This window comes from Thermobia domestica, chromosome 1 (genome assembly GCF_964235325.1).
Source record: "Thermobia domestica chromosome 1, izTheDome1.hap1.1, whole genome shotgun sequence".
Classification (NCBI taxonomy): Eukaryota; Metazoa; Arthropoda; class Insecta; order Zygentoma; family Lepismatidae; genus Thermobia; species Thermobia domestica.
In genome coordinates, this window is record NC_137454.1 from 252944718 (window position 1) to 253060851 (window position 116134).

Sequence of the window (116134 nt, forward strand, 5' to 3'; positions counted from 1 at the left end):
TTTATATAACATAAATAATACATACATATATACGTATATTAGGTGTTTGTAAACACAAGCACGTGGTACGTTACAATATATACACAGGGTGAGCTTTAAAGATGTGCACATACTTCTGAGGTGATTAATATCAAAAGAAGACAAAAAGTTCTCTTGTAGTTTGTCGAATTCCGTGTCGTGTACGAGTGACAGGGGTGCCAACTTGGAATCGAAAATCGAATCCTGACAATTGGAACGGAACAGATAGATGTGCACATACTTTGGAAGGTGATTTGTGACATGAAAAGAAGACAAAAAGTCCTCTTGAATGTCACGAATCATCTCCCAAAGTGTGTGCACAATTTTATGTCTCGCTCCAATTGTCAGGGTTCGATTTTCGATTCCAAGTTGGCCCCCCTGTCACTCGTATACGACGCGAAATTCCACAACATGCAAGAGGACTTTTTGTATTCTTTTGATGCCACGAATCACCTCCCGAAGTATGTGCACATCTTCCAGGTTCACCCAGTATATATGGAATGCATAACAAGCTTCGTTTTTATATATACAATAAAAGAAGATATTGACAAAGAAGTATGTTTCTATATTCTTTGAGCATTATTTATGACTTGAATCTATGTTTTAATGGTACTGAGTATTTATCTTCATTATTTCGAGCTACATTTTAGTGCCTATTTTACTGCCTATTTTTAAAATTTTTAGTGCCTATTTGCCTGCCTATTTTCTAGGTTTTTAGTGCTGAACAAGACCCAAATTTAGTATTCATAAAGGCAGAAAAGGTTATAAGCAAAATAGTTACTTGGTTGAATGCAAATAACGTTTTCCTAAATACAGATAAAACAGTCGCAATAAACTTTCGTTTTCCAGGAAATAATCCATCCTTCCCTTCGCTAAACATTAATGAAAAACAAATTAAGTATTCTAATGCAACAAACTTACTTGGTGTTTACATCGATGATGATATGTCTTGGCAAACCCATGTTAAAACATTAAGTAAAAAATTGGCTACTCTATGTTTTGCGTTCTTTACGTTATGTGATACAGTTTCACTAAATAGTTTATTATCGATATACTATGCAAAAGTTCAATCATTCCTCAGTTTTGGAATGATTTTGGGGGGATCAGCGCATGCAGTCAGGAAACATTTCGGATACAAAAGAAAATACTACGAATAATATTCACACTAAATAAAAGAACATCCTGTAAACAAATATTTAGATCACAAATTTTTTTAACCCTTCCAAGCCTATACATATATAAATCTATTCACTTCGTGAGACAAAACAAATAGATGTTTATACAAACTAGCGGCAATTATGTTTATGCATACAACACGCGGCAATTAAACGACATTTTCATAGTACAACAAAACTACTCCAAATACCGAAAAAATGTATATTTAAATTGTACGAGACTTTACAATATGTTACCATCACATTATAAAGAGATAAATTTTAATACCCAAAACAAAATCCATACTCTGTTACTTTCTAAAGCATATTATTCAGTTCAGAAATTTGCAAATGATAACGATGTATGAATATGATGTAATGATGTAATAAATTTAACATGTGATGTTTGTTTATAACTTTGTACTACAAATGGTGCAATAAGTTGTAATTACAATTTGCATTTATATACATATGACAACTGTAGAACTTATAGCAGATGCTCTCCATATTGTAAGTCAAAACAGGCAAAATAAGTAAATAAAGAAATAAAAGCTGTAATGTATGCTACATGTACAAACACATGAAGGAAGTTGTCATAGTAATTTTAGTTTGTACGTTTTTGTAGCACACTTAGTTAATACACTAATCGGTCTCCTCATGTTGGGTCACCAAACGACCATACAAAGCTTATCTTATTCATATTTTTTTTAAAAAAAATCCACAATAGAAAAGCACAGTATTTTGATAGTAGAGTACTAATTTCTGATATGCATGTTCATCGTAGATTCGATAGGTAATGCGTTCAGGGGGAGCCCGAGGAAGTTTACGCAGGAGAGGATATTTTTCCAAGTAAAAATAATATAAAGTCGCTACTGATTTAAATACTAGGAAGCACAAACTTAAGATGACAATCATGTTCATAAGCTTTCTAGGAATTCTCCAGTACTATTATCTAACTACTACACATGTCAACAATATTTCACCATCGTTTTCTTTAGCCAATGAAATATACTCGTAAATTATTTATATTAATCAGTAAATTGTATATAATTAGGAGAATTTGGTCCATGTAAAAATTTACAGATTGCCTAAAGTGTTTTGAACGCATCAGTTAACATTTAAATCAACAAATAAACAGATGTAATAGTACAGTAACGATAACAAACTAGTTCCAATTGGCTGATTACTGAATGAAATGAAATGAAATTTCTAGTTTCACGTCTTACGTTTTAGCCCTGTAGGCTTAGAAAGACTAATGAAAGTGAATGATTTATATAAGAATTAGTGAAATGGTAATGTGTAAGGAAACTCTAGAACCGCTAGAAAATCCCGAACACAATGTCATCCTCCACAAATTCACATATCCTGAGAAAGAACCAGGGACCACAATCACCAGAAGTGAGCACTCCACCTCTTATTCAAGGTGTCCCCTGATTACAGAATTAGTACGAACGTGTGTGATATTTTATGAACAATATACACAATATATTGTTGAAGTGAGAAAAGCAGTTTAAGGGAAGGCAATCTACATTAACGAAACAAGGTGCTAAAGTCTTCAAACATTTGCTTTTAGGATTTTTTCCCCTTGTGGTCTTCAGGAAACGTAAAAATCAATACTTTCATGATCTAATATTTTGCAGGCGACCACTATATACCAAACACTCAGAGTGTTGAAAAAAGGTTGAAGTATAAAATAATAACATAAGTAATATATAATGCATTTCTGCTAATATTTCTCTTCTTCAGACTCGAAAAATCCCGTGCGCCAGGTAGGCATGGCGACTGAAAATATGAATCTGGCGCCTAGATATTTAAATCCTTAATATGCAGCGGCGGCTGGTACTATATGTTGCATGGTTGTGCAACCGGATATATTTTTTTTAAATACTAAAGATATTTTTAGGTATTAAAGTAGTGTATCAGTAAAAAATAAACATTTTCTCTTGAGCTCAAAACAGTATTGATGCATTTCTTTAAAAAATCAGTAAAAAAACTGAAAGAAAGAAAGTGATTTACATTTCCAGTTGCAGTGAGCGTTGCCACTGGAAGCAGTAACATTGAGCATAGCGAGCTCTTATCTCTTAACATGAGGAAGTGGATTTATTCCTGCGTCGCTGCTATCCCCCCGTATTGCTCCCTTCCAGTTGCACCTTTTTGTTCCACTGGTATATAGTCAGCTTCTGTAATAGTTACGAATTCCTCCACTTAACAGCGCTTGACTCAATTGATAAAGTGAGTGAGATATGGATGCTCGGAAGAAAGAAGTTATTCACAAAATAGAAACTTGCAAAGAACAAATACACGTCTGGTGGTAGCAGGGGCGGATCCAGGCTGAATGTTTGGGGGAGGGGGTCGTTTGAAGTCAATAGGTTTTATTTTACATTTATAATACAAAGGTGAAAATTCTTGTAAAAGGTTCTATTTTTAAAATAAAAAAATATCCTATTCTGGGGGGGGGGTGACGATCGAACCTTGAAGCAGAAAATGTCTTACCACTGCTCTAATTCCTAGCTCTGTGTCTTTCGTGCACATGATCCCGTGTTTGATTTTCGGCGGAGAGCATAAAAAATTAATCTCAAATCATTCACTTTCAATACTCATCTGTCTTCTTTAGCCTAAATTGCTGGAATGTTAAACTAATATTATTATTTTTTTCATTTTCGAAGGAAAAAATCTTAGATTTCATGCTTCTTTATAGTAGAACAGCAGATAAAAATACGTGGTTACTGAAAATGGACTCTGTCCCTTATATTCATAAAATAAATGCTAACAAAATGCATATTGTCGGAGGAGAGAGGGGTTTCTGTACCCTAAAGAAAATAAGCAGAAAATATTTGTGGTAGCGATGCTTTCTATTCAGAAAAACTTGGCGAGCAACATTTCAGATTTCAATAAAGTCATAGAAAAATTTGAAGCTCGAAAAGAACGAAGAAAGATCTTTCATTTTAAAATAATGCATAGTTTACTTAATTAAATAATTTTGTTTAACTTCGTGCATGAATATATGCTATTTTCTTGCTTTTTTCTTCTTTTCGGGTTAACGATATCATTCATGGCTTACAGCACATGCTGTATATTCGATTTATCTCTTGCTCAATGATATGAGTGAAGAAGTTTTGTATATAAATAGTGTATAAACGTACATTGATAGTGGTTGTTTGAAAAAAAAGAAAGTAGCTTATATTAAACCAATATTAGAGAATACACTTCAATCAATAAATATACAAATGGAGCTTAAAAGGACTTTCCTCTTCATATTTCCTGAATATTTTCTGGGTAAGACTCAAGAATGCTGGGGGAAGGGAACACTTGCGCGTACCTACATACCTTTGATATTGCAACCGGTGCTTCTACAGACCACGAACCGCTACTGTTAATATGTAGGCCCGTGTATCAATTGTATTTGTATTATTATGATGCATTGCTTTAAGAATTGACACCTAGGTCAGAAAGGTTGAGCACTGCTCTTGTTCATGATGCTCTATCGTCAACCTAACCATCTGTACTACTAGCCTGCCTCTGTTCGCTATAGCTTTCTTCAGCTTCAAATCACCCCGCTGATCACGAAAGCATGTTCCTTGTTGAAATATAGTAATACAATAAAGATGCTATATATAATACAAGTTCTTATAACAATAAGATATATCTATATCTATATCTATCTATCTATCTATCTATCTATCTATCTATCTATCTATCTATCTATCTATCTATCTATCTATCTATCTATCTATCTATCTATCTATCTATCTATCTATCTATAGTTGTAGCAATGGTATGGTGACTAATTGCTAATATGCACAGTAACTGGTAGAAAAAATATAAAGGTTGCAGTAGGATACGATTTTTTAAAGGAATCAAGAGCTTTTGGTGTATAAAATGCTATATTTATATATGTAGTGTAATTGCACGGAGATTCCCTACATTTATAATATAAACGAAAAAGAAATTCCAGAGTGTGCAATTAAGAGTGGGAGAAATGTATGGCAGCCAACAGAACATGAACTTTCAAAGTACTGAGAACTAAGCTTTGAAAATAAAGAAAAGGTATAGACTATTTGTAGCTATAATATGGTGCTCTGCATATTCTGAATCTGCGCGTGATTATTTTTAATTTGAATTATTGTACTAGTTAGACTCTAGGACCTTATGCAGAGTAGTTCTAACGCGTGATTAGTGTCATACTAAAGAGTTCGACTAACATACGTTTCCTGAAGTAGTCAGGTCTTTAGTATGACGCTAATCATACGTCAAAACGACTCTGCATAAGGTCCCTAATGTTTTTTGTCTAGTACAATAATAAAATAATCTTACTGATATATATCTAAAATATATGTAATGATAGTATATTACAGATGTCTTCTAGTGTGCTTTAAACTTGGAGGATAGGTCTTATTAACACGTTATTTTTATATACAGTAAGCATTTTACTTATTTTTGTCACTTTCCCTCCACTATTCCACTAAACTGATTTATAGTTTGCAATAAAAAACTGCAATGTAACATTCCCTGAGATTTTCAATAGAGCTGAGACGGGACCCGATATGTGGTGTCAGGCCAAAAATCTTGTTTCTGTTGTCTTGAAATAGGCAGCTCATTTTTGCATCGTTTGAAGCTTTGTATCTCCGGTAAGGAATAATTTTCTGAGATTTATGGTATTTGTTATATTGAAGACTAGCTTTACATGATACAATCATTAAATAAAAAAATTGAAGAAAGGAAATGCCCATTTTAAAATACATTCATCCCTGGGTAATTCCTAAACTGTGTAGAAAAATATTATGGAGAAATTGAATTCTTATGGGTTTGCTTAACAAAATGACGTTTCGGAATATATTCACACATGCGCTTTTAAAAATTAAAATAACTTGAAAATATGAGAATATGAACTCAAAATTGTGTGTTGTTTAAAATATCTTTGATATGCCACGTGATCAGAGGTGACTTTTGCCCCTCTTTCTCCTGTGCACACGTCCATGAATATGGCTACACATATGAAATTGTTCCATCGTCTTATATGTAACGTAACTGTGCAGGAATTTTGAGTAAAGATAATTTCAGCACTTTTTTTTTTTTTTTAGAATATTCGAGAAAAGACGATTCTTTCGAGGCTAAGGTTAGTCTAATCTCGAATTACAAGTGTATGTCTCTGTCTCATCTCGAGCAAGTCTCGGTATTTGAGTCTATCTCGTCTCTATTTACAAACGTCTAACTCGATCTCGGTCTTGTCTCGAAATTTCAAGACTAGACGAGACTGTCTTGGTGTCGGTACCATTCTTAGTGTTCCCCACAAGACTCGAGAAATTTCTCCTCTCGCCTCGAAAACAAGACGAGAATTGTCATTATGATCTTGAAACTTTGCTGGCGTCTACTATTAATCCAATGTTCTCGGGATTGCTGCCAGAGTGAGTGTTACTGTGCTGAGCTTTCGTTAACATACAGCGGCAACATCTTCAGAGCTATGTGTTGGAGTGTGCTTGTCGTACAATTTATATTGTAGTCTTTAGGAATTGCTGTATTTCTAATGGTTGTTTTTGTTGGCCAATGGCGTGTTCTGATTTTGCTGGTGGAAACTGTTCTCTGATTGGCTGATTGTTCTTTTCGTACTGAGAAGCTGGATCCAGATGTCAGGTAGATGAAAACCTTCGTCTCTGTTGATGGATGGCTTGTATGTACGGATGAATAAAGATTCATGTATTTTCCTGTCCCAGAACTGTTTGCTTTTCTTTAGTACTTCAATTTGGTCCCATATGGGCGTATGATTGTATTGTATGCAGTGTTCGGCTATTGCAGATTTTTCAGGTTGTTTCAGTCTGGTGTGTCGCTGGTGTTCTTTCATTCTGTCTTCAATGTTCCTTCCCGTTTCACCTATGCAAGTGGCATTACATTCACAGGTGATCCTATAGATGCCCGGTGTCTTTAATCCCAATGAGTCTTTTGCAGTTGGTAGTAAACTCCTGATCTTCGGTGGAGAGCAGTGTACAGTCTTGATGTTGAATTTCTTCAATAGTCTTGCTAGTTGGTTGGAGGTTTTTCCCATATATGGAATAACTGCAATATTTTCCTTGTGTGGGGGACCAAATTGAAGTACTAAAGAAAAGCAAACAGTTCTGGGACAGGAAAATACATGAATTTCTATTCATCCGTACATACAAGCCATCCATCAACAGAGACGAAGGTTTTCATCTACCTGACACCTGGATCCAGCTTCTCAGTACGAAAAGAACAATCAGCCAATCAGAGAACAGTTTCCACCAGCAAAATCAGAGCACGCCATTGGCCAACAAAAACAACCATTAGAAATACAGCAATTCCTAAAGACTACAATATAAATTGTACGACAAGCACACTCCAACACATAGCTCTGAAGATGTTGCCGCTGTATGGTAACGAAAGCTCAGCACAGCAACACTCACTCTGGCAGCAATCCCGAGAACATTGGATTAATGAGAATTGTCATGTATCTCGTCTCGTCTCGAATTTAAAATAGGTACTTTTCGTCTAGTTTTGGGAGGCGATAAGGGAAATTTCTCGTCTCATGGAGAACACTAATTAAAACAAGAAAACTTTTCCCCCTCGATGATACATTGAACCTGGACCGCCCATTTGACAGGTGAACGCCTTATCGACTATACTACTGAGTAGAGACCGGATGTTAGGCAAAATGCCTATTCTTTAATATTAAAGATATGATCAAAAATAACGTTTTAAAGTTTATATAGGGGGTTATAGTTTCGATTTAAGCCAATTTTATTTTGCCTATTTTGCCTATTTCGACCTTTACTGCCTAAATAATTGCTTTAGTGCCTAATGTTGCCTATTCTATGCATTTTCTTCAAAATAAGCCTTCATTGGGAAAATATATAATTTATATAACATAAATAATACATACATACATACATACATATATACGTATATTAGGTGTTTGTAAACACAAGCACGTGGTACGTTACAATATATGAATATAGTACACATGAAGCTGCATCAGTTCCCGAAGGAGCAGGACGCTCATACTTTTAGGGATTATTCATTGAGTATGTACGAACTTACACAGGGGGTACAAAGTGACTTTTATTTACTTATCGACTGATACGAAAATAAAAAAGAACGTACCTGTACTTTATATCTGCATGTGTAGTGCCCTTGTACTTTATCTATGACATGTGTGTGTGGGGGGGGGGATTCAACGCATATCGCATGTCTTGTGCACATAAATACTTCTTACTATTGCACTACGTAGAAAATTTATGGTATTTCATGTAGAAGTGGTAATAGAACACAGAAGAAACGCAGATCAGGGGGTTCTCATGTATACTATTACCCAATATATACACAGGGTGAACTTCAAAGATGTGCACATACTTCCGAGGTGATTAATGATATCAAAAGTTCTCTTGTAGTTTGTCGAATTCAGTGTCGGGTGCGAGTGATAGTAATGCCAATTGGGGATTGAAAATCGAATCTTGACAATTGGAATGGAACAGATAGATGTGCACATACATTGGGAGGTGATTCGTGACATGAAAAAAGACAAAAAGTCCTGTTGCATGTGGAATTCCGCGTCATGTACGAGTGACAGGGGTGCCAACTTGGAATCGAAAATCGAATCCTGACAATTGGAACGGAACAGATAGATGTGCACATACATTGGGAGGTGATTCGTGACATGAAAAGAAGATAAAAAGTCCTCTTGAATGTCACTAATCGCCTCCCAAAGTATGTGCATACTTTTATGTCTCGCTCCAATTTTTAGAATTCGATTTTCGATTCCAAGTTGGCCCCCCTGTCACTCGTATACGACGCGGAATTCCACAACATGCAAGAGGACTTTTTGTATTCTTTTGATGTCACGAATCACCTCCCGAAGTATGTGCACATCTTTCAGGTTCACCCAGTATATAAGGAAGCATAACAAGCTTCGTTTTTATATATACAATAAAAGAAGATATTGGCAAAGAAGCATGTTTCTATATTCTTTGAGCATTATTTATAACTTGAATCTATTTTTTAATGGTATCGAGTATTTATCTTCATTATTTCGAGCTACATTTTAGTGCCTATTTTTAAAATTGTTAGTGCCTATTTGCCTGCCTATTTTCTAGGTTTTTCGTGCCTAAACATCCGGTCTCTACTACTGAGGCTTTTCTTATTACATAACAATTGTTAAAAATTGACATAAATTACTAACTTATATGTACTTCTAAACACTCTATTTACATCATTCTTAGATTTATGTACAATATTTATTTACATACGTATGTACAATATGACACATTATTAACTGAATTTAATATTTTTGTAATTATGTACAATATATACATTACCCATTACCCATAGGATATTGTGTATCCTATTTATGATACATTATTTATATTATATACATTTTTACAATTCATTATGTATGATACATTATTTACATTTTTACAATTATTTACAAAGCAAGAAAAATTATTAGATTTGTACTTACAATAATTACAATGGATATTTACATATAATACAGTGTTTTTACTTTTCTATATTTATCTTTCTTTTAATAATGTTCCATTTTTATTTTTGCTAAAGTTATTATACAGCTACGCGCAATGCAGCTGCGGTGTCTTGCATCTAAACGTCGAAATCATGAGATTAATTTTCTCATGGATTTCCAAATAACTATCAAGGTCTGCAGAGAAAACTGTCAGTTGGTGAGCAGCTTTTATTTTCATGGTTTCTTGTAATATCTCGAACATAAGATGTTCTGCACTATGGGTTGATGGAGGGTTTGGAATTCTAGTTCTTTTCTTGTTCTGATGTCTTCCAGGCACAATCTCTAACTATTTTCCACAAAATTTATAACATAGTATCCTCGTTGGAGATGCAAACCAAGATAAGTTTCTGTTGAAGAGGAGGATCAGCTGGAGAATGTTGGCAAAAGTACGGTAATTATTCAAGCAGGCAGTTTCCCAACTAATACTAGCAGTTCTATCTTTAAGTTTATCTTAAGATTGGCTAAGTTAACATTTAGCTTAGTAGAGTGGCTTTCCGAAACATAACATTTACACGTGAGCTAGTGTGGAAGTATGAATCGACGAAACACGATTGTGAAGAAATGACAAATGCCCATTTGTAGTTGACCCCGTTTTCAAGTACTGTATTCTTTTCGAAGAAGATGGTTTACCCTAAAGACTGAATTAATCAAATCATTATTTTATGTCTTTTCATGCTCCACGTTATTTTACAATTCTTCTCATGTCAGATCTTAAGAAATTGAACGAAATAAGCCTTTCTTTGGTTGTTTACTAGGAAGAAATGCTAAAAAATGTCTTGTTATAGAAGTAGACGATTACTTTGTCTTCTTAGCTGCTGCAATTAAAGCGAATAGATTAAACAAAATTAATTAGATGATTGCTAACCATCTTCACTTGGTGTTTCATAAGTAGGTGCTAGATTTAGTAGATAACGCACAAAATGATGTTGAGATTCTATATTTGACTTTTTCAGTTGTCATAAATTTTCCTTACTAGGATAATTGTGATTCGCAGACTTTGTGTTTTCTGGATCTGGTGAAGGCGCTGAAGTTAGGTCAAGAGATGATTCAGTGATGTCTCCAACTGTCGCTACACGTTCCGATTTGTATAAATGACGTCATACAAAGTCTCATCTTCTGATTCAGTTTCAGAGAAACGTTACATGACGTATTTGGTCTTTAGGTCTTTAATGCTCTTAAAGTATTTTCGGGACATCCGAGAGACGATAATGATTACGGTAACGATCTGTTTCCTTTATTCCGTGACGTTTTGAAGCTCATACTTGACTATGACTATCTCTTCAGCTGTATTGCGTCAGGTATCATTGGTGTCAGCTAGAATAATAAACTGGAGTACGGCTGCGCAATTAGACTTCAATGTTGTTCAACTCTTGGTAAGTGTGCAGTTGTAGAATCCATATCGTTGCATGGGGTGGATTATAGAAGTTTAACGGATCCTTTTTTAGATGACAGGGAGTTAAATTCAGTGATAGAATACATTGCTGTAGATATCGTTCGGACAGTTGGCATGCGCTATTTAGCTGCAGTACCTCGAGTCCAAATGTCGGTATCACGAGCGTTGTTTTCTTACAGATCCGTATTTATTATTCATATTGACCTATTACGAAGAAAATAACTTGAGGAGAAAATTGTCAGTGGCTTGCTTTTGTCTTCTTGGATCGGGGTACATGTACATAAAGGACTTGAAGTTTAAGTTCTTTTCTTGTTATGACGTCTTCCAGATACCATCTCTGACCATTTTCTACCGAATTTGTATTATGCTGTATCCTCGTTGGAAATGGAAGTTGAGAAGTGATTTCTTTAGAGTGATAATGAAAAAGAGTAACAGTGGTGCCAATGTGTTAAAGTTTATCTCAGAATTATCAAAAATAAACCTTTTATATGACACCAGTGAGTCATTGTTGACGCTGAAGTACTTGTAAAACAAACAGTTATCCATTCAATTTAGATAGTTGAAAGGAGTTAAAGTAATTTACGTCAAGATTGGCTACCTCAGGTGTTTACCTCAAGTTAGAATTTAGCCTAATGCGATAGCTTTTCGAGACAGAACATCTATAATTGTAGTGTGGAAATGGAAATCCACGAAAAATGATTGGGAAGAGATGACATAGACTCCCATTTGCGATTAGCATCGTCCTTTGACAGTAGAAACAGTCAGGTCTTAACGTTCAACGTAATGAACTCTTCTTTTGTTGTTTAATTGGTCGTAAAGGTGCTAAAGAACACTATTTGGCAGTAGAAGTTGACAGGTTTTAAACTTGAACGAAATGAACTCTAATTTCTTAGGTGGAAGAAGAACTGCTAAAGAATAATCCCTGACAGTAGGAACAGAGAGATCTTAAAATTCAACGAAGTGACCTCTTCTCTAACTGTTTGCTTGGAAGAAGACCTACTAAATTTAAAGAACAATCTTTGACTGTAGAAGCAGATCCATCGTCTTTGCTGCTACAATCGTAAAGAATAGTCTTAACAACAATGTATCAGAAGATATTTTCCCGCATTCACGTATTTTAAAAATCGGTTCTCGAACTGTATCAGTCTTTGATTTCTGCAGAAAGAATAATTTCTTTGGCACCAGGATAAAGCATGTCTCAAGATATAATGACTCTTTGGCCATGTTCCCTTCTACAGGAAGATGTAACATTTAAATTCCTTCTGGGTCTGCTGAAGGCGCTGAAGTGTACGTACATTGATTGAATCAATAGAAGTAAAAAGGGATATCTCCAACTCTCACTAATTCCTTATTTCCTCTGTATCTGCTACAAGTACTGAGGTGGGTAAAAAGAGTAGATAGTGTGTCTCCAACTCTCGCTATTTCCATCATACTTTTACAAATGACGTGTCTCCAACAGTCTCGTCCTCTGGTTCAATTTCACGAGAATCGTTACTTGATGCAGACTCTTCAGATGAGTGTTCTTGAAATGTTCCTGGTTTGTAACATAGTTATTTGTCGTGTTTTCTTGGCCATATTGTGATGAGATTTGTTGGTGGTATTGATAGGACGTCACATCCTCCCCATATTCATTGTTTAAAATGTTTTTAATTAAAAAAAAACGAAACATAAACAAATAAGTTACTTCCACTCTATACAATATCTCTACAAGATATTATATTAGCTTTCATGGAAATACTTCATTGTTAAAAAGTAGTTGCTTATTTTCAAAAATGTAAATTGTCTTAAGTTATTTTTGATAATTATAACAATACTTTTTTTTCTTAAACAACATTTCGTTTACATATGTTCAGATTTCTTACAGAATACCGAAATGGTATATAATAGTGGACAAGGGTCTAACCATGGTGGGGGCCCGGTCCCCCAAAATGAGTTCGTCTATTACGTATACATTTAAATATATATTTACCACATCAAATAAATGATTGTTTATAATATAAGTAGAAATGCCCGTTCTTCGCACAGGAAGAATAATGGTTTAATGAATATCAAACTGGAAACTTGATTATTGTAAAATAAAAATTGCCCTCTTTTTTCGTTTAGGAACGAAATTTACTATAAAGCGCTACAACACGTGTTCATTCATTTTTGATTATGATTTATACACCGTGTATACTGAATTTTCCAACTTAAACGAATTTTCACATTAGATATTTTCAGAATATACAATTGAAAACTTTAATGCTATAAATTACCCCTTCTGTTTTACATTAAAAATAATAGGGTATCTAATCCTAGTTTAACAAATAATTTCATAGCCTCAAACATAGAACTCATTATTTTAAGTAATAATTTCACCTAAAAATAAAAAGACAAAGTCCTTTAATTTAAATTTATAACTACACCTTAACCATCTCCACTCTTCCCTCCAACCCCCTCGTCTCACCGCGGCAGCTGGCACGAATTTCGCCGGGTCTCCTTAAACCTTAACTGCTTCAAACACTAATTAATAAACAAAAACAAGTACTGCGACTAATTATACCTCATTACTTACCCTCAAGATCAACAACAATTTTATTCCTTGCCCGAAAGGTTACATGTACAACTAGATGAATAAGGGAAGAAAAACCAGGATAATACTTTAATATTAATTTATAATGTTAAAATAAATAACCATTAATTACATCTTTAACTTCAATTGATAAAAATTAGTATTAAATAAAACCTTATTCCCCCTTGTCTAGGATACAATTTTTTTCCCCTCTTAAACAAAATTGTATCCTATACAAGTATATTTATTTTCTCCTTACACATATGCTGTAAAAACTAGCATATAATGGATATATTAAGCTTATTAATATACCTTTAGCCGGGATTCCAGGTTAATTAAGAGGATTTAATAGATTTTCAAGTTTTAATTATTATTAACATATAATATTTCTAAATTTAATTACTATAACACAATATTGATCTATTTAAGTTCTCATATACCACTATAAATAATTATTAAATAATAAGATGCCTGATTAAAGGATTATCGTGATAGGATAAATCAAGTATTTTAATATACTCTTATTACACCCAAAAGAATTAAACTTTCACCTTTGATATCAAAAATCAACGTGCACCGTACACTAAGGTGTAGAAACATAAGCTAAGATAAGCTAGTGGGCTCATACCCCGCATATGAAGATTACTCTATTCTCTACAACACTTGTGTTAGGAACCCTTATTTCCCTAACTTCCTCATCATGATTTGGTACTTGAATTGGTCTTGAAATTAACCTCCTATCGTTCATCCCCCTGATTTCAAAGACCAATAATCAACGTCACACCGAATCTGCTTTAAAATACTTTTTAGTACAAGCCATTGCAAGATCCTTGCTTCTAATAGCAATTATTTTACTCTATATAGGACTGCAAACTACATATTATTTAATCACCATCTCCTTACTTTTTAAAATAGGAGCAGCTCCCATTCACTTCTGAATGCCCGAAGTAATAGAAGCCATACTCTGAATAGACTGCATTGTTTTAATAACATGACAAAAATTAGCACCCCTTGGCCTACTATCTTACAGTTTAAAACCTACAAATCTAATCTACCTAACCTTAATTTTATCTTTAATCGTAGATTTAATTGGAGGTTTAAATCAAACGTCACTACGTAAAATCATAGCATTCTCATCTATTAATCATACTGGCTGAATACTTATGGCCTTACTGTTAAGTGATATGGCATGATCCCTCTATTTCTTATTTTATGCCTTACTTTCAACAATAGCAGTTACTCTCTTCGCAATAAACAAAATATTTCATATTAATCAAACTTTTTCTAATAAAATCATCATAACAACAAAATTAGCTATTTTTACCAGTCTTTTATCTTTGGGGGGCCTGCCACCATTCTTAGGATTTTTACCTAAATGAATCATCATCATAAAAACTGCTGAACAAATATCATTTATCATTCTCACCTTAATAGTAATAACAGCACTAATTACCCTTTTCTACTATATGCGAATTGCCTATGCTGCCTTCATTATTAACCCCCATAACCAAACATGAACATCCTTAAGGAAGAAACCAAGAAATATCAATTAGATCAATATTTATTATTATTTCATTAAGAGGCATAATCATTTTACCTTTAATTGTCAACATCCTTTAAATAAAGACTTTAAGTTAAAAAAAACTAATGGCCTTTAAAGCTATAAATAAAAGGCAATCTTTTAGGTCTTAGTATATTAACTACTACTCCGGAATTGCAGTCCGATATCATAAATATTGACTATAAAACCTAATAGGAGGTTTACTACACCATAAATAGATTTACAATCTATCACCTAGTACTTCGGTCACCCTATTTATCTTACTTGCAACGATGATTATTTTCTACAAACCATAAAGGCATTGGTACAATATATTTGATCTTTGGGGCTTGGGCAGGGATAGTAGGAACATCACTAAGTCTCCTTATTCGAGCAGAACTCGGTCGACCAGGTAGCTTAATTGGTGATGACCAAATTTATAACGTAATTGTTACTGCCCATGCTTTCATTATAATTTTCTGCATAGTTATGCCAATCATAATCGGAGGCTTTGGTAATTGATTAGTGCCTTTAATACTAGGAGCACCTGATATAGCATTTTCTCGTCTAAATAATATAAGATTCTGGTTGCTACCACCCTCATTAACTCTACTATTAACGGGAAGAATTGTAGAGAGTGGTGCAGGAACCGGATGAACTGTATATCCTCCCCTCTCTAGAGCCATCGCTCACACCGGAGCCTCTGTTGACCTTTCTATTTTCTCTCTCCACTTAGCTGGTGTATCTTCAATTCTTGGAGCAGTAAATTTTATTACAACTGTAATTAACATACGAACTCCCGGAATAACCTCAGAACGAATACCATTATTTGTTTGATCAGTAGTAATCACTGCTGTATTACTTCTTCTATCTCTTCCTGTATTAGCAGGAGCTATTACAATACTTTTAACTGACTGAAATCTTAATACCTCCTTCTTTGACCCCTCAGGTGGAGGAGATCCAATCTTATATCAACATCTATTCTGATTCTTTGGTCATCCCGAAGTTTACATTTTAATTCTTCCAGTATTTGGTATAATTTCACATATTGTAACCCAAGAAAGTGGTAAAAAGGAAACTTTTGGTGTTTTAGGAATAATTTATGCAATACTAGCAATTGGATTCCTAGGATTTATTGTCTGAGCTCATCATATATTCACTGTTGGCATGGACGTTGATACTCGTGCTTACTTTACTGCAGCCACAATAATCATCGCCGTTCCAACAGGAATTAAAGTATTCAGATGAATTGCTACACTTCGTGGAGCATAAATAACTTACTCGCCCTCAATCTTATGAACTTTAGGCTTCATTTTCTTATTTACTGTAGGAGGTCTCACAGGAGTTGTACTAGCAAATTCATCTTTAGATATCGTTCTACATGACACTTATTATGTCGTAGCACATTTTCATTACGTATTATCTATAGGTACTGTATTTGCTATCATAGCAGGACTTATCCATTGATTCCCTCTATTTAGAGGAACAACGATAAATCCCACATGACTAAAAATTCAATTCTTAGTAATATTTATAGGAGTAAATATTACATTCTTCCCTCAACATTTCTTAGGTCTAAGAGGGATACCTCGTCGGTATTCAGATTACCCAGACGCCTATACTACAGGAAATATAGTATCAAGTATCGGTTTATTCCCTTCCTTCGTTGCCGTCCTAGTACTTGTAATCATTATATGAGAAGCCTTTGCAAGAGCTCGACCAGTATTTTCAGATCAACAAATAACATCCTTAGAATGATTTCAGAATCTACCACCAGCAGAATATAGTTATGCAGAACTCCCTTTATTAACAAATTTCTAAGGTGGCAGATAAGTGCATTGGGCCTAAGCCCCAAACATAAGAATAATCATCTTCCTTAGAAATGGCCATTTGAAATCAGCTAGGTCTTCAAGATGCAGCATCTCCTGTAATAGAACAAATAGTATTTTTTCATGATCATACAATACTCATTGTAACTACAATTACAGTCCTCGTAGGCTATCTACTAGCCTCCCTCTTACCAAACACATATATTAACCGTAATTTATTAGAGGGACAAACCTTAGAAACCATTTGAACAATTCTGCCTGCTATTACACTAATCTTTATCGCCATCCTTACGACTCCTATACTTACTAGACGAAATTCATCAACCAGCAATCACCCTTAAAACAATTGGACACCAATGATACTGAAGTTATGAATATTCTGACTTCTCCCTAACAGAATTTGATTCTTATATAATTCCTATCAATGAAATAAATCCTAATTCATTTCGTCTACTAGATGTAGATAATCGTATTGTATTACCTATTAACATTGATATTCGTATCTTAATTACCGCTGCCGATGTTCTTCACTCATGGGCTATACCCGCCTTTGGAATTAAAGCAGATGCTACTCCAGGACGTTTAAATCAAGTAGCAGCTAATATTACACGTACAGGCTTATTCTTTGGTCAGTGCTCGGAAATCTGTGGTGCAAATCACAGTTTTATGCCAATTGTCGTTGAAACCTGTCCTCATTCAGTATTTATTAACTGAATAACAAAAATAATACAAGAACTTTCATTGGGTGGCTGAAAGTAAGCAATGGTCTCTTAAACCAAAAGATAGTAAAATAACAATTACTTCCAATGGGAAAAATTAGTTAAATTATAACGTAAGCATGTCAAGCTTAAATTACTACTCAATAGTGTTTTTCTATTCCACAAATATCCCCCCTAAAATGACTCATACTATTTATTATATTCTCTTTATGCTACCTTCTATTTGCATCTATTATATACTTTAATTCAAATACACCTCATCCTACTTTAGACAGTACTAATATTAAAACAACAACTATAAATTGAAAGTGATAACAAACCTTTTTTCAACCTTTGATCCCTCTACTTCAATTATAAACATATCATTTAACTGACTTAGAACAGTAATTGAACTTCTAATTATTCCAATTCCATTCTGATTTTTACCAGGACGATCAAACATTTTATGAAATAAAATTACCCTAACTCTTCATAAGGAATTCAAAACTATTCTCGACCCTACTAGTCATCAAGGAAGAACCTTCCTATTTATTTCCTTATTCTCCTTCATCTTGTTCAATAATTTTATAGGTCTATTCCCCTATGTATTTACCAGCTCTAGTCACTTAACCTTTACATTGACCCTGGCTCTTCCCCTTTGAATAAGTTTCATAATCTGCGGCTGAATTAACCACACTCAACATATATTTGCGCACCTCGTTCCTTCTGGGACTCCAGCCCCTCTTATAACATTCATGGTGTTGATTGAAATAATTAGTAACATTATTCGGCCTGGAAACCTAGCTGTTCGACTAATAGCAAACATAATTGCAGGTCATCTGCTTTTAACCTTATTAGGTAATACGGGCCCTTCCTTATCCCTCTCTATACTTTCATTACTAATAATTGGACAAATTACCCTGCTAATATTGGAATCTGCCGTCGCAGTAATTCAATCCTATGTATTTGCAGTCCTAGTCACACTATATTCAAGAGAAGTTACTTATGTCAGCACCACAAAATCATCCCTATCACCTTGTTGATCAAAGCCCTTGACCACTTACTGGAGCTTTAGGAGCCTTAATTACAACCACAGGCCTCAATAAGTGATTCTTCCAATATGACCCCTCCCTATTCTTCCTCGGCATACTAATTACATTACTAACTATAATTCAATGATGACGAGATGTAACTCGAGAAGGAACATATCAAGGACTACACACTATACAAGTTACATTAGGTCTTCGATGAGGCATAATTTTATTCATTATTTCTGAAGTATTCTTTTTTCTTTCATTTTTTTGGGCCTTCTTCCATAGTAGACTAGCACCAACAGTAGAAATTGGATCCTTCTGGCCTCCGGCAGGAATTGTACCATTCAATCCAATACACATCCCTCTTCTCAATACTACAATTTTACTAACCTAAGGGGTCACTGTAACATGGGCCCATCACAGATTAATACAAGGTAATCATACTCAAGCCACACAAGGCCTACTACTCACAATCCTCCTAGGTCTATATTTCACTGCCCTACAGGCATACGAATATTATGAAGCCCCATTCACCATCGCAGATGCCGTTTATGGTTCAACATTCTTTATAGCAACAGGCTTCCATGGCCTTCACGTTATTATTGGTTCCATATTTCTAGCCACCTGTTTACTACGTCACCTTCTATCACATTTTCCCCATACCCACCACTTTGGATTTGAAGCCGCCGCCTGATATTGACACTTTGTAGATGTGGTATGATTATTCCTTTATATTTCTATTTATTGATGAGGAGGCTAGCCTATTTAATATATATAGTATATTTGACTTCCAATCAAAAAGATCACTTAAATGAAATAGGCAATTAACAGTTTTAACAACTGGTCTATTAACTATTGTTATTTGTTTAATCGTTATAGCTATTTCAACTCTTCTTTCCAAGAAAATTATTAATGACCGAGAATTTGAATGCGGATTTGACCGTAAATCCTCAGCCCGAATTCCCTTTTCTCTACGATTCTTCCTCATTGCAGTAATTTTCCTCATCTTTGATGTAGAAATTGCCCTTCTACTCCCAATAACAATCACCATTAACAATACTAATACACTATCCTGATCTCTCGTCAGACTAACATTCTTAGTGATCCTCCTAATGGGTCTTTATCATGAATGAAATCAAGGATCCTTAATATGGGCTGACTAAATAATGAAATGGGATAATAGTTAAATATAATATTTGGGTTGCATCCAAAAGGTGTTGTTGTCAACTTATCTCATAAGTAGGAAGCAAACAATTGCACTCAGTTTCGACCTGAACTTCTGGTCCTCTCGACCCCTACTTGCTTAGTTGAAGCCAAAAAGAGGCATTTCACTGTTAATGATACTATTGGGATTCTTACCCCAACTAAGGAGATGTGAATAATCAAGAAGAAGCTGCTAACTTTTATATTTAGCGGATTAGACCGTTAACATCTCTTAATATAAAAAATGACTATAACCCCCTTAGTATAAATATTACATTACTTTTTCAGGGTAAAAAAGAGAGTGCTCTTCTCAGGGAGTACTATTTAGGGAGTATAACCTCTTCTTAGTATCTTCAATACTATGCTTTCAATATAAGCTACCTAAATACACAAATATAAAGAAACAAAGGAAAATTGTAAAAATAAAAAAAATAAGTACATTTTAAATAAATTGTCCTGTGATTGCTGGATTAATATTGAACCATCCTTAAAACTATTATACATGCCCTGAGCACCAATACATTCTCTTCACCCTTGATCAATATTATTATAATATAGTGCCCCTACATATAAAGGTAATTTAATAATATAATTTGTTGATAAATAAGGTAAAAATCATATACTTCCTATTATTGTAGAATTAAAGTAAAACTTTACACACATTAAAGACTGCCCAATAGAGAAACTTGATAATAAAATACCAACTCACAAACCTACCGCACTTACAAGCAGAGCACCTATTTTTAGGTGTAAAGGCAAAACAACACAATTAACAGTAGGAAAAATTAATCAACTTAATATTGCACCTCCTAAAATTGCCACCACTACTAGTCCTAATATTTCCTTACATATAACCCAACCTTCATTATCACTAATAGAATGAATATTAGTACCCCCAAAGTCCTTGCCTGTTAAATAAAATCTTAAACGTACTGAATAACACACAGTTAAGCCTGTAGAAAAAAAGAAAAAGCTAACTACATTAATTAAAGACAAGGAAGAAATTTCCAAAATTAAGTCCTTAGAATAAAACCCAGCTAAAAATGGTATTCCACATAACGCCAAGTTAGCTACATTTAGACAAGACAAAGTAAGAGGTATTTGACTTACAAGTGCACCTATTCTACGAATATCTTGTGTGTCCCCCACACCATGAATAATTGCACCTGCACACAAAAAAAGTAGTACTTTAAATAAAGCATGTGTCAACAGATGAAAAAAAGCTAATACAGGGAATCCTATAGACAAAATTATTATTATAAGACCGAGCTCACTTAATGTAGATAGAGCAATAATCTTTAAATCATATTCACAATTAGCACCAATGCCAGCTATAAATATTGTCAAACCTGAAAAATACAAGTAACACATCTCCCGCATAGACACTTAATAAAACGTCTCTAAAACGAATTAGCAAGTAAACTCCAGCAGTCACAAGTGTAGAAGAATGAACTAATGCTGATACTGGTGTGGGTGCAGCTATTGCTGCTGGTAATCATGCGGAAAAAGGAATTTGTGCACTTTTTGTTATTGCTGCTAAAATAATCAAACTAGAAATAATTACTATCTCATTATTACTTAAAACTCTATGCAAATAAAAGACACAATTTCAACTTCCATAATTCAATATTCAAGCAATGGCCAATAAAATTGCTACGTCTCCAATACGATTAGAAAGGGCGGTTAACATCCCAGCATTATAGGATCGCACATTTTCATAGTAAATAACTAAACAATATGATACTAATCCTAATCCATCCCACCCAAGGAGGATTCTAATTAAATTAGGAGAAACAATCAACAAAACTATTGAAAGAACAAATATTAATACAAGTATAATAAACCGATTAAGATATCGTTCAGATCCTATATCTTGTTCACTGTAATAAATTATTATTCTAGAAATATAAAGCACGAATCTTATAAATATAAATGATATTCAATCAAATAGAAACGTTATAATAATTTTATTTCTATTAAAAGAAATAACTTCTCACTCAATAAATACACTATATTTATTAATTAAAAAATTCAAGAATACTATAAATAAAAAACACTTATTCTATTTAAAAAAGCAAATCTAGTCACACAAATTGAAAAAGATCAAACCATGGCTTAAGGGCAATTAAACCTTCTTTAGTTCCACAAACTAAAATTTTATTCTAAACTACTCAAGCATCTACAATCATAGAAATCTAGGCCCCGCAAAAAAGATTAATAAATTTAAAGGCAATCAATGTAATACTAATAATAAATATTCTCGCACAGTTCCCCCTCAACAAGAATATAAATTAGAATAAGGTATTCCATGTTGGGTATATGAATATAAATATAAGCTATAGCAGCTCTAAAAAAAGAAAGTAAAGCTAAACCTAATATACTCAACCAAGATCAACCAACAATTCTATTTAACAAACTAATTTCTCCTAATAAATTTAATGTTGGTGGTGCAGCTATATTAGCAATTCTTAGTAAAAATCATCACAGCCCTAAACTCGGCATAAAAGATAATATTCCTCGATTAATTAACAATCTTCGACTTCCTAAACGTTCATAAGAAATATTTGCAAGACAAAATAATCCTGAAGAACATAGGCCGTGAGCAATTATTAATGTAAGAGCACCTCTAAATCCTCATAATTCCATCGTTATTAGCCCCATCAACGCTAAGCCTATATGAGCAACAGAAGAGTAAGCAATTAAAGACTTTACATCAACTTGTCGTAAGCATACTAATCTAACCGATCAAATACCTACAACTCTAATACCAAATCAAACTAAATTTATATTTACAGCTACATTTTCTATAAAATATATAATACGCAATAGTCCATATCCTCCTAATTTCAATAAAACTCTCGCCAAAATTATTGAACCACTTACGGGTGCTTCAACGTGTGCCTTAGGTAATCAAAGATGAACTAAAAACAGGCATTTTAATTAAAAAAGCAACAACACATATAATATGTAATTCCTAAATCTATTACACTTCTCATATTAACCATCAATAAGCTCCCCTTAATATATTCCAAATAAAAAATACCAATCAAAAGTGGTGATGAAGCAAACAAAGTATAAAACAATAAATATATGCCTGCCTGCACTCTCTCGGGCTGATATCCTCAGCCCAAAATTAAAAATAGTGTAGGAATTAATGAACCCTCAAAAAATAAATAAATAAATAAACAATCTAGAAGAAGAAAATCTCAAGTAAAGTAATACAATAGTAATAAAATTAAACTAATAAAACTCGTACTATAAAATGAAATTCTCAGCACGCCTTCTCTAGCCATAATTAAAAGAATAACAATTCAAATACTCAACAAAATCAATGAATATCTCAAACTATCTCTCCATAAATAATAGCCCACCTCTCAAGGAATTATTCCTATACTATTTCCTATTATAAATAAAAAACAAACTCTAATAAGACAAAACTGAACAACTCACCATAATTTAAAGTTAAAACCTAAAGGTATTAAAAACAACATAAATATTAAATATTTTAACATCGTAATACAACTAAAGAATTCAAGTAATCGCCACCGTGGGTTCGAACAATAGACACTGAAATTGACAAACCTAAACTACCTTCGCAAACACTAAAAGTTAGAAATAACAAACAAAAATAATTTTCAACATACAAACTACCTAAGGAATAAGATAGAAGTAAAAAACTTATCAACACAATAAACTCAAGTCTTAATAAAACCATCAGTAGATGTTTACGCTGAATAACAAAACAAGCTATTCCTAAAATAACTGGAAAAAAAGAAAACAAAACAAATAATATTTTCATAAGCTTTTCTAGTTTAGTTAAAACGTTGGTCTTGTAAACCATTAATGAATAATATTCTAAAAGCATCAAGAGAAAGTATGAACTTATCTTTAGTCCCCAAAACTAATATTTTAATAAACTACCTCTTGAAATTAAAATAACCTGAATATTACTTATAATTTTAGTAGTTTTAAGATACATTCTAATTCAAATATCCCACCTCTTATCAATAGGACTAATACTTATTGTCAACACTATTACTACCTGTTTAACTATTTCAACTATAAGAGAATTGCCTTGATTTTCTTATATTCTCTTCCTAGTTTTCCTAGGAGGTATAATAGTTTTATTTATTTATGTTACAAGACTAGCATCAAATGAAATATTCACTTTAACACCTAACCTTTTCCTACTAACTTTCCTCGTTCCACTCCTCTTAATTCTCATAATAATTATTGACCCTCTTCTACTTCCGAACATAATTTCACTGCCAGATCCCCATCAATATATAAGTAACTATCAAGAAATTCCCGGTATAAAATTTTATATAACATCAATCTTAATAAATATTATTATATTAGCAACATACTTATTTATTACATCAACCAGAAGTTACATCCAGACTTCATAATTCCAACTTAAACGAGTACTCACATTGAGATTTGTGTATATAAAATCAAAAATTTGAGTATTATAGAAATTCCTTTCTTTCTCCTATTAAAAGCAGAATGGTCGAAACGTTGAAACCCATATTTACTCATTATAATTAAAGAGTCGAAATATCGAGTCCACACCCCTAACATTTTAATAAAGAGTCGAAATTTGTAACTAGAAATTTTCCTTTTTTTGCTATTTAAGAGCTGAATTTCGAAAAATGCTGTAACACATGCTCAGTTATTTTTAATGGTAAGGTCATATGCCAAAAAAGTGAAATGAAATCTTTGAGTTTTTCGTCCTACGATTATGCCGGCTAAGCTAAAGGAGACGGTGATCATGAGAAATGAATGAAATGGTGGAATGGAGAAAGTGGGAGGAAACGGGAGAACCCTGAGGAAACCCAGGCACACGGTGTTTGTCCACTACAAAGTTCACTTGGTGGGAGCAGGGTTTGAGCCCACGACCCCACGTACAAGAGGTGAACGCTCTATCACTTTTTAGCTACTGTTTTAATTTCCTGAAAATAAGTTACATGACCAAGGTATTTAGCACAGAGCACTGATGCTTGGTAGACGCGATGTTGTCACTGAACAATGTCAATCAACAAAGAAACAGAATAGTACAATAGAAGTACAAAGAAAATTGTCAAGTGTCAAATATTACCTGCAAAAAGTAAGCGAAGAGTTCTTGCTCTTGAGGTTGATTGAAAGCCTTTTTTCTTACCCTGTTGAGATTCTCTACATATAGGCGAGGATCACAATAAGGTCTGTATTGATGTATAAAGAGAATCGTAGTACCAATTAACCAAACTACTGCCTGCCGTTTCATGAAAGGATACCACTGAAAGTCAGGGAAGAAGAGAATAGTAGATGTAAAGGCGGAAGCTGGACAGCGGCAAATTAGTCCGAGAATGCCGCATAGCCTCTGATACACATGCTGAGTGTCAAGAAGTATAGCGATGCTCAAGAGTATCTATGTGCAAACACAAGTCACAAAGTTCGGAGGTACTGCGGCCTATTTTAGCAAGTCGTATGTAGGTAACTACTAGATTATTCACAATGCCATACCAAACGTCCGTCGCTCGTCCCATGAGATATGGTGAATGAATTATTTTCCAAATAATCGTCCAATTACGATCTGGTTTTCGTTGCTGACATAGGGGTATGACACTTTGAAGAGTCGACGCAAGTAACACATTATAGGAGAGTTTTGGGTCCAATCTTCCGGCATATCCTCAAAAGGCATTGTGAACCATGCGAGTATTAATTGTAGAATGTACGAAGGACACACATTTGGAAAGCGAACATATGCGGGATTATTGTTAGGCCAGAGGTGAGGCACCCAACAATGATGTCACTGCGCTGTCTGTGGAGCCACAGTTCATTGTCCATATGCATCTTGGCTGTGGCCATATATAATGCGAGGCATTTGTGACGGACACTAAAAAGACCGAAACCTCCTTGATTACATTGAAGATAGAGCACCTGCCTTTGTACACGAAACATGTAAGTTTTCCAGTTATCCATAGAGTGAATCAATTTGGCGAGCATATTTCTCTGGCAATGGAAAAATTCGGGCAGTGAACCATAACTTAGAGCTGACATACACATTTAAATATTGAATTTTCTGACCAAGCGTGAGAGAGCGCAGACGAGTATCTGCCAGCTGCATACGCGAAGTTCGAATTAATGGGCTCTATATGTGATCGTAGGAAGGGTCGGGTCAGCTGAGAAAGGAAAACCTAAAATAGTCTTATTAGTCGAGTGGACAAAAGCTTGTGACAAGTGTTCTGGTATTAAAGTATGAAAATTGTTTACAGAAAGGATCGTTGTTTTCCGCAGATTGAGGTGAAGGCCGCTTGCGCGAGAAAAGAGCTCCACTTGATGTGATGCACACATGAGTTGTTGAGGGGTTGAGCAAGAAATAGTCCAATCATCCATAAAGGCAATGACTGTCAATTGTTGAAAGGGATGAGTGTCGCCCACATTAAACGTCAACAACCGATGGAGTAAAGACTTGAGGGCAAGACAAAACAGAAGACCTGAAAGCGAACATCCTTGACGAACTCCTCGGAAAATTTAAAAAGGTGGAAGAAGATGCCAATTTATTTGTAACTGCGAGGTCGCTCCTGCGTATGGGTGACGTATTACCGATATAATTTGCGCAGGAAAATTGTATCCTTGCAAGACACTATATAAATAGTCGTGTGACACAGTGTCAAAAGCTTTGTGAAAATCGCAAGCTAACAAACCTACAGGGAGTCTTTTAAATTTGAAATAGGCTAGAATATCTCGAATGGTTACAAGTGTTGTATGTATGTTCCCTCAAAATGAAGCGCCGTTTGAACTGAACTGATGTACGGTTGGACAATCTTGATACGTTAAGTCATTGTAGCAATGAAAATTTTATAGTATGTATTGAGCAGAGTGATAGGTGAATAGTCTGCAACACCAGTTTGGTTTCCTCCTTTGTGTATTAAAATAATGATCCCTTCGTGCTGATACATTGGACCATCTTGCAATAAAAAGTTATATGTATTGCATAGGATCGGACCTAATAAAGGAAAAAATGTCACATAAAGCTGGTAGATCAATCCAACTTTTCCAGGAGCCGTGCGTCGCTTGACCATACGAAGAACGTCCTGTATTTCTTGAAGCGTGACAGGCGTGATAAGTTCCTGTCGTTCTTCATCGGAAAGGCTATGTGGAATGTTGGCAACAAAGAGAACTGATAATGAGATATAGCAACGCTGAAGTGAGTAAAGTTGGGTATAAAATTCCTGAAATTGGGCGTAGAGACCATCAGTTGTCGTAAATGTTATGCCCGTCGTGGACGTCACCTCTGTGATACATTGTAAGTTTTGGCGTCGTAACCTATGTATGTAATGGTATAAGGAGATAGGTTCCGCAACCGTTCTGCCTGCTGTCCTTTCGTTAACGCATACACTAGGTGAACTTGTAGACTGAGTCAAATAACGGGAGTTGTTGAACATTATAAAGAAATTCTCTCTATGTTGGAAGAGATGAAGATTGAAGGAAATGCCAACACATCTTCAGGATCAGCAGCTGGGCTTTTGCGCTTTTTGAAGAAAGATCTACGTTCCTTGGACTCATAATGGCTAAAAATATTATCAGTAGATTGGAGCTTCTTAACAGGACACTTCAAGGCCCACTTTCAATGTCAGAATGGGGAACAATGCATCCCATAAATGAAAGCATGAACATGAATAATATGCTCAATCACTGACCTTAAATTCAATGTGCTGTCTCGAAACATACAAGTCAATTTCGTTGCCCTGAAACCCCCATTAATTTTAATAAATTTTGTTAACAGTACCATAGATAGGGTTTTTCGTGCCACTGAAATAGAACTTGTTACAAATTATTGATAGGATTTATCCTAAATTGCAGCACTTGAATTTATGTCATGTGACATTTTGAAAATTTGGGGAGGGGTGAAGTGCCATCAAGCTTTCTTTAACATTTAGACTGCCGTGTTACCCACACCGTGGGCTACCCCTGTATTATACTATGACGCGGGGCAGCCCACTATGTGGATATATATAGATCAGTGCTTAAAGTGACATCAGATCAGGTGACGGTATGGAACAAATATGACCATTTTTAGCACTACTTTTGCCAGAACCAGTGGCGTATTTAGGGGGGCCTCCGGGTTTAACCCCCCGAAATTTTATTTACTATATTAAAGTAAATGGCATATGTTGCAGAATTTTCACATTTCCAGGACTAAAGTTAGCAGTCCCCCCGAAACAAAATCGTAAATCCACCACTGGCCAGAACCCTAAAGAACATCTCTATTCCTGACATTTTTGCACCATTTTTGATGTAAAAAATCTATAGAAAGAGAGAAAACAATATTTATTCCTTACAATCATCAGCCTAACAGAAATAAATATTAATATTCAATGAATATTATTTTCCGTTGTATCCCATTGTATTGCATTGTATTCCATTCAATAAAATGGAAACTTTAAATATTGCTAATCATCATATTATTCGGTAAATAATTACCATCACATAATACAAATCCAGTGAACAGAGAAATGTGTAGCCGGTTTACGATTAAGAAAAAAAAAAACACTGTCAGCTCAAAGTGTAAAATTCTTATACTTTCTACATAAGTGTGGATCTCTAAAAATATACAAAACACATTGTACATAGACCTCTTTAGAACCAAGGGCGTCATTTAGGGGGACAGGGGGCAATTACCCCCCCCCCGAGTTTGAGATTTATATAGATTTTATCCATATAATAGTAGTAAGTCAGAAAAAAACGAGAAATTTCACTTATATCAAGGGGTCTTGCTTCCCCCAAACAAAATCTGAAATGACGCTTCTGTTTAGAACACGATTAGAATATTAAACTATTTTTACCAACCTGGTTTCTATTACATACAAATGTCTGCTATCCGGAACATTAAGTCATAGTATCCACCACAGCTTCTTATAAGGTCCATCTTCCTTCTTTTCTCGTTGCTGACATCTTCTGTAGTCTGCACTGCACCTTCCTTTTCGTAACCAAGACTTAACATACGGCTCAGGATTAAACGTGTGTACAGGGGGGCCGATTAATGGCACAAACATTATACTCGACACTGTACTAATTTGTAGCGAATCATTCATCGCTGTAAGATCAGACATTATTATGTTCATTTTACTGAAACCACGTTCACAATCAGCACTGCTAATTGCTATGGTGTTAAGAGCAGTGAAGCACCTTTTTACAGTTTCAATAACAACCCTCTTCCCTGTTGCCTTATATTGCACAAAGTCGCGAAGAACATAATGTGAATTTAATCCAAATCTAAAAGCAAGTTCCTTGATTTCTTTCTCACCTTGTCGAATGTCACCGGAGTCACTGAAAACAGATTCTATTTAACTTGTTAGCTTGTGATTCGTATCGTCTTCGTTAATGGTTCGCATTTTGAGGTTATTCACTATAGAGTGTATGAACTCATATCTGTTGACAGATGGAAAATTAATGTGCTTGTTAAGTTCCACGCCTTTGAAAACCCCGGTTTCAACACTTTTGAATACTTCATCTTCACTGTCCCCTGGCGTACATTTTAAACTCTAAGCTCTTTTTATGGTGCAGTCACGCATTTGCAATAATTCTGACAGACTTTTTAATTCCTGCAGAATATCAAAGAGAAGTCCTAAAAGTTTAATAAAATTGTAGGAGCTTAGTTTATCTGCTAGTCCTTGGAACTGACTTCGCTCTTTCCTGTTGCGGTAGCTGTTTTTAGATTCTGTAGAGCAATGTGTAGGGGAAAGTGGGGGAATACCACGCAACGAGAAAATACCACGCACTCTATTTTCTCAGTTCTAATGCTTCGAAACTGATTCAGATTAGTGCTACTATCTAGTTTAGATTATAAAAGACATATTACATGAAGGAGGCGCCAGTTACTGCTAGGTGTGGTCCCTGGCATGGCGAAATGTTGTTTTGCTGTAATTTCTTCTAATTTACTTCGTTTGCAGATTTAGAGGCATGTATTGAAATACTTAGTTGATTTTTATAATGTGTATACAATGTTTTAGCGTAGTGTGTTAGTAGTAAGTTCATGCTAAATCTGTTTATATGAAACGACGTGAAACTTCAAAAGGTTCAATTTTTCTTTCTCGGCTTGGAATGGGGTAATTTCACGCATGTCGTCCATTAAGCGTGGTATTGCCCCTTTACAAAGCAGTTATCAAAAAAGTTTATGCTGCGTTTCTTTTCCTTTTTTATGTATATTGCAGATGCCATGACACTATATTAGGCAAACAGAGAAGTGCAAATGAACATTAGAACAACTACCAAACGCCATAGAAGCAATAAATGGCGGAAGAAAAATTAGAGAGGTAGCAAATGATTTTGGGATACATGAGGCTACATTAAGAACAAAAGTGAAAGCTGGGACTGTCTGTTCTAAGAAAATGGGAAGAAAAGCTGTATTGAGCTCTACACAAAAAGCGGAACTTTCTGGTCACGCTTTACATTTAACCAAGTTGTTTTACGGAATGTCTCCAATTGAACTACGCAGAATAGCTTATGAATACGCAGAAGCTAATAATATCAAACACAATTTGAATAAAGAAGGTCGACTTCCTGAGAATGATTGGCTGGAATTGCTTTTAAAGAAAAATTCCACGATAATTTTAAGGAAATCTGAAGCAATTAGTATTAACAGGGTCGACGAATTCAATGAAGAAAAGGTGAAAGGGTATTTTAAGAACCTGACAGAAGTTACCGAAAAATATCATTTCTGCGAAGATTAGATCTTGACGAAACAGGTATATTCATAGTATAGACACCAGGGCGTATTTTGGATTCAAAGGGAGTGAAACAGCTCGGAGCACTAATATCATGGGAAAGGGGTAAAACTAGTGTTGTAAAAAAACGGTTTTTTTTTCTGTGAAGTTTTTTTTCAATAAAAAACATCGTTCTTTTTCATGTTTTTTTCAAAAGTCTGTTTTTTTTTCTGGCAACTATTATTTATTGATTTATGTTGCAGATTATTGAAATAATCAACAGAACTTGAGTCGAAGCCCTCGTAACTTACAAATCATTTGTTTCTTTGTACCTATACGAGCAAAATTGTGCGATTATTCCTTTCGGACCCAGGCGTTTTCCTACATTCTCAGTTAGTGACTTATTGCTCAAAAACTATTCATTTGATTGATATGTTTAAGGTCTTGTTTTTTAGAAAATAGAAGTGGGTATTTTTTGGTGTAAGTTGCATTGCATTGTTGCCAACGGGTGGGAAATTATTGAGGGAAATGTAGGGGTGAAAATTTACAAAAAAATCCCTAACAGAATTTCAAAATTTTTTGTATCTAGCACCACTGCTGCTATATGAGTTCAAGTCACCTAAACAAATCTTTGGTGTGTTGACAAGGTACAGTGAAATCCTGAAGTCGCTGGCTTCCATTCAAAGAGGGGGAAAAATTCTGTCATACACATGAAATTTTGACACTTTTTAGGCCTCAGAAGCAAAAATCAAATATGCCGAGGCTACAGCTTCTCTAATTATCCTATTGAAAATTTTTATGGTGCGTTCTGTAGGGAAAAGAGGAAGCTTTCAGGTAGTGATACGTTTGTTTCAATGTAGCCAGTAAGAGGGTAATAATAGAGGGGAAAAGGGAATTTTTTCGAATTGTTCACCTAATAGTGGGAATTAATTGTTTTGGCTGGAAACGCTGCCATCAGACAGACGAAAACTATCTGGAAATAAACCGTAGTACTCCAAGAATATATCCTACAAGTATCATGGCGATATATAACAAAGTAAGCATGAAATTAAAAAAAATCTCATTCTACCTCACAAATTCACCCTTTTCTTACCATTTCCAAAAAATGGTTTATTATAAACCTCAACTGTACTTCCCCTAATTATTCTAGTGAATCTTTTTGTGGTGCGCTGTGTAGGCTAAGGATGAGGCTATTATACACTTGTACGTTTGTTTGAATGTAGCCAACAAGAAGGAAATAATAGAAATAAAAAGGGAATTTTTTCCAAAATTTGCCCCTAAAATCTGGAATTAAAATTTTCTGTAGCTGGCAACACTACCATCAGACAAACACAAACTATCTTAAAATAAGCTTTGGTATTCTTCTAATATATCCAACAAGTATTGTGACGATATGTAATAAAGTAAGCATGTCAATAAAAAATATCTCATTCTACCTTTAAAAAAATCAGTTATCTTTCCAATTAGAGAACAAGGTCTACTGTAAACCTCAACTGTACTTCCCCTAATTATCCTATTGAAACTTTCTATAGTGCGTTGTGTAGAGCAAAGACGAGACTTCCAGATACTGGTACGTTTGTTCCGCTATAGCCAACAAGAGGTAAATAATAGAGACAAAACATATAATTTTTCCAAAATTTCCCCCTAAAATCTGGAATTAAAATTTTCTGTAGCTGGCAACACTGCTACCAGACAGACGCAAATTATCTTAAATTAAACATTGGTTCACCACTAATATATCCTACAAGTATGATGGCGATATTTGAGGAATAAAGTTTCTAATTACCAAAAATATATTACGGTAAACAGAAAAGTAGGCAAAAACTAGAAAAATCAAGGGTTAGAACCTAAATACGAATTTTACGTACGCCCCCTAATTGCCCCATTGTAACGATCTGTACTTGCGTTTGTTAAGTAAGGACAAATTTTCGATTGTTGTAAGTTGACTTGCACTCGGACGTATAAATACCTATTTATAAACAAAAATTTCTAATTTTTTGCCCAAATATAGGAGAATTTAAATTTCCCTAATTGGCAACACTGCGCGCAGGCCCGTCCAATTGATGTCAACAGTTAGGTATCCATCCGAGGTATCTCCCTGGCAAGTCTTAAGGATGTCTTTCTACAACTAAGGAAGCTACAGGGAAAAAAGAAGTAAAGGAAATTCGAAATTAGAAAATTCTCGAATTTTTGACTGGGGTGAAATTTGAAAAGGAAATTCGATACCAGAAGAAAAAGAAATTAATATGATAAACTATAGTCCAGCCATATTTTGCAAGAATAATATCCCGATATCTTAATTAGTGTCCACACAGGAGCGGATTAAACAAGTGACACACCCGTGTGTGCCACTTTGGCCACCTGGGCCACCGAGTATACATTTGATTACATTTTTTGACTACTAACTCATGTTGTTTTGTAGTTATAGTCTCGACTAATAATAATATCGTTGTAAGTAATAACTTTAAGGAAAATTTTCTCTCCTTTTTACATCTTAGTTCCAACACTGTTGGTGAGAAATGCAGGATGTTTCAAAATAAATTTTGGGGCTTTAAGTCTTCGTAGTACTTATTACATTTTATGTACAATTATAAGCAATGCATCAAGTAAAAGAGCACCTCAAACAGTCTTTGCTACAAGTGTTCGATGTGAGATTCATTCGTCACACGGCACACATCTAGTCGATGGGCGAGAAAGGCCCATAAAGTTTCTGCCATATGGCACAAAACACATTCAATTTAGGGGAGTCTCGTTTCAACTGTACTATCTCCTGAGGATTTGCTGACGGCCAGATGCAAACATTATGAGTTGAGTTGATTTTAGTTTAGCGTCCCGTTCGGCAGCGAGGCTATATGAGACGTGGACCTACTGATTAACGTGGAATCCGAACCACATGAGCTCCCGCCGGGAATCGAACCCGGGTCTCCCACGCCGAAGGCGCGTACGCTAACCGCTTAGCCACGAGGAAGCTCGCAAACATTATGAGTGTTCACATTACCTCTTAGGTGAAAGGTCGATTTATCGCTGAAGACGACACGATCCAGAAAATCTTCATTGTTATGCAGGAATATTTCACTTGCGAAATTAGCACGTAAACCGTAGTCTGTAGACTTTAGACCTGTAGCAACTGCAAACGATAAGGACGTAGTTGCAAGCGTCTCCTTAATATTCTTCACACAAACGGTTGCACTGTAACTACAGATTCAGTCTTTATTAAAACACAAAAAGCTTTCTGCTCTCTAGTCTCCATCTTTGCTACTTGCTCTTTCTAACGGCAGAAAGAAGAAACAATGCATGTACATGCGTGAGTACAAAACTGTTTGAGTTGCTTTTTCATTTGATATAATATTTATAATTGTAAGTTAATTGTAATAGATACTACAAAGTTTCAAAACCCTAATATTAATTTTGAAACAGCCTGCATTACTTCAAATTGAGTCATCCTATATTCATGTCTTTTATATACATATCATCAGGGCCGGTCCTAGTCAATTTGTCGCCTCGTGCAATGCCATAATTTGCCGCCTCCCCCTTTCTCCAGAAAGAACAAATCTTAAAAGTCATGATTTTAAGTATGCTACTCCAGCATGAACAACAAAGGTGAGGGTAAGTGCAGTCGCACTCAGAAAGGCTTAAATACTTACTAAAAATGCAATCCCGTCGTGTCTGTTTATTTTTTTAAATATTAATCTATTATGTTAGTGAAAGATAAAGCAAACACACCTGCAGAGGAAAGATGGTAATCCTTTTTATAGAATTCACTATCGAGCTTCAATCTCAATGTATAAGTTTGCAATTCCAGTGCAACTAGCCCTTTTATCTTTATTTCTTGATTTTTCTTCTATATCTTCTAACATTAAAAAAAAAACTTGTTTCTATCTTCAATGATAAGGAACTTGTTTCTGACAAAAACAAGACTAGTTTCATATCAAAACTGTGATAACGTACTACATGGAACAGATATTCACTACTATTCGAGAATTGAATTCTTGCATTTGAAACAATCAAGCAATTTGTGCTCGGATTTATTCGGCCATTTGCTTTAGCATTGTCCATGTAGCCTTAAACTAATGCAACCTAAACTTAATTTATGAATGTAGTATTCAAATAGAAGGTTAGCTTAGTAAATGTAACTACCATCCTCATGAAGTCTGTTTCCAATAAGAAATATTTAATTTAAATAATATTGTAAAACTTTGTCTCATATAGGATCTTTGGGTAGAGGAGTTAATAAAAAGAGTGTCGGGAATCGACTCTCCACTACCAGTTTTTATTATAAAAAGTTTCCTCTATAAAAGTATTTTCACAAAATACTATACAAATTGATCTCTCTAGAACCAAGGTGAGTTAATAGGTGGTCTTTGACCGTAAGGTCGCAGACAGGATCTCCAACAGAGCCCCGTAGCAGGCTAAGAGGAGTAGATTTAAGGAACCAATGCTCCGTAGCAAGCAGAGGCGGGTTAAGTGGCCAACAGAGCCCCGTAGCAGGCTAAGCCAGGAGATGGAATAGGCGTAGTCCCATAGCAGACTAGAGGCCTGGGGTTAGGTTACTCCAAGAGTCCCGTAGCAGACTAAAGGAGGGTCTCCAGAAAACTGGTATCGAGTTGCCTTCGTCCATCCAATTTATAGGGTCCTTTGGGTGGCGGTGGCGCTGCTGCTCCGATGTCGTCTTCTGCTCCATGGGAGGGGCCAGAAGCCGTCGTCTGCATGTGATTATAGGTCCCTCTGGTGGGAGATCCTCTTGCCGAACTATGTGGAGGTGTTTGTAAACATTGATGTGGAATTGCTTGTTTACCACATCACATAGGATATTACAATATACTTATGACAGATTTTGCCGGACCATCCAAGCTTGCCGCTCCACGCAAATGCACGTGTTGCATATATGGTAGAGTCGGCTCTGCATATCATATAGCCCTATATCTAGTCGACGAATTATTTATATATAACATTTAGAAAAATACTATTAGGCAAATTAGTATTAGTTTTTACCTTTAGACAAGTTATTGGATACTGTTCGTGACATTATTTTTGTACTTATTAAAGGCCTGTTTTCACGAAAAAACAAAATTTCATTTCAACTTTTATTTCTTAGTTGATAGTGATGAAAACTGCTGAAACCCGAATTGTTAATAGGTATGATATTCATGTAAATTGTAAAATATTTGTAGCGTATCAGTATCTAGCGTATAATTTATGTTGCATTTTACGGTAATTACACCTACATAAAATATTTCATACTTAAATTGACGTAAGATGCATTACAAATGACTATTTAAAAAAACGAAATTTAGAAAAAAAAAACGAGAAGCAATGTTTTTTTTCTAAAAAAAACGTAAATTTCTGAAAAAATACGAACCGTTTTTTTTTTTATTTACAACACTAGGTAAAACCGTTACAAAACTGCCAGGTCTTGCCTACCCCTATGTTTATCTACCCAAGAAAACGCATGTCATCTCAGCTGCAGAAAGGAGAATCTACTGGATCTATATATTCTTGGGTGGAGCAATGAATCTAGTGGCTGCAACATTTTGCTCTTATTGCGAAACCGATAACAAATGATCCAGTCCTACCTATTTTGGATCACAAGAGCCATATTTCATTAGAAATTTACAATTTTTGTAAGAAGAAAGGATTTTTTACGGTTACAATACCGCCGCATACGTCACATAAACTTCAGCCGCTAGACCTCACCTCTTTTGGTCCCCACAAAACATATTTCAACCAAGAATGCACACTGTTTGCGAAGCGCTACGTTAATGAAAAATTTCTCTATACGACTTAGTCGATATCTTTAATAGAGCTTATCTGAAAGCAGCAAATATGGACGAAGCTGTTAATGGTTTTAAACAAGCGGGTATTTGTCCTTTGGAGCTGGACATTTTTAGAAAGGAAGATTTTGAAGCTGCTCAGCAATTCCAGGCCGTAGAACTTGAAGATGAAAGAGAGACTTCTGAAGAAGTGAATACCCAATTGCTTTCCGATGCTCAAACTATTATAGGCCTACGCCAAAATGAACAACAATCTTCGACGAAAATAGGGCTAAATCGAGAAGAACATCAACTACCCGGAACATCACAGCAGTTACCATTGCTTGTCCAACCGTCTTCTTTACAAAATGAGGCTGTGAAAGTCTCACAGATTTCTCCTATCTCCAGGTCTGCCAAGTCAACTCCTCGAAATAACAAAAAGCGTTCAGAAATCTTAACTTTTACTCCAACCAAACGAATATTGGAAGATGCTGAATTCAGAAAGAGCACTAAGCGAAGAAAGCACCAAGAAAGCAAAGTTGAGAAGAAAATTCGAAAATTCGATGTTGGTGAAAAACGTGAAGACAACCTGAGGAAACAAACTAGAAGTTGACCTAAACGTACAGTCAACAAACGACTTAAGTTTATGGAAAGAGATTCTGATGCTTCACGTTAAGGAATTAGTGCGTGCCAATACCCGATGTAATGTGTGTGATTACCCGATGTGGTGGGGAATACCACGCGTTTCTCGTTTTCCACAAACTTTATTTTTACAGAATCTACGAAAATCAAGCAGCACTACCAACGACCGAATATGAAACTAGAATGATTAAGTTACAACATACATTTTTCTCATGTTAATTTGTTTGATTTGTAGCGAGATATTGGAAAATGTATCTTAAGTGCGTGATATTCCCCCACTTTCCCCTATATACTACAGTGTATGAACTCCATACAGATTCTACACAGCGAAAAGAAGACGCCACCCATCTTACATCTATAATGCGACCTATCTTTTTAAGTTGACTTGCAACATCATGTGCACACTTTTCAAGTTCGTTCGAATTTTTTGGAGAGAGACTGTACAGCTTGTACAGAGCACTAACCAAAATACTAAAATGATTCACACCACCACCAATAGTCTCCAGTGTATCGTTTACAGCAAGTTCCAATATATGACTAAGGCAATGCCACAATACGACTTTGGGAATTTGTTGTAATCTTGATCCGACTCCAGATTTTTTCCCGCACATAACACTAGCACCATCACTTGTGAAACCAACCAGGTAGTCCCCGAGATAATTATCATCAAAACCGTTCCTTCGGAGACAATCCATAAGAACGTTGTATATTGTATCTGATTTTTGATCCGGAAGTTCCATTAGTTCTAAAAAGAATGTATAAATATCATCACTACAGTTATTGTCTTTACTTTCAACTCCTTCGCTATCCGGAATACGCTCACGTATAACGCGCTTTTGTTACTTAATGTGGTTGATTCATCAACAATAATGCCTATCGTGGACTTAGCACATTTAATTTTCTCAATAAGTCTACTTTTCATTTCAGCACTAATGTGGCTTACAATGTAAGCGCATACAACATTACTGTGTAAAATTCGCCACATGTCAAGGCCGTTGGCAGCTTGAAGATCTGTTAAATGAGAATGGTCCAGAAACAGCCTGTCTTGTTTTGCAGTATAGTATCTGTTCGACAAACCCGACACGTTGTTTCAAAGCTACATTTGCTTTCATTATCGAAAAGTTTTTCTAAGCTCTGGTTTTCAGCTTCCAAGAGTATTTTTTCCGCGGTGCAGTGGGCAATACTTTTCTTATGTTCGAAAATTTTCTTCCGTAATGAATGTTGTTGCATTTCTGTTGTAGACCCGAAAGGTTTAACACTACGCGCAACCCACTGTTGTGACAGCCATACGCCAACACTTGAATACAATTTCAAGTCCTGAACTTTACCACAACTTACACAGCCAAGAGTATTCGAGACAGTTAACCACGGATACTTTTCTTTAAACATGTTAACTTGATTTTGGCTCCAGCACAAAGGTGCACTATTGGATTTCAACAATTGGCCACTAGTATCACTTGAACTTGAGCCGGCAGATTTCTCCTGTAGACTTTCGGAGTCTTCCTGTGAAAGACCTACACCAAAATTACTTTTCTTCGCATTACCACTAGCCCTTTGGGGTACTTATGGTATAATTTGTACCATAAGGGTGTTTCATGGTACATTGCGTTATAACTCTCCTATTTGAGCTTTTTCGGCTTTTTTTTTTTTTGTTGTTGTTTGTTTTTCAGGTCCAGAGGCATTGTAGAAGACCTTACGTATAGTAGTAGTGGCCGACGTATATTGAGCCGAGTCAGCAAAAATTTCTCGATTCTGATTGGCTGAGAGAGGTCACGTGACGTTAGGCCCCGCCCACGCGGGAAATTCAAATTTTTTAGGTCACGTGGTATGACGTCATGAGTCACCCCGCGGGGAAATCCCTCACTAATTTGTTCCCTTTTACGGGTAAGATGAGTGTTTATGATTGGTTGATAGCTGTCACGTGATTTTACACCCTACGATATTTGAAATTCGTTCCCTTTTACGGGTAAGATGAGTGTTTATGATTGGCTGACAGAGGTCACGTGATCTTAGGCCCTGGGATTTTTAAAATTCGTCCCCTTTTACGGGTAAGATGAATCCTTTTGGTACCCCAATGCTGATTGGTTGATAGAGGTCACGTGATCTTAAGCCCTGTGACTTTTGAAATTCGTTCCCTTTTTACGAGTAAGATGAGTGTTTTGGTACCTCGATTCTGATTGGCCGACAGAGGTCACATGATCTTAGACCCGTCACACACCCCATGAGTGAAATATAGAGCGATATGTCGGTGATCACCCTAGACCTGTATTTTAGAATTTTGTTCCCTTTTATGGTTATCCTTAAAGTTCCCATGGAGGGTTCAACCTCCTCCTTAAATAACCCTTTTTTGGTATCATGATATTGTACTGAAGTTTACCTTAAATATTATCGTTCTCTTTGACAGATAAGATGATTACCAGCTTTCTTACCTTGATGGAGATCCTGTCCTTGAATTAGTTGTCTATGTCTCTGGAAGTAACAATGGTGAAAGAGAGGTGTCGCTTGTAGATTTCTTATAACACATTGTTGTGAGTTTAAGCGATTTATTGCTCAGTAAGCGCTTCATTAATGGAAACAGTGTTGCCAGATTTTTCTTACCGAAACTGCTCCGATTCTTTTCGAAACGGTTCCGCAGAGTACAAGAAATTTTAAACTAAAAAATTTTTCGAACTAAAAAATTTCAAAACTAAAAAAATTTTAAACAAAAATTTTCAAACAAAAAAAAATTTCGAACTAAAAAATTTGAAACAAAAATTTCAAAAAAAATCGAACTAAAAATTTAAACTAAAAACTTTCGAACTAAATTTTCAAATCAAAAAATTTTCGAACTAAAAAAAATTGAAACAAAATTTTGTCGAACTAAAACATTTTTAAAAACAAAAGTTTCGAACTAAAGATGTAAATCACATCTAAAAATTTTCAAATCAAACTTTTTATCGAACTAAACTTTTAAAATTTTCGAACTAGAAATTTAAACCAAGTTTTAGAAAAATCCTAAGAAATGTTTCTCCAGGAATCGAACTCAGGTCTTTCAAACCAAAGATGTGTATCCTAACCGCTTAAATGAATTCGGTTTTAATCGATCTTGGTGGGTTTCGAACCAGGGTCCTTGAAAAGGATACACATATACTTTAAGAAAATAAATCTGACAGTGTAACGCTTCTCAAATCAAACTTTTTATCGAACTAAACTTTTAAAATTTTCGAACTAGAAATTGAAACCAAGTTTTAGAAAAATCCTAAGAAATGTTTCTCCAGGAATCGAACTCAGGTCTTTCAAACCAAAGATGTGTATGCTAACCGCTTAAATGAATTCGGTTTTAATCGATCTTGGTTGGTTTCGAACCATGGTCCTTGAAAAGGATACACATATACTTTAAGAAAATAAATCTGACAGTGTAACGCTTCTCAAATCAAACTTTTTATCGAACTAAACTTTTAAAATTTTCGAACTAGAAATTGAAACCAAGTTTTAGAAAAATCCTAAGAAATGTTTCTTCAGGAATCGAACTCAGGTCTTTCAAACCAAAGATGTGTATCCTAACCGCTTAGCTATGAATGAATTCGGATTTAATCATGCTTGGTGGGTTTCGAACCATGGTCCTTGAAAAGGATACACATATACTTTAAGAAAATAAATCTGACAGTGTAACGCTTCTCAAATCAAACTTTTTATCGAACTAAACTTTTAAAATTTTCGAACTAGAAATTGAAACCAAGTTTTAGAAAAATCCTAAGAAATGTTTCTCCAGGAATCGAACTCAGGTCTTTCAAACCAAAGATGTGTATCCTAACCGCTTAGCTATGAATGAATTCGGATTTAATCATGCTTGGTGGGTTTCGAACCATGGTCCATGAAAAGGATACACTTATACTTTAAGAAAATAAATCTGACAGTGTAACGTGGATTAAAATAAAATGCTGATAGACTTCTTTGTTTGACGACATAGAAGCACATATGATTGAAAAAATGCAAACGTCAGCGGATCGCATTACTTTAGTTTTACTACGAACGTGTCAGCATGATTCATGAAAAAAGCAAACATTGACATTCTCGTATGGAATATGAGGAAAATGAAATGTCGTCACAGTTACGACAAGTAGTGACATGTAGAAATCATTTGGGATCGGAATTGCGATACTATTGAGAAACGTGAATGACGTCACGATCGATTGTTACACATCGTTTTGGTTCGTGATTCATGACAAAAGCAGCGAGCGTTTTGATTGGTTCGTTATGACATCATTTTATAAATTTCCTCGTTTCTGATTGGCTGACGGTGACGTCGTTTTCGCAGCGACCTAAATAAAAATCTAAATTTCATTTTTCAAATCCTACACCGCTCTCAACTATCGTGTGAGAAGGTCTGTTCTTGAAAAGTGTCTTTATTTAAGAAGCTTTACTGCACCGACTTTTTGTTCATTGAATTTGAGGTAAGTTCAGTGAGATTTTATTTTTCACACAAGATTCGAAAATCATTTTTATTTTATATTTGTGGGCGGATCACGAATACAGTGTTTTACTTTTAGTACGAAATATTTAGACTATGAAGAAATTAGTGGAATGGGAAAGTGGGAGTACGAATCAGGATCCCCACACATTAGAAGTAAGCACGATAAATGATATGGTTTAGCGCCCCTTCAGCGAGCACCCGTCGGGAATTGAGCCATGGCCAAAGATGTGTGCGCTTAGTTTTGAAAAGAATACATTACAAAATTTCAGAAACTATGCCTGAGAATAATATGGTTCGATACCCTTTGAAATCATTAGCGTCCCTTCAGCTTAACGTGATATTCGAGCAACCGCCCCGGGATTGAACCTGGGCCAGAGGTGTGTACGTCAACCATTTAGCTTAGTTTTGAAAAGAATGTATGATAACGCATGAGAATATTAAATTTCAGAAAAGGCTTGACAGCGATCCGATGTGGGAAAGCAAACCCACCGAGGATTGAACCAGGGACTTCCACGTTAGAAGCATGTACGCTAACCACTTAGCCACGAGTGCATGAATATGTGGTTAAAAAGATTTACGCTATACAGATTTTGTTTTGACAATTACGTATGTGTTACGTTAACGGTTGGTGAATCTCTTCAACTTGCAAACACATCATTTAAAGGTCGTTGTGAGTAGAAAAAATGCTTACGCGTACTTTCTAACATCTCAGTACTGTTGAAACATTCATTCATTCATGCATTCCTTTTATCACTATAGAATGGTAGGTCAGTTACATGCTGATGTAATGGTCTCGAGTTTGACAGCAATAAAACACACATTTCAGTAACATAATTATTTTTAAAAAACTTTGACTTCTAGTACATGTGCTTTCATAATGAGATTCTGAACGTCACCGCCAGGGGAATCAAACTCAGGACCTTTACATGAATTGCTTAGTTAATTATTTATCATGAATGTTATGATTTCCTGGGCTAAGCGGTTAGCATACGCGCCTTTGGCGTGGGAGACCAGGGTTCGATTCCCGGCGGGAGCTCATGTGGTTCGGATTCCACGTTAATCAGTAGGTCCGCGTCTCATATAGCCTCGCTGGTGAAAGGGACGCTAAACTAAAAAATCAACTCAAATTCACGCTGCTCAATTCCTTTTTTCCCATTACATATTTGTTTTACCGTACCTGTTTGTTTGTTTTCATTTTTTAATCATGGCCGAATCGGGTTTTACTGTTCGCAATGAAATTACTCGTCATTATAGACGATTTATGTACGTTTCTGTATTATGAGGTGTGCACGTCAACCATTTAGCTTAGTTTTGAAAAGAATGTATGATAACGTGTGAGAATATTAAATTACAGAAAAGGCTTGACATGCACCGACGTGGAAAAGCAAACCCACCGAGGATTGAACCAGGGCCTTCCACGTCCGAACCATGTACGCTAACCGCTTAGTCACAATAATAAAAAAAATACGCTATACAGATTTTGTTTCGACAATTACGTATGTGTATCGTTAATGTTTGATGAATCTCTTCAACTTGCAAACGCATCATTTAAAGGTCGTTGTGAGTGGAAAAAAAATGCTTACGCGTGCTTTATCACATCTCAGTACTGATGAAACATTCATTCATTTCATGCATTCTTTTTATCACTATAGAATGGTAGGTCAGTTACATGCTGATGTAATGGTCTCGAGTTTGACAGCAATAAAATACTCATTTCAGTAACATAATTATTTTTTAAAAAAACTGATTTCTAGTACACGTGCTTTCATAATGAGATTCTGAACGTCACCGCCAGGAATCAAACTCAGGACCTTTACATGAATTGCTTAGTTAAGAATTTATCATAAACGTTATGATTTCCTGTTTATCAGGTGATTAAGATTTTTTCTTTCTTCTTTTCTTTTGTAGTAAATTCACGCTGCTCAATTCCTTTTTCCCATTACATATTTGTTTTACCGTACCTGTTTGTTTGTTTTCTCCTTTTCTAACCATGGCCGAATCGGGTTTTACTGTTCGCAATGAAATCACTCGTCATTATAGACGATTTAACATTGAAGGCAGAATGCTCGAAGTTCAATTCAACGCACCACCCGTAGGAACCGATATCATACAGTATGTACACAACAGTTTCCAAGCAATTCTGGACCATTTGTTAGCCAATGTCGACGATGAGGCGATGGTTGGTTTATCAGTAATATCACCACGGAACACGAATAAACCGTTTTGGGTGAGTTTTCGCCAAGCACGAAACTTGACACTGGAAACGATGTGGGCCTCATTCGAAAGAGTGTTACAAAGTAACAATGCGTTTCTCCTGCATGAACCATTCACCGTGCATTTTCATCGTGTCGATATTCCACGTGGCTATGGCGGTTTGCGGCAAGGAGTACTTCAAAACGAAGAATTATTACGTTGCAAGCGAGGGATTGTACGTGTAAAAAATCAAGATTCAAGGTGCCTGGCGTACGCCCTTGTTATTGCTATTGGCCTGAAAAAATACAAGAATGTAGATGTGAAACGACATAGACAATATCAAGATCAATCGAAATGTGTTGTGGACGATGAAGTGAATGCATTATGTGCAAATGCAGGAGTGAATTTGGATCATGGTGCCAGTGTAAATGAAATTCGACAATTCCAGGCATACCTCAAAGAATATAAAATTACAGTGTATACCAGTTTCACAGGCCATGATATCATGTACGAGGGGGCCAACGATGAAAATCGCACTCCCATAAATTTGATTTGTTTGGCTGGCCATTTTGACATCATTCAATCTTTAACTGCTTGTTTTGCAACCAATTTCTACTGTGAAGCGTGCCATAAAAAGTATGATCATCGTAACAGACATGTAAAAAATTGTCCTGTAACATGCTCCAAATGTTTACAGAGACCTCTATGCGACAAGAACCAAACGCCGATATTATGCAACGACTGCAATCGTCAATTTTACGGCGAACAATGTTTTAATAATCATCGTAATATTGTATATCATCATGGGGAACCTGTATGCAAAATGGTGCAGCAATGTACTAAATGCTACAGAGTATATTCTTTTGTGCATACAGGACAACGCATTCATGATTGCAATGAGATCTTTTGCAATGTTTGTAAGAAGATTGTTCCAGGATCCCATCAATGTTTTATGCTTCCCGATCGACAATGCTTGAAACCTGGTGTTCCTTCACTCATGCACGCAAAGAAAACCTTATTGATATTCTATGATATAGAATCTATGCAGGACATGAATATTGGTGATAATACGTATGTACACATTCCAAATTTATTGGTTGCACAACAAGTATGTTATGCATGTGTTGAAAACAATAATATCCAGCAGTCTTGCAGTACGTGTGGTCAGCGCCAGCATATTTTCCAAGGAGAGGATCCAGTTTATGATTTTCTCCAGTACTTGCGGGAACGTCGTCCCAATATAAATAGGATTTTCTGTGTCGCGAACAACGCTAAGGGATACGATGGACATTTTATCCTAAAGACCATGGTAGAACAATGTCAATGGAGACCTGACGTCATATTAAATGGGACCAAGATACTGAGTTTAACGTTGAATAATCTGACGTTCATTGACTCGTTGAACTTCCTACCTATGGCATTAAGTAAATTGTCAAAAGCGTTCAATTTACCCGCAACCAAAGGCTACTTCCCGCATTTCTTCAACACCAAGGAGAATCAATCGTATATTGGACCACTTCCAGAAACGAAGTATTATGGTGCAGATGAAATGGCCGTCGAAGACAGAAACAAGTTCATGCATTGGTACAACGATCATCGTAATGACACGTTTGATTTCCAGAAAGAAATTCTCAAGTATTGTATTCAAGATGTCAATGTACTGCGACAAGCATGCGTTTCGTTTATGACGTCATTTGAAACAGAAACCAAAGTGAATCCCTTCTTGGAGACGATCACGATTGCCAGTGCTTCCAATTTAGTATTTCGCCGGAATTTCCTTAAACCTAATACCATTGGAATTCTACCGGCACATGGCTATCGATGGAGAAGTACCCAATCGATCGCTGCAATGCAATGGCTGGCCTACATTGAAAAAACCGAAGAAAAACAAATCTTACATGCGGCCCGACAAAAAGAAGTGTTTATTGCGGGATTCCATGTTGATGGTTACTACCAAGATCCTGAGACGTTAGAGGAGCACGTCTACGAGCATGCCGGCTGCTTTTACCACGGGTGTAAAGTATGTTTTACTACAGGCCGTAATCAGCACATCTACAGCAATCCAGAAGACACCATGGAATTCCGTTATGAACGAACGCAAAGAAAAAATGCAAGACTGCGTGAATTGGGGTACATTGTACATGAAATGTGGGAGTGCGAATTTAATCAGTTCTTAAAACAAAATCCTGCAATGGCGACGTATCTGAAGAATCACCCGTACATGAACCGCAGACCATTAAATCCAAGAGATAGTTTTTTTTGGAGGAAGGACCAATTGCGTGAAATTGTACCACCAAGTCGATGAAAAAGCAGGAGAAGTAATAAAATATTTCGATATTGTCTCGCTTTATCCTTACATCAATAAGTGTGCTAAATACCCTGTAGGCCATCCACGAATTTATCTACAGGGTGATGAAAACATACCACCAATAAATAAAGTCAATGGTTTAATCAAAATGTCGATATTACCAAGTCGCCATCTTTATCATGGTCTCCTGCCTTACCGATGTAACAAGAAACTACTCTTTCCACTGTGTGCTGCGTGTGCCGAAGAAATGAACCCAGACCCTACAGCAACGTGTACACACAACGACCAGGAGCGGTGCCTCACTGGAACATGGGTATCATATGAAATCCAGAAAGCAGTAGAATTAGGATATCAACCAGTGGAAATTTTTGAAATTTGGGACTATGACATTGAACAATATGATCCCATCACGAAAACAGGTGGCTTGTTCACGGAATATATCAATACGTTTTTGAAATCAAAAATGGAAGCGTCTGGCTGGCCTAGTTCCTGTGTGACCGAAGAAGACAAATCAAAATTCATACAAACCGTCCTGGAGCGTGAAGGTATTGCATTGGATCCGTCCAAAATTGAAAATAATCCTGCACGAAGAAGCTTATCTAAGCTTTGTGGGAACTCTCTATGGGGAAAGCTTTGCCAGCGTACAAACTTTAGCCAGACCACAATTATTGATCGGCCGGAAGAATTTTATGAAAAACTCACTTCCCCCGACATTAAACTCCATCAAATTGTACCCATCAATGATACGATGTTGTATGCGTTCTGGGAGTACAATGAACATGTGCCTGTTCAAAACCGAAACACCAATGTCGTGTTAGGTGCATTTACAACATGTCAGGCACGTCTGGAACTGTACAAGTACCTGGAAATGTTGCAGGAACGTGTTTTATATTTCGACACGGATTCTGTAATATTTACAGAGAAGCCCGGGGAGCCAACCATTGAACCTTCTACGTACTTGGGATGCTTATCGAATGAGATGGAATCTTACGGACCACGAGCATACATCAAAACATTTGTCAGTGGAGGACCGAAAAATTACAGCCTAGAAATATACAATCCGGATACCAACGTCACCAGTTACATATGTAAAATTAGAGGATTTACATTAAATTACAATGCAGGACAACAATTAAATTTCAACACGCTAAAAGAAATGATTACAAATCAATGCCGTGGACAAGTCACCATCACTATCCCCCATAAGATATGCAGGACCAAAGACCATACCATCGTCACACGAAAGGAAGAAAAAATGTACAGTATCCGATACACAAAACGTCGATTTAAAGAATTCAATTCCTATGATACGGTTCCGTACGGGTACGTTAAAAAACAGAAGATGGAACTGGAAAAAGAAGATGAAGAAGAAAAAACTGTAAATACCCAATAAGGCCGCCATTTCTTTTTTCCTTTTCCTTTTCTTCTTTCCCTTCCTTAACCACAAAGCAGCAACACCAAGAAGAAAATGAAGTACCCACAAGAGTTTATAAACCATCAACACAACCATCAGTGGAAGAAATGCAGTCATCTCGTACCGAAGGAGGAACCTTGACCATAAAGGAGCAACACCAAGAAAAATGCAGTACCCAGAAGAGTTCATAAACATCCATCGGTGAAAAAAATGCAGTGATCCTGTACCCGAGGAGGAAGATGAACCTAAACAGATCCATCATTTACGAGTAAGTTTTATTTCTCTCTTATCAATATTGACTCATTTTTACTGTTTCAGAAAAAAAAAAGAGAATTCATAAAGTAATCCGTCGTTTCTTCTTTTTCTTTACAGGATACGTCTACAACATTCGAAGATGATGACGCGTCCAACATATTCATTAATTAGATCCTGTATTTATTATGTTAATAAACATGTATAGGAAGACCACATACCTTTCGTTAAATACAACAAGTTGAAAAAAAATATGTTTTATTATTTCTTGAAACCCTGAACACTTGTTTTCAAATCATGGTAATCTTGAAAATTTAAGGTGAAAAATATATTCAAGATTTGGTTTACACGATTTTGTTCGAAAAATAATTAAAGAATTTTTAGTGTCCAAAATTTGATTTTTAATTTAGTTCGAAAAATTTTTAATTTGAAAATTTTCAAATGTGGTTTACATCTTTAGTTCGAAACTTGTTTTTAAAATTGGTTCGAAATTTTTTTTAAATTTTTAGTTCGAAAAATTTTGATTTGAAAATTTAGTTCGAAAGTTTTTAGTTTAAAATATTTTTCGAAAAATTTTTAATTTTTTTAGTTCGAATTTTTTTTGGGTTCGAAAATTTTTTGTTCGAAAATTTTTTGATTTGAAAATTTAGTTCGAAAGTTTTTAGTTTAAATTTTTTAGTTCGATTTTTTTTGAAATTTTTGTTTCAAATTTTTTAGTTCGAAAATTTTTTTTGTTTGAAAATTTTTGTTTAAAATTTTTTTAGTTTTGAAATTTTTTAGTTCGAAAAATTTTTTAGTTTAAAATTTCTTGTACTCTGCGGAACCGTTTCGAAAAGAATCGGAGCAGTTTCGGTAAGAAAAATCTGGCAACACTGTTTCCATTAATGAAGCGCTTACTGAGCAATAAATCACTTAAACTCACAACAATGTGTTATAAGAAATCTACAAGCGACACCTCTCTTTCACCATTGTTACTTCCAGAGACATAGACAACTAATTCAAGGACAGGATCTCCATCAAGGTAAGAAAGCTGGTAATCATCTTATCTGTCAAAGAGAACGACAATATTTAAGGTAAACTTCAGTACAATATCATGATACCAAAAAAGGGTTATTTAAGGAGGAGGTTGAACCCTCCATGGGAACTTTAAGGATAACCATAAAAGGGAACAAAATTCTAAAATACAGGTCTAGGGTGATCACCGACATATCGCTCTATATTTCACTCATGGGGTGTGTGGCGGGTCTAAGATCATGTGACCTCTGTCGGCCAATCAGAATCGAGGTACCAAAACACTCATCTTACTCGTAAAAAGGGAACGAATTTCAAAAGTCACAGGGCTTAAGATCACGTGACCTCTATCAACCAATCAGCATTGGGGTACCAAAAGGATTCATCTTACCCGTAAAAGGGAACGAATTTTAAAAATCCCAGGGCCTAAGATCACGTGACCTCTGTCAGCCAATCATAAACACTCATCTTACCCGTAAAAGGGAACGAATTTCAAATATCGTAGGGTGTAAAATCACGTGACAGCTATCAACCAATCATAAACACTCATCTTACCCGTAAAAGGGAACAAATTAGTGAGGGATTTCCCCGCGGGGTGACTCATGACGTCATACCACGTGACCTAAAAAATTTGAATTTCCCGCGTGGGCGGGGCCTAACGTCACGTGACCTCTCTCAGCCAATCAGAATCGAGAAATTTTTGCTGACTCGGCTCAATATACGTCGGCCACTACTACTCGTATGGTTTCACACCTTCCTGCGTCGAGACATAGGAAGTGATAATTCTAAAATATATATTTTCTTTTATTAAGCTTATGTTCATTATTTTTTGGTGGGCTTATTTTTGCACGTAGAAGATTGAAATTTTGCACAAACATTCAGTCCACCGAGTAGTATTTACCAGATTTTTTCTTCAGATTTCTACGTTAAAACAGAGGGGGGATCCAGAGGGGCAAAAAGTTAAAAAAGGGATATTTTTACCAAAAAATCCCTTTCTTCGGGATTTTCTCGCCTTAGATACATGATGGAGACATGTGAATGGTACCGCCTGAAAGGCATTTCTATTCTGAAGAGAATGATGTGCAAACCATGATCCTAGGGTAATTAGGGATGTGTCAGGGAATTTTTATCAAAATATACTTCTGTATAGGGGAATATGGGACATTTTCGGTATTTTTTTTGGCGGGCTTATTTTTGCACGTAGAAGATTGAAATTGTGCACAAACATTTAGTCCGCCGAGTAGTATTTCAGAGATTTTTTTTTAGATTTCTGCGTTAAAACAGAGGGGGTCCAGAAGGGCTAAAAGTTGAAAAAAGGGATATTTAGACCAAAAAATCCCTTTTTCGGGATTTTCTCGCCTTAGATACATGATGGAGACATGTGAATGGTACGCCTGAAAGGCAGTTCTATTTTGAAGAGAATGATAGGCGGATTATAGTCCTAGGGTAAATAGAGATGTGTCAGGAAATTTTTTACCTGAGATCATGGCGGTTTGCTGTAATTTGGGGCATTGTGGGGATTCTTGATAAAATTTCTCTCTCCCTTAGTATTCAAGATAGAAACTTGAAATTTGGCATACACATTCAGTATACCAAGTACTATGTATCAGATTTTTCTGAGGTCTCTACGTTCACACAGGGCCGTTCCAGATGGGCCCAAAGTGTGAAAATTTTCCTCCCCGAAATTTTCCCTTTGCCATCACTTTTCCCTCTCCTGGTATATGGTATGAGCATGCAAGTAATACCATTTGAAAGCCAGGTCCATTCTGAAGAGAATGAGGTATGAACTATGATCCTAGGATAAATAGTGACGATGCAGTAGCTGCTTGACTGAAAGTCTAAAAAATACCCCAAAAACTCAGGTACCCGAAAGGGCTAGAAGCACTGAAATAAGATTCTATTGACCTCTGGGTACGCTTCATTTTTCTTAATTAGCACACCACACACAATCACAACATTAAAGGAGCAAAGCAACACACTTAGAAACGGCCTGAATTAGACATGCGTAGTTCGCATCTGCCAAATGTCGAAAACAACTTGTGCGTAGGCGCTGTAGCAAGCTGTGAGAACTACGCGAACTAGAGTCAGTCTGTAGTAAGCTGGGAACTACGCGAACTGCCAATCTCAGATGAACCCTCGGAAATATGCAAAACATAGTTAGGTACCACCCTCTGACGGAGGAACCCCTCCCTTTGATCAGGGAAAAGAAGTGAATGACCTCGACTTTGTTGCCAATTTGTCATTCAGTCGTTTGGTCTTGACGAGTGAAAATCGTAGGCTACTTAAAATGGCTAAAAAGACGGAGTATAGCGAAGTCCGTCAAATAAATCATTGTGGCAATGCTTCTGCATCAAACAATTGAAAGCTTTCGGTCGCAGCAACTTGTCCCTCCTCTTTCGAGGGACGGACGGGAAAACACACATTGACAGGAGCACCACACCATCAGAAGGGGCACAGCGTTGCCAGTGTGTGTAATTACACAAAATGTGTGCAATTTTGTCTTGTGTGTGCATTTAGTGTGTAATGCCAATCTGTGTACACTTTGCGTTTAGTTTGGCACAATTCAAAATTTTGATCATTGATGATTTTTGCGAAGTCCCTTTCATTCAAATATTCCTTATTTCCATTGTTTTTTTTAAATTGCCTTCTAAAAACTACGAGCGACAACTCCTGACTCCAGGGCGGCGAATAAAACCTATCTTCCTTCCTTGGTACCTCACGTTTTGTTTTTCAGAAGCGGGTGTCATGACCGTTAGCCCACATCCCCAAGCAAAGCCTCTTTGTTCAAGCAAAGCAATATGAATGAATGTTGTCCCTCGATGTTGGCCAAAACATGGGGCGGTGGGGAGTAAGAAGTCTTTTTTTTTTCCACCAATTGTCAAGAAAATGCCATTTTGTAAACAGATGAACGACAGAGTGAACGAGGGATGGGGGTATTTTATTGAACGAAGGACAAAAATGAAAATGAAACGAAATCTTTGATAGTACAAACATATTTGTTGACTCAATGTTAACGTCGTCCTTATTTCTATGTGTATTTTTTCTACAATTTAAATAATTACAATTTAAAATAAGTTATTTTTTACCGGTATGCCATGCCGGCCGATTTTCTAACTTTCGGATGCATAACCGGCTCATACCGCCTCACTTTAAGCACTGAATAGATGTTATTGCTCAAGCCGAGCTGCCCACAGTGTTTGCACACAGATCATTAGTTTCTTATGGCAACTTCATTTAGTCGGCCTGCTGGTATAATAAATTGGTACATATAATTTTGGTCACGAGAGTAATATATATTGATCATGCAACTATTGATGCATACAACATTGCCCATGGCCTGAGAGGATCCATTTTTTTTTTTCTGTGTGCCGACAGTCTGTGTTAAATTCGGCTCACAATGTTGAGTGAAAGGTACTGTCCCCCCTAGAAATTTTTGGTGTGCACCCTATGGGGCAAATTAAAGAGTTGCCCAAATTTTTCTGTACATTGAATAATCTGTGGATCTATATAGTAAATCTGCATCTTTTTTGTTGCTTTGACGCAAACTATTACGTAATGGGGACATTACGTGGAATGAGGTCTTTTAAATTTTTCTTGTATAGATATTTTTGTCTTTCAGAATCACTCACAGGCATTAAGTGAATGTGGACGATGAAGCAAAAGAGGTGGGCGTGGGAGAGAAATAAGTGGAAGTAATTATTTAGTGTAATTGGATGAGAAGGTTAATTTTACTTTGACTCGAAGTAATTTCGTTACATGATAGTCAATCACGAATGCGGCAGAGTGTAATATTATGCGTAAGTTTTCTTATATTGGAATGTTAATGTGTTGTAGGCATAGTAAGTGCAAGGACAATTTCAGTGTACACACGAAATCTAAGGTGAGCAGAAGTTTAACTTTCAAAAACGGAGCGTATATCAACCGCGGGAGAGGTGTAAAATTCCGATATTGCATTTTGGGGGAATAGCAGTGTTCTTAAGCTACAAAGTAGACATTAAAAATTATACCGGAACTTTTCTCGTGCAGGTTTACTTTTGCCGCACCACTCAGAATAATTGTTTAAGAAATATTCTTCTTTCACTAATTTTCTTCGGTCAATGTTCCGTTAAGGGGGTCCAGTAATATCTTCTACACGAAATTTGCAATTTCTCCACTTCTTTCTATTGGTTTTCGTTTGATTACATAGAATAACGTTATATTAGGTTAGGTTACTTTTGGATCCGCTTAACGGAACATGGACCTTTTCACTCTTATTGTCCCCTAAAAAAATTGCGATGGGCGACATGAAAATATATCACTTTGCATAGATAAAATTCAAAGTGGTCACCAGAAGTAATGGGGAATGTTTAGTACAAGGGGTCCAGAAGCACGTAAGAAACAAAATTTACAGGAGAAATGAGTGATGCAAGTACTTAGACGTAACATAACGTAACGAAATCTAACCTAACCTAACAAACTAACGTAAGCTAACCTGAACTAACCTAAACTAACGTAATAGTAGAAATAAGCGAAATTCTGTCATTTTTTTTGGAAAATTATGCGAGACTCCTACACTAATATAACATAAACTAAACTAACCTAACGTAACCTGAACTAGCCTAACTTAACTTAAACTAACCAACCCTACCCTAAACTAACCGAATATGAACAGAAATTACCAAAATTGTAACATTTTTTAGAGAAAAGAGCTGGACCCCTTCTGCTAAACATAGGCCGAAGTAATTGTTGGAAAATTAGATTTATTTTACGATTTGTGTATAAATACGGCTTTCGAATATATGGCGTACAAACTACACTGCATAAAATGCAAACCAACCTGTGCCAGGTGGCCACTAAAAGCAGAAATGCTATTTAAGCTAGTCAAGCTAGGGCGAAGCTAGTGGCAGAGCGCGGGGTGCGTCCGAAGGGAGCAGGCGCGTCGGGGATTGTGAGTATATGTATATGCGACAATAGTGACAAGAAGTGGGTTTTGGCAAAGATACAAGTTTCCGTGCAGTTTTAGAGTAGAAGTAGGAGTAGTTGTAGTAGTAGGAAGAGCAGAGACGGGTTAGAAGCCCCACAGCGGTTGGTTGGGTTCTGTTCTCGACATAAAAGGAACAAATTAAAGACTTGCCCAAATTTTTCTGTACCTTTTGCAATCTGTGGATCCGTATAGTAAAACTGCACCCGAGTTTCAATAGCACTTGAAGTCATGGTTTCATACTACCAACGCTCCACTTGTAAACATAAAATACAGCTTCTGTACACTGTGCAGAAATGCACCGCCGGTGGAAAGTAGCATCTAATAGAGTCATCTTTCGTATGTACTTACTTATTTTATCCGTCGTAAAGCACTTTTAATGATTTTACACTAGTAACCCTTGTAAATCTAAAATACAGCTGTATTACATTGCCGCAATTTGTTCCTTATATGTCCTTTCATGCAAAATATTCAATTTTACCTGTAAATCTTCTAAAACGTGATGTGCGAAAACTACACCAGCATTGTTTTTGTAAGTAATACCCAAAAGTTGCCACCTCTAGGCACGTCCTGAAGATTCCCAGTAATTGTGAATATTAAAATAGCTCTAATCAAGTTTTTACTTTAGTAATTTCGAATTAAGATAAGCCCCGCCGTCCCAAACCTATGTACTAAATAAACGAAATCTAACATAACCTAAACTGGCCAGTCCTTAGCTGAAGGGTGCCATTTTTTTTTTTCCAGAAAAATTAAAAGTTGCAATTCTGCTAATTTCTGTTGGCATTACTCGAGCAAGCGTTTCTACCAATTTTTGCAGATTTCTTAATTTCTTTTTATAGGACTTTTAAAATATTGGTAACGATTCTTACCTTCAAAACGGTTTCACTGCCCACAAAATTTACAGATTTGTTACATTTTCAGATTATGTTAGAGCTTCTAAAATACTGGTAATAATTCTTACCTTCGAAACTGTTCCATCTATTTTACGCCATTTGCATTCTTGTATTCTGCCGCTTCCCGCTTCAGTAAATAGTTACACATACAATTTTCACTGCCATACAAAATACATTTCAATATTGTGTGCACTGACAGAAATTACTTATATTCACACCCTCATTCCTTCGGTGAAAAATGTTTCACTTTGTATTCTACCTATATATTTTCTATTTGGTAGAACCATCTGCTCGAGTGAACCCTTTTTGTTAATATTAGGTTAGGTAAGGACGAACTACTTGCATCATTTTATTCGTATTCCCTTATGTGCGTACTAGTATTTCGCATTTCTCATTTCTACAAAATGTACAAATCCATTCTTAAATGAGACACAAATCTATTACGCTTTCCTTACTTTAACTCATTTCTCCTGTAAATCTGGGAAGGTTCAATGCTGATCCGTACACATAGGTGAAGGTAGGGTAGCAGCCAGGTTGGTTCCTTTCTTTATAAAAGCTCAATACTTAATTTACATAGTAATATCGTGCGTGTGATAGCGAGTGAAGGTGAGTTAATAGCCAGGCTGTTTAGTTTATTACTAGGCCTGCATCTGAATAGGGATGCAGACCAGTGTTCTAGAACCCTACCGTAAATCTTCTGAACTTTCACCTACTTTTTTCTCCCTGACTATTCGTAAGTCTTTATTCTCATGTTGGAAAGCTGACGGGTTTAACGGAATTTAACGAATTTATTCTTAAGGAACTGGTTTCTCGGAACAGTTCCTTAAATATCACTATCAACCAGGGTCGTGACAATTATGACAACCCAAGTCGATGTGTTTGATTGGGTAAAATTGGGTTTTATGGGACAGGTTTGACCTTTATTGGGCAATATCGCGTTTTATTAAATTTTGTACGTAGGCCTATATTTAAAGCCATATTCCGATTTGAAATACCATTTAAACATTCATGCTCTACTGCATATATGAAACTATGAAATTCCCTTGTGGGACCGCAGTGGTTCACCCCAGGCGTGGATTCCTAGTTCGATTCCAGCTCCCCTCAAGTGCACTTTGTGGTGGACAAACACTGTGTGCATTAATTTTCTCAGGATTCTCCCGTTTTCTTCTACTTTTATCATGCCACCATTACCATCCATCTCATCATCACAGTTTTCTTTAGTCCCGGTGTATAGTCATGAGACATTGTAATTATCAAAAAAGAAGGAAAAAACAGTCGCAAAAGGAATCCGTGAAGCTCCATCCACGTTCCGTGGACTACACTTTGCACCATTGACACTCGCTTGTATTTCTATTTCTAGAAAGAAGGAAGTACACAATTTTCTAGAGTAACAGGGAGGTAGATAATTTTATGTAATTCAGAGTAGAAATAAAATCCCCTCTTAGCCTTAAGATTCAAATCTCTGAGCCCGCCGTCCTGACTAAAGATTATTTTAATTCCCCTCAAAATACGGCAGGCAATTATTGGGATAGTATCTCAAGTTCAGGAACAAGAGATTAAAAAAAAAAAAAAAAAAAATGATTTGTTGAATGGATGTTGTTTTTCTTAAAGAAATAAAAAGCCTTTTTGTTTAAGAACTGAAATATTGGAAATGGATTTTTTTTTTTCTCATTTTTACTTGCCAATTTGCTTTCTTACAATAGATTTTATGATTAAAGGGCTTTTGTGACATACCATAATTGTACTTGCTTCACATACTCCACCAGATACGGAAGAAGAAAGTTTCATGATCTGAAATTAGGAAGTTTCACAGTCTCATTGCCGTTAGTTTTAGTAATTTTCTCTTTCATGTGAAAAGTTCTCGATATGTAATTAACTGACACATGGAGAAAGACATTTTATTATTTGTGTAATTAGTAGGCAGGTATGTACTACAGAAACAAAGAGAATGTAGTCGCATTACTTTTTTATTCCATACTAGCTGAAATGCCCATTCTGTGCATGGAAAGAATTAGGTTAATGGAAAATATTTGACTCTCCTCTCTCCCCCTTAGGATATGCATATCAATGAAAATGTAGTAATAAAAACTCCACAGGATATTCTATTTTTGGCATACATTCTGAACTCCTTTCTCTTTTAGGATACGCCCTTTAAGGAAAGTTACATGGTATAATCCCAGCTTGAGGTAAATATTAAAAGTGTTCAAAAACTCATTTCAAACTATTCAATCATTTCCTCGTGATGCGATCACAAACAAAAAGCATCGTCGATTTAAATGTCAAGGAAGAAATTATAGAAAACTTCCTGGTTCTTCCCTTAAAATTGAAACTTTCAAAAACAGGAAGTGACGTGTCCTTTATTTTTTAATGAGGTGTTTATATACCGACTTTCATTTTCCTAATTTGACGTACTCAAGAGATACTGTAATTTTGGCTGAAATTTTGAACCCCCTCTACTTCCATTACGATGCGCCCTTTAATGAAAGTAACACAGTAAACCAGGGCATAAAATTTCCGGTCGCCATTGGCAACTAGAAATTTAGATCTGGCGACCAGTGTTCAGTAGGAGTGGCTGCTGCGTTAGCACACAGGGCTGCGCACTTTCTGTTTCGCACGAAAATAAGTGCCACTGAGTGAGAGAAAACACGGAATGTGAAGTCTTCACAACGTTGTAATTTGCCCCTTCTTTCTCTCCCTCAATCAAAATGGTTTACCTCCTAGCGCGTCAACGCGAGAGATAGTTTCCCGTGCTGTTCGAAGCTAGAATAGATTAACCAGTCACGTCACGATGTCAATGATAAGTAAATACATAAAATATTTAAAAATATATATATTTGCATGAGATACCGTTATCACTGGTCACCTAGCTGCTTTTTTCTTTCCAGCCAATCAATTAGTCAATAAATAAATGAAATGCATATGAATTGTCCAATTCAAAATTGATTATCCTGAATCTAATTGTTTGGTTCTGAAATTTTGTTCTCCCGTTTCCTCCCACTTTCTTCATTCCACCATTTCATTCATTACTCATCATCACCGTCTCCTTTAGCCTCACGGGCATATCCGTGGGAGGTAAAACTCAAAAATTTCATTTCATTTCATTTTTTTTTTTTTCATTTCAAACTGTTCAACCGTTTCCCCGTGATGCGATCAGAAACAACATGCAACATCGCTTTCAATATGGACCAAGGAATTACAGAATATCATCCCCTCCCCTTAAAACGAAAATTTTCAAAAACGTTGGAACGCAGGCCCACTTATTTTTAATGAGGAATTTATATACTGAGTTTCATCACCTTGCTAATTTAGTAGTCTCGTGAGCAGAGATGCAAAAAAGCCGGGTTTTTGGGGGGGGGGAAAAACGAGAATTTGGAAATTTTGGCTTTTTTCATTTTCATGATTTTTCTGTTTAAATAGCTTTCTTATAGTATATTCTAAAGTTAAATAAGATTCCATGACCTAATTGCCATATTTCACTCTGGAATTCACCATCATGATGGATGGAGTACATGGTTTATGAATTAAAGTAAAAAAGTACGTAGTATTTGAGGGCAATTTTAGAAGCTATTTAACTTTAACTTCTGAATTATCGACACCTTTTGCCTCTAGATCATTTCTTTTTAGTCATTCCTGTTTCACTTCTTAGAGCTTAGTACTGTAGCTTCTAGCACATAATTAAACTTATGTTTTTCAATATATCCGTCAAAGCGTACGTTTTTCAATATATCTGTCAGAGTGTACTTCCACATTTCCGTTATACTGTAGCTGTGCAGTGATTTAACAATAATCTTCCGGACACAACCTTGAATACCATTTGATAGGAATAATCAGTATCGGATTTAGAAAAATATTTGGAAGGGTTTTTTCTGAATAATGTTTGGTTTTTCTAAAAATTTCTAACTTTTATTTAAGAGGAGCTTAAGTTTATGAGTACAGGCATAACAAATATTTCGTTTCATTTGTATATTCAGCTATAATCTTTCAGATACAACCTTGAAGACCATTTTATACTGATAATCAATGGCGAATTTAGAAAAGTATTTTGGGAGGAGCTTTTCTTATTAATGCTTAGTTTTTCTAAAAATTCCTAATTTTTTATTTGAGGACAGCTTGAAGTTTATGAGAAAAGGCAAAACTAATATTTAGTTTGTCTTAGAAATTCCGTAATTTCGGGGTAGAGGCTTCAATCCGAAAGACATGCCCACCCTAACCCTCTTCGCAAATCCACCACTGCTGGTAATTAGTAATAACAAAGATTTAAAAATATATTAGAAAGGAAGTCGGCCAGGACTCACGGTACACGCACTATCTCTACATTCACTGATGGAATTAAGAAAAACTTTTGTCAAAATGGTCGAATGCGAGGTTGAATTCCGGACTTCACGATAGAAGCGCGAAAGCTAACCACTCACTCATTTTGTTGTGCAGTTGTGCTTAACTTAAATGTATTCCCTCTCTCTTTTTCTCTATGGCCACAAAAGCTCTCCATTCACTTCTGTCCTTATCCAATTCAATCCAGTGTCTACTCTGTATTCCTATTTCTGCTAGATCCATCTTAATATTGTCCTACCATCTGAGCCTAGGTATTCCTAATGGACGTTTCCCGATTGGATTTCCAATTAAAACTTTGAAAGCATTCCTACTTTCTTCCATTCTGGCTACATGACCTGCCCACCTGAGCCTCTTAGACTTGATGACTCAAACGATGTTTGGTAAACCGTATAAATTAATGTAGTTCTTTCTTATGAAGTTTCCGCCATTTCCCATTCCCGTTCCTCTTGGGTCCAAATATTCGTCTCAGAATTTTATTCTCAAATAATTTCAGTCAGCGTTCTTCCCTCAGCTTAAACGACCATGTTTCACAACCATAAAGCATAACAGGCATGATTATCATTTTATATATTTTAAGCTTTAAATTCCTTGACAGAATTCGCGACGACAAAATATTTTGAACTGAATAATAACAAGAATTTCCTGATTTCAGTCGACATTTAATTTCTTTGTGGGTATGATTTTGGTCTGGTAATACTGATCCAAGATATTTGAAAGTATCCACTGTGTCGAAAGTATTAATTGATATTCTAACGCATTCATAATTTGCCGTATTACGATCTTTGTGAACTTCCTTGTATTTAGATTTCTCTGCATTTACTCATGTCCCTGGAAGCGTTTAATAAGGCCTGTGCATTTCCTTCGATTGTTCTCCTATCAGATTTACATCATCAGCATACACCATACCCTGGTGAATACCATTCAACTCTAGACCCTGGTTCCTATCTTTGATTTTTCTTATAGCATACACTGGAACAAAGCTGAATAATAACAGCAGTAACGCATATGCTTGTTTCATGCCAATCTCGACGTGGACGCTCGCATTTTTCTTCTCGGACTTTACTCTGGGATTCATTTAAATACTTAATAAATCTAGCTTTTTCGGTATTCCAAATTCTGTAAGAATGTTGTACAATGTTTCCCTCCTAACCGAGTTGTAAGCCTTTCTAAAATCAATAAACAGTTGATGTACTGGGTAATATATTCACATTTCTTTTCGAGTATTTGTCGAATGGTAAATATCTGGTCGATTTCGACTAAATCCACACTGATAATCTCCAATAATTTCATCTGCGTATGGGATCAATCTTACTAATAGACTGTTAAGAGAAATGCCTCGATAATTATTACAATCAATTTTGTCATCTTTCTTGTGAATTGGAACAGTGATTGATTCTTCCACTCTTTTTAAATGTATTCCTTTTTTTTTTTTTTTTTTTTGTTTGTTTGTTTGTAAAAAAAAAGTTTTGTAACGATATGTTGAATTTTCTTGTTAAAAATGTAGAAACCTTCAGGATTGGGTAAACCGTGATGGTGGTTATATATTCTACAGCCTAGGAAACCGTACGCTCAGATGAACCGTCTATTACGTATATGATCCATGGACAGAAAATTCGATACTTTCCCGATTCTGAACAAGCTTAAGGAACAGTCAGTGCATTACAAAATTTGGAGCTTTACCGATTTTGCAGATCCGAAGCACCTGATAGGTGGTAACAGATTATTACGTATGTGATCAATCAGTGAAAAATTTGTTCGAAATATTCATACAGTGTATATGAAAGTTAAAACTTAACTGAAAAATTTCAAGAATGTACAGAACCACCCGAAACGAAGCTTGTAATGTGCAGATTTCTCTCATGTTTTTCTTTATTTTGCTTCAAAAAGAGGGTGTGTGATATTTTGAAGTAAAAATACTACATACAATTTTGCTAGTTATTTGTGTATCATTTTTTAAAAGTACTTATTATATAAGAGGTTAAAATATTATTACATATATTGGTTAATCCTTTGGAATTCATAATGTAAATATGTTAAGAAATCTTAACATATTTTAAAAAATCTTTTTGAAATTCATGGTTTATTTTCCAGGTTTCATATTATTATCTGCATGAACCACTAACTAATTTTTTTTTTTTTTTTTTTTTTTTTTTTTTTTTTTTTTTTGAGAGAGAAGCGAAACAAAGTCTGCTTTATCAGTTTAAAGCAAAGTTTTCAAAAAAAGACCCAAAATTTCCCAAGCAAAAAAGCGAAGCAGAAAAAAACGAGTTTTTTTTCCGAAAGAAAGACGGTTTTTTTCCGAGCCCTTGCATCTCTACTCGTGAGAGACTATTTTCTTAAACATTAGTTTTGAACCTCCTTTGCCCCCTTTCCGTAGGATGCGCCCTTGAATCAAATCAATATGATAAAAATCCAGCTCAGGGTAGATTAACTACTGTATGTTGAAAAGATTATTTCAAACTTTTTAACCGTTTCGATTTGATTCCAAAAAAAACAACAAGCAGCATCACTTTCAAATTGTAGAAAATGCACTCCTTCCCCACTTAAAATGGAAATTCTCAAAAACGGTGGGACACGGACTTATACTTATTTTTAATGGGAACTTCATATAAAAAGTTTCATCTCCCTAACTTAACAGGATCGTGAGGTACTACGTTTTTCGCATAGATTGTGAGCCTTCGTTCCCCTGGTCCCCATAGAATATCCATTTTACTCAAAGTAATATGAGTAAAAACCCAGTTCGACGTACGTGATAACTAATTCAAAAATTCATTGCAAACGATTTAACCGTTTTCCCGTGACGCTAACACAAACAAGATCCTTTTCATTTGTAATATACATTACAGTTGAACACTTTTACAGCAAATTTGATCCAGCAAAACAAAATTCCTTATGTATAATTCCAATTTTTTTTCAATGGTATTCTGTTCTGAAAATAAATACATATTTTAAGCTAATTCTGAAACTAGGCATGTACTTTGTAGAACAATTTTAAAAAGTAATTATGTTTGCATTAAGGTTATTATTTCAATCCAAGTTTTGAAGTATATTTTTGGAGGTTGGTATTTTGTGTTTAATTGTGGGTTTTACCAAAAAAAAAATAAATAAATAAATAAATTAAAAAAAAAAAAAAAAGGAATCGTGGACTGGCGAAAATTCCTGCAACCCTGCTCATAAAATAATGTATGAAAAGGTATGATATAATATTTTTTCTTCAACCTTTAAAATGTTAAATAACTAGCCTCGTGCAAGACCTTAATACCAAGGAACTAAAAGGTTTACTAAGCAAACGTCCTGAAATCATGTTCGTTACATTGACTGGGTTGTCGAAATTAAATTATGACAACTATGTATAGTAGGATGTGGCAAATTTTAACATATCTAAATACACAGATTCAACAACATACAGAAGTTATTTAAATTTATCATCAAAGTCAGTGTTCAGTTCGACAGACGCTTCGTGCATTACGAAGAATGTATGGTCAACATAATTGACAGAACGGTCGATTTACTGATTTGGGGAGCTGAAAATTTACGAGCAATTCACGAAGTAACTCTCCATCCTCTAAAGTCACTCTGTGTTGAGGTTTAGGGACAATGGTGTGATCGACCCGTATAGTGTATACGAAAATGCATTTTTTTTTTTTTTTTTTTTTTTTTGCCTCAACTGACAAATCATAACGTAAACAATGTTTTTGTCAACAAGATGATACAACATACCACACAGTTCGCCAGATTCTTGAGTCATTTCACGAAAAGTTTTCCAGATGCTTTCTGTCTCAAAACGTTGATGCGAACTGGCCGCCCGAATCATTTCTCTTTCCCTCTGAATTATTTTTTTTTGTGTAGTTGCCTCAATCTGAAAATAAGCCAGGAACAATAACAAGGAAACATTGAACATACTAACGCAAATTTATCGCGTAATATGTGTGTAAAAATGTGCAAAAGTTGACGGTGAAACATGTTGGTCATCATCGGTTCCATTGAGAGTGCCCAACTTAAAGAAAATAATTATATTTTGAAGCAATAACTATAGATGGTCACATAATGCATTTCTGATGTAACAACTCTTTATCACATGCGTCAACTGTATCTTTAAAGAATATATATATGTTACTGTGCGCAACCTTGGTGCTAGAGACATGAGTTCGATTTCACATTTGTCGGTAGGTCCACGCTTCATATGGCCTCAATGCTGAAAGAGATATTATGATGCTCCGAATCAACCAATGAAATAATACACAGTGAAAGTATTTCTGCAATATAAGAACGTTATGTGTAATACTTATTTGAGATTGCCATTTGCACTCTATTACTTAAATGTTGTTATTTCAACATGCTAATTATTTACAAAACACTAAGGCACATTATTTAATCTTTTCTCTCTTCCACCAAGGACAATAGGTAAGATTGTCAGTTCATGCAAAACCGGGAACAACCATACCGTCTCACTCCTACTGATCCTTAGTTTATAGTTCACAAGCAGATGCATCCTTTTGCAAGATTTTGACCAGAAGAGAGTTGAAAATACATTATTTTTTTTCACTGCAATATGAATCCGGTTCTGATTTGTTATAAATTTCTTGAAAATTTGCCAGGAGGAAAAGGCTTCAAACACGTGACGTGAATAAAAGACACCCATAGCTCAAAAAATCCGTGTGAACTGGAAATATGAAGGGGTCTTTGGCCCTCCAAAATATAACAGTAAAAGATGTTTTCAAGTGTTCATAAGAAATGAAGATGGTTGCGTTTACTGCCAGATGTTCAAGTGTCGAATATACAGAGGTAAATTTAACATTAACAACATAGGAATAAAATTACCTCAGTGCGACCAAGTTTTAAAATAGACAGTAGTCATCTTACAGAGTTATAAGTAATGTGTATTTTATGGGTAAATGCAGATTGCACAGCAATGAGGCCAACTTAAATAAGTGGCCAAGTTGACATGTTTAGTGTATTAATCTTAGCCGTCAAAAATTTTTCTAATGAGCTTAAGACTTATTTAAAGCAAATTCTTACGTTACCTGTTAAAGAATAAATTATAGTCAAAGGTGTATGAAAATAATCTTTTTACCGTAATTAGCATATATGTTTTAAAGTACAGCTCTATATATATTGCTTATATTTATTTTCTTCCCCAACAGGTGCAGCTAAACTCGCTTTCAATTACATCTACACGTCAAAATGCTTACTTTCAAGCTGATTATGGAATCAGGTCAAGTGAGAGTTCACGGAGAGTACATTAAAAACTATTGATTGATATATTGAAAAGAAGATATCGTGAAAACTATCGAAAATGATGGTGTTAGTAAGCATCATGAGATGTACTTCATCATCACGTTTTAGTTATGACTCAAAGTGTATACAATTACTAATTGATAAACAATTGTGGAAGAGGATATTTTGTAGGAGTATATCGTACAGTTGTGCCTTACGAAGAAAAGATGAAAATAATCGTAAATCTTGTTCATTAAACGCTAAAAGTTCGGTGAATGGGTCCTTTGCTGCCTACATGTCAAGGAACTGCTCACCAATTCTCTTGTGTAATAACTTAAATGGAGTGCAGAAACAAACAAGACATTTTTCCATTTCGTCATGGCTAGAACCAATTATGGAAACATATGCAGGTTGGTTCAAGGCGCTATCGGAGAGTACTCCTGTGGCTTACTCGCAAGGATTCTTCCAGTTAATTCATGACACTACGGGGCTACCTTGGTGGGCATCTATTGTTCTCACAACTGTACTAGCGCGGACTGTAGTGACTCTTCCTCTAGCCTTGTATCAGGTAAGAAGTGTTCGTTATTAAAGCAGAAATGTAACTGACTATGTCTTCTTTTCAGAGCATTCAGTTATTCAACAGAAAGCAAAATGCTAATATTACGGGTGTTATAAGGATATATAAGGTCTGGAATCAATGGGACAGCACATTACTTTTGTAATGAACCACTTTGTGATTTATTCCAGAGAAGGTTTTGTTTTTTTTATTTTGTCTAGTTTCATTTAGTCAGTTGTTTGTTCAATGTTTGCTTTTATCTTCCATTTAGTTAACATGCTTACATGACGTAGAACACGGTCCGAACCGACTTGCTGCATTTTGTAGAAAAAGAAAAAGAGAGAGAGAGAGAGAGAGAAAAAGGATTTAAAAATAGATACGAACTGAAAGATGTTAAAAATAAGTAAACACGAATATTTGTTGATAAAAGTTGAAAATACATTAGTTATCACCATCTAATTAATAGAAGGAGAGTTTTGTAGTGAAGTTAATATTCTTCTCTGTTTAAAATCTTCTTAAAAATTGGATTTAGAGTGCCAAATAAGATAATTTAGCTGCGAATTCAATAATACACAAAGAGTGAAAAAGTGCACGACTGAACCGGGGCTCAATCTTCGGGGTACCGAGCCGATGTGCTAATCACTAACTACCCAGTCCACTCCCAGAACAGTCATACTCTCTCTCACTCTTCGGTGCTTTATCATTCAGACCACATGGCTTGTACCATAATCTAGTTGTTATGCTTGGACAATCCAGCGTCCATGTTCAGAACACCGCTTTATAAGTATTATTATATTAATGAAAGGGGAGAACAACCGATTTAAACTTATTTTTACACACCAAATCCTACAAGTGTAGGTTCAGCTGTACACTTTTTCACTCTGTGTATTATTGAATTCGCATATACAGAGGATTTGGTGTGTGAAAATAAGTTTAAATTGGTTGTTTCCTCCTTAGTTAATGTAATTTAGCTGTATTGTACTTTGTTGAAATAAGATTCGTAAGCATGGCAGCGTTGAAAGAAACTACATTTTCAAGTTTACTGCGCCCAGGGCACTCGTACTTTACATCTTCGTAATTCCGATGTTGATTGAAATATTTTCACCGGCTTCAAAATCGTCAAAATTCTAGTAATTTGAAGAATGGGAGTAGTAAAAAGGAATATGAAAATCATTGGACACATTTTTAAATACAGAGGGAATTCATATCTCTTTTCAGGTGTCTTTATATTTTGATTCCTGCTTAATATGCAGTCACTGGAGCTGTTACCTTCATTTGAGCTTTTGGAAATTTAGAAGTTAGGACGAGTTTAGAAATTAGTAACTCGTTATTTTCATTCCTGCTATAACTTTTTCATACTTAAGTAAAGTTAGTTCTGTGTATAGCGAATCTTCAAATTTACTATACAGTGCGTGCAGAAAGTCGCACTGCAGTGGATTATAGCAGATATACATAGATACACTGCAGTACAGTAAATTGTAAAATGGTTTATCTTAGCCTGAAAGCATAGGTCAATTCTTTTACACATGTTTGCAAACACTCGAAGTAAAGATTGATGGTGTTCGACAAAATATATGTACACCTTGTCTCAAAAAGGTTGAGCGCATTCTTTATTGGTGTTTTGAGGCAAAAATTTTCAAAGTCCAACTTCGGGTATCTTCGGGAAATAGTAAACCAGGTTCGAACCTCCAAACCAGCCTTTGTAATCGGGAAAAAGTTTGCAGATGTGTTTTTCTTCTTTTAAATATAATAAGACTTGTTATCAAGTGTTGAAAAAAGCAACATTGATTGAAATGCTTAATGACACAATATTTCGAAACTTTGTATTAATGTCACCACATGCTTGTTTGTCATTTAGCTCTCCATACGTAATGGAACATTTAGATATGTAAACGAATCTTTCCATATGTAAAAGAATGCTCAAAGTTAAGACATAGAACATAATTATCGCCTAAGTACTAAAATAATAGTCAAAGTAGAACAAAAACAGCGTTTCTAGTGGGTATGAATGTCATAATTTTCTTGAGAACCGCTATACATCGCTAAAAGTACTTTAGCAGAAGTCCTTGTGTTAGCTCACTGGTAAGCTGTTGGATTTCAAATCATAAGGTTGTGAGTTCGAATCTTCTCTGGGTCAATGCCTTTTTAAAAAAATATATTTTCCGCAATGCATGAAAAATTATATAAAATAATTACATTAAATACATCAGTTGTATATATATAACATAATCATTGCAGAATGTAGTAATTATTATTTTAAAATATAACATCTGAAATAGGAGGTGTCCACAGTAGGTCTGTATTATATATATGAGAATGTTAAATACAAGTTAAGAAGCTCGTTCACTAGCAGTAAATAAATCATGTAGTGTATTTATTTGCAGCTATTTGTCATATACAGGGTAATTCTCAACATTCATAATACAGCATGTCATTTATGTTCTTGAAAACTTATTCGATGCATAAACCGAAGGTTTAAACAGAGAATCCAAAGTTGCAACGCTCGCAAGAAATTCATGAACCCCAAAGGTCACGTGAGCAGACTGGAATTGTCCTTATGAAGCACGCCACAGCAGAAAGTCTTTACATAGATTTTCAATTCAATTCCTGATATATGCTTTTGCAATGTGGAAGTGGTGATGCCTTTAGTCGCTCTCTCTCGCTCGCTCGCTCACTCTCTATTTATACAGAATATAAAAGTGGATGGATGTGTGTGTTTCAACATAATTCTGATATATCTAGCGCAATTATAACTATATTTCTTACAGTCTGGAAAAGAGTACTGTCGGGATACATATCAAAAATGCTAGAAACTGGTCGATATTAGTATCGAATCCATAGCTTCGTGGTCGCTTAGGTGAATAGTTCTACTTTCAATTCAAGTCCAATTAAGTTCCCATTAGCGCCCAGGGTGGTTACGTAGCGACATAAAAATATCGAAATAAACCGATATTAGAATCGAATCGTAAATTTTCAGCGCCGCTAACTGCCGCATTTCCCATTAGTCCACATTAGTCCACATTTCACATTAGTCCCATTGCCTAGAAGGCAGTGTTGGGCAAAATCAATTGAAATCAATTGCAATTGATCAATCAATTGAAATTAATTGCTCTGAAAATCAATTGCAATTGATTTCAATTGCAATTGATTTCAATTTGTAATTGACAATTAATTTCAATTGCAATTGAATTCAATCATAAAATTTGCAATTAAATTTTCGTCAATTGTTAATTGGTCACCAGGCAATTGAAACTTTTAATTGTTAATTGTCAATTGCAAAGGGTGCAATTGAAACATTTAATTGTTAATTGCAATTGACAATTGAAACTTGTAATTGTTAATTGTAATTGTTAATTGCAATTGAAATCAGCAATTAAAACTGAAGATAAGAAGATGTGTGTGTATTGTGTTGTCCACTTGTTACTGTTTTACATATTTCAAATAAGGTACTTATAAGAAATGCTGGATACCTACCATCCCTTCCCCCCCTGGGAAGAAAGCCAGGAAACTAAGTATTTTTTAAAATATATTATGTTTATGGTTCTATCCCCCTCGAAGAACTCTATATGCCCGTCATGCATACAATAGGAATGGGCACCAGCGAGTTCGAGCGAGTTTTCTTTAAAACTCGACTCGACTCGAAGCAGACATCTTTGAGCTCGACTTGAGATCTCGGCTCGAAAAATTTCCCCCAACTCGACTCGAATTCGGATCGAATTTCCAGTCGAGTCGAACCAATTCAAGCTAAATCCTTTGTGTAGTTCCAAGTACTACTATCTTCAAGTATCCTACATAGACAATATAATAATCAATGATACTACTACTACTACTATAATTAATTATCATTAAATACCGTGTACCTGTATAAACATGGAATATAGGCGGTTTGTATCGGAATACCAAAAATTAGTTGACTGTCGATCTTGGTCGTCAAGAAATCTTCAGGAGGCAAGGACATCGGTCACGAGGTTCTTGGTTTGAGTTCAGGAGCAAGTATTCGGGCTCGAGCCAAAAATTGTTAGAAGTTATGGGACTCCAGCCAAACATGTTCAAAACTGCTCGACCCGGGCTTAGGGTTGTCAACAGCTCAAGCGGCTCGCTCACAGCTTATTCACTTATCGAGCCGAACTGAGAAGTGAGCCGAGCCAACAGCTCATCCAACCGAGCCAGCTCCAGCCGATGGCTCACACGAGCCGAGCCGAATTGAGCTGATTGCTTACCCCAACCGAGCCCGTTCGAGCCATCGGCTCAGTTGAGCTGACTCGAACCCAGCCTATGGACTCGTTTCAACGGAGCTGGTTCGAGCCATTGGCTCCAATCGAGCCGAGCCGATGACTCGTCTTTACCGAGCCGGTTCAAGCCATTGGCTCAATTGAGCCCAGTCGATAGGTAATCCCAACCAAGCCAGCTCAAGCTGTACGCTCAGTTGAACCAAGCCGAGTCGGTTGACATCACTATTCTGGTTGGGCTTTTACTTTGGCTAAAAAATTGGACCGTGCAGTTCTCAGCCTTGATGGTAAGAACTACAAAAAAAATGATAAGAAATCTTTAGTTTTACGTCTCACGCTTATGCCGGATAGGCTAAAGGAGACGGTGGTGATAGGAAATGAATGAAATGAAGAAAGTGGGAGGAAACGGGAGAACCCCGAGAAAATCCACGAGCACGGTGTTTGTCCATCACAAAGTACAAACTGCGCGAGCTGGGATCGAACCAGGGACCTCAAGCACCGGAGGTGAACGCTCTACCACTGACCCACCGCGCCAACTGGTAAGAACTACATTATATACTTATATTGGTGCTCACGGCGTCATTAACTTGTTCCGCCACCAACGAATTTCAAGGTACTTTGTTCTGCATCTTTTGTGCGTGTTTTGTGTCGCTTTATGCGCCTATTCCCACATTTTGTGCATCACCGGAAGTGGGTCAAAATGGGCCTACAAATATGGCGGAACAAGTTATTGCTCTTCTGCCACCAATGAATTTCGAGATTGTTTCCTTCACATCGTTTTGTGCCGTTTTGTGCGTCTACTTCCGTTTTGTACGTCGTGGGAAGTGGGTTAAAATGAGTCCCCAAGGTGGGACGAAAACGATCAAGAGTTCCGCCACTATTAAATCTCGAGGTCGTTAATTTCACATCGCGTACCCTTTTGTACGTCTATTTCGACGTTTTGTGCGTCACTGGAAGACGGTCAAAATGGGCCTCGAAGGTGGGACGAAAATGACCCACTGCTCCGCCACTACCGAATTTCGATATCCTTCCTTTCGCATCGACTACTGAATTTTCGTGCTGTTTCGTGCCGCCATTTCCACGTTTCGTGCGTCACCAGAAATGGGTCAAAATGGGCTTCCAAGGTAGGACGAAAATGACACACTGTTCCGCCACTATCGAATTTCGAGGTTGTTAATTTTACATCGCGTACCCTTTTGTGCGCCTATTTCGACGTTTTGTACGTCACTGGAAGATGGTCAAAATGGGCCTCGAAGGTGGGATGAAAATGACCAAGAGTTTCGCCACTACTGAATTTCGATATCCTTCCTTGTGCATCGACTAGTGGATTTTCGTGCCGTTTCGTGCCCTTATTTCCACGTTTTGTGCGTCACTGTAAGTGGGTCAAAATGGGCTTCCAAGATGGGACGAAAATGACCGAGAGTTCCGCCACTATTAAATCTCGAGGTCGTTAATTTCACATCGCGTACCCTTTTGTACGTCTATTTCGACGTTTTGTGCGTCACTGGAAGACGGTCAAAATGGGCCTCGAAGGTGGGACGAAAATGACCCACTGCTCCGCCACTACCGAATTTCGATATCCTTCCTTTCGCATCGACTACTGAATTTTCGTGCTGTTTCGTGCCGCCATTTCCACGTTTCGTGCGTCACCAGAAATGGGTCAAAATGGGCTTCCAAGGTAGGACGAAAATGACACACTGTTCCGCCACTATCGAATTTCGAGGTTGTTAATTTTACATCGCGTACCCTTTTGTGCGCCTATTTCGACGTTTTGTACGTCACTGGAAGATGGTCAAAATGGGCCTCGAAGGTGGGATGAAAATGACCAAGAGTTTCGCCACTACTGAATTTCGATATCCTTCCTTGTGCATCGACTAGTGGATTTTCGTGCCGTTTCGTGCCCTTATTTCCACGTTTTGTGCGTCACTGTAAGTGGGTCAAAATGGGCTTCCAAGATGGGACGAAAATGACCGAGAGTTCCGCCACTATTAAATCTCGAGGTCGTTAATTTCACATCGCGTACCCTTTTGTACGTCTATTTCGACGTTTTGTGCGTCACTGGAAGACGGTCAAAATGGGCCTCGAAGGTGGGACGAAAATGACCCACTGCTCCGCCACTACCGAATTTCGATATCCTTCGTTTTGCATCGACTAGTGGATTTTCGTGCCGTTTCGTGCCCTTATTTCCACGTTTAGTGCGTCACCGGAAGGGGGTTAAAATGAGTCCCCAAGGTGGTACGAAAACGATCAAGAGTTCCGCCACTATTAAATCTCGAGGTCGTTAATTTCACATCACGTACCCTTTTGTACGTCTATTTCGACGTTTTGTGCGTCGCTGGAAGACGGTCAAAATGGACCTCAAAGGTGGGACGAAAATGACCCACTGCTCCGCCACTACCGAATTTCGAGGTTCTTCCTTTCGCATCAATTAGTGAACGTTTCGTGCCGTTTCGTGCCCTTATTTCCACGTTTAGTGCGTCACCGGAAGTGGGTCAAAATGGGCTTCCAAGATGGAACGAAAATGACCGAGAGTTCCGCCACTATTAAATCTCGAGGTCGTTAATTTCACATCGCGTACCCTTTTGTACGTCTATTTCGACGTTTTGTGCATCACTGGAAGACGGTCAAAATGGGCCTCGAAGGTGGGACGAAAATGACCCACTGCTCCGCCACTACCGAATTTCGATATCCTTCCTTTCGCATCGACTACTGAATTTTCGTGCTGTTTCGTGCCCCCATTTCCACGTTTCGTGCGTCACCAGAAATGGGTCAAAATGGGCTTCCAAGGTAGGACGAAAATGACACACTGTTCCGCCACTATCGAATTTCGAGGTCGTTAATTTTACATCGCGTACCCTTTTGTGCGCCTATTTCGACGTTTTGTACGTCACTGGAAGATGATCAAAATGGGCCTCGAAGGTGGGATGAAAATGACCAAGAGTTTCACCACTACTGAATTTCGATATCCTTCCTTTTGCATCGACTAGTGGATTTTCGTGCCGTTTCGTGCCCTTATTTCCACGTTTTGTGCGTCACCGTAAGTGGGTCAAAATGGGCTTCCAAGATGGGACGAAAATGACCAAGAGTTCCGCTACTATGGAATTTCGAGGTCGTTAATTTCACATTGCATACCCTTTTGTGCGCGTATTTCGACGTTTTGTGCGTCACTGGAAGACGGTCAAAATGGGCCTCGAAGGTGGGACGAAAATGACCCACTGCTCCGCTACTATACCTACCGAATTTCGTGGTCCTTCCTTTCGCGTCGAGTAGTGAATGTTTCGTGCTCTTATTTTCACGTTTTGCGCGTCACCAGAAGTGTGTGAAAATGGACGTCCAAAGTGTGACCAAAATGACCCATTGTTCCGACACTATCGAATTTCTAGGTCGTTTCTTTCGCATCGTTTAGTGATTATTTTTTTAAAAGTTTTCTGTGCCTACTTCCTCGTCTTGTGCGTCACCGGAAGTGAGTTAAACGGGCTTTTAAAGTGGGAGTTAAATGGCTCACTATTCCGCCACTATCGAATTTCGGGGTTGGTTCTTTCGCATCGTTTAGTGTGTATTTTGTACCGTTCTGTTCGCCTACTTCCACGTTTTGAGCATCACCAGAAATGCGTCAAAATGGTCCATCAATGTGTGAGAAAATAGAGCCATTGTTCCGCCACTATCGAATTTGGGGGGTCGTTTCTTTCGCATCGTATAGTGCCTGCTTTGTACCGTTTTGTGCTCCTATTTCCACTTTAGTGCTTCTATTTCCACTTTAGTGCGACAACAAAAATGGGTCAAAATGGCCTACAAGTATAGCGGAATAACTTAATGCTGTTCCGTCACCATCAAATGAGGTCGTTTCCTTCACACTTTTTATACATGATTTGTGTCGCTTTGTGCATCAGTGGAAGAGGGTCAAAATGGACCTTGAAAGTTGAATGAATATGTCTTTCTCTGCCATATTTGTAGGTCACCTTTGACCCACTTTCGTTGGCCTACAAAACGTGAAAGTATGCGCAGAAACGGTATAAATATGCACTAAACAATGCGAAAAAAGCGACCTTGAAATTCGATACTGGTGGGAGAGTGGATCAGTTTTCTTCCCACATTGAATGCCCATTTTGACCCACTACCATTGATTCACAAAACGTGGAAATAGACTTACAAAACTGTAGAAAACACGCACAAGACGATGTGAAGGAAACGACCTCGAAATCGTTCCTGACGGAACAGCATTAACTTGTTCCGCCATATTTGTAGGATAACGTTGACCCATTTCCGGTGACGCAGAAAACGAGGAAATAGGCGCACAAAACGACACAAAAATGGAAATTTAGCTTAATTACATGGAAATTTTAAGTTTGTAAGCTTAATTATATGGAAAATTTTATAAATTTTCCTTTAAGTTGGTCTACTTTACGTTGATTTGGGACTTTTAAATTGTATTCATTTTTCCACTGAAAAATATGTATAATTCAACAAGTTGATTTGATTTTGAGTTGCTTTTGGGGTTTAACGTCCCGGTCAGCAGCGAGGCTATATGAGACATGGACCTACTGATTAACGTGGAATCCGAACCACATGAGCTCCCGCAGGGAATCGAACCCGGGTTTCCCACGCCAAAGGCGCGTACGCTAACCGCTTAGGCACGGAGGAGCTCTATGATTCAACAAGGAAATATTTATTAGTTATAATTATAATAATTATCTATATAATTGAATTCATTGTAATTTGGTCCATAACAAACACTTTACCATTTCGTACTAGCTGTTATACCCGTTCTTCGCACGGATCAGATAAAATATCAATGTAAACAAACTGAACAACGGGAGAACAATTAAGAAACATTTCTAACATTGGATATATTTTGTGTGAATATACAGGGTGGTTCAGTAATGTTGGACAGCCCTGAATAAATCGGAAACCAGAAGAGATATTAGCAAGAGTGTGGTGGATCCAGATACTTCTGGAAGGGGGACGTCTTTTGAGGTACCACACAATGTTACCAGGTCAACAGTGTTGCCAGCTCAGTACAAAGTTGTATTTTTTTAAATGGAACATATAGAAGTTTATGCCATCAAAAGAATTAGTACAGAATGTGAATACCAACAAGCGAAAGCGCATCTGTCAGTGTTGCCAAATAAGGAAGTTATAAAGCTTCAAAGAACAAGAAATTAAAGTGTCCGTAGGGCAAAACTAGCAAAAAGGCAAGAAAAATAATACTACGGAATGAAAAGGAGTAACAGAAAGAGTAAACCAAAGAACGCACAGCATCCAGTGAGTAACAGGGTTGCCAAAGCAAAGGGGGAAAAAATTGAAAATTTTGCAGTTGCTATAGGAGGAAAAGTGCCCATATGACATAATGCTGGAAACACCATAGAAAGTCTATGTAAGAGTCAGGAATCCTAATCGCGTTTGTTCGAAAGCGATATCTCTAACCGTTTTCGAGATACACCAAAGGTGTGCGGGGTTTGCAACACTGCATAATTGATTTGACGATTAGACCCGTGTAGTTCTTACATTTTGTTGGGCGTATCATTTTCATTACTCGTTCCTGTAGTTTGGAGGGCGAGGGAATTATTATGCAGTGTTGCAAACTCCGCACAGCTTTGGTGTATCTCGGAAACGGTTAGAGATATTGCTTTCGAACAAACGCGATTAGGATTCCTGAATCTTACATAGACTTTCTATGGTGTTTCCAGCATTATGTCATATGGGCACTTTTCCTCCTATAGCAACTGCAAAATTTTCAATTTTTCCCCCTTTGCTTTGGCAACCCTGTTACTCACTGGATGCTGTGCGTTCTTTGGTTTACTCTTTCTGTTACTCCTTTTCATTCCGTAGTATTATTTTTCTTGCCTTTTTGCTAGTTTTGCTCTACGGACACTTTAATTTCTTGATCTTTGAAGCTTTATAACTTCCTTATTTGGCAACACTGACAGATGCGCTTTCGCTTGTTGGTATTCACATTCTGTACTAATTCTTTTGATGGCATAAACTTCTATATGTTCCATTTAAAAAAATACAACTTTGTACTGAGCTGGCAACACTGTTGACCTGGTAACATTGTGTGGTACCTCAAAGGATGTCCCCCTTCCACAAGTATCTGGATCCACCAAATTCTTCCTAATATCTCTTCTGGTTTCCGATTTATTCAGGGCTGTCCAACATTACTGAACCACCCTGTATATCCAACAACGTACATGTGCTTTCATTGGGAAGGCCGATGGGGCTGAATTTTAACGTAAACACTATCGGGGGTGTCACTATACGTCTGAGCAACCCCGATAAATATGGATTCGACACAAATTCTACTACTTTTACATGTCCCGGTGAACACCCCCTCAGACCCCCTTGGTTCGTATTGTGAAACAATCTCCTCTGGCCCCCACCAACCCCCAACTAATACCACGAAAACTATGAATGTGACACTAACATTTGCCATTTTCTACTACTTTTTATATATGCCGGTAAAAATCCCTATAATCCTCTGGTTCCAATTTTGAAAAAACAATGCCTCTGGTCCGCAGCCGATGGGGGCTGTATTTGGAAGTCAACGCCTGTGGAAGTATCACCATTCATCTCAGCGACAGCTAAAACTATGGATTTGAAACTAATATCGGTCACTTTCCATTAGTTTTACATGTCTCGCAATTCCCTACCCCCGGTGACTCCCGGCCCGCATACAATGCTGGCTAAATTTGAAAATCATCGCTAATGAAAGTATCACCATTAATCTCAGCCACCGCGAAAACTACGGAATTGACATCGGTCATTGTGGATTATTTTTACATGTCTCTTGATCCCCTTCATAATGCCCCCGTTTCTTATCTGCTGGGGGCTAAATGTGAAAGTAAACGCGATCTTGAGTTTCACCAATGAGCTCAGCTACCCCGAAAACTATGAATTTGACATTAATATCGGTCATTTTCGATTATTTTTTTACATGTCTCGGAATTCCCCCCCTCTGGTGACCCAAGGCCCGCATACAACGGTGGATGAATTTGAAAGTCATCGCTAATGGTAGTGTCACCATTGATATCAGCAACCGCGAAAACTATGGATTTGACACTAATATCGGTCATTTTGGATTACTTTTACGTTTCGGTATCCCCCCCCCCCATTGACCCACGGCCCGTAGCAGAATACGGTGAATTTGGAAGTTAATGCGATCGGAGTTTCACCATTGATCTCAGCGACCGCGAAAACTATGAAATCGACACTGATATCGGCCATTTTCTACTACTTTTACATGTCCCGGTAAACGCCCCCCTGAGACCCCCTGGTTCGAATTTTTTCGAAAAAGCTTTGCCTTGGTGTGAAACCTGGACCAAGGTATCTTTGACCAAAATTTGGTAACTCTCGGTCGACTTGTCTGGTCCCCAGGCCGGTCCCGGTAAACGTCTCCTGGAGACCCCATAGTAAGGAATTAAAAAAAAAAACTCTTCGTCTTGGTCTGGGGCCTAGACCAAGCTACCCGTGACCAAATTTTGAAAAGTTTCGGTCCACTCGTCTCGTCCACAGGCCGCACAAAGATAGACACACAGCCACACGAACAAACTATTTTATTTATATTAGAAAGGTCAGATCCGCTGTTATTGTATTAGTGCGATGCTTGAGCGATTGATCGTAGAAATTCAAACTCCGATGAGTGATAATTTTATAGGCTTGTTTTATTACAAGTTTAAACTCTTTAGTCAGTAGAGAAGAGGGCGTGAATCATGGGTCAGAGTTGATGACAATGGGTTTTGGCGGGTCTGTGGGTCACAGTGGGTAAGAGTGATTTATGGTGGGTGGTGGGTCAGAGTGGGTCACGGTGGGTCGTGGGTCACGACGGGTGGTGAGTCAATTGGTCGTGGCTAAAGTTTTCATTGCCCCACGCCCTCTCTGAACTACAGTGTTGAAAATTAATCAGTGAAAATCAATTGCAATTGATCAATCAATTGAAAGTAATTGCTGTGGAAATCAATTGCAATTGAATCAATTGCCAATTAATTTCAATTGCAATTGAATTACAGAATTCAATTGCAATTACTTTCCACTGCAATTACTTTCAATCAATTGATCAATTGCAATTGATTCTCCTTTTTTAATGGCCAACTGCAATTAACAATTAACCATTACTTATTTCAATTGTTAATTGCAATTAACAATTAAATTTACAGATTAATTGTTAATTGTTAATTCAATTGAAATTTGCCCAACACTGCTAGAAGGCAATATATTTGCAGAGTGAAAAGTTTAAAACTTGAATAATATTTTAATTTTTTCCGTATTAAAAAGTTAAAAATCAAGAGCAAATATACTATTTCATGAACAATCCTCTTTTACTGTTCTAATATGCATAATAATAGCGTAAGAAATCTAAAAATAATTCAGAACACGTTTCACATTTGTTATTTTTTGTTACGTAGTTCTAGCTGTAGCATGTAGTGAGTGGTATTTAAATGTAATAAATTCACTAATTAAGCATATTCGAATTAAGTTTTATTTTTAAGTTAGGGATGAAGGGGCGGAGAAATATGTAGTTATTGGGGCGCCGAGAGCAAAAGTGCGTAGAGGCGCCGAGCTTTTAAATGCAACACTGGTCGCTAAATTAATTGGTAGAAATTTTAATGTCATTTAAGACCAAATTTAGTCCTAACGGTGGCAGTATCCGTTTGCTCTCCTAGGAGAAATGAAAGGGGCTGACATCAAAGACCGACATTAGTGTCGAATCCATAATTTTCGAGGTGGATTAGATAAAGAGTGGCACTCCAGGTGCTTAATGATATAGAAAATTAGTTTTTCTTTCTTTTTTTTTTTTTTTACGTTGGTCTACTTTTCCTTGATTTGAGACTTTCAAATTTCATCCTATTTTCTACTGAAATGTGTCTGTAAGGCAACAAAGAAATAATTATATATGATAAATTTAAATTCATTTTAATTCGGAAGTTGAGAAACACTTTGCCATTATATATCGTAAAGGTCAGATCCACCAGCATAGTAACAGAGAGGTGCTTGAGCCATTGACGGTAGAAATTCAAACTCCGGTAAGTGATAATTTCACAGTCTTGTTTTATTACAAGTGTAGCCTCTTTAGTCAACGGAGAAGAGGACGTGGATCATGGGTCAGAGTTGATGTCGATGGGTCGGAGTTGGTCGCAATGGTTCAGAGTGGTTCATAGTTGGTGGTGGGTCAGAGTAGATCACGATGGATGATGGGTCAGAGTGGGCCAATGGGTCATTTGGGTGGTGGGTGATACTGGATCATGGTGGGTCGTGAATCAAATTTTCATTGACCCACACCATATCTGGTTAAAATTGTACTAAAGATAAGAGGCACCGAAGATGCATGTCGGCTATTATGCTCAAAGTTTGCACATAGATAGTACCCCACCAGAAAGCAATAAATCTGAAACGGTTCACGGTATCACCTCCTAGAACTCGAGATGTAGGGGTTTGTCTGATTGGCTAAATTAAGACGTCAATGATTTATCCATCAACAAGCAAGCTTTTTATGATCGTTTCCGTAGGGAAATCAGAAGAACACGTGCCTAGTAATAGTAATATTGATAGTTCGCGTCCACTCCGGGGTATTTGTTTTGTGTTTTTTTGACTCACCTAAATATAAACAAATCACACATATAGGCATTTTAACATATTTTGGGAGAGTAATTTTGTGGTTCGTTGTCGTTTCATCGCGTCTCTGCCGCTGGTAGTAAAGTTTTCAAAATGGAACTGGGGCCACCGCGGATTGTCGCTGCGGGGCCACCAATTTTTGGCGAGAGGTCAATAGTTGACCATCTGTAGTCCACCGACGCTTACAGCTTAGGGTAATGAACGATGTCTTTGCCTTGTAGACGTCATAACTACCGACGTCGGCAGTCAACTAGCTTTTAGTATTCCTTTACTAACCATCTATCGTTCATGTTTATACACGGTGTTGTACTAATAATAATAATAATAATAATAATAATAATAATAATAATAATAATAATAATAATAATAATAATAATAATTATTATTATTATTATTATTATTATTATTATTATTATTATTATTATTATTATTATTTGTAGTAATAGTAGTATAATTGATAATAGAATAATTATATTGTCTATGTATTGTCTAGGTAGGACTACACACAGGATTTGGCTCGTTTTAGTTTGACTCGACTCTAATCCGAGTCGAGTTGGAGGATATTTTTCGCGCCGAGTCCTAGAGAAGACCTCAAAGATGTCTATTTCGAGTCGAGTCGAGTTTCAAAGAAAACTCGCTCGTGCCCATCCCTACTAATGAGAGCTTAATCGGAGTTAAGCGAAATCGAAAGTCATACTATTTATCTAAGCGACCCCGAAAACTATGAATTCGACACTAATACCGATCATTTTCTAGCAATCTTTTATATGTATCCCCCTCCCATTCACCATAGGTAACCCGACAGCACTCTTTTTCAGACTATAAGAAATTTGGTTAAAATTACTCTAGGCCAGTGGTTCTCAATCTAATTCCTATCACGATCCCCTTTTATCACATCCTCTTGCCAGCGACCCTTTTATAATTTGTGTTTTATAATAAGCTTGTGTGGGATTTTTAACATACCTATTTCTATAATAGTATTTATAGAATCCATTTCTTGTTTATAGTGAACAGTGCATTGGCATGGAAAATCAGCGCTCGGGGCGAGAGTATACGACGATGTCTCCGTACATATGAGTGAGGTCGACAGACTAGCTGCGAAGCGCCACCATGGTTGGCACGAAGCTCAATAAAATTTTCAAAAGTAAACTCTGCCTTTTCTAGATTTTGAGCACATTTTATTACGTTTTTCCTTCTATTCTATACATGTGCACATGCACTTTCCTATAGGGATGCACGCGAGACGCGAGAAGTCTCGTCTCGTCTCGCATTTGCGATACGAGACACGAGAGTGAAAATTTTAAGCGAGACGCGAGACGAGACTAAACCATGCGAGACGAGACGCTAGACGAGACTCGGTTAAGTCTCGCACGAGAAGTCTCGCGAGACTTCTCGCAGTCTCGCAACATTTATGAATTACATTTAATTGTATATTTAGTAATTTTACATTTATTGAGTTTTCTAAGTTGAGCGTTAATGCCTCCAGGAACAAAAACGTGATTGGGGCAATAGACATTTTATGAGATTTATTATTAATCAAGGTTAATTTTCAGAATTAAAGCCTTGTTTAGTTTCTAAACATCATTAAAAAAAGAAAAGCTTTGTAGATTGGAAATTTATTACAGCATCGATTTAGGACTTTATTTTGCGACACAAACACACACACGCGGGCGCGCACGAATACATGAACTTCTATTTTTGGTCTGAAAAGCGAATAAGACTCCCTATTGCTGCGAAATATGATATTTCTGTTGTTTCTGTCTTTTTCACATTACTACTAGCGATTAATGTTGGGGAATGGCGGGGAAATCCCCTCTCGTCAAAGTTTATCCCCGGCCCGGCTCGCAGAAATAACATGATATTTTTTACATGGAATAAGTATTTTCTTTCTATATATTTATCAAAAACATCCCCCTCTAGTTCGGAAGTTTAATTCAAATACTGGTTTGGCAGGATGTCCCTATATACTAGGTTTCGTGGGAGATGGTAGGAATGGCCCTATATCTGTCAGTAATTTTATTTTCTAGATCTGGCAGTATAAGTTGAAAGCGAAAGTTGATAAAATGCGATAATCCAACATTGTTACAAGCCCGAACGAACCAAAAGAATTGGGTCGTATTGTGTTGTGAGGAGTTCTTCTGTTGTGTACAAGCGCTTTTGGTGGTATAAAAATATCTTTATACTGGAAAATCACCCTTCAAGGAAACGACCAAAACGTGTAAATGTTGATAGTGGCGACGATATTTTAGAAGAGGCAAATATTGCTGGAGACCTCTAAGCTGGAAAACAATGTTGGATTCAGCAACAATTTATGCCGGTTTTGCTGTAAATTATGCTATTAATTTGACGAAAATTAATGGTCCAGCGATCAAATTCGCTGGTATATGGTATGGTATATGGTATGTGTTTTTATACGTGTAAAGTCAGTATAACAATTCATTCTTTATACAGCTTTTCGTATGTATTAATATTCCTTTATAAAAACTGTTTTTAATATTATTATTACGGCGCACCATTTTCAGATTTCTTTCGCGAGTCGTTGACCAAGTCGTTCCCCACAATAGGCGTGTCGTGCAATTAACCAACCACGCATCAGGTACTAGCTTTTACCTATTGCTTCCTGCTCACAGCTCAGAATATTGGTAACTATGGATAGACGTACAGCAGTAATTACTTTATGGGAGTTGGAAGGCTATTCTGCAACTGCAGCTAGCAGGCGAGTAGGTGTCCCGGCCTCTACAGGAAAGCGATGGATTCGGAAATATGGTCACCGAAGCCGAAGATGCGAGATTAGTAAACGAAGCCCGGCTAGACCCACTAAGGACGTCTAGACAGCTAAGGGAAGCTTCTCTTTTTCCTGGTAGTAAGCATACAGCTCTGCGAAGGATTCGTCATGCCGGGTTACGTGGCTGTGTTGCTGCCGTGAAGGAAAAACTCTCAGACGACCACAAAATTTGCCGTCTCGCGTTTGCACAGGCGAATGTGGGTCGCAATTGGGAAAACGTGGTTTTCTCAGATGATTCCATATTCACAACATTAAATGAGGGACGCCGTTTTGTGTATCGCCCGAGAGGCACCCGATATGACCCTGGATGTGTTGCTGCTTGAAATCGCAGTGGCCATGTATCTATTTCATGTTGGGGTTGGATTTTCAGGCGCGGAGCAGAACAGCTTCACAGAATTGAAGGACACCTGGACAGTGCTCAGTACTTAGATATTATGAGTAATATCATGGTGCCATCTGTACGAGTATTTCAGCCTGATGGTGTAATTCAGTTCCAGCAAGACCAGTCGCCAATACATACTTCCCGTGTGGTTTAGGAATGGTTCGCAGGGCAGCCTGAGATTGATTTAATTGACTGGCCGCCTCGTGGAGCAGACCTCAATCTCATGGAAAATATGTGGGCAGAAGTGAAGAGTACTCTAAGGGGTAGTTGGCCTGAGGCAGATCCACCAGAACCCAAGATGACCTGTGGCATCTTTTTTCCGAAGCATAGCTGGAGGTAGGGGAAGGAGATAAATTTGTCACCCATTTAATAGATTCCATGCCCAGAAGAATAGGGCGTGTAATAAATTCAGAAAGGTGAATTTTTTTAATTCTAGTGTTTGTTTTAAATTGATAACATAGATGTAATATTTTATGTAAGACTCCTGTAATTGGGATTCTCTTGTTGGAGTCAGCGGATTTAAATAAATAAAATAAGTATTGGACACAATGTCCCCGCCTTAACTCCCGAAAACAGTCCTTTTCAGGGCTACCTAAACGCTTCTGAAAATATTTCTAGAAGTAAACCACTCCTTGAATCCGATTTCTGTGCAATTCTACTAACAAAAAAAAAAAGATAATTCTCTGCAGGCTTTGAACTCAAGACGACCTCATTAACAAGCCCGTACGTAGAGTGAGCTAACATGAACACGCAAATCCAACCTGAAGAAACACGACTTTCAATTTCCGGTATTCCATTACACTGATGGTCATATACTTTGCAAATGTTGTATTCAACTTGGGATATTCCGCAACACATAAACAAAGCGAAAGAGAGAGAGAGAGAGAGAGAGAGAGAGAGAGAGAGAGAGAGAGAGAGAGAGAAATGAATATACAAAAGCATATTCAACGTATTCGAATGAGACTCTAAGTAACGATATTCCGTTCTAAAGAGAATTTGTGTTTCTTCCCGTGACGTTAAGGGGATCGGGAAAAGTTATGTGTCTTGAAGCAGGATCCGACTTTGGATACTCTGTTTACACACTTTCTATATTCGTAGGAATATACTGTATTTCACGAATGTAAATGACATGCTGTATTGAGAATATTGAGAAGTTACATCTGTATGACAAATAGCTGCAAATAAATACACTACATAATTTATTTATTGCTATTAAACGATTTTCCTAACTTGCATTTAACATTCTCATATATAATAACGACCTACTGTGAAAATTATCTCAGATTTTATATTTTAAACATAATAATTACTACATTCTGCAATGATTATGTTATATATATACAACTGATATATTTTAATGTAATTATTTTATATAATTTTTCATGCATTGCGGAAAATATAATTTTAAAAAAAGGCATTAACCCAGAGAAGATTCGAACTCATAACCTTATGATTTAAGGTCCGACAACTTACCAGTGAGCTAACACAAGGACTTCTGCTAACACCCACTAGAAACGCTGTTCCGCATATCTAAATGTTCCATTACGTATGGAGAGCTAAATGACAAACAAGCATGTGGTGACATTAATACAAAGTTTCGAAATATTGTGTCATTAAGTATTTCAATCAATGTTGCTTTTTTCAACACTTGATAACAAGTCTTATTATATTTAAAAGAAGAAAAACACATCTGCAAACTTTTTCCCGATTACAAAGGCTGGCTTAGAGGTTCGAACCTGGTTTACTATTTCCCGAAGATACCCGAAGTTGGACTTTGAAAATTTTTGCCTCAAAACACCAATAAAGAATGCGCTCAACCTTTTTGAGACAAGGTGTACCTTATATGTGATAGTTTCCCTTAGTACTTTAATAGTTTTAGGTCTATCCTGGTACTGTTCAACGAATACTGTTGAGCCACTTTTCAGGGAATAGTGTTTCACATGTTTTCCATATGAGTTTTCACCGGCACGAAACACGTGTTTAACCAAAAAGCACTTTTTTTTTTCCATCGTTAGCATTGTAACGCATACTTGTATTACTCAATACTCAACAGAACTCTGATCTACCTTTGATCATAACACCTGGTCACAATGTAACACGAACTGCCTTTATTGTGCATGTGCAGTATGTGTTTCTATTAAGTTGAAAGTTAAAGTCTAACTTAGTTCGTGTCTGTGTTGAACATTTACATAACACAACATACCCACACTAAAGGAGCAAAGTAAATGTTTCAATTGTTTTCTTACAATAATGTACCTACATTAATTGCAGAGCGACATTTTGAACCACTTGTTAACGTGTAACGTGTAGAATAGTTTTAAATCACTACTCACGAAATGGGTTTTGTGCAAGTACTAAAGAACTAGGATAGAATGGAAATATTTAATTACCTAATTCCAAACTCATCATGGCAAAGGTAGAAGCTATAGGTATAGAAAATATGAGCACAAATCTACACATGGCACTTGAATTCGAAGTTAAAATGATCTCAAAAACTGATGAAGGTGCTTTTAACTTTTTGGATCATAATTTTACTTATCGCAATTATAATCAGTTCTGTGATGCTTTTCGTAGTGTTTTTCTGTATAGATTAAAATTAAAGTCTTATAATTAGAATATTTTATTTACAAGTCCTGTAGCTTGTGGCAGAAAACGGATCTCGATTGATCTTAATCTTCTATACAGGGTAGCACCGTATTCATAGGTAGAGGTTCTACTAATTCCCCTACATTTTTTTTATTACATCAGTTCTTTTTTTATTCTTTTCCATTTATTATCTGTCCCCTTTATCTTTGTTTACTATTGCTGTTAAAATTCGAACAATCTCATTCATTATTTGAATAAATAAATATTATAATAATTTTAATGACAGCATTGTTCACTGCATGGTGTGACCTATATTCAAACTATCATGCACTCCAGAAGTAAGTATTGTATTCTAGTTCTAGACTTACGCTTGTTTTAAAAAATGTTGTTGATATGAAAGAAAAGTAAATAATGTAAACTTTTCAAATGCCATTAATAAAATAATGCTTTACAATGATTTAAATATTTATATATTGAACCGTATTATGTAAAACAAAGAAAATATATTAAATAGTAAAGTGTGGAGTACACGGAGTTAAAATAGTTGCATTATGTACAGTGTGATAAACAGTGATGATAATGATAAACAGTGTGAGCAGTTTTAATTTAATTAAATAATTTTGATTATTAATGGAGAATTTATGCTGCAACTATACCGTTTACTTCTATGATTCCAGAATTATATAATGGCAAAGGTGGAGAACTTGAGACAAGAGATGCCGGGAATAGTGAATGAATTGAAAAAGGAGACCGCCATGGCAATGAAAATGTTTGGGTGGACTGAAAAGGAAGCTAAGTTTATGTATAGGCGTTCGGTAAGTAAATTACATACAAGTGGAATACACAAAGCCCTAAAACATTGTTCTTTATAAATATATATATATATATTCATTTTCTGCCGTAGACTGACCTATAACTGAATCAATCATTTCGAAAAGACCATATATCCACCAAAGTAAATTGTTAAGGAGAAAGAAAAAGCTTTTGATTGCAAACTCGACGCTACATGGCATCGATGATATTGAGGCAATAGTATAGGATATGTAAACATAATGTGACCACACAATTAGGCTTTCACAGGGGATGTGCGTTTCTTCGCGTACGTCTCGAATTTGCACTAAAGTGAAAATGTAGTGGGGATGGACATATGGCCTTTTCGCAATGACTGATTCAAGTGCTATTTAAACTGTTATTTATTAAATTGTTATTATACCCAATGAATTGATTTAAAACATTAACTGTACATAACTCAGAAACCAGAAGTCTACAAATCATAATATTCACAGGTTTATATAATAAGTGAAGGTCTCTCACCCCCGCTTGAATTCGGTATTTGTGTTTTGTTCAAATCTTACTAAACAATTTGATGGCCGATAATTCGGAAACTAAATGTCTGCTCAACATAATATTTCGCATGCTTATATAGCAGGTCTGGGCCCACCGTCATGCCCACCATGCTAAGTTTGATCCAAATCGGATGAGTTTTCGGCCATGTTTTTGTTTTCGAAAATGTGACTCAAACTTTGACCGCTCAATACTCGGGAACTGAAAGATTGCACATCATAATATTTCATACTCTTATATAGCAGGTCAAGACCTGCCACTATACTAAGTTTGATCCCGATTGGATAAGTTTTTTTTTTTTTTTTTTTTTTTTTTTGAAAGGTGACTCAAAATTTGACGCCTATAACTCAGGTAATTTGACGCCTATAACTCAGGTAACGAAAGCCTGGATGACATAATATTTCATTTGCTCATATAATAGATCAATCTCTACCACTATCAAATGAAAAACAAAAAAGTAAAGATTAGCCAGTGACGTGCAGTCCACCCAAGCAAACCAAGTAAAATTAAATCATTTTTACTTCTTATTTTTAAACTTATAAAAATTACGGTTTTAAATCCATGCTTAAACTTCCTGTTTGTTTAATAATTAAACCCTGAAAAAGTTCTAAATCAGCTTTGTATCAATCGATCGGCTAAAATGCACAACCTATTCCCAAAAGGATGACCGCATTGATTTTGTGAGCTGAAAATTGTATAGGTCCAGCTTCGGGTATCTTCGGAAACAGTAAGCCAAAAGTAAAGGTTGGTATGAGCCCCCATGAGTAGGCAAACCTTCACAATAAAATAATAATAATAATAATAATAATAATAATAATAATAATAATAATAATAATAATAATAATAATAATAATAATAATAATAATAATAATGATAATAAAACATGTTGAAATGTGATTAAGTGTAGAAAAAGAGTAACATTCATTAAAATACGTAATGATAGAGTATTTCGAAACTATGTATACGTGTGAGCACATGCTGGTTTTGTTACCTCCATTTTCATACGTAAAAAAACATATCCAGTGAAAGCAAAGGCAGCAAACATAGTTCTCTTACCCATAGTAGAGTGAACAAGACTTAGGGAAAAAGAAAAGAAAAAGAATTTCCAATGTTTATGAATGTCATTGACTAGGAAATTCAGTCATGTTTCTTTAGAAAGAGATTAGCAGGAATGTGTTCATATTAGTTCAGTGATAGAACGCGCGACTGCTAATCGTAAGGTCGTGGGTTCGATTCCGTTTCCGACAAACTTTTTGGTATGTAGTGATATATTCCTCAAAGCATCAATAATTATATGAAATAATTACATTAAAGCAGATCAGTTGTATGTGTATTTATACAATAATTTCAGAACATCCATAAGTAATTATTATGTTTAAAATATAACATCTGAGATGTGGTGGATGTTGTACGTTTATATTTCCTGTGTAACTTGGTGAAATAATGAGGATTCCTATACATAGATAGATAGATAGATATAGATATAGATATATACTACAATAATTGTATTATAGCGCTTGTCCTTAATTATGAAATACACTAAAAACGCAGAATTTTTATATATGTAAACAAAATATAAATATATAAGCTGATAATGCAATACACTACTACTAAATTGAAGTAGTCTTTCTTTTTCTTTTTTCTCATATTTCACAGTAGCCTTGTATAGCAGTTATAATTCATTAATGAAAATTTACCATTCAGGATTTTGAACAATTGAGACCAACAATGCTAAATTAAACTGTTTTCCTAATCGTTTCCATACCAACTGAAGATATTAAACTTAAAAATGACTGTTGTACAACGTGCTTATTTTGTGAATGATACAGCTAGATATACCAATGATGAACAGTGTTCGGGAATCTACTGATGGTGACAATATCATTTACACTTATGTAAATTGTAAACGGTATGTAAATCAAATTATTCTAATTCAGTTATAGTGTATAAATAAAATACTATTCAGACATAGTATTCAAATCACTATCACAGGTAGTTTTAGCTAGTTGCCATTAATTGTACAACATTCTTTCAGAATTTGAAATACCGAAAAAGCTAATTAGATTAATTAAGATATGTTTCAATGAATCCCACAGTTAAGTCCGGGTAGGAAAATTTTTGTCCACGAGCTTTCACGTCGAGAATGGCCTGAAAGAAGGAGATGCGTGTCGCTATTATTATTCAACTTTATTCTGGAATACGCTATAAGGAAAATCAAAGATAGCAACCACGGCCTAGAGTTGAATGGGGTTCACCAGGTTATGGCGTATGCTGATGATGTAAATTTAATAGGAGAACAATAGAAAGAAATGCAGAGGTCTTACTGCATTTACTTGCAGTAAATGCTTGCAGGGACATTGGTTTAGAAGTAAATGCAGAGAAAACTAAATACATGGAAGTGCGTCGGGATCGTAATACGACAAATTGTGGATGCGTTAGAATATCTAGTAGTACTTTTGATAAAGTAGATACTTTCAAATATCTAGGATCAATATTAACAGACGAAAACCATATTCACGAAGAAATTAAATGTCGATTGAAAGTATGGAATTCGTGTTATTATTCAGTTCAAAATCTCTTGTCGCGAATTCTGTCGAGGAATATGAAGTTTAAAACGATAATCATGCCTGTTGTTCTTTATGGTTGCGAAACATGGTCGCTTACTCGGAAGGAAGAACATAGATTGAAAGTATTTGAGAACAAGATCCTGAGACGAATATTCGGATCCAAGAGAAACGTGAATGGGGAATGGCGGACACTTCATAACGAGGAACTACATAATTTATACGGTTTACCCAACATTGTTAGGGTCATCAAGTCTAGGAGGCTCAGGTGGGCAGGTCATGTAGCTAGAATGGTAGAAAGTAGGAATGCATTCAAAATCTTAACTGGAAGACCAACCGGAAAACGACCATTAGGAAGACCTAGGCGCAAATGGGAGGATAATATTAAGATGAATCTTGTAGAAATAGGAATACAAAGTAGAAACTGGATCCAATTGGCTAAGGATAAAAGTCAGTGGAGAGCTTTTATGAACGCGGCATTGAACCTCTGGGTTCCATAAACCATAGAGTTAGTTAGTTTCCATTAATATCTAAAAAGGCTATAAAAGATAACTTAAGTATTCATATATTAACTAAAAATTTAAAATTACATTTCCTGTATGGTTTTATTGTGAATTGCTTCTGGGAACCTTAATAATTGTCTGAGTTCATTATTGATCTTATCCTCTGAATTCAAAACTTCAACATATTTTCCCCACCTTCTTTATGTCAAAATATATCAGTGTATTTTAATTGTATATAGGGTGTTTCAAAACAACACCGACAACGTTTGAGAGGTGATTCCTGACACCAAGATAATACAAAAAGTGTAGACCAACCTGGGTACACAATGCTTCCTTTCGGAGTTATAGACTACCAAAAACAGGTCCATATCTCTAATACTATGGGACCTACCGTAGTCGGGGTCAAGACTTCACTTAAGAACTAGTATGTGCGCTATCCAAAAATACATGTTACAGAATTCCAAGGTACTCACACAACAACTTTTATAGAGGTAGTTGGTGAGTACTTCAAATTATATGCCCGTAGCCAAACTCCCACTATAAAAATTGTTGTATAAATTGTAGGGTGTAAATTGTACACCCTGTACAACTTACACTCTACTATAAATGCGTTGTAGTGGGAATAAATTGACTTCTATTATACACCATGAAGTTGGGGGAATGGATTGCTTTTGTCGTAGATATGTAGATGTAAACTATGTACTAGTATTTCTATGTACTTTTAATCTAAAAACCAATATCCAATATATCAGACACTTCACTGAAAAAGAAGAGAAAACTAATCGTGAATTTTACTTGCTTTTTGTTAGCTGAAGAAGCAGTATAAAGTTCTAATTGAAAGAGACAACTGTCATCCAATGAAGGCAACTATCCTTTTGTGGGTTCAGTTACCAATGTGGATTTTCTTTTCAGTTGCTTTAAGGAATATGGCATATATGCTACCACGAGTTGATATAGGTAAAGTACTTACACGTTTGAAACTAGTAGCATGTTTCGAAGATATGGTACAAATTATATTGTGGGGATAAACTAGAATTCTCTTGCGGTTAAATTAGTATTGAGCACTGACTGTAGTACAAAGCATTGTTGCTGCCGCTGGAGTCGTTGACTGTACATTCTGTCTTAAAATTTATTTTTACTAAATATTAAATATTTTATGATTTTTAATTCTAAAATTTCACGACACACCGGTTAGAAACCACTGTTTTAAGCTTAGGTTCACGTCCCATATAATGGATTAAAAGTTAAGGTAAACAAATTTTCAAGTTACTACATATGAAATATTGACAGTGAAACGTCAAACAAGAGTAACTCATGGAAATAATTTTTTCTCACACTAGACACTATTATATTAAAGGGAATAGTGCATTATTGAAATTCGACCTTCTGGTTTGAAGGAACTCTTCGAAGACGTTCTCACAGCTGTTAAATTGTGAACCTTTTTCCTGCCACAAAAACGGTCTAAAGATTTTTTTTTTTTTTTTAATGGTATTCACTTGGAGAGAATGCTAGTGAGAGTGGTGGATATGGAAGAAGAGTCTCACTCTGCAAGCTGTTTGTTTTTTCCACTGTTCTTGCCAGATGGGGTTTCCCGTTGTCGTAAAGCAATAATATTTCATTTCTGTTGACCAATCAAGGCTGCTTTACTTGTAATTTTTCATGTAGTTCAGTACTTCTCAGCACTTAAATGATTCAGGTGCCATCATTATGTTCATTGGATGATAGATCGGTTTCTTCATGTGTTTGGAGCCGCATCAATATCTAGCAGGTGACATATTAAGTATTGTTCAGTTTGTTCAGCGAGGTCACGGAAAATCCTTATGCAGCTTCTTGACTTTTTTAAGTTCTTCCAAATGCCAGAAAATTGTGGAGTAAGGTACACATTAAGGTGTCCATCAGGTTTATTCCCACATTTCATTTTTTCTCAAAACGCTGTAGAAATCAAAAGGTAATAATATTAATTTCTGTGCGTAATCTCTCTATAAAGAGTGAATGTGAGTTTCTTATGTTGTCATGCAATAATTATTGAACGAATTAAAATAATATCTGGCATGATTATCAACCTTTGGCTTTCCAAGGACCTTATGATATTGCATTAACAATTTTCGCCATGAAGATGAGAAAGTGGGTGGGTAGGGGTGACATGTAAAAATAACAAATGACCAATATTAGAGTCCAAACCATAGTTTTCGGGATCACTGAAATGAATGGTGACACTCTGGATGTCGTTTAAGATAAAGTTCGGCCCTAACGTTATAGGGGTGAGGAGTGGGCGTGGAAAACGGTAACATTACGGATTTTTGTTATTACATTTTCATTGAAATGCGTATCCTACGGGGGGAAGTGTTCAAATACTTTCCATAAACCATTTCTCGCCGTACGAAGAAGGGATATTTGAACTAGTTTTCCACTAAGTGCAAAAGACTACTCGTAAAATGCTCAGTTTTTAGTGATGGTCGTAATTCTTGGTCAGTTCGTCATACAAGACCATGACACCATAATTAATTTGAAGACATTCTTTGACAATGGGCGAACATACCGATGAAACAAACTATTTCACTAAATAATATTTTCTAGATAGTAAATAATTGCGCAAATAATTTTTTAGTATTATTCTTTCTTTTAACAATATTTTGTAAAACGTGAAGAAGATATGGGCAGGACTGATCTGCATATTTAATGTCAATGCCATATTTCTTACGTTTTTGTAGAGGTAAACTATACCAGTGCTCGTAGTTCATTATTATTGCTGGGTCTTGATGCTTCTCCACGCTGTTCACTTTCATTGGTCATATCAATTGAAATTTTATGCTTTCTTGATGTTCCAGGATGTCTATGCTGCTTTGGAGTCAAGTTTAAAGTCATAAAGAAACAGTAGATATATTTGGCTTAGTCTATGTTGTTTCTATACGATCAAATTACACTGGCACGAAACTGATTCAATATTCACCCTTTATTTTCCGATACATTAGCGTCATCTGGTGGTATGTGGAAATATACAACTCATGTTATTGCGAAATCCGACATTTCATATGCAGCGGTCTGATAAATGCTTAAACTATATATTTAAGATTACTTCTGGATTATTCTAGATTTATGATTTGTTCTTTATACATAATATTTATGTTTCTTAATTTCTAAAGTAGTCTATTTTTAACTGTAACTTAAAGGTGTGTATGTATGTGTGTAAATGACGGTGTATTTCATTAAACTCTTTCTAATTTATCCTTGCATTTTCTATGAACATCATTTATATAAAATAACACTAAATTTTTACGCAACTGAAGAAAGGTAGCATAGAATAAAATAATTAACTTTGAAACCAAGAATATTCCCATAATATCTGTGAAATAGAACTAAATTAATATTGAAAAAAATGCCTGTCGAAATTGTGTTTTGCGTGATCCAAAGTAAATTATTTTGTACTGTGAAATATTTATACTATATTGTTATTTTTACGTATTCTTTGAAATATTAATGTTACCTCAAAAACTTTCTGTTTCAGATGCTCAAATTTTGTACTTACAAATGTCTGTCGGTGGTTTCCTTTGGATTCCTAATCTTACAGAACCAGACGTATCACTTGTGTTGCCTGTGCTCTTGGGCATTGTAAATTTGGCAATTGTAGAGGTGAGTGATGTCATGTTCTAGGAAGAAGTTCGCAGTAATCTTTTATATACATAGAGAGTTGTATTATTTGTAAGGATCTTTTCCTCTAAAATTAAATGAAAGATGGGAAAGAAAGTTCTTGAGTAAACATGAGCTTTAAAAAGATCGATGAAGAAAGAAAAGCAGATACTTCAATAATGAATTTCTGGTAAGGAGATATATCTATCTATCTATCTATCTATATATATATATATATATATATATATATATATATATATATATATATATATATATATATATATATATATATATATACAGTAGTAATTTGTATGGTATATATGGAATATAGAAGCATCAACAAAGCTTATTTGTTATTGTAGTCCTACATTCAGTTGTGCGTAGATAACTTAGGTTGCCCACTGGGAATCAAATCTACAACAACGCGTTCTAATATCTCAAGTATGTAGGTATTGAATCTAGTTTTGATGATAATACTAAAGTAAGGAACTTGTATAACGGTGATTCTACAACAAATTTAAAGTAATATGGTAAACATTTTATTTGCATAAATTTCCGAATATGATTATTAAAAAAGAACATACTGGTGAATTTTATAGATTGAAGAGTCTCGAAGTAGTCATAACCCATTTTCAGTCGATAGTGATATTATCACCATCTATTAACTCAAAAGGAGGGCTATCAGATTGAAATGTAATGAAAGAAAAAATGCTCTTTGTTGTAGTAAGGGTTACCAAACTTTTTTTTGTACGGACATGTATTTTTTTCCTGGAAAATTATTCCAGGCGGAATTTTTTATTTTCCATCCTGGAAAATTCTTCCAGTCGGTTTTTTAACATATAGTACTATGTCCATGTTTTTAAAGAAGAATTTAAAGAACAAGACTATTTATTACAGGTAATCTCGTACATGAGTTTGCGCAAGTGCCAAACAGAACCAGCTGTGTGTTGAAACGACTAATGGTCTTGTAATGTTTAAAGATGCGTACTGCTGATCGCATCATACAACTTGTTTTGTTTTATGTTTCAGTTTCACATGCATTGAGTTCAGATTTACCTGTTGGGGGATAAATCCCACGGCGTAGGGATTTTTCTCATGGGAATGTATTATATAATGAACCATTATCCCCAAAGACAGTTGACTTTTCCTTATCAGTCTCCTTCAAGAAGCAATAGAATTTATCTTACTATCTTTATTCACCATTATTAGAATGAGTCAGAATGATAGATTAACAGGAACAGAACAAATAAATCAGACCTATTGAAGAAAATTAGATCAATTGAAAAGTACCTTTGATTATCAACATGAGTAGCTGGAGCATTAAAGGATAAAGACTAAGGTGGTAATACAAGTATAAATTTATTCCTTAAGCTATTAAGTTTGTAGTCTCCGTCATGTGTCAATACATTTAACGTTTGTATAAATCATTTTTTCAGAGCGTTGAGTTTTAAATACCAATGCTTATAAGGTGTCCTCTTTGTAATTACATAAAATTTAGTAGCCTTGGTTGTATTCCTTTTTCCGTGGGCCCCTCAACTATTGAACAAAATCAAGATGGGTTGACATTCTTGACACTTCATCTAGAATACTTTTGGAATATATCATACTTTCCAAATTACTAAAATGATCAAGGTAAAATTATTTCGACGATCAGTAAGATAACTACTCCTGTTTGCTATATGTTTTATCGAACCTAAGTGGCAAGGTGAAAGTAGAAGTCAGATAGAGATGAGGTTGAACAGGTTTGAGGACAGTTCAGACCATGCATCGAACTGAAATTTGCCTGAGTATTCAATTTCTCAGACAGATGTCTGTATGCTTGCAATGAATGCGTCGTCCCAATATCACCCCCCTCTCCTTTAAATTGTGTCAAACAACATTAGCATGTACGCAAGTGACAGTTAGACTTATGACGTATTTTTAGAAATCCATCGCTTCATTTACTATGCTTCTTTATGAACATAGTATACATTTATTGAACCATAAAATGATTTTGCATTTTTAAACTATTAAATGTAAATTTCTTCTTGCCACAGGAATAACTTCCTGTTACTTTGAGTTGATCTGTCATTATATTCGTAGAGTTACGTGGACTACGTTTTCAACATAGATAATATGAGATTCAACCTGTATAATACTGATGATTTTGGATTATTTTCTCGGAAGGGGGAGGGGAATGATATTTGAATAAACGGGAGTTAAGATACTGGTAGCTTGGGTTGAGTACGATTGGAGAAAGGTCTGGAGAGGGAAAATTTTGCGCAAGGGCCACATACTATAATCATTACTGGTATAATGGGATCCGAAGAATATGCTCTAATTAAAATAATAATAATAATGGAACGAGCATAATTACATTTCGTGTTTAAATACAAAAGAACTTTTTGGGTTGAATCTGCTTCTTCAATGTTGAATAGAAAAATCATTCAGAATATTCGTTTGTACACCATTCATTCTGTATTTCATTTTTATTCCTTTCGTTTCTAAAAAGGAAAAAGGAAGTACAATCAATTGAAGTCATATATTCCATTTTCTTCATTTTGTTTCTTTGTAGTTTTACTCATGTTTTCTTTAATTTTATTGGGTTACATATTATTAAACGATTCATCATTATTGTTGTTGTGTTAGATTATGACCACAAGTAGAGAGTTAAAAAATAAGAATGATATTTTAAAATGAATGATTTATGTGTACTTTTACTTTATTAGTTGCCTTTCTGATTAGAATACATGTTCCACAGATTCAAGCCATGTGTAAAATGCAACAACCGAGCAAACTGCAGAGATACGCCACCAACTTCTTTCGCGGCCTAACCATTGTCATGATACCAATTGCTGCCAATGTTCCTTCTGTAAGTGTTTTTCCTCAGTTTTCAAAATGTACATTTATAATTTAACTATTACTGTTGTAAATGTCAATTTTCGTTGCCAAGATAGATATTTTGGTTTTCATTGCAGAATCTTCAGTAGATTATCTTTCAACAGACATCTCTCTGAGTAGAAACTTTGTTATTTGGGTGGGCTAGCATATCATTGTGTCGGTTACAGAAGCTATATGCGTTAAAGAGATGTATTGTTGTTTATATTCCAGATTTAGTCAGAATTTCATTCAGTGCAATTTGTCTTGAGCATTATTTTGTTTGAAACAGGTTTATTGCATTTGCCTTAAAGTAAGAAATACTTCTTAGAGTGTATAAAAGTCAATCATTGATAAATATTCCAAACCTTGATACGAAAAGGATCTAGAAGCGACATCGTTAAAATTTCAATATCCCATTGAAAAGAAAGGAAAGGAAAAAAAAAAAAACAACAGAACAGATGTGTATATGTTAGCTTTAAAATACAATTTGTCTCGAGAACATTAAACTGTTATAATTCGGAAATGAAATATGTGACTTGAATGCGGATTGCACACGAAGGAAATGTGATTCTCTGGCATATTTTTCTGAGAAAGTGAAATAAACCACGTGAGTAAGGACATATACGTGAGAATGGCATTAGGTGTAAAAACAAAAATAAAGAAATCTCTTTGTTTGGCCGGAAACGTTTTCAAAATCCAATGCCACAAAAATTTCTTATATGGTTTTAGACATGGCATGTGCTAAAAATGTCGAAGCTAATCGATATGCTTTGTTTAAATGTACGAGTTGATAGTTAAAAGCACTTCATGACGTCTGCTTAAAAATCTAGTTTTCTGAGAATTTCCTGTCTGCTAGCAGCACTGTGAGCACTAAACTGCACCAGAGGATACGTGGCGAATGTCTGTACATTATATCAAAAACTAGAACAAAAATAGTAGAATATACTTCTATTAGGAAAATCAGCAAAACTTAGTTATACACTAACGTGGTTAGCAACGCTTGTTACTTTATATATATATATATATATATATATATATATATATATATATATATATATATATATATATATATATATATATATATAGATGGTGATTAGAAAAATGGAAACACCTGAACGAAATTGCAACTTACCAGATTAATGTGGTGTCGGGCCACCTTTCGCCTTCAGAACAGCCTTGATGCGACGTGGGATGGAGGCATAAAGGTCGTGAATAAGTGGAATTTTACACCATTCCTCGTGCAGGGCATCGGCCAGTTCTGTGAGAGAGGATGGAGGTGGAAATCGTCGCCGGAGTCGTGTTTCCAAGACGGACCACAGATGTTCAATTATGTTGAGATCTGGGGATTGGGCGGGCAAGGGGAGGTGTTGAACTTCATCCCGATGTTCCTCAAACCACGCTGCAACAACGCCAGCTGTGTGAATGGGTGCATTATCATCCTGGAAGATGGCGTCATTGTCCGGGAACAACATCCGGACCATAGGATGCAAGTGGTCTCCTAAAATTGCGACATAATCGTTGGCAGTGATTCGTTCTCTAAGTGTGACCACAGGACCCAATGAAAACCATGGTATGGCGGCCCACAGCATCACCGAGCCGCCGCCATGTTTCACAGTTGGGCGGAGACACTGCAGATCATAAGCTTCTTTGGGCATTCTCCACACATAAACACGGCCCGTGGTTGGGAATAGGGTGAAGGATGACTCATCCGACCACATCACACATTTCCAGTCCTCAACGGTCCAAGTTGCATGGTCACGGCACCATTTACGGCGTGCGAAAGCGTTATGGTCCCTGATGGGCGGTTTGGCCCGTGCAACACGACCCCGTAAGTTCATGTCATGTAATTCGCGGCGGACTGTGATTGTCGAAACAGAGTGGGGGAGGTGCTGATTGAGTTCCTCCGTCACTTGCTCCGCAGTGGCACAACGGTTCTGCGTGACAATGCGCTTTAATACCCGACGTGACCTGTCACTCATGATTCTCTTCCGCCCACTGTTCCGCTTCCCCGATGTGGTTTTCCCGTGTGTTGTGTAGGCCATCATCACCTTCGACACTGTCCCACGCGACACACCTAACACAGTAGCCACTGCCGTCACACTCACTCCACATAACCGCGCACCAACAATTTGCTCTCTTTGAAAATTTGAGAGGTCTCCCATTTTACACTACCTCCGTCTGCTGCAGATACTGGACACTGCTGTTCCACTGCGCCTGACGTAGTATGGAGACCGACCTAACACACCACCACCAGCGGTCCGGCGCTGCAGGCGCCACGACACCACTGCCAACCAATACATCTGACGTGTTGCCAACTACAGGTGTTTCCATTTTCCTGATCACCATCTGTATATATACTTAGCAAATACTGGAATTGTCCGTCCATTATAGCTGTGCAAGATATCATACGACGCCGTAAATTACGAAAGAATGTCCTTTAAATAACGGATTTCATGCTGTTATTGAAGTCGAGAGTGGTGTACACAAAGGGATGATGCCGAATTTTACCCATTCCTCCTCTCGTCTTCAATAAGATATAATGAAAAACTAAACATTTATCATATTGAGATATGTATACAAAAATGACGTGTGTTCTGAAACGATCCTTGTGGGTTCGGTTGTGGGATCCTTGTTTGGTGAATTTCTTTGTACGATACTGGCGTGCGTAAATCTTGCCTGGAGAACTTTTAATGTTTGTGGTACACAACGTATTTTAAATAGCCCCACAAGAAGTAATCGAATGGAAACAGTCAAAGAAACAAGAGAGTCGTAAACCCTCCCAATGATCCAATCTCTACAATACACTATCACTACACATATTCTTTCATGTGATCAATGATTTGTGGCGCATCATGTTGATCATGTTCGCCATGAAAACGTTATTCTACACGTTCTAATTGGTTGCAAATACAAGTGTCAAACAAGTGGAAAAAAATAGCATGTGCTGCCATCTATTGACCATATTACCTTTTTAATTCTGTAACATATTCTTGCTTAAGTCGATTTGAATTGAAATACGTCATATTCATTTCGTAAATTTAAAAAAAAAAAAAAAAAAAAAGAAAAAAAAAAAAAAGTGACAAGAGAAACAGCTTCTTCAGAAAAAAGTACCAGTACTATTTACCACTAGAAAAGCTCTGGATTCTATCCTTGCTAATCCATCAAATGAGGTGCGTCACATGTATTCAAGTATTTGCTAATGGACGCTGTAGGATCATATTAATAAATTAAATAAGCACTAACCTTGGTTAGTGCTTATTTAATTTATGTATTCAAGTACCTGTGTAAAAAACAAAAAAATAACAGATAATTTAATTGACATATTATTGAGTTATTGTAGTGTTAACTACATTACTTTCGCGGTTTGGAACGGAGAAGAATGACGTGGAACTAGTTTCCGTGGTATTGTATCACTATATATAATTGGAAAATAAATGTATCTGTCCAGTTTATTTAAAAATCAAAGCATTTCTTCCTCTTCTAAGATTTCAGAAATACGTTAACATCCCATCACAGTATTTATATATATTTTTTCGAAAGATTTTAATGTCTGTGCAGAATTTGTTGCGTTATAAACAGGATTTAACAATACATTCTACATGATTAGCATCTTGCAGTTGATTGGATATTTTCCATTGATTGGAATTATAAATAAATATTAAGCGTCGAATACTAATTCTTAATTTGTGTTTTATATATATATATATATATATAATTAGTTATTTCAAATTGCCAGGATATTTGCAATAGCTGCATTGTTATATGCTAATTGTGTGCATTTTACTTTTTTCTTTTAGTGTATGTGTGTCTATTGGCTGACCTCCAGCATATATGGCCTGGCACAAAACTTAATTTTGCTGTCTCCTCGTGTGAAACGTTTCAGTCGAATACCAGTAACGCCTAGTGAGTTGGAAAATCCGTACAAACACATTGCATCTGTGATGAAAAAACGCACGGATTATCTAACTTCTTGGATGAGGATGAATAAATAGCTTTGTGCATTCAATTCTGAACTTGAAATTGATGTAAAATAGACTTAATTTTTTTTGTAGATAGTGTAAATAAATATTTATTATTTATGTAATAGATTTTTACTGCTAAATTACTAACTCCATACGACTCTGGACATTATTAGATAAATAAAATTTTTCTGACCAGAGTGATACACTATTTATTAAAACTGAAATAATGTGTAACAGTTTCCAAGCTTAATCTGAGGATTGAGTGTCTGAGGAAGACAACATTAAATTGCTGAAACTGTTACACATTATTTTAGTTTTAATAAATAAGTGTATTGTTCTGGTCAGAAAGTGTTTATTTATGATTTGCTAACTGTCAAAGTATAAACCATACTATATTTTTGTGTAATCACTGTATAATAACTGTATACTATCACCTATGGAAGCTAATCGTTTCATTTTTAGTCATAGAATCAAGGTCACTTGGTGAATTATCGGAATTTAAGGTTAATCAATTTCATCTTGTGAAATGATGCATTGAGTACTTAAAATCCCTCTTTCTCTCTTTTATTTTTTATTTATTTATTATTATTATTATTATTATTATTATTATTATTATTATTATTATTATTATTATTATTATTAGTTACACTTACTATGAGAGTCCCATGCTTCGAAAGCTATACAACTAAATCAAACTATAAAAATTTTAAAACTAGAAATCTTTAACGCGCCACTAGAAACATATCTGCAAATTCGTAATGTTAAGTGAACAACATAGAAACACCTGTCGCGAATAAATTACAAAGGTGACAAACATTTCATAGTTTAGACATACGACTGCTTAAAACAATGTGGCAAAACCAAAAAGTCAAAAGTAACTTTCCCATTTATGCAGTTCATCAACTTTATTTTTAGTATCAATACAAGGTTAATAATAGATTCAGGGCTGTATCCATAAAAGAAATTTTTCTAGTACTACTTTTATATTAAGCTCGTTGTTGACATTTCATGCGTACATCTTTTCTCTTCGTTGTAGATTACCTAGCTTAAAAAGCAAATTCTAGACTTACGAACATACGCAACTCTAACATTAAATCTAAAGATAACTCTTATGGTCATAGTTTTTTTCTTCCTTTCTTTTACTCATCATCTATACTAGGAAAGAATTTGCAGAAGCACAGTGCAGGATAAGTATAAATGATGATTCCTTAATGTATGCATTTTACCTTAGCCTCATTTACATATTTAATAATAAAGATTATAACTTCTTTCCTTGTTGCGTAAATTTTATAAGTCGGATAAGAACTGATAACTTGGTACGACCTCAGCAAAAGAAAATAGACATGACATTTGGAACATGGAATATTAGAAGTCTTTACAGGGTAGGCGCGTTAAAATCCGTAACGAGTGAGTTAGAGAAATACAGGATGGACCTAGTAGGAGTGTAGGAAGTTAGGTGGGAAGGAAATGGAACTGTGAATTCCGGAAATTTTACGTTCTTTTACGGGGAAGGAAATAAAAATCAGCAATTAGGAACAGGGTTTTCCGTTCACAAATGAATATTATCAGCAATTAAGCGGGTTGAATTTACTTATAGACTTTCTTTTATTACTCTTAACGAGTCGGTGGTATGATATTATTGTTTTAAATGTACATGCCTCAACAGAAGATAAGGATGACGATATAAAGGACAGTTTTTACGAAGAAGAAGTGCAACGGATATTTGACCAACTTCCGCGATACCGTATGAAGACTTTGCTAGGGGATTTCAATGCGAAGGTAGGACGAGATAATATTTTCAAACCGATTATAGGGAACGAAAGTCTGCATAAGGAAAGTAATGGCAGTGGTGTTAGACTCGTGAACTTTGCAACATCCAAAAACCCAATCGTGAAGAGTACAAATTCCCACATCGCGACGTTCATAAATACACTTGGACCTCACCAGACGGAAAAACACATAATCAAATTGGTTACGTTTTAGTAGATAGAAAAAGACAATCTAGCATAAGTGATGTTCGCTCGTTTAGAGGGGCTGATTGTGACACTGATCACTACCTGGTAGCAGCGATAATAAGAGAGGGATTATCGTTCAATAAAGGAAATATTCAATGTCTGAAAACGGAGAGATTTAATTTAAAGAAATTAGAAGAGAGGAATACCAAATTGAAGTTTCGAATAGATTCTCTATCTGTTTTAGAAGATTCAGAGTGTACTAGTGTTGAGGATACTTGGATTGAAATTAGAGATAGCATTAAAATTTCAGCGAAAGAAAAATTGGGACACGCTGAAATACGTAGGAACAAACCATGGGTCTACCAAGAATACATTAAACTAGCAGACAAAGAGGCAAAATTGCGTTGGTTACAAAATCCGAATGAAATAACTACATAAAATTTCGTAGACATCAGGCAGGAAACTTGCAAAACTTTTAGAACAAAGAAACGTGATTTTTTGAAATCTAAAATTAAGGAACTTGAAGATAATGGAAAAAATAAAAACATTCGGGACATGTATAAAGGGAGCAAAGAATTTAAGAAAGGCTATGAACCTAGTGCTTATATATTAAAGAAAGCTGACGGAACAGTTCTCACTGATACAGATAGCATCTTAAATAGATGGAAAGATTTCTTCGACGATTTGCTTATCACGCAGCCAAAAACGAATGTGCATGGAGAAAGGGAAATACACACCACAGAACCGTATATTTCAGAACCTAACCGAGTAGAAGTAGAGATTGCTATAAAGAGATAAAAGAAACACAAATCTCCGGGTGTAGACTAAATTCCGGCTGAGTTAATTTTAGCTGGAGGCAAAAAAATGTGGAACAAAATACACAAACTCATTCGCCTTATCTGGAACAAGGAAGAATTGCCACAAGAGTGGGAAGATTCAATCATTGTTCCAATTCACAAGAAAGGCGACAAAACCGACTAATAGTTATGAGACATTTCTCTTCTGTCAACATTCTATAAAATTCTTTCAAACATTCTATTAGCAAGAATTTTGTGGTGGACAAACATCGTGCTCGTGGGTTTTCTCGGGGTTCTCCCGTTTCCTCCCACTTTCTTCATTCCACCATTTCACTCATCTCTCATCATCACCGTCTCCTTTAGCCTAACCGGCATAACCGTGGGACGTAAAACTTAAAGATTTCATTTCATTTTCTATTAGCAAGATTAACCTCATACGCAGATGAAATTATTGGAGATTATCAGTGCGGATTTAGACGAAATCGATCAACTATCGACCAAATGTTTACCATGTTAGGGTCGTCAAATCTAGGATGCTTACATGGGCAGGTCATGTGGCCAGGATGAAAGAGAGTAGGAACGCTTTCAAAGTCTTAACTGGATGACCAATCGGAAAACGACCATTAGGAAGACCTAGGCGCAGATGGGAGAATAATATTAAGATGGATCTCGCAGAAGTAGAAACTGGATCCAGTTGGCTAAGGATAAAAGTCAGTGGAGAGCTTTTGTGAACGCGACATTGAACCTCTGGGTTCTATAAGAGTTAGTTAGTTAGTATATGCGTAACGAGAATGTGTGTCACCATTAGGAAACGACAAATAATAATATGCTAGTTAACAGCGTACTTTATTATATATAAAGTACATAAATAGGTAATTTCTTCCAGCAAAATAAAAACTGACAATTACTATTGGCAACGAGCGGCTTACCTTTTAGCATCACAGAACTTAGTCTTTTTCGATTTTCTTGAAAACTACGCATTAGAATTTATCCTCAAGCATGTTTTCTACTTCGGCTCGATGTGGTCTACCGCCTAATACATGCGTTTAAATTTGGACGATATAATGATAATTTTAGGCTATATCTCTGTAACTATACTATGAACTGTAGTCTTGGTAGTATCATAATGAAGAGCTTCAAGAGAGTATAATTTAGTATGAGTTTCACTTCAACAAGTGGCATGGTTCTCATGCAGTATCGGGTTTTAGATTTTCGAATTAATTGTTTTTTTCCTTCATTTTCTCGAGAACTGTGAATGATCTTTTTACACTCACGTGTATAATTTTTCTTCAGCTCAATAAGATATATCGATCGGTATACATCTCATCTTTGGACATTTCATTTTCTGTCAAATGCTTAATTATATTGTAGAAAATTTATCCTTGACTATGCTTTCAACTGAGAAACCGGCAAGCATTGACAAGTCCATTATTCAGATGGTAATTGAACTCAAAATTTTCATACATCCTTCTGTATGTCTTGTTGATTAGAACTTATTACATTGAGCTTATATATCACTTAAATGTATATAAATAGATGTAAAAATTACGTTGCACATGCATAATCATCCATCAGTGTAGTAGTAATGTTGCCATAGTGCAAGATTTTCTATGTACTTCTGATTTTTACGTAATGTTATTTCCATGGTATTTTTGGTTCAAAATTAAATTTATAAAAAAAAAATTATCATTGTTTGTGAATTGTTTAACTAAATTGTCTGTATCTAAATTTAATTTTGGATACTTCGTTCTAAAGAAATAAGATTTAAATAAGGTTCTTTCCAGCATGAAAGAGGTCTTACGTAAAATCTTGACGTCTTAAATGAAATGCTTAGATTCAACACAAATAATATTTCGATTATCCTGAAATCGTTGTGTTTTTACATCTTCGACGATCTAGATGTGTTTCTTTATCCTAGTGTCTATAGTTCCCTTCGTCAGGCCGATATGTTTTTTTTTTCTCCACAATCACATCTGACTTCATATAGTCCGTATTTACCTTTTTCTTCCACTCAACTTAAATGTCTTAACTAAATATAATAAAGAACTTAATGTCTTCACTATATATATATACAGACTGTTCCATAATTCGTGTTATTTTCTACAGCGCTGGGAGAAGATGAAGTTTATACACTATTAATGTAAAATTTGGCACTCTTATTGAGAAATATCTGAATTTTTCGAATTTCTAAAAAAAATAAGAGAAAATTGCTGTTTAGCCCCCCCTTTTGGGGTGTAAACACGAAAGTTCATTTTCCTTATGGGAGACTCAATGTTAAATATTAGAAGCAGTTTTCTCCAATAATTATTTGTGAAGATTTTGGAGCAAATGAGTTGTATTTGTTACAAAATGCAAAAACACTCATTCACAAAGCTAGTAAAGCCGTCTCAAACATTCTTTTGCGAAGGTCCCCCTTTTGGGGGGCAAGGGGCGTAAAAAGGTGGTGGGTGATATGTTACCAAAATCCCAAAATGTATTTTCGGAATGCCAGTAAGCGTGAGATTAATCACAAATGTCACAGAATGAATGCCCCAATGTCCTTACATGTAAGAGTGACTGATAATGGGGCTACAGCCCCCTTTCAAAAATAAAAAAAATCACCATAAATATCCTTAGTAGGGACATACGAGAAGAAGGTATTTTTGTTAATTAATGTGAAATTTGGCGTCATTGTATCAAAAGAGTATGCGTTTTTCAAATCTGGAATGTTATTTTGATAACGCACCGCCTTAGGGAGGCACAGGGGGCGAAACATAAAATGATGGATGTTTATAAAACTTCCAAATTTTATTCTGGAAGTGTGAATGAGTATTAGATTAATCACAAATGACACAGAATTAATATTCCGATGCTCCTTGCATGTGCCAGTGATTGATGTGGTGCTACAGCCACCTTCCACAAATCACCAAAAATCACGATAAATATCCTTAACAGGGACATACCAGAAGAAGCTTTTTTCTATTGGTCGATTAATGTGAAATTTGGCGTTATTGTAATAAAAAGTTATGTATTTTCCAAATCTGAAATGTTATTTTGATAACAGGGGACAAAGGGCGCGGTTGGTAATTTTTGGCTTTGGAGGGCACAGGGGCCGAAGTATAAAAATTCCAAATTTTATTTTGGTAGCGCCAATGAGCATGAAATTAATTGCAAGGCGTACAGAATTAATGCTCCTATGCTATTTCCATGTGCAATCCGCAGCAAATAACCTACAACATGAGCATTTAAGTTTATTGTGAAACTACGACTAACAGCACAGGGAATCAACATAACGTCTAAGTGGCATGAACCACGCCAGGAGAAACCTCGGCGTCCTCCCCTGCACACTTATTTTGGAGCAAAAGACTTCGTCGTTTCACAATAAACATATATGCTCATGCTGGAGGTTTTTTGCTGCGGACTGTACCAGTGACTGGTATTAGGCTACAATCCTCTTTCATAAAACAATAGAAATGCATTATGAATGTCCTTATACGCAAGGACCTACTGGCAGAAGGTAAATATTTTTCATTATTAAAGTGAAATTTGGCATTATTGTCGAAAAATGTTTGTTTAGAAAAAGAGCTAAAGCGACAATATGATATTGGTCATGTGTTGATCTCTTTTAGTGGCGTCAACTCAAAATTTGATTGGCCTAACTGGAGTTTCAATGTAAAATGCGGAAAGCAGTTTGCTCTATATTTATACGAATTTTGCTGTGAATTAGCAGTTTTAGGTAGAAAATACGATACCATTCCTCTTCTCCCTCCCCTTTCATCTATGATGGTACATGCGTTTCTAGTTTTATTACGCCAAACCTCTAAATTGGGGAAGATAGGCAGTAAGAAAAATTCAAACTTTTCGTTATTTCCCGTGAGCGTCAAAATATTTGGAAATATACCAAAATTAATGCTTAGAAGCTATCTCCATATGCCAGCGACCACTTTAGTGATTTAATTCCCCCTTCCCGGTCCCAAAATCATTTAAAGAACCACACCACTTTGTTTTATTATCTTCCATGCTTCTCTCTGGCCTATTCAGAATGCATGCTAAGAGATGTGTCTTTAAGAAGCACTGGAACACGTCCGAATCATTTGTTGGCGTCCCACTGTAAGCTGATTTTAAGCAATGTCAACAAACTTTTGTTTATAAAACACCCTCTAATTCCTGACTCAACTTCTTGTTCATGTGTGCTAACAACAGTTTCAGACCTTTTCTTATCGCAATATACCAACAATTTACGAGTTAACGTGTTGACAGTTCAATAGGATTTCGTGTCTGTAATCAACACCTGGGCTAGATTGACTTCTTCGGAAATGGACATTACATAGTAGGCGAATCTCGGGGATAGACTGGCTTAATCATTTGATAATTACTTGTCGTTACCAGTATACTTTAAGACTGCATTCATACTGTAGTGTCCTTCGATCATTCAATCTTCAACTCAGGATCAGCGTGCTAATGTAATTGAATGGTACATTTTATCAGAAAAATCTGCAAGAGCGACAAGATCCCGTATAGTTAAAGAACTCGGATTAAAAGTAGACGATATGCAAATTCGCCATTTGTACAAACAGTTCCGCAGCAATTGTTTTTACATTGCCCATCTTGCATCTAGAAAAAGTGCAGGAAGATCTCCAAGTGTATCTACAGAAGAAATAAAAAGACAGGTGTTGTTATCTGTTACTAGTTCACCGCGGAAATCCCTTGCTCGTCGAAGCTTAGGCTTAAATATTAAGAAAACTACGCTACAAAGAATTTTAAGAAACTTGAAGGTAAAACCATACAAGGTCCGAATGGTTTCTGAATTGTGTACAAGTGATTATGGTGATCGTGTTTATTTCTGTAACTGGTTTATCGAGAAGTTAAATGAAAACCCTATGTTCTTATTTCAAGTAATGTTTTCCGATGAAGCGTGTCCTCATCACATGCAAGATATTGGTCATCGATACAGCCGAACGTGAGATCAGAAGTGTCGATGGACAAACGAGGAATAATGGTTTGGTGTGGTATAACTGCGACTGAGGTGATAGGACCTTTCTTTTTTGATGAAAATGTAACAACGTCATCATACCAAAAGCTACTAAGATAAAAAGTATTTGCTGAACTTGATCGTTTAAATTTAGGTCAAAGTGATGAATTATGGTTTATGCAAGATGGAGCGCCAGTGCATCGCTCAAATACGACTATAAATCTTTTGAGAGAGAAATTTGGGGAACGGATTATTTCTATGGGGTCAAGTGTCGAATGGCCACCAAGAAGTCCGGATCTTACACCATGCGATTTTTTTCTTGTGGGGATTCCTAAAACAAATTGTCTACCAAAAATAATGTAACAGTGTAGAGAACTTGAAACAGAGGATTGTTCACAGTATAGAGATGATCACTCCAGATATGTTGGAGAAGGTGTTCGCAGTTTCTTTACCAAATCACATTAATTTATGTCTTGCTCGTTCAGGAGGCATGCCGAATAAAAGTAAGTTGATTTTATGGGTTTTACACTTAGGTTAATGATCTTTTCAAACAATTAGTGATAGTAGAGCCAAAAAGAGTTGTTTTCAACAAAGAATAATTTCCTGCAACTGATTCTTATTCCTCGGGAAACATTTGTTTCTATTACAACCGTGTGTCCGTGTGTATTATGTCTGCAGTACATACGAGTAAGTTGTTATATGGAAAGTTGGATAATACGGTTATTGTGTAAGAAATAACGAAAATACATGCTTTTTCTTTTTACGAATAAAGCAAACAATATTGAAACTTAAAGCTCACTTTTAATTTTTAAGATTTTACTTTTCATTTTTTTTTTTTTTTTGTTTGTTTGTTCCTGCTACGTTTTCCATTGTCATTTTGTGTTCTATTTCGAGATGGTTCTGCTTAAGTGTGTAGAAAATACGTAGGTGATTTGTGTGTGAGATTTTCTGCTATAAAAAAAAAAGCCCTAATTGATTTTTAAAAATATAAAATTCTTTGATTATATTCCAGTGACTCCATAACAACGAAGCTATATGCATAATCAGTTACAGTGACAGAAGTTATTCATTTACAGTAATTTCCAGGTTTATTGTATATTTTTTTTTTTTGTTTTGCAATAATGACAACTTACATATTAATTATGACATATTTATTGTGAATTTTTGTGATTTTTTGGAAGGGGGCTGTAGCCCATATAAGTCACTGGGACATGCAAAGAGCATCGGAATATTAATTCTGTGACATTTGTCATTAATCTGATACTCATTCATACTTCCAGAATAAATTTGGATTTTTTAAAATAAAGATTCAGATGCTTATGCTGCGCGCCCTGTGCCCTCCTAATCCGGTGTCACCAAAATAACATTCTATATTTCAAAAACGCGTACCTTTTTACTAAAATAAATTGTTTTACATTAATTTGACAAGAAATAATGGTTTCTCGGATGTCCCTGCTAAAATATTTATGGCTAATTTTTATGTGATTTTTTGGAAGGGGGCTGTAGCCCCATATCAATCACTGGCACATGCAAAAAACATCGGAATATTAATTCTGCGAAATTTACGATTAATCTGATGCTCACTGGCATTTCCAGAATAAAATTTGGAATTTTTATAAACATCCATCATTTTGTTTCGCCCCCCGTGCCCCCTAAGGCGGTGCGGTACCAAAGTAACATCCCATATTAAAAGACACATACCTTTTTAGCACAATAAAACCAAATTTAACTTAATTGATTTTTAAAAAATAATTTCTTCCGGTATGTTCCTGCTATGGTGAATTTTTAATATGATTTTTGGAAGGGAGGCTGTAGCCCCATATCAGTCACTGACACATGCAAGGAGCATTAGAATATTAATTTTGTGACATTTGTGATTAATCTGACCCTCACTGGCATTTCCGGAACAAAATTTGGAATTTGTATAAAGGTCTATCATCTGATGCTTCGCCTCCTGTGCCCCCCTAAGGCGGTGCGTTATCAAAATAACATTTCAGATGTGAAAAACTCATACCTTTGTGCTACAACGACGCCAAATTACACATTAATTGACAAGAAGTACCTTCTTTTCGTATGTCACTACTAAGGATATTTATGGTGATTTTTTTTTTTTTTTTTTGAGAGGATGCTATAGCCCCATATTAGTCACTGGCACATGCAAGGAGCATTAGAATATTAATTCTGTGACAGTGGTGAAAAATCTGACGCTCACTGGCATTTCCGGAACAAAATTTTGAATTTTTATAAAGATCCATCATCTGATGTTTCGCCCTCTGTGCCCCCCTAAGGCGGTGCGTTATCAAAATAACATTCCAGATTTGAAAAACGCATACTCATTTGATACAATGACGCCAAATTTCACATTAATTAACAAAAATACCTTCTTCTCGTATGTCCCTACTAAGGATATTTATGGTGATTTTTTTATTTTTGAAAGGGGGCTGTAGCCCCATTATCAGTCACTCTTACATGTAAGGACATTGGGGCATTCATTCTGTGACATTTGTGATTTTTCTCACGCTTACTGGCATTCCGAAAATAAATTTTGGGATTTTGGTAACATATCACCCACCACCTTTTTACGCCCCTTGCCCCCCAAAAGGGGGACCTTCGCAAAAGAATGTTTGAGACGGCTTTACTAGCTTTGTGAATGAGTGTTTTTGCATTTTGTAACAAATACAACTCATTTGCTCCAAAATCTTCACGAATAATTATTGGAGAAAACTGCTTCTAAAATTTAACATTGAATCTCCCATAACGAAAATGAACTTTCGTGTTTACACCCCTAAAAGGGGGGCTAAACAGCAATTTTCTCTTATCTTCTTTAGAAATCCGAAAAATTCAGATATTTCTCAATAAGAGTGCCAAATTTTACATTAATAGTGTATAAACTTCATCTTCTCCAAGCGCTGTAGAAAATAACACGAATTATGGAACAGTCTGTATATAAAAGACTCAACAATAGCTTTCATACTGAAAATTAAGTTAAGAATAAAGATAATAATAAAGATTAAATAAAGATTTCTTTTCCATTGTGCTCTACTTTATCGTTTAGCCTTTAAAAATTTTTACTTGAATGTGGATTAAGAATCGCATTCAAATTTAAAAGTCTAGAAAAGTCACTGACAGGCTACAAAAATTATTACTTGGAAAATAAAATAAATTTGGGCGTATACGTAGTCAGATGCTATTGTGATCAAACATATATCGGAATGACGAAGAAGATGAATACAGACTCGAGTATAAAGAAACAAATTTCGAACACCAAAGATAATAATCCAGTAGTCTCAGGATTATCTAAACATTTGTGTTGAGTCTAAGCATTTCATTAAAGACGTTACAAAAGACATCTTTCATGGTGGATATATATATATATATATATATATATATATATATATATATATATATACACAGAGGGTTGATTAATTCGTGTGTCAATTTCATTTGTTCACTGTGCAAAAGTGGTATGAGGTAAAGCCGTGCAATTTAGTGTAACTTTAGACGAAGGACATAAGTTTTGTTTCGCCATAGAAGCATGTCACTTGTACTAAAGATTGAAGAGATATAGGGTCAAAGGTCAAATTTCGATTTTTTCCTTATGGGATTGCAATGGTAAATTCTGAAAGAGCCTGAAAAGACGTAATTCGAAGTAATAACAAAGAAAAAGTTGTATGGTATGATTCGCAAGACGACCAAATATGCATCAATCAAGTGTCAAGGTCAGAGGTCACGGTCAGATCAAGGTCACAGGTCATCCTGAGAACCCATTTGAATACACTGAAAAAAACGCAATGTTTGTACTTCATCATGTCAAATGGGTTCTCAAGGTGACCTGTGACCTTGATCTGACAGTGACCTCTGACCATAGCACTTGATTGACGCATATTTGGTCGGCTTGCGACATAGAATCATACCATACAGCTTTTTCTTTGTTATCACTTCGATTTACGTGTTTTAGGCTCTTTCAGGATTTAACATTGTAATCCCATAAGGAAAAAATCGAAATTTGACCTTTGACCCTATATCTCTTTAATCTTTAGTACAAGTGACATGCTTCTATGGTGAAACAAAACTTATGTCCTTCGACTAAAGTTATACCACTTTTGTATAACACGACTTACACATCATACCACTTTTGTACAGTGAACAAATGAAATTGACACACGAATTAATCAACCCTCTGTATATATATATATATATCGCTGTAAAAAAAAATCCCTACGTAATTAGCACTACACGTAGTGAATACTGCAAAAAATTATAAATTAGAAATCAATGTTCCTTCTATGAAGTCAAACTGCTACCTTTTGTGTTGGTAGTCTGTTGCCTTAACTATTATAACATGACCACTTCAAGGTGCTGTCAATGACGACTTTACAGACAAATTAATCTGTGCCACTACTTCTAATCTTCTACGCCGCTTTTGTTTGTTTCATAGCTTCTTTCATATTTATTTTATGCTGTCGTTACTTATCTCTACTATGAAATAGGACTTTCAATACGTCTGCTCACCAAACTACATATTTGACTGATTTAATTCTCATGTTCTGCTCGCCAGTCGGTATAGGGATGTCAAACTCACAAACAACTGTACATTTATTTTCTTGACAGATAGTATCTTTCCCGACACTATTTTCAATCTGTTACCATCAGGAACTCCACTTTCCACCAATATATGGCTGGTCCTCCATTTACTCTGTGTGATACATCCTACAAAACCATCATTCTTAATTTTTGTACATGAGTGTATAATTGAATTCCATGGAAGAACATCCGAAATACAGCACGGGAAGTTGGAACAGGACCCGTATTGTCATTCTAGGTGTCATCAGACTTAATCAGGGCTGTATTCAGCAAGTTTTCGTGGAGGGGCTCAAGACTTTTTAAGGGGGGCCGATTAAAAATGAACCGAAAGTCCTGCTTCAGAATGTAAAAGCATTAATAACTCACCATCCATACACTATACATATTACACATGATCATTATTATTATTTGCAGTTGAATAATGGGTTTAGACACTAATCAAAATTAGAATCACAGGCTGTAGTAAATATGCCAATAAACTATTCATAGGAAAAGAAAAAAACTATTTTAGGAGAGCCATTTGTTTGACTTTGCCTTTATTTGTGTAAATAAAAAAAATATCAACCACCGTTCTGAACTTTCTTACTGTAATTTCTTAAACAAAATTATGTTTCCGAAAAACTTCATTCGAAGAAAACTCAGCTCAAAAGTAAACTGCCGTCGTTGACTTTTTAATGACAAGTGTTTAATAGAGGAACAATTATTTTTTTTCCTCTTAAATATCATATATTAGGAATATTTATGAAACATTTGTTTATGAGATATAAAGAAAATCACATAAGTCGTATTTGAAGATATAATAAACAATATTAATTTTGTAGGAATAAAAAGGAAGCTACCCTTCTAAACATTTTCGTGACAAGTGATATGCTCAACATTGTAGAGTTATGACCAAAATTCTCTGAGTTGTTTTTTTTAAAAGAAAAACTCACTTCCAAGAATAAACTGCTCTTTGTAAATTTTTTTCACGCCAAATGAGTTATGCCATAGCGCTAGGTTACTAATAAAACATCTATTAATGAAATATGAACAAAATCGCCCTAGTCATTTATAAGAAAATTATCCGGGAGAAACTCACCCCCAACAGTAACTACTGCTTGTGGAGTTTTTCATGACAAATAAGTTATCAAGTTGTTGATTAAATATTTATTTACAAAATATGGACAAAATTGCCTCTGTCGTTTTTGAGAAAATAACTCATAAATCGCATCCCCAGCATAAACTATTTCTTCTGGATTTTTCCTAGAAAAACGACTGAAACGTTGGTTTATGAAAAACCAACGAAATCGTTAGAACCGTTTTTGAGAAAATCACAAATTTTAATTTTTACCCTTCAGTGATCTACTCTTATTTTTACGGTCTCTAAGAGCTTGGTCTCGATACGTTGAACGGTATGATGTCTATGCCAGTGAACATCGAGACCGGCAAACAGACGTCCAAAATTCCATTTTTCGACATGTAGCGGTATGAAATATGTAAAAGAACTGAAATCTCGAATTCGTTTTTTTTTTTTAACGATCACTTTTTTCTCTCCTATCGAAGCTTGAAAGTTAAAATGATAAAAATAGAGAGAAAAAATCACTCTCAGACAGTTATGCAATAGTATAGTAGGCTCATAAAATAGTTACTGTGTGCATCCAGTTAGGTAAATGAGAGTAACAAAGTTGATGATTAATCAGTATCAATAGCGTAGACAGAGGAGACTTGGTTCAAGTCCTCTTACCTTTAGTGTAGTAATAACGAAATAGATTCTGCTTTCATGCAGTGTGTTCTATTTGTGACACTTTTAATAGATATATTACAACTTTCCTTTTATATAAATAATAATTTGTCACGAAAAACAGGTTTTACAAAGTCGTGTTTAAAGAAAAACTTACTTCCCATAAGCTTTATTCTTAACCCTTTACAAGACTTCAGTAGATTAGCTATATACTGTATTCTTAATCATCTTCAACTCTTTTTCGTCACCAGAGACATGAGAATTTAGCATCTGCGGGTGAAAAAAGAAAGTGGATTTTTAAATTTTATTATTTCTATTATGTAGCTCCCGTTTAGTCGCATTGTTAGCGTGTGCGACCTTGGCGTGCATGGTCCCTGATTCTATTCTTGCTGGGAGCACTAACATTTTCTGGTATTGACCTAGCATCATGAGGCACTTGGGAAGCTACCTGAATGAAGAGGTACTGAACTCCGATCCAGAGAGCCAGAAATAATTACATCTGGGAATCTATGCGCTGGCCATTCATCACCCAGTTGAACGTGAGTCATCTGATTGACATAGTATTTCATGGCTGTAGCGTCAGGAAGTTTAATTTATTGCTTTTTCGCCAATTTTACCAGTATTTTAATAGTGTTAAAAAAAAACTGAAAAGAATGTAACTTCTTTCTTGTGTGTTCCACTTGCAGTTCGCCTCATCCTTATGCAAAAATACTAAATTTCGGATCATAAAAGCCCATGAAGTACTCTGGCCGACCATTATTATCCGTATTCCAGCCGGTGATGCCATATAATACTTGATTTATATGTATGTAAATGTGTGAAGGCGCATTTCTTCGTTACAACAATTATTAGTGCTCTCCATGATATATTTCTGGCTATGTCACTGATCAGTATTGCACTAATATTTTTGCATTTGGGAAGTTTGTAATTTTGTGTTGACGCTGTTTAAAATCTTATCCTTTCAGATCTATAATATTATATAAAACTAATTCAGTCATTAACATAATGCCATACTACAATAGCTAGAAACAAAATTTGGACAGGGAACTTTCCTGCCATGAAAACAAATGACAAGAAAGGATTTTTTAAAAAAATATGTATCCTAAAGGAGGTTAAATAGGGTTCAAATCTTTTTTTTTTTTTTAAACAATGAAGTGTTTCACATTAGGAAGATAAAACTTGTGGCATATGACCTTCCTATTAAGAATAATTGTACTTGTGTTTTAGTAGTTTTCGAAAATTCCGCTCCTAAATATGGAAAAGAGGCAATTTCTATCTTACAAATTTCGATTCTTTATTGTGAAACACCTAAATGTGAGGATTTACTCAAGTTAGCGAAATGGAATTTGGTATTTAATCTCCTAATTAAAAATAACAAAATTCATGTTTCGACAACTCAGCTTCTAATGGGTAAATTGAACAATTTCTATAATATTTAAATTCTGATTTTTTACACAGAAAAACTTTGTGTGAGTATCATTTAAGTTGAAGGTAAAAAATCTTGTACATGAACTTTTAATTGCAATTAATTGAAAACGAGTTTTAGCCTTTTCTAAACTTGGGCTCCTAAAGCAGACAATTTCTAGTATAAAATTTTGGAGTCTTTATTAAGAAAAGACTTAATGTGAGTATTCACTTAAGTTGGAACTGTGAAATTCGATATAATTATAAACAAACTAGCTGAACCTGCGCTCTCTACACAGTGCATCATTCACATATTAGCATGAATCATCTTGTCATTCCTCACAACATCTGTACATGTCCCTTTACAGACACAAATGAAAGATGTCTTGATAAAAATCGACAAGGCGTACCATAAAGGGCAGATTTTTTCGATTATTTTTTCAATATTTCGCACCATTTGCAAGATTGAGCCTACTTCTGGTTGGAATTTCTAATTCATGAATAGAGCAACCCACATTATGTTTTATTTGTTGTTTAATTATGCTTTGGTTTTTCCAAATTATGCTTTATTGTTAATTTCAATCATTGTTTTACATTAATCCTATATAACGTACAACATTTACTATACATTAAATATTCTAAATATCTTGACCTATTTATTAATATTTTATGCAACCAGTTTCTTTTATATTTAATGAACTTTCTACTTAATACACTGTACAGAAATAGGCTTTACTCTAGTCAGCTTTTTATCACTTGTATGCGCCTTAAAGGTGCATATATACAGAAAGGGAAAGTAAAAGATGCCACCAAAAAGTACAGAAAGTGCTCAAGTTCAAGAAGTACACATAATATAGTGTGGAGTTCTGTTCTATTCATTGTTAGCAGAAAATTTTCTTCCTTTTTTTTTTCTGCACATCAAAGGATTACACCGAAAAGTTTACAGAAGTAACAATAAGCTTTCATTTTGCATTGTTATGTTCACAATGATTTTGCAGTGTAAATATTACTTTTAAAAAATATTAATACAGTATGTTAAACTTTCAGTTAAACAGAATTTTCCAAGAATTGTAAGGTACCAACCATATGTGTAAATTGCTGTTATGCTTTTTATGCTCTTTATGCTTTTGGGTTACTCTATTCATGAATGATCAGTGCTTTCTTTCTTCTTGAATGCAGTATGAAATAAGCAAATACATTACATACACAGTTAATTATAATGTCAGTGATATAGTGTTCATTGGGCAAAACACTCCAAACAATAAAGATTCATCTTGGCCTGGGGAAATTATTATCCTTCGTTTTTCATTGTCATTTGGCCATGAAACAAACGCCTGAGCTATGCAACCCCTGTATACAATTATGTTGTGTTGGAATGTATAACTTATAGGATATGATGATTTTTAAAAATTTCAACACTTCCAGTGTATCCTGAAAAAATGTAATAAAGAAATAACGGCCACGTTTTTTTTAAATATTCAATTAGAACTTGACAATCTACACAAAATTTGGAATCGACCAGCGAAAAGGGTACGCTTCTAGCACTTGTGGTTTTCAAGATCTCATTGTCGAAAAGATTGGAGACAAACATATAATCCTAGCATATATATATATATATATATATATATATATATATATATATATATATATATATATATAT

The 116134-nt window shown here is 35.8% G+C and overlaps 2 protein-coding genes and 2 pseudogenes across 4 annotated transcripts; all 4 read left to right on the plus strand.

Moving 5' to 3' along the window:
* Positions 1-17065: 17065 nt before the first annotated feature.
* Positions 17066-17726, plus strand: LOC145667500 (cytochrome c oxidase subunit 2 pseudogene; annotated as a pseudogene).
* Positions 17727-18769: 1043 nt separating this feature from the next.
* LOC145679393 (cytochrome c oxidase subunit 3 pseudogene) lies at positions 18770-19438 on the plus strand (annotated as a pseudogene).
* A 26196-nt stretch (positions 19439-45634) lies between these two features.
* Positions 45635-47895, plus strand: LOC145667504 (uncharacterized). Its single transcript, XM_081734983.1, has 2 exons — positions 45635-47663; positions 47768-47895. The coding sequence occupies exon 1, from the start codon at positions 46130-46132 to the stop codon at positions 47372-47374; it is 1245 nt and encodes a 414-aa protein (XP_081591109.1). The 5' UTR covers positions 45635-46129; the 3' UTR covers positions 47375-47663; positions 47768-47895.
* Positions 47896-52167: 4272 nt separating this feature from the next.
* Positions 52168-99180, plus strand: LOC145695170 (cytochrome c oxidase assembly protein COX18, mitochondrial). 3 transcript variants are annotated; one of them, XM_081772140.1, is made up of 7 exons: positions 52168-52538; positions 63988-64628; positions 84882-85019; positions 89425-89572; positions 92121-92245; positions 94983-95093; positions 98899-99180. In XM_081772140.1, exons 2-7 carry the CDS (start codon positions 64140-64142, stop codon positions 99091-99093), a joined length of 1206 nt encoding a protein of 401 aa, XP_081628266.1. In that variant the 5' UTR covers positions 52168-52538; positions 63988-64139; the 3' UTR covers positions 99094-99180. The 3 variants fall into 3 exon arrangements, with proteins under 3 accessions (XP_081628266.1, XP_081628257.1, XP_081628274.1); XM_081772131.1 differs by having other exon boundaries at positions 52168-52455; XM_081772148.1 differs by having other exon boundaries at positions 52171-52323.
* Positions 99181-116134: the final 16954 nt, after the last annotated feature.

What these genes read in the sequence shown, in the direction of transcription:
- LOC145667504 (XM_081734983.1), top strand. Translation starts at nt 46,130, where the DNA reads ATGTCGATATTACCAAGTCGCCATCTTTATCATGGTCTCCTGCCTTAC.
- LOC145695170 (XM_081772140.1), top strand. Translation starts at nt 64,140, where the DNA reads ATGATGGTGTTAGTAAGCATCATGAGATGTACTTCATCATCACGTTTT. An exon ending in AGTTTATGTATAGGCGTTCG is followed by an intron (nt 85,020 to 89,424) that starts GTAAGTAAATTA and finishes GCTTTTTGTTAG; the next exon opens with CTGAAGAAGCAGTATAAAGT. An exon ending in TAAATTTGGCAATTGTAGAG is followed by an intron (nt 92,246 to 94,982) that starts GTGAGTGATGTC and finishes CATGTTCCACAG; the next exon opens with ATTCAAGCCATGTGTAAAAT.